The sequence below is a fragment of the Microtus pennsylvanicus genome, chromosome 13, assembly GCF_037038515.1.
Source record: "Microtus pennsylvanicus isolate mMicPen1 chromosome 13, mMicPen1.hap1, whole genome shotgun sequence".
NCBI classification, from domain to species: Eukaryota; Metazoa; Chordata; class Mammalia; order Rodentia; family Cricetidae; genus Microtus; species Microtus pennsylvanicus.
In genome coordinates, this window is record NC_134591.1 from 42,485,833 (window position 1) to 42,604,558 (window position 118,726).

Genomic DNA, 118,726 nt, shown 5'->3' on the forward strand with positions numbered 1-118,726 from the left:
AAGATAGGAAATGGGGTACGGCAGCTCCCAAGAGTGTAACCCCAGTAACTGTTTCCCCCAGGTGGGCTTCACTAACTAAAACACCTAACACCTCTCAGAACAGCATCGCCAACTAGGGACTAAGCCTGAGGGAACCTGAGGGAGTCATTTTATATTTAAACCATAGCAAGCGTTCTAACACTGAGCTACACTCTCCTGTCTGCACTAGAGATTTTGTCTCTATTTATCGTGATGTACTGAGTTCGTCGTCTCCTAAGTTACAGCAGTTTTCTCCAGGGGATGGGCAACTGTGTTGGTTGGGGTTTTGTTTTTTGGTTTTGGTTTTGTCGTTGGCTTTTTGTTGGTGTTGCCATCAACTTTACACAAGCTAGACTCATCAATGGAAGAAAGAAGTTCAATAGAGATAACACCTCCACCGGATTGACCTAGAGCGAACCTGTGGAGCATTTCTTTGATTGGTGATTGACGTGGGAGGGCCCATCTCACTATGTGTGGTGGCATTCCTGGGCGGGTGGTCCTGGGATGTAGAAGAAAGCAGACTAAGTAAGCCAGGAGAGAAAGGCAGTGAGCTCCTCCATGGCCTCCGCTTCAGCTCCTGCCTTCTGGCTTACCTCATGAGAGACTATACCATGGCTATACCAGACTAGCTTACCTCATGAGAGACTATACCATGGCTATACCAGACTGACTTACCTCATGAGAGACTATACCATGGCTATACCAGACTGACTTACCTCATGAGAGACTATACCATGGCTATACCAGTCTGACTTACCTCATGAGAGACTATACCATGGCTATACCAGACTAGCTTACCTCATGAGAGACTATACCATGGCTATACCAGACTGACTTACCTCATGAGAGACTATACCATGGCTATACCAGACTGACTTACCTCATGAGAGACTATACCATGGCTATACCAGACTAGCTTACCTCATGAGAGACTATACCATGGCTATACCAGACTGACTTACCTCATGAGAGACTATACCATGGCTATACCAGACTGACTTACCTCATGAGAGACTATACCATGGCTATACCAGACTAGCTTACCTCATGAGAGACTATACCATGGCTATACCAGACTAGCTTACCTCATGAGAGACTATACCATGGCTATACCAGACTGACTTACCTCATGAGAGACTATACCATGGCTATACCAGACTGACTTACCTCACGAGAGACTATACCATGGCTATACCAGACTGACTTACCTCATGAGAGACTATACCATGGCTATACCAGACTGACTTACCTCACGAGAGACTATACCATGGCTATACCAGACTGACTTACCTCATGAGAGACTATACCATGGCTATACCAGACTGACTTACCTCATGAGAGACTATACCATGGCTATACCAGACTGACTTACCTCACGAGAGACTATACCATGGCTATACCAGACTGACTTACCTCATGAGAGACTATACCATGGCTATACCAGACTGACTTACCTCACGAGAGACTATACCATGGCTATACCAGACTGACTTACCTCATGAGAGACTATACCATGGCTATACCAGACTGACTTACCTCATGAGAGACTATACCATGGCTATACCAGACTGACTTACCTCATGAGAGACTATACCATGGCTATACCAGACTGACTTACCTCATGAGAGACTATACCATGGCTATACCAGACTGACTTACCTCATGAGAGACTATACCATGGCTATACCAGACTGACTTACTTCATGAGAGACTATACCATGGCTATACCAGACTGACTTACCTCATGAGAGACTATACCATGGCTATACCAGACTGACTTACCTCACGAGAGACTATGAACTGTAAGCTTCCCAGCTGAGTTCTAAACCCTCTCCTCTTGAAGTTGCTTTTGGTTATGGTGTTCATCACAGCAATAGAAACCCAAGCCTGCAATCTTGCCCCCCTGAGCATTCCCAAGCTGTGTTAGTTCCTTGTTTTGTCTAAACTATCTCCTCACAGTAGCAGCTAACACCTTTGGCTCAGAAAAACAACCCCAAGGACAAGCACTTGAATGAGGTGCCCAGCCCTGGACCAGTCACTTGAGGCCAAGCAGTGAGATCATACAACAAGTAAATGACCACTGAGGGCCACGCCTTCATGGTTTGACGTCTTCTTCCAAAAATTACGTTGTAATGTAATTGCCACCACTATGGCATTAAGAGATGAGTCTTACTAGAAGATTAAGTCCTGAGGCACCACCCTCGTGATGGATGAAGGCCATTTGTCAGGAGAAGGCTTTGTTAGGATGGGAGTGGCTTGGCTATAAAAGTAAATTCAGCTTCCTCTGCTCTTCCTGCTTTGCACAGCAGAGGGAGGCGTGAGGAAGGCAGCCTACAAACTTTGGCTATGGTAGCGCGTGTCTGTAACCCCAGCTCTTGAGGGGCGGAGAGTGGACGTTCTGGAGTTCAAGGTTAACTTCAGCTGTGTCTTGAATTCAAGGCTCATCTGGGCTATAGGAGATGAAAAGAAAGAGGGAGAAGGAGAAGAAAAGAAAGGAGAGGGAGAGAAAGGAAAGGAAGAGAGGAAGGAGGGAGAGGGAGAGAAAGAGAGAGAGAGAGCCAGGGGAAAACAATTGCCAACTCTAAACAGACAGATATACAAATATATGGGGAAATCCTCACCATCCTTAAATATTGCTCTAGATGGAACGGTTGTCACTGAGAAAACCAACAACAGCAGATGCTATTGAGGACACGCAGGAAAAGAGAAGCCACGTACACTGTTGGTGGGAATATATACTGATACGGTCACTGTGGAAATCACTGTGGAGGTTCCTCAAAAACCCTAAAAATAGATCTGTTGTCTGACCCGGCTGGACCCCTCCTGGTGCAGACCTAACGGCTCTAAGTCACCACACCGCAGGGACACCAGCACAACATGTTTACTACAGCTCTATTAACAACCTCCAAGTCACAGAATCAGTCTAGAAGTTTCCATTAGCAGAGGGATGGGCAAAGACTTAGATCTACATACAAATGGGATTCTTCAGGGTGCCAGCCTGGGAAGCTCTGGGAAGAAGACAAGCAGAGTCTCCAGCCAGACTCGGGATAACCAGGATGGGCATAATGGAGATGGGGCAACGAGCATGTGGAAGCATGCAGATTTAAAAATATGGGTTAATTTAAGTTAGAGGAGCTAGTTGGAAACAAGCCTAAGCTAAGGCCAAACTTTCATAATTAATAATAAGTCTCCGTGTCATTTTTTGTGAGCTGGTGGTCCAAAATTAAAAGGCTGTCTATAGTCCACAGCACACAAGTCTATACTCAGACCAAAACAAGAGCATTCTAACTCCAAATCTGGTTCCCTCTCCAGCCTTTCCACCTTACCTGGCTCCTACCTTGTACTCCATAATCCTGCCACACTGGCTCCTAATTGCTGTTCACACCAGGTTGCTGTGGGATAGATAACCCTTCTGCGTGCTATGAATATGTGTTGCTCTCATTGGTTGACAATAAAAGCTGAACTGACCTACAGCGAGGCAGAGTACAGCTAGGCAAGAAAGCCAAACAGAGATACAGAGAGGAGAAGGGCAGAGTATGGGAGAGAGACACAAGCAGCTGCCCAGGAAACAAGATGCCAGCAGACCTGTAAATGCCACGGCCACATGGCTGTACATAGATGAATAGAGATGGGCTAATTTAATGTAAGAGCTAGTTAGTAATGAGCATGAACTATAGGCCAAACATTTTGTAATTAATATTAAGCCTCTGAGTGATTATTTTTAAAGTGCTGTAGGGCGGGGCAGGACAGAGAAACCTCCGTGTACACCAGGTCCTTTCCTGATAAGTCTTCGCACATGCTGTTTCTTTTTCCCAAAAATGTCCTTCTTTTCTTTATCCAGAGAATGTTTTCTGCTGTAAGACACCATTCAGGGGACCCTGTTTTGGTGATCACTTTCTTCATTTCCTTTCCCAGGGAAAAGTAGAGGCCAAGCTCCCAAATAAAGGGATTCTCAATTCGGCAAACATGTATTACATACCCTGGTCCGGGGCAGGATTGATATGGAGCAGACAGTCTTACCTCATGGTCCATCTAAGCCTCAATGCTTATGGAAGCAAGGTCACAGAAGGAGGGGCCCTGTGTCCTCGAGGGACAGGGTAGAATAGACTCCCCCTCCCCAACCTGATGTTTAGGATGTTGCAGTGTGAGTAACGAGCTCTATATGTGGTGGGAAGTTATGTGCCAGGGTGGTCAGCATCACACAACCTCCAGACTCCAGGCCAGACAGGCTGGAGAGCAACCTGGACAGAGGCTGTGGAGCCTACAAGCCTGGGCCAGAAGACACAGACGTCAAAGGAAAAGCTCTGGTCTTGAGGACAAGGTCGTTTCTCCACAGCAACAATAACCTTACCTTGGTCCCTTTCCACAACAAGGTCTGTTTTCTCAGCAGTCCAACAGACATGGGGGTGGAAGAAAGTTCCTACCTTCTGTGGTCATTAAGAGCTTCATAGATGCCACATGTCAAGTGTTTCAGATGAAATGCCTCTTTATAAAGGCCCGTGTCCCCTGATCTCCACAGCATCCCACCAGCAGAGCCCAGAGCCCAGTGAGGCAGGCCTAATTCAGAAGAGATTCACATGAGTTCGAGACCAGCCTGGTCTACAAGAGCTAGTTCCAGGACAGGCTCCAAAGCCACAGAGAAACCCTGTCTTGAAAAACAAAAAAGAAAACAAAAAAACAAAAAAGAAGAAGAAGAAGAAGAAGAAGAAGAAGAAGAAGAAGAAGAAGAAGAAGAAGAGATTCACAACCGACTGTTGCGAGCACTTTACAAACATATTTATTCAGTTCTCGCAGCAGCCCATGTCACAGATGGGGAGCCCAGGAATAGTCAGGTCAAATCACTTCACTAGGTGGACCCAACCAGCCAGGAGTAGAAGCAAGATTTGAACCCAGGAGGCCTGACAGCAATTCTGACCACAGGGCTACACTTGGCAGTGAGCGTAGTCAACAAGATGCGGAGAGAGCTGTTGATATCTGGCCTCTGAAAAGAGCCTTATCTGTCCCAGTAGACTTGGAGGAGAGACCGGACTTAGGGTTAGGGTAAACATGAAGCTGAGGCCAGGCTCATGTGGTGTCTCCTTCCTGAGAAGGAAGCAGACTAAACAGCACATAGGCCAGACCTTCCTGGGAACTTCAAGAAGAGGTATGTCCTGTGGTTCCTCTCCTGCAGGCCATGGATGACCAAGAGGACAGGGCTCCTTGCTACAGAGGTTCTGAGCCAGATTCGTAGGAGACTCAATCACCTTGGGGCCACCTGACCCCGTCTCCTTGTCAGCTCTGACTAGAGGGCAGAGGAGTCAGCCCTTTCCTCACTCGGAGCAGTTAGCCTAATCCCAAGGTGCTGACAGGTCCCTGGATTGATGAGAAGGCGCCTTGTTCTACTAAAGAGAGCTGAAGTCACTGCTCTGCATTCCTATGGCTTTTACTGGGCTGGGACATGCTAGATGGACCACACATTGGCCAAGAGACATTTTTGGAAAGTCGTTCACATGCCAAGCCCAAGGAGGGCCCATTCTCAGGAGACTCCCAGAGTGTGGGCCCCTGAAGGCAGCCATGCTTCATAGATACCTTTGCCAGTTACACAGAGGCTGGGTGTCAAGTCGGGGACTATGAGCATCTTAGAGAAGTGTACGCTGAGTTCCCGAAGCTCCGACAAAAACAAATCCAAGCACCGCTTCTGCCTGCTCTTCGTATTCCCCACCTGAAGCTATGAGCGGATGGATGACCTGCTGAAGGTCATGCAGCCGTCTGGAGGGCTGTCCTGTCAGCCATTGGTGGCCAACTGCCATCAGGGTTACTGAATGAGGACCCTTACTTGGTCTTGGAGTCCTAGTCTACCCCTCTCAGGCACAGGGAGGCAGGGGAATTGCACAATGTTGCAAAATGGCAAAGTAGGAAATAGCACAGCCCTTAGCGCCAGCCTTGTGATGACTGCTACCCTTCTGTTTGCTCAGTCACGTGAAGAGAATCACTGTGCATGTATGGAGATGGGAATGAATAACTTCAGAAGGCTGGGGGTGCAGCTCAGTGAGAAAGCACTTATCCAGCCAGTACTCGTGAACGAGGTCCTGGGTCTCATCTTCACATCCAAAAACAAAACATAAACTGCGAACCCACACATGGAAAATGAGTGAGTGACACCTTGTAGTTACATCTACTATCAAGGCAAACATAAAGTCAGTGACTACCCGATAAGCCAAGACCCAGAGACAGGCTTCAGACTGCTAGGCCATCTCTCAGTCACTCATCCTGAAGCCTGGGGGCCTCAGAAATGGCCACTGATGGTCTAGAACAAGGACATCGGGATTATCAGGCACAATAGGTCCAGTGGCCCTCTCTGCTACCTCCTGCCTCTCAGGGTCCAGAACACCATGCCCAACCAGGATGGCAAACAGCAGATGTTAATCCTGAGAGTCACGGGAGAAAAACCAGTTACAGAATTTTGAGTCTAATTGGAGCAAACTTTAATTAAATACTGGCCAGAAAGATGGATGGATTCTGGCTAGGTCCACACCCAGATTTCCAGAGGATGGCCACATGTCACATTTTGCAGGAATTTTAAAAGGCAAAACCCATAATTCACTGCATTTCCCATCAGATCCAATGGGGGTAAGCATAGACCCTGACGTATTTCCTGCCTATGTACCGCCCACCTCCATGTGGCCAAGTGTAGTTGGTTCAAGCAAACTTGTTTTGAGGAGTGAAGGCATGTGGCTTGTTATTTCCCAAGAAGGCATGTGGCTTGTTATTTCCCAAGAACCTCAGCTCCCATCACTTCAGGAAGTTATCTCGTGCTTGGGCAAGGGGGTGGGGGAGTTACAGGTTATTTTGACTCTCGTACTGGCAGTCCTTCCTTGCCTCACAGAAGACGAAACAAGAGCTCATGGATGAGTGGCTAGGCCTTCTCTGCCACCAAGGAAGAACCTCTGTCCGCTCCTGAACTCTATCTAGGTCTGTGACCTCCCTCCCATCACTCAGGCCTGAGTGGCTATGACAGGATTCTCTGCTGCAGAGCATGCTGGGAGTAGTCCTCTCTGTCCTGTTCTGCTCCTCTCTGAGCATCTCCAGGAAAGGCAAGGACCACTGGAGTGAAGACCAGCTAACTTCACCGTCACACCCCGGCAAAAGATCACCATTTGGTCTTGTCTGGGTGTTCCCTGCGCTACAGAAAACCCATCCCAGAAGGGTCTGGGATTCTTGCTAATATGTCTGACTTTGGGCCCCACCCAAAGGACACATAAGGTTGGATCCCTGCCTTCCTGAGGTCCCTGTCTGGGTGTCAGAATGTTTCAGCTCCCCTACCCCGTGAAACAGCCCTGTCCCCTGACGTCAGTCTCTCAACTCAACCTGCCTCTTTCTGGTCGGGCATCCCTGCATCCCACACTCTGGCCCGTATCTCCCCCTCCCCTGCAGTTGCTTGCTTACACGGCAACTTCAGGCTCAGCCCAACACTCCCCTGTGACACCTTCCTGACCACTGCCCACAATCAGGGTCCGTCCTGTTCTGCTGAATAACCCTGGGCCAGGCCCAGCTGCCGACTAGCACTTTTCAAACCGAGAGTCATCTTTGTCCATCTGGGTCCCATTGAAGTTTGCCAAAGATGAGCAAATGGTTGGGGCGGGGGGATGGAAAGAAGCAGGGATACGGGCCAGATGCCAACTCCAGGATTAGGGAGCTGGGGTCAAAGGGAGCTAAGGAAGTGTGTCTTGGAATCCTCCATGGCACTCTATCTGGGCTGCAAAAACTGTCCTTCCTCGCTTATAAGGGGATCGGGAGTCTAACTGGGGTTCTCCGGCCAGCTTCTGCCCTCTTGTGGGGACGGAGAGCAGCTCAGAGCCTCACGACTAGTTGTTGCCTGTGCTGCCACCTGGTGGCCTTGTGATGGCAGCTTTTATTTTTCATCCAAGGGCTCGAGGATTTGAAAGATTTGGGGTAAAACCAACCAGCATGGACTGAATCCTAGTAAAGTTATCTTCCCATCCTACTCATAAAATATATATTCAAGTGGTAAGCAGCAAGGGCCACTGTAGGTACCCACGGAGCTGCAGTCACAGTCGGCACCGCAATTCCCGCTGCACTCAGGGGCCGATGACGCCCTCTTGTGGACAGACGTGTAATTTATTCTGTAGTTTTGATATACTGCCTAAGAAGCCAGCCCCACTCTGGCCCCTACAGGGCAGCTGATTAAGTGCAGGTGAGACTGCACGGTGCTGTGACAGATGAGCCACATAAGTGAAACAGAATCGGCCCTTACCCTCATGCAGCACACAGGTTCCAGACTGACACAGACCTTACTTAAATAATCCTGAAAATTTGAGTGTGATAGCTCACACATGTAATCCCCACACTTGAGAGTGGAGACGGGAAGATCAGGAGTTCAAGGCTGGTCTGGCTAAAGTCCCCAGAACAAATCCCCCAAATCCTATAACTTGAAATGGAGTTAAATACAAAGCAATTGACAGAGGTAAAAATGGATTCCAGTAAGACAGATCTCAGGGAAGGCTTCCTATGAGAGTGAATTCTGAGCCAAGTCCTGAGGAGTGGGTGAAAGTCACCGGGACAGCAAATACAAAGGATCCTGCTCCCATGATCATGGAAGGTGGCAGAGAGGAAGCAGACTGAGATGGGTCTCTTACAGTCAGGCTGTATTCTCTTGCAGAAGGCATTCACAGCCCAGGGACACTTCACACTGGGGCAGAGGCCACCCAAAAAAGAGTGCAGAGGGCCAGGCCTGCAGCAGCCAGAAACAAGGCCTCAGAGATCAATTCTGCTAGAAATAATGGAGCCGGAGGCTCCCTCAGTTCCTCACAGAAGAGATAAGCAGACTGACACCTTGATCTAGGCCTGTGAGGAACAGGCAGACAAACCAGTTGGCCATCTTGGACTGGGAAGTAATAAATCTGACTTTACAAATTTTGATTATTAAATAAACCTGTCATAGGGTCTCTATTGTTGAACATAGACAACATGATCACAACAATTCTTAGAAAAACATTTCATTGAAGTAGCAGCTTACAGTTTCTGAGGTTCAGTCCTTTATCATCATGGTGGGGAATACAATAACATGCAGGCAGACATGGTGCTGGAGAAGGCCCTACTATGTGTTGATAAACAGGCAACAGGAAGTAGTCTATCTCACTGGGTGTGGCTTGAGCATATATGAGACCTCAAAGCCCGCCTCCATAGTGACACACTTCCTCCAACAAGACCACACCTACTCCAACAATCCGCATCTCTTAATAGTGCCACTCCCTTTGAGGGTCATTTTCTTTCAAACCACTGCAATACCTTACTTATCAAATAAATCTTATTTATCAGATATACCTTATTTATCAAACATATGTTGTCACTTACCCAAATTTTCTAGCAGCTTGGTGTTAACACATTTAGCAAAGACATAAGCAGTTAGACATACACCTTAAATCACTTTTGTTAATCTCAATGACTTTAAAACCTTAAAAGTTAATCATCGTATAAAAATCCATATTACTGGGCTGGAGAGATGGCTCAGTGGTTAAGAGCATTGCCTGCTCTTCCAAAGGTCCTGAGTTCAATTCCCAGCAACCACATGGAGGCTCACAACCATCTGTAATGAGGTCTGGTGCCCTCTTCTGGCCTACAGACATACACACAGAATATTGTATACATAATAAATAAATAAATATTAAAAAAAAATCCATATTACTCCAAAATCTTTGAGACTTGTTGCTTCCTTAATCTAAAAGGAGATATAAACCAAGTGCTCAATGGGATTGAATTTTATAATTATTGCTTTATGCCACACAGTCATCTTAAGATAAAATCACAGGACATGTACTCTTGTTGATTTTACTCTTTTCTCTTTGGCCTTTTACTCCTTGAGAGGGGCACCGCTCAGCTCCCAAATTAATACATAGAGGCTTATTCTTTCTTATACATGCCCAGCTTTAGCTTGACCTATTTCTAGCTGGCCTCTCTTAAATTATCCCATCTCTCTTTTGTCTTTGGGCTTTATCTTTCTCTATGCTATATGCCTTTCTTTACTTCTTACTCCGTGGCTTGCTGTGTGGTGGCTGACCCCTGGAGACCTCTTCCTTTCTTTCTGACTCCTCGATCCTACTTCCCAGATTTCTCCTCCTATTTTTTTCTCTCCACCTGACAGCCCTGCCTATCCTTTCTCCTGTCAAGATATCGACTATTCAGCTCTTTATTAGACAAATCAGGTGTTCTACACAGGTCCCCCAGCTTCTCTATGCCTCCCAAGTCTCATGGCACCAATGAGATTACCTGGCGTGAGTGAGAAGGAAACATGAAACTTACAACAAACCCACTTAGGAGTTTATTGGGGGGCGTGTACAAGCCTGGTGAGGTCGGTGTACAGAGTGGAGGGGGGTGAAGATGGCGCCTCCAGCTTTTAAGGGTTGCCTAGTGCATGCACACAGGGGGATGACATGGTTACGTCATACAGATGATGGAGCTCACACATGCGTGCATGGGCTCACGCAGCTGCACCACACATAGATGATGCAACCATGCTACACGTTGGTCACGCGGGGTCCTTTAAGATTCCCAGAGCCATTAGGCACTTCTGCCTGAGATCTTGTCCGCACATGCATGGCCCTGGAACCCGGAAGTGTCAGCCATGTTGTGTGGCAGAATCATTATATATGGGACATTTTAAGTTTATAAAATGTTTTATGTTATTAATATTTAAACTTAAAATTAAATAAAAGGTTAAGAATTAAAGCCACCGATATGAGCACCAAATACTAAACACCAGAAACTGAGATAGTCCTATCTTATGATGCAACCACACAATAACCTGAGCAGTCTGGCAAAGGGCTTGGAGCAGCTTCCCAGCCTATGGGTCTTGACCCTTTGGGGGTAGAAATATCTTTTTATAGGGGTAGCCTAGGACCATCTGCCTGTAGGACGCTTGCATTGACATTCATAACAATGGCAAAATTACAGTTGTAAAATAGTAAAAGGAGTGATTTTGTAGTTGGGGTGGGGGTCACCACAACACAGGGAACTGTGTTGAAGGATCAAAGCATGGAGAAAATTGAGAAACACTGGCTTAGAAAATGTCTCTCCGTACCTAAGTTCTATTCATGCTTAAGAATGTATGTCTAGCCTCCTTATCTTTGCTAACTTTATTAAGCTTAAGCTATTTTGATAAATTGAGTCACATTAGAAACTGTTATATTCTGTAATGGTGTACTATAAAGGGATCAGGAAATTTCCCAGTCTCTCTGTGGACTGTGTTAATGAGTTAAAAGATTTATTTTAATACTAAAGGAGCTTCAATTTAGAAATTGCTTTTAAGGTTCAAACTTAACAGAGATAAAGCTATAGAATCCTTTTCCCAGGGTCAGGCATTAGACAAAAGCCCCCATTCCCTCAGGAGCTTGAAGAAAGTCCTGCCTGCTAAAAAGGAAGGCATTCTTCTTATCTCTGACAAAAGGACCTTGTGGGCCTTCCATGAGCACAGGGCTGTGATGACTATTTACTTGCCCTAGGGCAGCGCTAGCCTCCAGGATTCCCCAATATCTGCTTGCAAGCCCTACCCCAGCAAGTAATAGTATTATGAAAGCTAATAAGTTATTGTAAACTGTTAAGGGTAATTAAGAAAAATTCGACTATATTTGGCATCCAACACATGGCATGGCCACACAGATGGAGAAGTTACACCAGTTGGCCCTGTCACAGTCACCGTCCGAGCCTCTCTGTAAGCACTCAGAACAGTTGGGTATCACTCACCAGAACTCCAGAAAGTGGGTTGTTAACTTCCCAGAGCTGAAGTAGTAATCAGGGTTCCTGCCAGCGTGAGGCTAGACTCTTAGGGAACCGAGGGGGCGAGCCAGTCACTAGAGCCTCATGGCAGAGGGCCTAGCTGCTGCCTAACAGTTTAAGCTTTGGCTCACATGGACAGAGAATGCTACAGACTCAGGAAAAAAAAGCCAGGTCCAGGGCAAGAAAACCTTTCAACAGGTTATAATGTGCTTGAAAATGTGCTTAGATGCTAAAGTAAGAAAAAAAATGGGTGTAGACAATCATAAAAATAAATGAATTAATAAATAGTTTTAAAATAATAAAGTTTATAGAGAAAAATAAAGTAATATTTAAAAAAAGGCCATGTAAGGATGGGAAATACACCGGGTGCCTGGATCCTGTATGGTGCTTGTTGACTTTGAATTTTTGTTTTAGTTTTTGGGGTTTTTTTTTGTTTTTTCAACACAAGGTTTCTCTGTAGCTTTGGTGCCTGTCCTGGAACTAGCTCTTGTAGACAAGGCTGGCCTCGAACTCACAGAGGTTCAACTGCCTCTGCCTCCCAACTGTTGAGATTAAAGGTGTGCACCACCACTGCCCAGCTCAACTTTGAATTTTTTAAATGCTGATGAGCAAACAGCAGCTGCTGAGACATTGGATTGTAGAAGGTTCTGCTAAATTAAATCAGTGTATGCTTTAGGGATGCCTTGGCTTCAGAATGGAAATGTGTTCTATTGAGGGAGAGGTTGTGCTTTTGTTTCCACAAGAAACAAAAAAAAAAACCTATGAATTTCCTCAAAATTAATGAAGATTAGATTTGACAGGGGAGACCTCCTGAGGATCTTGGCTGCAGATGTGAGGAAGGAAGCCAGGAAAGACTACAGGGCAGGTGATGTGTATGCTGATCCTGCTACATAGGAACAGCTCTGAGACTGGATGAGACTTGATAAATCTTGTTGGCTACAGAGTCCTCATAAGAGTTTGGTTATACAGTACAAAAAGACTTATAAAGTTGACATTTGTGTTTCCCTGCTCATACATAAAACAAATCATCTTTAGCTGACTTTTGCACACCACATGTTCCATACTTGTTAATATAGATACGTATGTCACCTTTAAAAGTTTGCATATTTTCAGAACAAAAGGACCAGATATGAATAAACTAACCCAAATGACCCAGCTTCTCAGAATGCCTTCATTACAGTTTCCTCAAAAATCTACATCCAGAACAACTTCAAAGCTGCCAGTTGAGATGGTCCAGCCTCACAGACTACTCCAGCCAAGACTTCAGATAAGCTCCACAGTTTCCAATCACATAGAGACTAAACAAAAAATAAACACCTAGCTCTCCCAGGGCTTGATCATCATTCCAATTTTCTAAGGGTCTCCTAGAGATACCATCACCCCCAGACAACAGGAAGCAGTCTAGAGAACATGACACTCACATTTCCAAAAGGTGAAGTGGATAATTTCTGGTCACTCAGTGGATGTTTGCCATTGTTTAAGGGGGTTGGTTACAAGCTGTTATTGGTCATAGTCAGGACGGAAACTAAACAAAGGAAGCTAGATTCAGGAATCTTTTTTTCCCCAAAATAAGCAGGGAGGGGTTTAGAAAAGGGCAGATTATTGATTCTGCTTTTAAAATAAAAACGGTAATATAAAAGGGTAGAATATTGAATCTACTTTTAAGCTAAAAAAACAACTACTAGTCTCGAATATTTCACATTGGCATGACTTTTGTATATTGATACGACTTTAAGGTTATTTTTGTTACACTATATGATAAGTTTCTACTCTTGTTTAAGGTATTGAACCTATGCAGTTCATTTAAAATGTAATGTTTAATTTTAAAATGCGCGTTAATGGTAATCTATAATAATCAAACTTGTAGTCATGTTGTGTATGTGTTTTCAAGGTTAAGCCTAGATTTGTTTAGCTCAGATATACTTAATAGATAATGGCCCTCAAACTTGTTAGAGAGCTGATGAATATGGCATTTAAAATGTTTAATGGAAAAATATTATTATGACAGACAGAGACTCCCAGCTCCTAGCAGTGACCCCAAGGTCTCCAAAGATGTCAGGGCACCAGGATAACCTCATCTGGATTGTGGTAATGCTAACCACTGAGATAGACTGTCCCAATGCTGCACCTGCCGCCAGGACCCTGCCCAAACTATGGACAAGCAGGACACAGAAGAGTTGATTGTCCCACTTTGTCTAGACAAAGTAAAGTCAGACTCTTCCGTGTTCCTCCACGGGAAAGCCTCTCGCCTTCTGGGCCTGGCAGCCAAAGGTTAATGCCTCCAATGCTATGGAAACCACAGGAGCCTGGGATGACCACCTAGGTAATGAATTCATCTCTGTCATTTTAATTGATACACAGTCCATTTGTTATATTTTCTGCTATTGTTGGGCCCTAAAGCCCCACCAAGGAGGAGGTCGCCCCAAGAGACACTCTCACCGTGGTTGATGCAATAGCAAGAGGAATTTTTATTTTGCTGCCATGGCAGAGGTCCCATAGCCTTGAGAGGAGAAGGACCCCTGCTTTGTCTATTACAGGAGAAAACCACAGAATCAAGGGAGGTAGTACAGAATCAAAAGGGAGAGTCCAGAAATCATTTGTCAACTATTTTGACTAGTTCATTCAATGGTCTGCTAACTCTACTTGATCAATGTTATGGCGGTTGCTCGGTTGGTTGAACAAGGAGGAACACTTGCAGGTTAGCTGCAGGTCGTCTCACCCCAGTTCCAGAGTCTGGTCTATTGAAGAAAGACTACGAAGCGGATGGAAAGTACTCAAAGCTCCAGTGCACGCATGGTTGGTTACCAGGGTCCTGGATCCCAGGAAGGAGGGGTGCAGTAATGCTGAGGTGCCCCAAAGTCTTTCACTATAATTTACCCTTCTCAGATCTCTGAAGTTGGCTAGGCTAACTGTGACTTTGTCAACTTAAAAGCAACAACCAAGTTCTTCTCCATGGCTACAGCCAGCTTCTTAGTTTATTTCATATGTAAAAATCAAGCCTTGCTTTTTTTTTTTTAGAGCTACTAAGCATCCTGTTGAGAAAAGGTAGACAGGTTTGCCTTGCTAACGGGCTTCATATTAAAAGATAAACAGGTTTCAGATGTAACTTTCCACTAAAGGAATATGATTTGAAATGATTGTTCTTAGTAATCCACTTGTGTATCTGGTAAATGATTAGATGGGAAAGAGTGTTAAAGTCTATTGCAGTGATACTTCACTTGTATTTTAATAAATAAAGTTTACCTGAAATTCAGAGAGTAAAACAGACACACTGATCAGTCTTACAGATCAGGCAGTGGTAACACTCACCTTTAATCCCAGCAGCCACACTAGTTAGCCATAGAAACCAGACAGTAGTGGTGCACACCTTTAATCCCAGCCCTAGAGAGGAATATAAAACGGGAGGAGACAGCTCTCACTCACAGTCTCATTCTGAGATTCCTGGAGGCAAAATTGCCATTTTGGACTAAGGTAGAGATAAGAGCCAGTGGCTGGCTGTTTTGCTTTTTTAACCTTCAGGTTGATCCTGTCTCTAGGTTTTTATTATTCATGTTACAGTCTATGCAAGTTTTGAGGGTCTAAGAAAAAAATTTAAGGTATAGAAAGGCCTAAGGATGTGAAAGTTTAAGAAGTTCTGAGGGTTTCAGAAAGTCATTTAAGATGTAAAAGCAAGTTGTAAAGGCATAAATAAGTGATTTTAGGTGTGTGAGAATGGGAAATAGTCTAGATGTCTTTTTCCTTTCTATGCTATTGTTTAAGATTTCAAAAGTTCGGAGTTTTAACACTGATCAGTGGAGTTCCGGCAAGCTGACTACTTACTGTTCAGTCACAAGCTCAAGGTTTTAAACTTCCTTTAGTTCTCTTCTAAGTATAGACTTAAAGGTGCTTCTCTTCAGCCCAAAGACATCTCTGTCCAATCTATATCTAGCTCTCTGAACTGAGGGGAAAATGTTCATGCCTTTTAAACCAAATCTATAGCTTTTGCTAGGACTCAGAGGTGTGAGTCTATTCCAGCTGCTTCGCAGACACCTGTTACCTGCTTTTTCCACAGTGTGGATTTCAGTACAGATTGGTAAGGCTAATAATATCTAAAACTTTTATGTCTTTTTATAAACTAAAAAAAAAATCATCTAAGCTTGAGAGAATGTGGGGAGGCAGCAGACTTGGGTCCACCTCTCACAGGTCAAGCAGACTCCAGATGAGCCCAGCCTGCGTTTCCCCACCTGTCTATTTCTGGGGATGTTGTTTCTCTTTCTCCTGGTCTTGGGATACCTCCCTTTCCACAACTGCTAGGACTATGGGCCTGAAGATTCCCAATGTAAGATTTTCCTTTAAGTTCCTAAATCTTAACTTCTGCCCCTAGTCTGTATCTGAGTCAGCAGATTTCCACTTGGCTGACAGACACATCCGAGCATCAGCTGCTGACTACCATACACTTTAAATTACTGTGAGCCTTGGACTTGCTGAAAACTGATGTGGGCCAGTCCACAGGGGAGTTCACAAACTGTCTCTAACTCCAGTCTCAGGGACCCTAATTCTCTCCTCTGGCCTATGCCTGCACTAGACATGTATGCAGGCAAACACCAACATGTAATAAAAATAAATAAATCTTAATTTAAAACAGCTGAGGTAAAATATTTGTTAAATTATTAACATACTCACCACAAATATAAACGAGACTACTAATGCCTTTTGCATATGTTTATAAATGTTAAATATTTGAGATACCATGTATGTGCATTCTATGTTTTAGACAAAACTGAGTGTGGCCTTGTTGGAGGACGTGCATCACTGGAGACCACTGAACCTGCTGGAAGGCTGATCAACAGATGAGAGTTGGGAGCCCTTGGAACGCGGCAGGTCAGGCAGGTCAGAGCCTACTTGCAATCGTCTTGAGCTAACTTTAGCTCCCTGAATGACCATGCCTCTCCCACCTATGTCTGATCTAACATCCTGTTACAGACATCTTGTGACTGACAGCTGATGACCTAACACCTTGTGACTGACAGCTAATGAGCTACATCTGAAGGGCCCAGGCCGTCGCCAGGCCCTCATTTGACAATTCTGCAGCCATGATAGGCTGCAGGAAAGACCCAGCAGGACGTAGGCCATGACTCAGCAGGATGTGCTGTGCCCCCTGACCTTACCCAACTTTGCCCTAGTCACTAAAAAGGCCACAAGATACACCCCATATGGTAAAGAACCAATCAGAGGCTAGGCTAGCAGGCTCTGGACACACTGTGCTGATAAGGAAGGAATGCAGAAACCACAGCAAACACCATCGGATGTAGCAATTTACCTGTCGCGGTAGTTAACCAATCAACTTAGGACAGGTGCCCCTCAGTCTGGAGGTTGCCAATCCTGAGACTGTGACTATGCAACTTGCAGACCCCCAGCCCCCCTCCCGCTCTACCCCCAAAAAATGCCCTGTCCCACTGCAGCTCGAGGTCTCTTCTGCTCCACGGCTGCATTAGACAGACAAGGGACCAAGTTCAAACTTGTAATTAAAAAGACTCTTTGCTTTTGCATCGGATCTGGTCTCTTGGTGGTCTTTGGGGGTCTGGACCTTGGGCATAACATATCCACTATTTCACATGTAGTCCAGCTTTAACAGAAACCTTTCTGAAAAGTTTTAGCATCTCTGGGGCAGGGTCATCGTTTGGCAGGCTTTCTCAGAGTAGAGTCTCTGGACTGATGACTCCCAGGGGAGAGGGCTTGGGATGGAACTTCCCACCTGAACATTCCAGACTCTTTGGATATATGGATGCCAATGGCTGTGGTGTGGCCTCAACCCAAACATTCCAGATTCTTTGGGTATAGGGGCACCGGCTCAAGTCTGGCTACTTCCTGCAGGCATGGGGCGACGGGGTGAGGAGAGCTGGGAGTTGCTGGGCTCATGCTCCAGTGTGGCTGGAGAGGCATCCAGTTAACTGCCATCCTGGAGACCTTAGGCATCTGTTTCTTGGGAGAACTGAGAAGGCAGGTTGCTAGGAAACAAAATAGAATGTGATTATCAGCCCTATGGACGGGGCTAGCCATGGGAAGAGTCTTTAACTGCTAGAGAGAATGGAAAAGAGAAGTGCCCTGGTTGTACAGCAGAGGCGAGGGTGAATGAGTAAGATGAAAACAAATGCGTCCTTTAGTTGTTGGGTAGGTGCCTGTTTGAGCCTGGAGAGGTGGTACCAGTGGTGAAGCCCCAGTAGGTGCTGGTGTTATTTGGAGAACCCTCTGCAAGTTTGTCTCGGTCCAGGCAGGAGTGACCTCTAAAACATGATTGAAAATAGGTGGTGTCAAAATAGGCTCTGGAGACTGTTTTCACCAGACCAGATTTCTTGATACAGCAGCAGAACTTTTCTCAGGAACTTGCACGTACCTGTAAGACAACTGGAACAGATTTACATCTTGGTGTCATAGCAAAAGATTCTGCTAAGAGGCATGAACATTTTAGAAGACAATTAAAAGAAAGTGGAAGCTCTGAACCTCTGAAATTACATCTGAAAACGGTTCATTCCGGACTATGAAGCCTGTGAAAGAAGCACACCTGTCTGTACTTTTAGCAGGAAACTTAACAAATGAAGTAATGAGGTACCAGCACCTTAAGTCATCAAATGCCATCAGGCAGATCTGGGAGGGATAAATGAGCAGAAGAGAGACAGCTTTTGTCAGCTGTGCAGGCAATCCCAAGTCTCTCTGTGGTCTTTGGTGAATACCAATCTTAGAAGCAGTACTTGCCTTTAGCTGCTGAGCCCATGAGGCTTGAAGATTTTCCTGTGGGGGTAAGGTTCCGTCTACCTGTCTTGGCAGGATGAGATGATCAATCCCCTGGGGTAGTGTCCAGGAAGGTGATGAGGTGGAAGGCAGCTTTTCGCTGTGTGGTGGCTTTGCCATATTCAAAGGCAAGCCTCCAGGCAAAATGTCTTCTGCAATCATGCGTCTTCTTAGAGGAGCTATAGGATGTTACAGGAGCAGGCATGTCTCTGGCCTAAGAAGGTCTTTTGTCATACTCTCAGATCTGTAAAGGCACTTGAGAATCGGGGTACCATTACCTGTCAGGTATATCCAAATAAACCTAAGTATATTGGAGGCAGAACGTCTCCTTGGTAGGTCCAGCTTTACCAAAGAAGGCGCTGAGGTTTTTGTTTTGACCTCAACCAAAAAATGGCGCCTATCCCCGTGTTGATATCTCTCCACAGCTGTTGTAATAACCTGGAACTATAAATTTTGCAGATTTTAAAACAAATACACATACACACACAGACATAAAACAAGCAGACTGTGGCCACATTATCTATACATATATATTAACAGACAGATGAACAAAACTTCTTTTTAGGAACCTGTGTCAGCTGACCAACTTAAAAATTTTGGAGTAGGCGGCTGAAGCCAGGTGAGCACAGAGGTGGTCCCATTTAGGGCCAGATCAGTAGATGCTGTAAGTGAGAACAGAAACACAGGGATGGAACACCTATGCATCTCAGAGTGGAAGGACAGGGGGAAGGGATCCGTTGTAAGGAGAATCCCAGGGTAACCAGATCACAGGCCAGGAATGCAGACAAACAGCAAACAGCAAGAGAAGTGGGGAGGGAGAGCGGGAGCACAGTATCCAGAAACCATGGGCATTTCGGGGTTTGCTTACCTGTTTCCATGCTGGCAAAAATTTTTAGGCATCAAGGATGTACAAGTGTCAGCACCAATTTAAAAAGTTTTTGTAAACGGCCGCCCAAGGGCGTTTGGAGATCAGACCTCGAATTGTAGGTACCCATTTAGCAAGTTTGTGCCAGGACCCATAGCCTAGTGCAATGCGTCCATTGTGGTAGACTTTGGGTCAAAATAACAGAGGGGTGTGAGAAATACCTAGAAGAGGACATCTCTTGAAAAAGGAATCCCACAGGAACAAGGCAGGTCCTCGTCCTGGTCAGGTCGGATGCCTCACACGGCCACATCTTCCACAGAACAGACAGGAAATTGCATGAGGCCTGGGCCTCTAAGGCAATGACTGGAACTCGGAACTTAACCGAGCTGGAGAGCAGGTACAAAAGAAGGTGTTTTCTTACCATGTGGGCATGGGCCGGTGAGAAAAACTATCCCTCGGTGGAACCTCCAGATGAAAGGTTTTTGTGCCCCAGAAGACTCTCCACCAATGCAATAGTCCAAATCAGACCAAAATTAGAAAATGTCCAGGTTTAATGGATACCAGTGCTCCTGGGTGGCCTTCCAGCTCCCCAGAGAAGAGACAGGAAAGGAAGCCTGGAAAAACACGTGTTTGTTCTCTGAAGAACAATTTAAATACCCTGTGGGAGTGGTTTTTAGCATCTCTGGGGAGGGGTCATCGTTTAGCAGGCTTCCTCAGAGTAGAGTCTGGACTGAGGCAACTCCCAGGGAAAGGGGCTTGGGATGGAACTTCCCACCTGAACATTCCAGGCTCTTTGAATATATGGATGCCAGGGGTTGTAGTGTGGCCTTAACCTAAATACTTACTTAACAGTTTCCTATTGAGAACATTTTGAGACCCATATTGATGTGAGTGCATGCACTGCTACCTGAGGCCATGTTAATGCCCATGGTCTGGACTACCGCCAAGGGCCTTGTCTGTGTCCATGGTCCCACTGCAGACAGGGGAGCGACCAGGTTCGTGGTCTGTGCTATAGCCAGAAACTGTGTGGAGGCCCATGATGGGGACTCCCGCTGAGCGTGAGGGGAAGTGAAGCCGCTTTTGCTGTGACATCGATGAAGTCAGCTGCACAGTGGGGGGGCTTCTGTGATGACCTCTACCCCATCCCATCCCCCCCCCAAAGAAACAGCCTAAACAGGAAGTCAAAGAGAACTCACAGGCCTTTAATCCCAGCACTGGGGAGGTAGAGGCAGGCGGATCTCTGTGAGTTTGAGACCAGCCTGGTCTACAAGAGCTAGTTCCAAGACAGGCCCCAAAGCTACAGAGAAACCCTGTCTTGAAAAACCAAATAAATAAATAAATAGTGAGATGGGAATATGAAGTGTGGCTCTCCACAACTGATGGCTTCTGGGGGTAGGGGAGGAGTCAGCTCTCTTTAAGGGACAGGTCACTGAGAGTTTGACCATGCTCCACTGAGTATATAGATAACACAAAATGGGCTTTTTTAAAACATACTAATCCCAGTTCACCCTCCCCTCCCGCTCCCTACACCTTCCCCCTCACCCCGCCCCCCCCCCCAACTCCTACGAGAGGGTAAGCCTGTGAAGTTTTGAATCCCTGGTTAATGGGAACCTGCCGCCATTGATGCAATAAACCAGTCAAACCGAATTAATAAATCCAGGTTTATTCTGAGCAAAGCATTCCCGGGTGGCTCTGGGGGAAGTTGAGAAGACCCTGACAGGAACCCATTAGCTGGGGCCTTTTAATGCCCTCTGCAGGTGGAGCCACTGATGGCTGGCTTTCTCAAGGGCGGAGTAACGTCCCCTGGGAGTGGAGCCTGGACTGAGGCAACTTCAAGGGAGGGGCTGCTACTTGCCACCCTGAGGGCTGGGTTTGGAACAAACCCAAACTGGAGGTTTCACACATCCCAAACTTTTTGGATAGATACAGACATCAGTAGGGCTTCCACCTAAACAAAGACTTCCCATGAGGAGTCAATGAGACTTTTTTTAAAAATTCTTGTTTTTATTTTTACTTTTTTGCAGGGGTGAGGTCACAACAATGGGGAGGTGGACAAGGAAGGACTGGGAAGTCAATATGATCCGGGTCCATGATGTGAAATTACCAGAGAATCAATAAAAATGTTACATTGGAAAAAAAAGCATATTTTGAAGGCCTGAGAGATAGCTCAGTGGTTAAGAAGAACATTGGCGGCTCTTCCACAGGACCAGGGTTCGATTCCCAGCACCTGTATGTTGGCTCATACTGTCCATAATTCTAGTCCCAAGGCATCTGACACTTTCTTCTGGCCTCCAAGCACACCAGCAGTATATGTGGTGCACAGATCTGTACAGATAAAATACCAGAACACATTAAGATTATTTGTAAACCTTACAATGTCTTCATAAGCCTCAAACAGGTTCTTTTAAATGACTTTTTGAGAGTCAGAAGTGAACAAAATTAGCCTTGAAATGTTTGATACACATACACACACACTCCACATATTTAAAAGCACAGAAACAAGTCATCCTCAGTCTTTGAAATAAAATAATAATAATTTTGGATGCAATAAGAAAATGAAAAGAAGGGTTGAAGAGACAGCTTAGCAGTCAAGACCACTGCTCTTCCAGATGACCCAGGTTCAGTTCCTAGCACGCACATGGTAGCTCACAGCTGTCTGTAATTCCAGTTCCATAGGACCCAACACCAAGACAAAACACCAATGCACATAAAATATATTTTTAAAAAATGAATGGAAAAAAAAGAAGTGGTCACAGTTTGTTGCACCTTTTCCACAAACAACACATGAGAAACTTGCCATAGACTCAAGGATCTAAGACCCAGGTTCACCCTGGAGAAGGCAGAAGGTTTCCAGCCCCATCTCTGTCTGATGTAAAAAAAAAGCTCAGGAACAAAAAAATCAAAAGCTGAAGTCGGTCAAGCAGAAGCAAGGTCACATCTCTTCCTCCTTTTAAAGCTAAATAGCTGAAGGGACAGTACATTTTCTGAGGAAAAAATGGTTTTCTCAGTGTTGCTTTAGGCCAAGGATTTTGGTTTTGTTTGATTCTTTAAATGAGGCTAAATTATGTTTCCAATACTTGCTTTCATATCTAAAAGGAAAGGAAAAGGAAGAAGAAATGAAGGCAGTACAGATCCTTGGCCCAGGCACCATCTGCCGCTTAGTGTCATAATTCCCTTCCTGGACCCAGCAATGTGCCTGTCCCACAGGGTCATCTACCCAGCAATTTGGTCCTTACTATACTCAGGGGGAGGAAGAGACTTGGTCAGTCGCCCTCATCAACTTAGACCCTGAAAACCCAATATTAACAGGAGCTCCATATATGGCCTGCCCATGCATGCTTCAGCAGTCCATACCCAGGGGCTCCTTTTCCCTTTAGCCCTTGGATCAGAAATGCTTCTGCCTGGTGTCAAGTTTAGAGAGACTATGAATGTGCATGCACATACATACATACATACACATACATACATTATACATATCAGCTGCTGTTGCTTTTCACCTCTCACAAACATGGAACACACAGAGTTTAAATTAATCTCTTTAGACCTTAAAAGCTTCACCAGAGCAGGAAGCTGGCCGGGTAGCAGGTTTCTAGAAGGCTGGGGACAGGGGCAGAAAAACAAAGACGCGGAGAGTGCTTTTGAGAGCAATTCAGAGGCAGTGGAGGCAGTAATTCCCTGTGTGTTGCTTTGGATCCAGAATGTCCGCTTGGGGAAGTAGCTCTCCACTGTGTCTCAACCAAGAGTTGGTCTTGGGAAATCGAGATCAGCTCTTGTGGTGATACCCCCAGAAAAGCTATTAGGTCCATCCAACCTAGGAATAGATAGGGATGAGTCCAGAGAATTATTTTTTTTCTGCCAATGGCACCTAGCAAACAAAAAGTGGGTCTCTGGCCAGAAGAACAGAAGCAAAGGCTCACGAGTCACGTGGGATTTCACCCCATTAGAGAAAGAAAGAAGTGAGGCGGTCAGAGGAGGAGAAAGTAATTCTCAGACCTTATCTCTAGCTTGTCAGTGTTCTTAGTCAGTCTGTCCGAGAGAGACACTTTAGGACGCTCAACAGCTTAACAACAGGGGCAGGGTAGGACCGTCTCTGATGGACCGAACCCTGAACCTCTGCAGAAGCATTTTAGCAAATCAATTTCCACATTCCAAAACCTCTTATCTGATCTAGGAGTTGTCTGAAGGAACCATGACCTAAGCAATTCTCAGCCACATGGGACTTCCTGGTTTTCCAGGTATGTCTCCAGACTAAGGTATGCAAAGGCTCTGGGAACCCTGCAGAAAGAGCAATGCCATAAACCTCAGATAACAATCACTGACATTTACAAAGGTTCCTTCAAAGCCTAGATTCCATCACTCGGAATTCGAGCCAGATACAATGGCTCTGTGGAGGTTTCTCACTACAAGTTCTGATACAGCCTATTAAATTTTTTTAAACAAATTTTGTATTTATTTTTATTTGATTTATTCTACTTGTGTTTTACTTATTTAAATTTAAGTAGACACATGTCTACTTATGTGTGTATACCAGAAGAGGGCATCAGACGCTCTGGAACTGGAGTTACAGGTGCTTAGGAGCTGCCAGGTGGGGGTGCTGGGAACTGAATGGGGTCCTCAGCAAGAGCAGCCATGCTCTTAATCGCTGCACCTGCTCTCCAGCTCCCCGTATTGATTTTCAGTATCTCCTTGTTATATATTAGAGCGGTTATTTTTATAAATTACCAATTCTACTGTTTTTAATTAATTTACATGCCAATTAAAGCAGGCTGCCCATTTGTGAGTTAACAAAAATGATTGCCTAGAACTTTCTGTTAAGTGTTCAAAATAAACCAGTTTAGAAGTAATAAATGCTCCCCATTGAAGGAGACACAAGTCAACCTATCTTTAGGTTTTTTTCCATTTTTTTAACACTTGCAAATGAAGTTGACACACCAGTTAAACAGAGAACCAAGTGAGGTGCCATACATCTATTAAAAACAAAAAAACCTTTCCCTGTCCTTATATTATATTATATATGGAGAAATGTCTAGAGGGAAGAAAAGAACTAAAAGAGATTGCTAACATGCTTAGTAGCTCAAAATGCCCTCAGAGGTCAGAAAGCAAACAAAAACAAGTCAAATGTCAGAAACTAGATTCTTTGAAAGCAAACAAACAAAATAGATTTTTTTAAAAAACCCTACCTGAGAGGATAAGGGCATGAGGTTTGGACTTAGTGGGTTTAGCTGCTTCTCTTCCATTCAGGAGACCCTTCTAGAACACCCACATTGCAGCGCCGTAACTGTGGATGCAAAAGTCCAGCTCTCACCTCCAACAGAATATGAGTTTGCTCAGGAGCCCACACTGAGTGGCCATGGTCCAGGAACACAGACTCAAATACCCTGAATCCTGTGTTCCAGTGTTGTAACTGGTCATGTTTCTATGGTGACAGAACAAAGAAAATGAGGAAGTAAAGCACTTGTCAATACATTGGTAGGGGTTACAGCAAAGCCTGGGAACCTCGGACACCATTGATGGTGTTCTTTCTTAATCCTGGGTTTAGTGGGAAATTGGGTGTTATTAATACATTCCCAAAAGTTTATCTGCTAGTCACAGAATGATAGGTAAGACGCAGGGGTGGATAAGGAATGGCTATTTATGAGCTAAAGATAATCATAATTGAGCTCTGGACCGGCAATATTCCAACCTCTCTGTCATCATTAAAGTCTTAGTCACTTAAACCAGTCACTTACAAGATTCGGTGGAAGGTGCTGAATCTTTCTAGGAACTCATTCGCAGAGCCCAGACAGGTGGGAGAACCAGGAGTCAGGGAGGAAGGTTGAGCAGAGAAGCAGTTTAGAGAGCCCAAGGGCAGGGCCCAAGCCAGCCTCACCCCACGCCTGAAATCACATCTCCCACATCCTGTCCCCCTCCTTTCACAGGCCAGCACTCAGCAAGCCTCTTCAGTGGCCACACAGCTCATCTCGTCAGTTGGTCCAGCTCCTACAGACGGCCATCTTCAACCTCAGTTAGCAGATGAGGAAACTGGGCCACAAAGCCACAAAATTCACACCGTTAGTAAGAGCAGCCCAGGATTCTGGGATTCGAACCACCTCTGTGTCAGGTTAGTAAGAGCAGCCCAGGATTCTGGGATTCAAACCACCTCTTTGTCAGGTTAGTAAGAGCAGCCTGAGATTCTGGGATTCGAACCACCTCTGCGTCAGGTCAGGATGCATGCTGGTTTTACTGTATATAGGGATTTGAATGAGAAATGTGCCCACAAGTTCAGGCATTTGGTTCCCAATTGGTTGTACTCTTGGAGTAGGGGGAAGGGGGAACCCTCCTTCCTGTTTGCTTGTCTCAGTTTCCTGCTCCTGCGACCATGCCTGCTGCTGGCTACCATCTTTCCTGCCATGACAGACTCTCATCCCTCTGGAACTGTAAGCCCAAATAAACTATTCTATTGCTTGTCTTGGTTATAGTATTTCAGTTTTTTAATGAACTCTATTATAAATAAAAACGTGAAGATAAAAAAAAATCACACACCAAAATTAATCAGATCCAAAGTCTATACATCTCAATGAACTTTTTGTACAGTAGAAATAGCCATTTAGAGGCTTTGTGGCTTCACAGTGGATTTTACACTGTAGAATTTATTCTTATCCACAACCAAAAGTGAAAAATCCACGGCAGAAGTAGAACTCAGAGAACAATTGTTTTATATCGTCTTTCATAACTCATGTCCATTGACAAAGTCACACCTGTAATTCCCATGGCCATTGCCTGCATTTGGTCCTTTCTCATTCCCTAATACTTAGCTTTTTCTTGTTCTCTTTTCTGCATGTTACAGTCTTGGTGTTTAGCACAGCAACAGAGACACTAACTAGGACACCGTGTCACAAACCTGTAGGACAATGGCAGGCAGGAGAGCCAATGATGAAGGCCCTGGACAAGGAAAGTACGTACTTTATCTTGTAGGGAGCCCTGGGCATAAATCAGCTTGCTGAGCCTCCTTGGTGCCAATGGGTAGGCACTGTTACTGCTATTGGCATAAGTGCTATGGGTTTTCTAATGGGCAGTAAGAGAGATGGAGTACTTTGCTAGCTCTTCTGATGTCACAGCCTTTGTCCTTACCCTCAGCTGGGACATGAGCCTCAGAGGTGGAGGAAACAGATTAGGCAAAACATGATGAGTGGACTATCTAGACTGCAAGAACAAGAACAGAGCCTCTGAGAAGAGAAAGCCAAGGTCTGGGGGTATCCTGGAGACATTGAGGCGATTAAATGACCACATGCCATCCTCCCAAGGGCGCCCCTCCAGGCCTTGTGCCTAAATCTGGCCACATCGCTGTTACCTAGACACTGTCTCCCACAGGATAATGGCACAGCTCTGTCAGTGACCAACCAACCACATAGCTGCATCCCTTCATGACTCTGTGCCTCAGGCTTCTCACCTATAAAATGTGGGCAACCATTTTAGCCAATGCCTACGGTGGGATCCCTGTGTGGGCTCTTGTGAGTTGATGTCAGTGCTCACTCAGTATTTCAAAATGTATGCTCAAAGGTTTGGTGAGGATGAGAAAGCTGGTGCATGCAACCAGCTTGGAACAGCACCTAGTGAAAAGTCTCTGCACCCGAAAAAGCCCCTCCACCTTTCTGCACCCCAATAAGCCTCTCCACCGACAACAATCCAAATCAGACCAAATTAGACCCGATTAGGAAAAGCCCAGGTTTAATGGACACAATGTTCCTGAATGGCCTTTCAGCCCCCGCAGAGAAGAGACAGGATAGGAAGACTGGAAAACCACATGTCTGCTTTCTAGGGAGCAGTTTAAATACCCCGTGGAAGAGATCTTGAGCATCTCTTGCTGGAGGGGTCATCATTTGGCAGCCTTTCTGAGATGCAATAGGATTTGGAGAGATGGGGAGGGGGCTTGGAGTGGAACTTCCACCGGAACATTCCAGATTCTGGCTATATGAATGCCAGGGGCTGGAGTGAGACTTCCACCTGACCACCTAGTACACAGAAGGTGCACGGCAAATGTCAGCCATTATTGTAAGGGAGGAGCTGTCTCTAATCCCAGCCACATACATGATCTAGACTAAAAGAGTTACTAACATTCTACCTGGTGGGTCTCCCCAGCTGAGGTGTATAGCCAGGGTGCTAAGTGTCAAAGGGACTGTATTCAGGAACTCAGTCTTACCCCACAAGCTGGTCACTTGCTCACCAGTCTGCCCTCCTAGCCTGGTACCCACATACCAGTTCTCTCTCTGGGTCCCCTGCACCTTGTCAGGGAAGGGGGACAGAAGATCTTGTCCCCCCACTCTGATCCAGTGCTCAACACTTCTCTTGTGGTCTTCCTGCTACCCACAGGGAAGCCTCACACTGGGGCTTTCCTCTCATCCCTTGGCTGTTTGGATCTGTCAGACTCTTGGCCAGAGCTGTCCCATGGGGATGGAACAGAACAGAGTTGCCCTCTTGCTTAAGCTATAATCAGTCACTAATAAGTGACCACAGGCTTGGCTGCAGTCCCACCCTAGCAGCTGGCCACAGTCCTTGACGGTGGCAGGAATTGTTCCCGGCTTCAACGTGACCTCGTGAAAGTACCACGTCTCTCTGATCAGAGCCCAACCCTCCCCCTCACTCCTCCACCAGCCCTCCTCCTGAGCCTGCTCACAGTTCTCCTGGCCTCTCCGCCACACGCCCTCTGCCTCACAGGCTGATGCTCAAACCATAGCCTCTTCCTGGGAGCCCTGCAGAGGCCCCAGACTGAGGATCCCGGTATTGTTCCTGCTACATGTTAGAATGATCATACATTATAAGCCACTTTTGAGGGCAGGGACAAAGTCTCACTCTGTTTTACACACCAGTGCCTGGTACAGTCTCTGGTTCACAGGAGGCAATGGGGTGGGGGTGGGAGGAGATGAGAGGGAGAGGAAGCAGGGAGAGAGGATGGAAAGAGATGGGGAAGGAGGAGAAGGAAAGAAATTTCCAGCCCTAACCTGACCTTGGAGGCCCTTTGAGGCCAAATCCCTTTCCAGCTTTTCTTGTCTCCAGCCCTCTGGACTGCCAGGGAGTGCCCAGAGCACAGGTGACTTTTTTATGCCTGTACACATGCTGTGAGCTCCATAGCACCTGGAGGCCCCTCACCCACCCTCCTCCCTTCCACATCTGTCCCTCTGGTCACTGGCCTTCCTGGTCAGACTTCCCATCCAGTCCTCCGTATCTTCCTGCCCAGTGTTAGCATCCTTCCCCTACCTGTCAAGCCATGCATCTATCAAAAAACTGTTTTCGTGTGTGTGTGTGTGTGTGTGTGTGTGTGTGTGTGTGTGCCTGAGTGTATATGACCCACATACATGGAGGCCAGTCGAAGGTGCTGGATTCCTGGAACTGGAGTCTGATGTGGGTGTGGGAACTGAACACTGATCCCCTGCTTCACCACTGAGCCATCTCCCCAGCCCCACCCAGTCTTTCTGTGATTGGACGGCACCCACATGAGTGTAAGCTCCACTAGGGGAGGTTTTAGTGCTGTGCTCGGAGCAGTTCTCCTAGCACCTAGAGTGATGCTGCCGGGGTGAAGTCTTCCTTCTAGACCCTTCCACTCATCCCTCTTTGTGAGGCTTCCCCTGCTTTCCCCGAGAATCCCTTTCTGGCTGTTGTTGGTTCTGTGTCTTGTGCCCATGTCGTTACTGGATCAAGGGCCTAGCTTAGCCCAGGTTCCCTACAGGAAAGATCTGGGGCAAAGCCTTCTTAAAGAGTATGATGCCGGGGGGGCTGGAGAGATGGCTCAGTGGTTAAGAGCATTGCCTGCTCTTCCAAAGGTCCTGAGTTCAATTCCCAGCAACCACATGGTGGCTCACAACCATCTGTAATAAGGTCTGGTGCCCTCTTCTGGCCTGCAGACATATACACAGACAGAATATTGTACACATAATAAATAAATATTAAAAAAAAAGAAAAAAAAGAGTATGATGCCGGGAAAGAGGGAGTAGTCATGGGTGGGGAAGCAGAGAGCCAATGGAGGGTAAGAGGTCCTGTGGACTCTGCCATGACTCCCAGGTCGATCTACACTGAGGCCCTTACCTCCAATAGGGTGACCTAAGGCAGAGCTGAATGCCCCCCCACACACACCCAGAGGTTGCAGGCTTGGTCTCCAGTTTGGCACTATTGGAAGGCGGTAGAAATGCGAAGAGGCAGGTGGTCTCGGTTCGTGGAGGGGAGGAGAGGCGTGTCCTCCAAGGACTGTGGTACCCTGGCTCTCTTTCCCTTTTGTTCTCAGCCATCGGCTGAACATGCTGCTCTGCCACACATTCCTGCCATGATTGTCACCAAAGCCCCATAGCAATGGAATAGCAATGGGATAGCAATGGGGCTAGTCCATCATGCATTGGAAACTCCATAACCACGAACCACGCTTTTCTCTCTTCAAGCTGATTTATGTTAGGCATTTCTCACAATAACAGAAAGCTGGTTGGCACAGATGTTTGAAGATAAAGACCAAGGGCGGAAGATAGCGAGGGGGCCTTGGTGGGATTAGTGTCCTAATAAGAAGGTACCTCTCCTGAATGTTAAGTTTCCCACACTGGGGTTGTTTCTTGGCCACACAGAGCAGATGAACCTCAGAAGGTCTGATTCGGGCCAGCCATCAGACAGGAGCACAGTGTGTCTCCTAGCCAACCACCGTATGGGCACCTCAGCTAGTGAGAGCTGCCACTGTGCTGACAGGTGGCTTTGTCACTCTGTTCAGGAAACAAGGCAAGTGGGCTGAGCAGATGCAAGTGGTATTTAGATGGATCTAGAACAGTAGTTCTCAACCTGTGGGTCGTGATTCCTCTGGAGTTGTGTTGACTGAGATTTCTGTTCCACCCAGTCCTACAGTTATTCAGTCCCAAAGAAACACACAGAGGTCTACATTAATTATAAACTGATTGGCCTATTAGCTCAGGCATTTTATTAACTCTTATAACTTGTATTAGCCCATAATTCTTGTCTATGTTAGCCACGTGGCTTAGTACCTTTTTAGGCAAGGCAGTCACATTTTACTTCCTCCATGTCTGGATGAAGACTGTAGACTGAGCTTTCCTCTTCCCAGAATTCTCCTGTTCTCATCACCCTGCCTCTACTTCCTGCCTGGTCGGCCTGCCTATACTTCCTGCCTGGCTACTGGCCAATCAGCGTTTTATTAAACAAGTACAAGAAACAATCTCTACAGGGTAAAACCATTGTCCCACAGCAGAGTTGAGCAACCCTTTTACAGGAGTCACATATCAGGTATTTACATTATGATTCATAACAGAAGCAAAAGTCTAGTTATAAATAATTTTAATTTTGGGGGTCACCACAGCATAAGAGTCTTAGTTAGGGTTTTATTGCTGTGAAGAGACACCATGACCATGGCAACTCTTACAAGGAAAACATTTAACTGGGGTGGATAGCTTACAGTTTCATAAGTTTATTCTATTATCATGGCAGGGAGCTTTGTGGGGAGCGTGGAGGTGAACAGGCAGACATGATGCCCATTGTATCCTGACCAGAAGATAAAAGGAAGTGAACTAAGACACAGGGCAGTATCCTGAGCACAGGAAACCTCAAAGTCTGCCCCCCAGTGACACCCTTCATCCAACAAGGCCATATCTGCTCCAACAAAGCTACACCTTCTAATAGTGCCGGTCCTTATGAGTTTATGGGGGCCAATTACATTTAAACTAGCACACATGAGAAACTGTATTAAAGGGTCACAGCTTTGGGAAGGTGAGAACTATTGCTCTAAAACAATGTCTGTCCTGTTGTGAACTGAGTTCTCCTTACAGGCAGGATCCTAGCCATTTCCTACTGCTGACCCAAGTCCAGGTACCACAGATGTTTAGTAATAAGGGGGGGGGGCATTTATCTCTTGGGTAGCTGCGGAGTGTAGCTAAAATTCTGTGTTCCTGTCTGGGTGGAGCCTCTGAAATACATTTCCTGGAGCCTGGGCCTGGTGAAGAAAACACTGGGGATTATTTGTAAGTACAGCTAAGAACAGAGACAAGATTACTCAGTCCTAGAGACATATCCACTCCTTCCAAGCAGTCTGTCAGTCCCAAATAGATGACCTTACATTGAGAGGGGCTCCTACAATCTCTGGGGTTTCCCAGGAGATGCTTCTAGGAGACCAGACAAAAGCCGCCCTCCCCACCCTCAAAGGCAAAGACAGTTCTTTTCTCATGCATCCCTCACCTGCCACAGACAATGGAGGTGTAGATTTTCTTAGCATTTATTTTTTTTCTTGTGCCCTCGGGGGTGAGAATTGGGAACCCAGTGGTAGCTCTTTGTCTTTTTTTTCTCCCTCTCTCCATTTTATTTTATATATATGAGTATTCTGTCTACAAGCTGTTTGTGCATGCAGTGCCCATGAAGGCCAGAAGAGGGCATCAGATCCCCAGACCAGAGCTGCCATGTACAAGGTGGGACTCAAACCCAGGTCCTCTGGAGGAGCAGCCAGTGCTTTGAACTGATGAGTCGTTGTCTGTCCTATCACATCTTGTGCACACTGAGGATAAGATCAATTACCTTGAGTCTGAAAGTCCAAGCTACAGTATCCAAGGACTTTCCTCTGCTATGAAATCCCAACCCCAGGGAACAGACAGCAGGCTCAGAAGGAAGTTGGCACATCTGCTGGGCAGACTATGGATGCATCCTGAGACTGTGCTTCTGGGCTGTGCCTTTGAAAGGGTGACACCCATATGCCTATTGAGCAGGAATTATTGTAGCCTAGGGAGAGATCTTCCCCAAGGCATCTACAAGTCTGCAAACCTCCCTATACCCTGCTAGTAGATTCCTCAGTTTGCTTGGATAAGTCAGAATCCTATCCTGATGTATGGGCTGGGGCAGTAGCTGAAAAGCTGAGCATAATTTAATTTGCTATTGGATGCTTTTGATTAAATCCAACTCTAAACAGTCCTGATGTGGGAGGTGATGTATGCTATGAATATCTTTTATTATCATTGGCTAATAAAGAAGGTGCTTTTGGGCCAATGGCTTAACAGAGCAAAGCCAGGCTGAAAGAGATATAGAGTAGGTGGAGTCAGGGAGAAACCATGTAGCTGCCGCCAGAGATGGATGCACTGGAAGAGATGGACATGCCAGAGGAGATGGATGTGCCTGAGGAGATAGATGCACCGGAATCTTGCCAGTAAGCCACAGCCACATGGAGATATACAGATTAATAGAAATGGGTTAATTTAAGATTATAAGAGGTAGCTAAAAGTACACTTAAGTTATTGGCCAAACAGTATTGCAAACAATATAGTTTCTGTGTGATTATTTTGAGTCAGGGCGGTTGGGAAACAAACAAGCAGCCTCTCCCAATACAGTCTCCCTCCCTTTCCCTTGCCCTCCCTCCACTTCCCCTCCCTTCCCCTTCCCCTCTTTCCCTCTTCCCTGTCCCCTCTCCTACTTCCTTCCCTTCCTCTCTACACTCTGCAATGAAGATAAACAACACTGATAAGTTTGGACATGTCCTTGCCTCTGGTCAACAACAGGAGTCATCTGTGTCATCTGGTAGCATTCTCCCACTCTCAGGTCAAACTGTTTGTGTCCTTGGGACATCAGGAGCTCAGCTGGACAAGAGGAGCTATCCTGGGAGACTGAACAAAGTGTTGAAGTCCATTACACTCAAAGCCATTCAGGATGCCAACTGCCCTCTCTCCCTCTCCACAACCAGTTCACTCCACCTGGGGTGGTCAGTTTGGGAGGGGAAGGGTCACAGATTTTTATCAGGGGCCTTGAGTACCAGCCTCAGTACCCACTCAGGGCCCAGAACTGGATGTCTATGGCAGGGGGGGAATCTGAGGGTGAAACATTAACTCGAGTACATGACCTCTGCATCTTCTTTATTTTTCGTGCAAGGGGGAAAAATGAAGTGAAGGGGGCATGGAGGAGAGAAAGAATAAGAAGAGTAAGGGGAAAGAATAAGGAGAAGAAAGAAAGAAAGAAAGAAAGAAAGAAAGAAAGAAAGAAAGAAAGAAAGGAAGGAAGGAAGGAAGAAAGAAAGAAGAATTAGCAAGGAGAAGAAGAAGAGTAAGGGCCAATCTCCACAAGGTTTCTAGTTTTTACAGACATAGTTGGAAAATTCCACAGGCAAGGACAATGATAGTTATGCATATCAAGATCACAAAAAGGGGCAGGAAGAACCTGACAAAGCAGTACTCTGGAACAGGAAAGAGCCAGCATTCAAGGGGAAGCACCTAGCATTCCAAACCATTAGATAAAGTTACTAAACATCCCTGAGTCCTAGATTCACCCATTCTCTTTACCCAGTCTCTTTTGTGATAACCAGCATTGGGGATGCCCAGATTTGTTTGTTAGCAAAGGTGGGGCATGCTGTCTTCCTGATCAGTGCCTGCATTCTACAGAAATTTCTGTGTGGTCTGTTAGCGGGTAATTTTGTGGGATTGACTCTATGCAAATTTGACTGTTAGCACAAAGAGTGCCTGTCTTTGCTCTAAAGCCTCACGGTGTGGGAGAACAGAACAAGGTCACTCTGTTGCCAGTGTAGAAGTCATACTGCTGTGGTGTTTAATCCCATTTCAAAGGGAAGAATCATGGCTTCACAAGGTTTTTACAGATATGACAGTGACTTTTCCAACCAAAAGACAAGTGTTCCCGCAGCTCTGCAGAATGAGTTGCTCCGTGTGGACGTGGGCACTTCCCGTGGGTCTGCCTGTTGGTCCGTCAGCTGTGCATTCACTGTAGAGTCCTGTGGGCTCCAACAGATTTCCTGATCCTCCACCTAGAGCAGTGGTTCTCAATCTTCCTAGTGCTGCGACCCTTTAATACAGTTCCTCATCCTATGGGTGACCCCAACCATAAAATTATTTTCATTCCTACTTCATAACTTCATAATTGCAATTTTGCTACTGTTATGAATCATAATGTAAATATCTGTGTTTTCCGACGGTCTTAGGAGACCCCTAAGAAAGGGTGGTTCAACCCCCAAAGGGGCCGTGAACCACAGGTTGAGAACTTTGGGCATGGTTGGATCTCACCAACTACAAGCTCCATCCTTGAAATGCATTCACCTGTAATTCCAGGACCAAGATGTATGTCATTCCTCTGGCTGTTTGTGTGCTTCTGTGTTGATGAAGTGGGTATCACATCTGGCCCCACGAGTCTCACGGAGGACTGTATCTCCAGCCGCTGCACCACCCTGCTCAGATGATACTGTGCAGCAATGTTGGATGAACAAGTCAAAGGGCTCAGTGAAGCCTTCTCACTTACCAGAACGAGAAAAACAACTAACCTGCTCCGGGCTGCACAGCAAATCCACAATCAGTAGGAATGAGTGTGGCTCATCGCCACTGACCCTTGTGTTGAAACTTGGTTGCCAAAATTGGTATTGGGACATGGAGCCTTCAAGAGGAATGACTGCCTCTCTTGCCACATTGGCCAGTTCCTGGAAGAATGGGCAAATTTCCAGGAATCATGTGGGCTGTTCTTTGTTTGTCTTTTTCCTTTTCAGCCCACACCTGCTCACCACTCTCTGTGTATTCCCCTCTGTGTTACCACCTGCCAGGTTATGACACCGTTGAGGCCTTCACCAGTGACAACCATCAGGTCTTGGAATCCCCTGCCTTGGGAACTTTGAGTTAAATAAATCTCTTTCCTTGTAAGTTACCTAGACTAGGCATTCTATTACAGCCACAGAAAATGAACTAAGGGGCTAGAGAGATGGCTCAGAGGTTAATAGCACTGACTGCTCTTCCAGAGGTCCTGAGTTCAATTCCCGGCAACCTCATGGTGGCTCACAGTCATCTATAATGAGATCTGGTGCCCTCTTCTGGCATGCAAGCATACGTGGAAGGAATGTTGTATACATAATAAATAAATAAATCTTTAAAAAAAAAAGAAAATGAACTAATACAGGCATAGAGCTGGGATTCGAACTCAGGTCTGCCTGAACCCAGAGTCCTATACATCATCCATTTTTATGCCTTCCCATAACCACATCCTTTACGTTAACCATCAATATTATCTCTGCCTTCACCAATCCCTCCACAGTGTGACCACTGTCATCACCAACACTGCCAACCACTAGCAACCAGCACCACCATCTCTACCACCACCTTAGCTGTGGGCCACCCTTAACTTTACCGTCACCACGCCATCTACCATCACTACCATCGTCATAACCACAACTGTCACCATTTCCCAAAGCAGCGAAGGCAACTGCACTGTGATCACCAATGACTCTAACTCCATCACCATAAGTGTTACAGCTCGGATGAAAAGGTATCCAGGTAGCCGGGAGCCAGGGAATACTGCAAAGTCACACTGCACAACAAACCTCACACAAGAGATCTATGGGAGGAAGGAATCCAGGAGAGTCGCTGCCTCTGCCAGGGTGGAAAAGGACAGCTCCCAAACTGAGCAGGATGCAGGGCTTAGATAGAGTTTTTAGGGAAGGGAGTGGAGATTTTCAGGGTGGAGACTGGTAGGATTTCACGCGCAAAGAGTGAGCTTTTTAGTCTACAGGGTGGAGGGAAGCAGGGTCCAGCAGTTAAGGAGTTTAGAATATTCTGTAGGTGGAACCTGGCAGTTAGAGGTCCCCGGGGGAGGGGCCTGGCCACTCATGTGGCTTGAGGGGCTTACAGTCACTACCATAGCTACCACCACCTCCTCTACCATCACCAACACAACCGCAATCAGCATTACTCGGCTCGTCACTATCACCCCATCGACATCACCAACCATCAGCACATGCAGCAACTTCTCCCCAGCTGATGTCACTAATTGTCTACTACAACCTCAATTACCTGCACTACTACCCCGACCACAATTATCATCACCACTTCCCTTCCAGGGCCATCATTGCCAATGTGTCGCAAAATGTGTTCCGAGAACTTTAGAATATTGACGGAACGTTCCTTTCACTCCGTGGATGCCTGTTAATTGACAAACAGCTTTTCTTACAGAGAGTCCCCACTCTCCCACTGTGAATCCTCCAGTGGCTACTCTGTGACTCAGTGGCTGACACAGCCACAGAGCCCATGGGAAGCGTCCCTGGGATGATAACCTGGGATCCATGTCTGTGAGGGGTGCATCAAACAGCTGGGAACACGAGGTTCAGAACAAGCAGTGAGGCAAGGTGGATCCTCACATCGCCCAAACAGTCTTACATTCTGAGTTCTGAACTCATGGGGACCAAGGTTCCACCTGCCTTTGCCTCTACATGGCTCCCAAACTCTGAGTCAGCTCCCTAACCCTTCATCTGTGCAATCAGCTGACAGTCCAATCTTTCAGGGCAGTGAAGGCGTAGGCACTGCATGGGGCCAGGCACAGTTACAAGACCGAGCTGTAGCAGGCTTTGGGCCACCACCCAGCTCCTGAATCATGACATGGAGACTTGTTATTAGTTTTGAATGCTCATCCTTAGCTTAGCTTATTTTAATCTATTTCTCTTTACGTTTTGCCTTGGGGCTTTTTGCCTTTCTATCCTTCTGTATCTCTGACTTTCACTGCTTCTCCTGTGTGACTGGCCACTGGCTGCCTGGCTTCTGGCCCCAGGTATGTCCCTCTATTTCTTTCCATTCTTCTTCCCTTTTGTTCTTTTCAAGCCTAGATTGCTCCTCCTATTTATTCTCTCTGACACCAGCCCTGCCTATCCCTCTCCTGCCTAGCTATTGGCCGTTCAACTTTTTATTAGACCAATCAGATGCCTTAGACAAGCAAGGTGAACCAGCAACACATCTTTACATAATTGAACAAATGCAGCAAAACAAATGGAACATATCTTTACACCATTAAAGTAATATTCCACAGTATAGACAAATGTTACATAGTTAATATTCTGCAACACTATGCCTGTACTACTAACTCTGCCTACCCAGAGTCCCATAAAGTACTTAGAACATCTGGCCTCTCAGTGTCCTGGTCTCACCATGGTGTGGGGACAACTCCTGACCAGCATAATACAGTGACCAGGACCCAAGGAAGGAGTGGCTAACCTGTCTGAAAGTTGGAACAGGGCAGGAGCTAGGGTCACAGGGCCTTTGTAGAGAAACTGCAGATGAGTCTTACTATGAAGAGCAGGCAGGGCTTCCCCCGGTTGGTGTGGACAGAGAGAAAAGGTGAATTGGTTTACTCTGTGCTGACTTCTGACTTCAACTCTAACTTGACTTCTACTTGCAGCATACCTAGCCGAGAGCTGAGTCTCCAAAGGCTAGGTGAGTGGATCCATGGGAGGTGATGCATTCACATAGCCTCATAGCTGGCTGCACTGGGGGCCTCTAAAGAGCAGAAACAGCATTGCAATGGCTGCATCCTCAGCATCCTGGCGGAGACCAGGGCACAGGAAGGATGATTTGTTTGCAGGCAGCACATCCCTTTGGCAGGCACAGGAGCAGAGGAGGTGAATGCTAGGGGTTTGTGGGCACCTTGTTGCCTGCTGGAAGGACTAGAGAACCTGGCTGGGAGGCTAGGCTAGCCACATAGCTGCTGGGAGCCCCTTTGAGACCTCCCTGCCACTGGACATTGACTGGTTAGTGAGGTAAACGCTGTGATTTAGGCCTGGTGCTGTCTCGGGGAACCTAATGGAGCCACTGAAGTCACTGCCATGACCTCCCCCAGTAGGTATGTTCATCTGCACCCTGCTCCCTGGTCCTCCAGCTATCACACGGAGTCTAGTCAAAGCATCAGATCTGGTCTGTAGCTTTGAGGAAAGCTGTGAAGACAGGATCCGGCCTTGTCAGGTTTTGTTTGTGGCTCTGGCCGTGAGCCCTGGGCTCCAGCTTTGGAGCTTCTCAGATGTGGGGAGGAATGCAGTAGAGGATGCTGTGTCAGCACTGGGGGAATCGGAAGTCACGAGGATGGGCTGCCTGTGTGCCCCACAGCAGGGAACTGCCCCTGGAGCACGCTACCCTTGGCTAGCCCAACTCAAGGGCATGCTGCGGTCATGAAGGGAGAGCCCCACATTAGAAAGACCTCTAAGGTCAGGGGGAGCTGCTGTTTGATTTTGTGGGTGAGAGGGCCACTGACAGTTTCTAAGCAGCCGTGTGACATGAGAGGACACAGGACAGCAAGAAGCATCGTGGGTGGTGGGAGGATCTGAGGATTGAAGTCAGACAGACCCAAAGACCTTTCCAAACAGGAGAGGGACCCAACTCTTTTCTCTGACACACCCCTCCCCGTCTAACAAGCCACTTCCCTAGGAAGCAAGACAGGAGTCTCCACTCCTCAGAAACAAAAGATGGAGAGCACCACGCTTCAAACCAGTGGGACTCTTCCCTGAGTTTCTTGAGTAATAAAGTGACTAACCAGATTTTGGAAGAGATAAAGGGTGCAGCAGCCATCACCCCACTCGGCTTTCCCCATAACCCCAAGGGGCAGAGATGATCTGTCTGGGATCTAAGTCTGGTTTAGGATGACTCAAGGTCCCATAAGTAGCAAGTGGAAGAATAGGATTTGGACCCCAAACCATATGCTTATTCTCTACAGCTCAGTTAATTCTGGGGGCAGAGCTGAGATTTAATAGCCTGAACGGGATGGCAGTAAGCTTTCGGGGGATGGGGTAGGGTGGAAAGTGAGAAAGACAGGACACTGTTTGAGGTGAGCTCCCAGGTCTAGGTCCTGGTTCTTGGTGTCACCTGCCCCTTACTGACTTCTGAATTTCTGACTGCTTTATTTTTCTTAAATTATTATTATTTTTTAAAATATGTATGGCTGTTTTGCCTGCATATATGTCTTTGTACCACACGCATGACTTGTGTCTCTGGAGGCCAGAAGAGGGCATCAGATCCCATGGAGCTGGAGTTGTAGCCATCAAGAGGATGCTGAGAATCATTCTAGGCTTTCCCAGAAGAGCTGCAAGTGCTCTTAGCCGTGAAGCCAGCTCCCGGGCCTCCTGAAGCCAGCTGTAATCCATCTTCGTCTCCCAGCCTGGGGCACAGCACCCCATCATCCCTTAGCAGACTCAAGCTGGATGTACTTACAGAGTTTCTGAGAACAAACGTTCTCACTTCTTCATCTCTGTCCCCCAGTACAGGGCCTGATACACAGGGCCGGGATTTGTGCGTCGATTGACTCACGGTGGTTACCAACTATCTCAGAAGCCCCCGTAAGTGAAGAACCTCCTCAGAGAAGCCTTTAGCCTTGGCTCACTCCTTATCTCTACTTCATTGAAGCTGACCTCCCATTTTTCTCATCTCCATGGACAATTTAATCTCCCTAAGTTACCACGCACCTCTTGTTCTTCTCATCTGGAACCTGATTAGAAGCTCAACTTAGTGTCCTTTTAACACATTGTGCCCTGGCAGCCACCCAACACCTCTGCCACCCGTTCCCTGCCTCTGGCACCGCCTCCAAGAGAGAAAGTGGAGAAACTTGCCTTAGATGTGGGAGGACAGAGGCTAGAGCCAAGTCCTGTTGGCTCCAAAGCCTGGACTTTTCATTCCTTGCCACCTCTAAGAAGCTAAAAATGTGTGTTCCATTCAACCAGCAAATATTTAATAACAAGGCCCTTTTGCAGCCTAGCATGAAGGCTAATGTTTATAATGGCTTTGTGCCTTACACACACACACACACACACACACACACATACACACACACACTACAATGCTCCAAGCTCTTACTAATGGATGTTAGACTCATTCCAGTGACCTAGTGGCTGCCCTCCAGGAATTCAGAGCTGGAATGGATATTCTTTTTATTGTTAAATTGGCATATCATAAAGCATATTAGTCAAGGTCCAATCACATTAACAGAGAGAATGTGTGAGAGAGAAACTTGAGCTGAGTTGAGATTGTTTACTCCGTAGCTGGAAGGTGACAAAGAAAACAATGGAGAAGACCCTCCACTCCCGAGGTCTACTTGGGGCTGGGAAGAAAGCAGAAGTCACAAAAAGCAAGCTCTGGAGGAGGGGCCCAGGGCATGGCAGCCAGTCCTTGTGAAGGGAGCTGTGTGCCTGGTGCTGGTGGCACTGAGGCTGGAGGAAGTCCTGCAAGCCCTTGGAAATCTGAAGCCTGGACCCACCCAGATGCTGCCAGTGAAGATGCTGGGGGATGCTCCGAGGGGAGGGGACCACATGGAAGAAAAATGCTGGATGATACTCCCAGGGGAGGACACATGGAAGGAAGATGCAGGATGATACTCCCAGGGGAGGACACATGGAAGGAAGATGCTGGATGATACTCCCAGGGGAGGACACATGGAAGGAAGATGCAGGATGATACTCCCAGGGGAGGACACATGGAAGGAAGATGCTGGATGATACTCCCAGGGGAGGACACATGGAAGGAAGATGCTGGATGATACTCCCAGGGGAGGACACATGGAAGAAAGATGCTGGGTGGCGCTCCCAGGGGAGGAGAACATATGGAAGTCCTCAGGAAGTAAACAGTAAGGAGTGTCTCATCCCTCATCAAACTAATAGCTGAATATTCTCCCACCCCCTCTCCCTTCCTCCCCTTATCCCTCCCTCCCTTCCTCTCTCCCTCCCTTCCTTTCTCCCTCCCTCCCTCTGCCTTCTCTCTCTCTTGAGCATGTGTACAAATTCAATGTTGAGCTTGTGAGCAAAACAAAAAGAAAACAAAAACAACAACCAAAAAACCAAGACTTGCACAGTCCTAGCCCGTGATGCTGTGTTCAAGCTGCTATAGCAAAGACACCACACAGTGGGTGACTTATAAACTTCCTTCCCACAGTTCTGGAGGCTAAGAAGTCGAGGTAAAGGTGCCAGTGAATCTGCCTGCTTCCTGGCTTGCAATGGCTGCCTTCTCATGGGAAGGACCTTGCTTTCATTTGTACCTGCCAGTGTCTGGGTTAAGTTAGTACAGAGCCAAGCTTGGATGACATTTCCTATGACCAATGGTAGTGATGGTCCCAGCCTACCTGTCCATGGACAAGGCTCCTTCTTTGTGGCTCCCAGCTAAGTGTGACTGTCATTCATACTCATTTGACTGTCCCCAACACAAAGTCTAGAGAGCCAAGTGAGAACATCACAAGCCTCTAGGTAACATGACTGAGCCCTTTCCTGACCCCTTGGAAGATTTGTTTGGCCGAGGCTTACAGGTCCAGGTGTGAGCTAGCAGCTCTGCTCCTCAGCCAGAACCCTCTGCTGTCATGAAGACACTGGTGATAGCTGTCCAACATAATGACAGTCTAACTGGCTCACCCTCCATGTGGATGCTTTCTCCTTGTATGCTGCAGAAGCACAGGGGGATCCGCCCCAGCCGCTCTGAGTCTCTTAGTCTTCTGCCAAGACTCTCCGGTGTCTTGACCTGGGTCGTGACCAGTTGATAGGATCAAAGACCCTCCTCCAGGGCCACCAGTTGCAAATGTGTCTGGGAGTGCATGGGACAGTACAGGGGTCATGGGAGCTCTCCAGTTTAGGGTTATTGTATTCCACAGATGCCCTGAGAGATCATCATATCTATCTCCCCTGTGAAGGGTCATGGAGGTGGGGTTACAAGCCTCCCTAGCTAAGTAGCTAAGGCAGTCTTTCTTTGAGTGTATGTGTGTGTGCACATGTGTGTGTGCGCGTGCACACACACACACACACACACACCACTAATTTGCTGAGAACTTTCCAGGCTTCACTTTGCTGGCAATCCCTGAAGCTCTATAATCTGAGGCCTCCTGGCCCCTGAGGCTGGGCCAGGATTGGCTTTGCCGTTAGCGGTCTCCATTCCCCCTTGGCTCCCTGTCAGACCTCCCAATTTCTCCTCCTGGGAGCTCTGTTCTGGGGCTCTCCTAATCTCCCCAAATAGGAATGATTGACCAAATTCAAACACAGACACAGATATACAGACACACACACACACTCCAAAACAAATGAAAACACCATTGATGTGGGATGTCCTTCTGTATGTGTGTTGCTTTTATTAGTGTGGCCAATGGCTTAGGAGAGTAAAGCCGGGTGAGTAATCCAGAGATAGAGAGAGATATTAGGCAGAGTCAAAGAGATGCCATGTAGCCGCTGAAGGAGTAACATGCCACACCAGTAAGCCACAGCCTCGTGGCAATACACAGATGAATAGAAATGGGTTAATTTAATAGTTAGAGATAGCCAGTAAGAAGCCTAAGACACTGGCTAAACAATTGTAACTGATAATAAAACTCAGAGTGATTATTTCACAAGCAGCTTCGGGAATAGGCGGGCAGAGAAAAACCAGTCCAGGGGGACCAGCAGGATGGAAAATACTTCAAGCTACACCCCACCTTTTTATATGGGAAAAACACTCCGGGGTCACAAAATTATAGTGTTGGCTTGCTTAAGGTCATTGGGCAGTGGTTCAGAGAAGGGACTGTACCTCAATGTCTCTAACCTCAGGGTCAGAAGCTACGCTGATTGAAACCAGCTCATCCCAGAACACAAGGCCAACAGCAGAGTCCCACGCAATGCCACAGTACTGGAAGGTCAGCACCAAGGCCACTTGGCTGAAAACCAGTTTCTCCTTGCCAGCCTGCACCTTACAGCCTCTGCCACAGTGACCAGTGGGCTTACCCTGGGGATGGGGTATCCAGCATCCAGAGGCCAAGGAGGGGGACTGCAGCACTACAGCTAGACATAGGGGCAGAAGCAGAGCAAGGTGAGAGACTCAAGAGTCAGACAGTGAAGGAGGCCCCAGGACACAGCCCAGAGAGGGTGGGATTCAGGGAAGAGAGAGAGGGGGGCTCAGCCACCAGGTTGGAAGACTACGAAAGCCATTGGGTGTGGTCTCTCTAAAGTCACAGGTGATGTAGAACAGGCAGTTGAGAGCGAGCCCTGGGGCCAAAGGAAGAAAGCAAGGGGTAAAGGAATGGAGAAATGGGGGGCCAAAGGCATGAGCAAGGTCCCCTCAGAGCCCCTCTAGAGAGACAGGACGCGGGGACAGGGCAGGTGGGATAGGTGGCAGGCACTGCTGCAGCAGGAGCTCTCCGTAGACAGGGAAGCCCAACAGAAGCAGGAACTGCTGGCCAGTCCCATCTTACAGTAGGAGCCACACCCAGACAGCAGAGAGCTCCGGTTTCCTTTAAAGAGTCTCCCCAGGGGCTGCACTCTTGTGTCGAGCCATTCATCAAGTGAACTTCAATGGTCTAATTAAGATGCCTGTTCACAAGGCATTCCTCAAGTCTGTCTCCCTAACCACGAGCTCAGCACTGTCACTGAGCGGGTGAGGGGGACCGGGCTGAGCTTTAGGGAAGGAACTGACTAGCTCAGCCTCAGCCTGTCTGATGAAGATAAACAAGTCAGCTTGTTGTGAGCCTAGATGTACCCTAGAACGGAGAGAGTGACAGCTGCCCGGCCGTTACTGAATCATACCATTACTGAATCATACTCTTTACATGGGGGAATTTGTGACACAAAAAATTCTTTAGCAATAAAAGGGTTGGGTTTTTTTTTGTTTGTTTGTTTGTTTTAGGTCTGGAGAGGCGGCTCAGCAGTTAAGGACACTTGTGCCTCTGGCAGAGGACAAGGTTTGGTTCCTTCCACCCTTTTGGTGGCTTACAACTAGCTGTAACTCCAGTTCCAGAGACTCTGATGCCCTCTTCTGTCCTCTGAAGGCACTGTCTACATACGATGCACAAACAAGCATGCAGGCAAACGCCCACACAAATAAAATTTGATCATCTAAAAAACGTGAAAAAAGTTTTTTACTTTTTTTATTTAAAAAATTTATTTATGCCGGGCAGTGGTGGCGCATGCCTTTAATCCCAGCACTCGGGAGGCAGAGGCAGGCGAATCTCTGGGTTCAAGGCCAGCCTGGTCTACAAGAGCTAGTTCCAGGACAGAAACCAAAAGCTACGGAGAAACCCTATCTCGAAAAATCCAAAAAAAAAAAAAAATTATTTATACAGTGTATTTTGATCATGCTTTTTCCCTCCCCCGATTCCTCTAAGATCCCCTCCACCTCCCTTCCCACCCAATTCCTTGACCTTACTCTCTTTAAAAAATAAAAATAAACGAAAACCAAGAAACACACAAAAAGTAACCCAACAAAAACATAAACGAAAAGTAATCAGACAAAGCAAAATGAGACAAGCTTGTACCCAGCTATCTTAGTTAGGGTTTCTATTGCTGTGAAGAGACACCGTGACCATGGCAACTCTTATAAAGAAAACATTTAATTGGGGTGACTTGCTTACAGTTTCAGAGGTTCAGTCCATTATCCTCATGCAGCACGCAGGCAGATGTGGTGCTGGCTACATCTCGATCAGAAAGGAGCAGGAAGTTGATTGAGACATTCCATGGTATCCTGAGCATAGGAAACATTAAAGCCCACCCCCACAGTGACACCCTTCCTTTGGCAAGGCCATACCCATTCCAACAAAGCCACACCTCCTAACAGAGCCACTCCCTATGCGCTCATGGGGGCCAATTATAGTCACACTATCACGCCAATCACGACTGTGGAGTCTCACCTGTCCTCACTTCATGGCCACAGTGCTAAGATGAGGAGAGAGTTGGGAAGCAGTGTGGGAAAAGACTTTTATTAACTATTACTATCTAATAATCTCCAACTGTGCCAAATTGCCTACACCCAACGTTGGCAGCATAGCTCTGGCTACAAGACCAGGGCCAGGCTGCGTTTCTTTACTGTGAGCCAAAATTCAAACACCCTGACAGCCCCAGCTCCTGGTAGCCCACTGAACACACAGAAAGAGCAGCAAATGTTGTTGAAAGGATGGAAAGAAAGGCACAGGTGAAAGAGAGATTTAGTTTTGACATCATAACTTAAGAAAAGGTATATGGGAAAAGACTAAGCAGAGACCCCTTAGCCAGGAAGCAACAGTCCCGTCCCATGTGCCTCTGCACATCTATAAACATTGCTCTAAGCACTGTGAGTCACAACGGTGACTATGTTAAAAGTCATTGATCTTGGCAAACCATGTCACAGGGGAGAAGGGAAGGGGGAACAGAAAGCAGAGAACTAGCTGGGAACAAGACTCCAAACAAGGACCTTGGATTCCTTGGCCTCATCTTGTCTCCACAGATACTATGACAAGGAGATTTACTATCCCAGCTTGCTGATGAGGACATTCGGTCTTGTGGGCATGATACGCTGATAAGAGGGAGACTCGGAATTTGAGCCTATAACTTTCTAATGGTGAAATCTAAGCTCTTTTCATAACTTCATGATAAGCCAAGAACTAAAGATCAAGGCCACATCTCCTTGGGAGTGGCAGGAAAACTAATGGGCACGAACATGAGCCTCAGACAAGCAAATCTGGATAGAATCTTCTGAACGATGACTAATGATGTGGCCGGGAGTGTGTTGCTACTTTCTCTAGGTCTCAATTTCCTCCTCTGTACAATGGGGATAATAGCAGTCACCCTCTCATCAGGTTGCTATGAACACAAAATGAATTAGTGTTTATAAAGCACTTAACAATGGGCCCGGTACTCAGCAAACACTCCACAGAGATCTGTTACCGCTACTGACTCTACACGTTCAGCAATTATATTTAAAACATAGCCTGGGCAGGTCTGGGCCCGTGCGTGAAACAAGAGTTTCAGTTGCTCTATTTTCCACTCTGTTACACAATCACCTGCCCTGTCCCGAGGTCGCTGCAGTGCCCGCCTTACCTAGATCCTACCGGCAACTCCTCACTCTTTTACAACAGAATGTTTTTCTTACTCACGGTGGCAGGGGAATGTATAGAAAGTCCTTGGGGCTAAAGAATGGGAGGAGGTGGGGAGGAGTGGCTTTGGGGAGAAAAAGAGCACAGTTGAGCTAGGCATGAAGGCAGGTGTCCACCTGACACCACAGGACACATCTCACAGCAGTGGGAACAAAGTAGGCAGAGAACTGGGCTGCGTAGTATAACGACCTTAGGAAGTCAAGAAAAGAAACTCGGGACTTCATTGAGGATGGCGCGTTAGCGGTGGGTTTTAGGAAGATGAGACTGTACACATGGAGGCTGGCTTGCCAAGAGAGCCAACGGGGTCAGTTGAAGAGTCCCACGGCCAGACAGGCGGGTGTCCAGTGAGGGCAAAGGAGAGTGTGTAGATTGCTATAATGTGCATGTATCTGTACCGCCCATCTATGCAAACATTACATAACTGCTGAGGACACACAGGCAGGAGCACCAACAGGTCTTATGTCGAGTGCTTGTTCTGTACCTGAGGGTTTGTTTCAGCTTACGGTTCCACATCACAGCACCTGTGGAGGGAAGGCAGGGCAAGATCTCAAGGCAGGAGCCTAGAGGCAGGAACTGAAGAGGAAGCCACGGAGAGGCGCTATCTCAGGATGCTTTCTTAGAACAGCATCTAGGACCACCTGGCCACATCAATCACCAATCAGGAAAATGCCCCCCCCACACACACACAAGTGTTCAGGTCAATCTGATGGCAGCATGTTCTCAATTGAATCTTCTCTTCCCCAGTGATTCTTTCTTGGGTCAAGTGACTTAAAACGAGTTAGCCTAGACTTCAGAAGCACTAATTTATTTTGTGCTCATATCAATTTTATTAAAGGGGTGCTATTAAAATCCCCACTTCTCTGAAGAGGAAACGGAGGCCTAGAGAGCTTGGCACCCCAGTCAAAGCCGCCCACGTTGCTAGCAATAGCGTTGGCACTACTCAACTTGGATTTATTTACTCCAGAGCCCATGCTGTTCCTGGTACTCTATATACTCAGTCCTGCAACTCGCTTCCTGGCTCAGCCTTGCCTAGATTAGGGATTTTTTTTTTTTGGTAGAAATTTCAGGATAGTCTGCTATCATGGAAATAGCAGAAGGCCCTGAGGTGCCATAGTAATGAATGTAGAATCCAGGCGCACTCACAGCTAAGGGATGTTGGGTGTGAGCTTATTTTGTATCTACAGCTCAGAGCTTACAGATCCATCTTCCAGGCCCGGTACAAAGAATTCAAGAGCCTATAGAACATCTCCATACTAAGTCAATAAATAGTAGTTAATAATACTAATATCTATAACTACTAATGACAATAATATAAATATTAATAAGAGGGCAGCCAGGGCAGACTGAGGAGATGACTATAGATTGAGTCAGCTAAGGAGCGGTTAGTGTCGGCTGCGCTTACCTGGTGTGAAGAGCCATACTACTTATCAAATACACCCAGTATTGTCAGGTAGGGGAGACAGAAAAGACCCATTCAGTGCCGCTCAGGACAACAGAACTCATACAGAGGAGTCTGTAGAAGCTTCCAGTCACCGGACATAACCCACGTTAAACAGATTTCTTTGGGAGGTGGTAGAAAGCCCTCCCTGAAGGTTTTCCAGGGGAGGCCCGTGAGATCCACGTGAAGAAGGGGGTTGCAGCAATCACCCTCAAGCTTAGGCATGCCAGGATTACCTATAGGATTTAAAAGCCTCGCTCTGTGCCCAGGACCTTGGCTTCATCCTGCTGGGGTGGAGTCAGGGTGTCGGTGCCTCTGGTTGGTTCTGAGGTAGTGATGCCGGCCCCGAGTGAACAACCTTTGTACAGCCGCTCCTAAGAGCAGGGTCATTCGGCCAGGCTCGACAACCCTTCCCAAAATTGTAGGGGACTGGAAAAATTCTGAGTTGTCACAAGTCTGTCATCTTGGTGAATGTATTTAATCTAAAGGAATGACATTTATTTTAATGCTTTAAGTACCCTTCTGTCCCTGATGCTACAATCTCCTTTTTTTTTTTTAATGAAAAAGGTGATGGTAGGTTTTGTTTGTTAGATTGATTTTTGTTCTTTTGGTTTTACAAGATAAGGTTTCTCTGTGCAGCCCTGGCTGACCTGGAACTCACTCTGTAGACCAGATTGACCTTGCACTCAGAGATCTGCCTGCCTCCGTGTCCCGTGTAGATGGTAGTTCTTTTGTGTATTTGTTTCTTAGTGTTTGGGGTGGAGTTTGAGGGTTTTTGTTTGTTTCTTTGGTTTTGTCTATTTTATTTTATTTTTTGAGTCAAAGTCTTACGTAGTCCTGGCTGGCACAGAATTTGTTATGTAGACAAGGATGTCTTCAAACTCACAAAGATCCACTGGCCTCTTCGTCTTCTGTGCTAAGACTAAAGTCTTCAGCCACAACGCCTGGTACAGCACTTAGTGTCTTCACACAGAAAAACAATCGTCGGACAGCCACAAGCCAGTCCAGAATTTACAACAAACATAGAAGCTTCCCAGAAATCCAAGAAGTGCTGGTTTTTTTTTTTTTTGTTTTTTTTTTTTGTTTTTGGTTTTTTGTTTTTTTTTTTTTTTTTTGGTGTGTGGGCACCTGCAATGAGCAGTTTCTTGGAGATCTTTAAGCATCTTCTTTTCTTTTCTTTGTAGTACTAGGAATTGAACCCGGGTCCTTGAGTGTGCTGCCTGACCACTGAGATACACCTCCAACCCTCCAGTGTCTTTCTAAAAGGTATTGCTTGTCATTTTTGTGGGGACAAGTGCTTGCACTGAATATATTGGGCCTTTTATGAATGTTTCCGTATCATTATGTATATCCATTACTATAAACGGCTTCCCAACCTGCAGCCATGCCCTCCAGGAGGATCCTTACAGGAGGACGGTCTGTACCTCATTAGAGCAGGCGGCTGCTGTCTTGTAACTATTTTGCTGTATCTGCAGTACATGCTCAACCCATTAGCTGTCCCTTCTCCTTATGGGAATAGTTTCTCCACCCATGCCTGCAGAATGCCCGGCCACCAGGCACATCGAATCAAAGCCATCATTATATACATCCATTTAAATCAATGGGCTATGACCCGGGTACCATGTTATTTGTATCAAGAAATGAGGGCATAGGCTTAGTAAGTGCAGAGATGTGCCTCTTCTGATAGGAGCTGATAATGACAGCATGGTCCTGAGTTTAGGATGAGGAAGGACATATCTATGGCAACTGCTGACAACCAAGCATCAGGTCGGCTCACAGCATCCACCAGAAAATGCCTGGGGAAGTTGAGCTGTGGTTCCTGTTTGAGCTTTCTCTCTGTGGCCAAGCCTCCCGAGACTGAACTTCCAGCTTCTCCTTCCCCCTGTGAGCATTTTAAGATCATGGGATAAATAGTGGTACCTCTGCTGGAAGTGTCTTACCTTCCAGCTGTTCTCAAGGATAGTGTTTTTACTCTAGGGCTGTTTTGCTGTTCTTCTCCCCAATCACAGAGCTGGGAGGCAACCCATCCCCAGACTAAGGACCTAGCAGGACACTTTGAGACAAATATATTTAATTATGAAATGTGGGATATGGGGGCAACCCCACTTCCAGAGCCAGCTTCTCAGTAAGCTCCAACAGCTCATGAAAATTTACCAATAGAATGTGCCTTACTTACAACAATGTACCCGTTCCTCCACTCTTGGTCATCATCAGAGACAAAGCCAGCACTTTACTTTCTACATTTTGGGGGATGGATTACTATCTTATGTAATCATGAGTAGGTATGTGTTATTTCCAGCATTTTCAGTGGTTTTATTTGTTCTAAGTTTTGTCGTGCTGTCTATGATCCGGCTTTGCAACTTGATCTCACATCTCCTCCATTGATCCAAGACTGGTCTGTGGACAGACTGAGTCCTTCTACCTAGGGCCCAGCTCAGCTTGTAGGGAGTTGAGGCTGAATATACAATGTGATGGGTAATCTCAGTTGTCAAAATGGTGAGATCTAGAATCAGCTAGGGGTCTCTGGGCATGCCTGTGGGGGATATTTTCTTAACTGGGGTGGTGCCATTCCCAGTGCTGGGATGCTGAGATCCCAAACTGAGCAAGAGCATTCGTTGCTGGTACTAAAGGCATGTGCCATCATGCCTAGACCTTCCTCTCCTCTCCTCTCTCTCTCTCTCTCCTCCCTCCCTCTCTTCCTCCCTCCCTCCTCCCCTTCCACTCTCTCTTTCTTTCTCTTTCAAGACAGAGTTTCTTGTGTAGCCTTGACTGTCCTGAAACTCGCTCTCTAGACCAGGCTGACCTCAAACTCAGAGATCCACCTGCATCTGCCTCCCCAAGTGCTGGGATTAAAGGCGTGTGCCACCACTGCCCAGCTCTTCTCCTTTTTAATCTTCCAAAACAAAACAAAGAGCTCTCTGTCCAGGCCAAAGGGACTTGTTTCTGGAGAGCATAGGACGAGGAGGCACACCAGTGGCAAATGATAGGCAGTTTGGAGAGGCTACCTCCATCTTGGCACCTACACCCCAGTCACCAAGTCGTTCATACCAGTGACTTTCCTCCTCCTACGATGAGGCAATCTAGTTTCTTCTTGGTGATGACACCCTCCTCAGTCCCAAAGTAAACATTAAGGAGGATATCTTGGAGGGCTCAAGCACACTCACACAGTCAGTTGTCCATTTTAAGCATATTTATAAATATTGTATGTGAGAAGTCCTTTCTGTCCATAGTCACACAGGAAAGAAAAGCCTATCAGCATTGTGTGTACATGCATTCTCTCTCTCTCTCTCTCTCTCTCTCTCTCTCTCTCTCTCTCTCTCTGTGTGTGTGTGTGCGTGCGTGCACGCGCATTCGAGAGGGCAAGAATGTCTGTATGTGGTGCATGCCTCTCTCACTCTCTTTCTCGTGTGTGTGTGTGTGCGTGTGTGTGCATTCGAGAGGGCGAGAGTGTCTGTGTATGTGGTGCATGCCTCTCTCACTCTCTTTCTCTCTGTGTGTTTGTGTACATGCTGTGTGTGTGTCCCCACCGTGCATCACATGTGGAGACCAGAGCAGGAGGACATGAGGTGTCTTCCTCTCTTGCTCACCTCCTTATCGCTTTCAAACAGGATGTCTCACTGAACCAAACATCCTCCATTTCTAGAAAGGCTTTCCAGAGCAAGCGCTTGGGATCCACCATCTCCACCTCTAGTGCTGAGGTTACAAACACATGCATCCATGCACATCCTACTGCCAGGGCTTTCCTTGGTCCTCCTCTGTCTCCTGTGACGTGTTTCTCCTCAGCCTTCCTAGATGCCAATGGTAGAGTTCTCCACATGGTTCCAAGATGGTCCCCTGAATCCAGGACCAGTTCTGTCGGTGGTGGTCTAGGTTTTTACCAATCCAGTAAGTATTTGGAAATTAGGGAAAATATTATATTCTCACCAGTGGTAGATGTTACAGTTAAACCAATACTGACCTTAAATACAGAAGGAGAAAGAAGAGGGGGAGAAGGAGGGAGTCAGGGAGGAAGAGAACTAATGTTATTACTGTTCCTACTAAGGGGCTGGGGATGTAACTCAAAGGTGGAGTACATGTCTACCATACAAAAGCCCTATGTTTGATATGCAGAAGCAAAAAGAGAAAGAGAGAAAGAAGGAAGGAAAGAGGGAGGGAGGGAGGGAAGGAGGGAGGGAGGGAGGGAGGGAGAGAACAAAGGAACAAAGGGAAGTCACTGCTGGAGATTTAGATCAAGTGAACTGTGACAGTCTAGAGCAGTTTAGCAAGCATCCTTATGCAATTGGTGTTCAAGCCACGCTTTGATAGTCCCCCTAATCAAGAGAGAAGATTCGAGTGCTGCAAAGACCCAGACCGTGAGATCCATACTCCAGCTTCACTGTGTGCCAGAATAAGACAACAACAAATTACTTAACCTCTCTGTGTCTGAATGTCTCCATTTACTTAGCATAATCCCTCTACCTGATTGGAAAGACCAAATGATCTGAGAAATTGTACTGTACACATACATGCAAGAAATGCCTGCACTCTGGTGTTTAATAAACTGCTTAATTGGGGTGGGGGGGGCTGTGTTGATTAGACTGTATTTAACAGGAAGGAAATGGAGAAGTACGTTTTAGGAAGAGTGGTGTGTGGCCAAACTATCACAGGGGTTATTCTTAATTTCTGATTGACCTGTGAAATTCCCATATTCTGACTGACCCCGTTTTCACGCCTCATCAACTGTAGCTAATGTGCGCTTACGAGGAGATTCATGGTCAAAGCAGAGGCTTTGACACTCGGAAAAATTAATAATTGGCTCAAGATTATTTCTTTTATGATGTCATTCCTGTGACCTTCAGGGTCTCTTCTGTGTGTGTGACTGAGACCAGAGAAGTAATGCCAGGGGTTCGTGGCGAGGAAACTCCAGTTCCAGGGAGGTAGCAAGAGGGAGGTTTTGGAGAGACAGGACCAGTTTGTAACTCTCCCTGTGTGATGATACAGGAAGCCCAACAGCTAAGGTAAGTTGTCTGACTGTATATTCACTTAAAGTATAGATTAATGGCCGAGCTCGAGGTGACTTTTCTTCTTCAGAGAATGGCAACCCGAAGGGTTAGAGCTCGTAAAGAGGGAGAAAGAAAGAATCCCAAGTCCAAGCAGGGAGGGAGAGCGGCGAGAGACTGCTCTGAGGACGGGCTCGTCCCTTCCATTGGACAGCTGTTCCTAAAACTGAATTTTTGAATCTACTTTTATGGGCTTCCTTCTTCTCTTCCCAGGGATAAAACTATCCTTATTAGTAATTTTCAGTTTCTCCTACAAAATACTCAACGCTAGTTAATTTCTCAGTTAAACTTGCTGTCCAGATTACAGTCCACCTGAACTTTCCTCAGAACACTTAACTGCCAAAATAAAGTATTGGTTGAACCCCTGCTTCGGACAGGGCCAGAGCGAGACACTGTATACTCCCTCTCTGCTGATGGCCTCTCTGGGTTGTAGCTTCTAAGGATACAGCGTGACACAAACCTGTCGCTTTTAACTCTCTAGAAACTACCTTTACAACATGAAATAGCAGAGGGCTCACTCAGCAAAGCGTTTGCTGTGAGGAACCTGAGTTCAGGTCCCCAGCGTCCATCTTAAAAGCCAGGTGTGGGGGGCAGTCAAGAACCAAAGGATGGGTCCCCAGGACCCACATGGCAGCTCTCGACTGAACCTCCAATTCCAGGGGATTCAATGCCCTCTTCTGACCTTCGCAAGATCCGGACACACGTGAACTCATGCAAGCATACACATATAAACACAAAACATACACTTATAAATACATACACATAAGAATTTAAAATTCCAGACCTGCCCCAAGCTTGATGTGTCAGTACACACCTGCTCCCGGCGCTGGGAAGACAAAAACAGGTGGATGCCTTAGGACTTGCTGGCCCGCCAGTCTAGCAAGCTCCAGGTTCAGAGAAAGTCACTTTCTCAAAAGGGAGGATGGAGAGTGAGTAAGAATGACATTCGACATCGAACTCTGGTCTACGCACACACACACCAAGAAAACTGTTAATATTTTAATATTAACCCAAGATGAGGTAATCGTTTTGACCAAGAATTAATATGAGGATTATGAACACGTATTATACATTTAAAGGACGTTTCAGTTTGGGTAAGCTACTGTCACAGTTGGGAAAGGCACTTCGGGCCTGGACTGCTCCCTTTTGAAACAAACAAGCTCTGGCTTTGAACTTTGGTTGGGATTGGCTATTCGAACTCCCACCTACATTCTTCGGGTATCCATTGGTCAATAGACGGGTATGTCGACAATGCCATAGTCATTATGCTACAAACTGGAAATTCAGAAGTGCTGGATTAACAAGGTGTTGTTTGCCCTAAAGCTCCTGCAGGAGTGGGAGCCACACAAAGGGACAATTATACAAAAATGGAAAGAACTGTGAGTCTCTGAAGGAAGAACACGAAGGCAGTTTGAGAGGTGGCACCGTGGGACCTCCAGGCTGTTGTACTGTTTTAGCCCAGTGGCACAATGGGAAAGGGCATGCTAGGGACAGATTCACCAAAGACACTGCCATAAAAAATGGCAGCCAGGAGTGCCTGAGTGTGTGACCGGGCAAAGGTGAAAAGGGAGGGAATCAGGAAAGGCATGCAAGGCAGAGAGGGGTCTGGTACATGACGACGGGTTTGAAAAACAATCTCCAAAGATTAACCTGTTCAGAGAAAGTACAAAATGTCACTGGACTTAAGCTTCTGGCCAGGTCAGAGACTGTTCCATAGCCTGAGCCTGATTGCTCCGCAAAGCCAGGACCATGTGCTCGCTTCTCACTCTTAACCCAGGGCTGCGGTGCCCTTGAAGCCCTTTCTGTCTCCAGGCCTCCATCCACTTCGACCTCAGCTTGGAAGAATGCCACCGTCACCTCTGTGCTTTTAAACCGCTCGACAGGTGGAATTCACACCCCATCGTGTTTAAAATAGGGTCCCAACGACCCACGGGCCAGAACTCCTAAGGGGGTTAGTTCAAATGCATTTATGATAAACGCCTTGAAAACTGAAAAGATGCCGCTTCTGGTCTTGTGCACGTGGAGTGATTGGACCTGCCCGGGTCAAGGCCAGGGGACTCTCCCGCCAGGGCTGCTGGGTGGTTGTCTGGAGCGCGTCCCACCCTCGGGAGGTAACCCAATGCGCAACTGCTTGACGTTGTTTCCACCAGAGGCGACTCCTAAGTGGAAGATCATGGTGGTCCCACAGCCTCCAGGGCGGGAACCCTGAGTCCCGCCAACCCGGCCGCGAGCCGACCCTACCAGCGCCCCCAACCCGGGTCAGCCCCTCCTCGCACACCGGCTAGGAAAAGAAGGTGGAGCATCCCGGCTCCCGCAGCCAATGAACGCAGCGGCTCCCTGGTCCGATCCCCGGCGCGGCTCACCATTGGTCGCCGCCTGGGTCTCGGCCCACCGAACCTTGGCGACCCAAGCCAATCGCGAGGCGGCGGGCCCGACTTACAGGCTCCCGGGGCGGCGGCGGCAGGCTCTGAGCCGGCGGAGCGCTGAGCGGGCTGCCGTGACGGGCGGCGTGAGCCCGCACCCTCTCGCGCGGCGCGCCGCGACACCATGGAGCCCGCCGTGTCGCTGGCCGTGTGCGCGCTGCTCTTTCTGCTCTGGGTGCGAGTGAAGGGACTGGAATTCGTGCTCATTCACCAGCGCTGGGTGTTCGTGTGCCTCTTCTTGCTGCCTCTCTCGCTCATCTTCGACATCTACTACTACGTGCGCGCCTGGGTGGTGTTCAAGCTGAGCAGCGCCCCGCGCCTGCACGAGCAGCGCGTGCGGGACATCCAGAAGCAGGTGATCAGAGCGGGGCGCGGCTGTGTGCCGGGCTAGCGGTCCGCCGCGCGGCGGTGTGCCAGGCCTGAAGAGCGGGCGTGGGAGGGGGGATCGCGAGGACCCCGCGTGTGATGGGGGGTGGGGGTGGTAAAGAAAAGCACTGGGGCAACTAACAGAACCTTGCTTGGAGACTTATGGAGTGTCCGCTAGGTGCAGGGCATGCGCAGTGCCTGGAAAACGAGGACCCTAAACCTTCAGAGGTGGGCCATAGTCAGGTAACTCATTAGGCCCCTGCATTCCAGAGGAGGAATGGCCCCGGGAGGTGGTGCTGGGAAAAGAGCCAAGTGGAGAGATTGGTTGAGCAAAGGTAGGGAAGCCGAGGAGCACAGGCAGTGAGAGCAAGAAGGTTAGAAAGTCAGTTGGGAGAGGAGCCTTATGGGAGGAAAGAGGTGAAAGTTTTGTTTTGTAGTCCGAGGTGCTTTGGGCGCCTTTCGAATAAAGGACTAAAAAGAGAAGGTGGACTCCAGCTCCCAGCCCCATGTGCAGTCATGCGGCACCCAGAAGTAGTTGTCCGGCTCCCACTAAGTAGATGATGAGTTTACATAAGCTAGCCGGCACCTAGGCTGAGACACCTTCACAGTGGAGCCCTCTTCCCCGATCCAGGGCTGGCATGGTCTCCCTCTGCCCCTCCTTATAGTATCTGTTAACCGGCATCGACTTCAGAGAGGTCTGCTTCCTGCTGCCGCCCTCGTGGCAGCCACCCTCTTGTTCTATTTACTTCGTGCAGTGTGCTGTAGCCTGAGCCTGAAGGTGCAGGCGGACTGACCTCCAGACCAGAAGACCTTGCCCAGGGAGACGAGCGTGCAGAGGGTGCTGCTGTCAGAAGCACTTGGCACTACCAGTCTAGCTTTTGGAGCTCACCCCACAGCTCTGCTCTTCTCCTACCCTGCCTGCACTCTTCTTCCTAGGTCTTTCTGTGGGTTCAGGTCCCGCATTTACCCACTGGATGCCCTGGTCAGGTTGTGAGCTCCTGAAGACAGGACTGTTATCTGACTGCTCCCCTGGGGGCCAGAGTATATTAGTGGGTGCTTGTTCATGCACACTAGATGGAAGGATGCACTGTGACAGGAAACAATGGGGCCCGGGCCTTTCGTGACTGTGATTTGCTGTCCACGGCCACCTGATGTCTGGTACCTGTTTTACTAAAATGAGGTTTAAGTTGTGAGTCCTGCCCGGAACAACACAGCTGGTAAATAGGGCAGGGACTCACGTTGGCTTGGGATAAAGAGCCTGAACTCTCGACTCCCTCAGCCCCATGCTTTCCAGCCCACCCTATGACTCTGGTTTCGTTGCCTCATGCCTGGTTTCTTAACCATAACTGCCTGAGTTGTTGCCTACCTTCTGGGCCCTTCCTGTCTCTTGAGAATCTGACAAAGAATGGTTTTTCCGAACTTTGCTTCTTTGCCCCAATCTAATAGATGTTCCAGGCTTGATAGCGCCTACCTGTGTGACCCACCGTCCAGCAGCACCCCATCTCCTCTCGTTCACACTCCGTTTCCATAAAGTCTCCGACCGCAGAGCTGGATGGTCATGGAACTCACCTTTTGTCCTTTCAACCGCTGCTCACAGTGGTGCCTTTCTGCTAGACCGAAAGCCGCCTCCCCATCCTGAGCCCTCTGACAGCTCCAGGGCACCTTCCCCAGAAGTCTGACCCTTGACAGGACTCTTGCAGAACATAGCTGAAGCTGGTTTTGAGTAAAGGGCCTCCCTAGGTTGTGTCCTGAAAATCCAGTAGTACAGCTTGCTGAGGTGTGACTGAACCCAGGACCCTCTCTCCTGTCTGTCTCTATCTTGTCTGCCGTGTCTTTCTTGGCTCTTCTTCCTGAGTTAGTTGACTTTTCTCTCCTGGGGCGCTATCTTCCTGTGGAATCCCCCACAGTCTCTGGCTTAGATTCAGCCAGTGTTGCTCCCACCTCAGTAAAGAGAGCGTGGCCAGCCGGGTGGAATCAACCTCACCTGGGTGGAGGAAGAGGAATTGGTAGACGCAGATGAAGAGGCAATGGACGGTCCTTGGATGCCCTAACTACAGCCCTGCATTGTGCCTGCCTTGTCCGTCTGCAGGGACAAGATAGTTCTTTTATCCCTCACCAGCATGCCATCCTCTGCACCCTCTCTGCTCTGGCATGGAGGTTTTGCCAAAGTACTACTGCCATTGGCTGGCTGCTCCTTGCCTGCCCCTCCTCTCCCTGTCAGAGTGGTACATGAGTTAGCATGTGAGATGCTGACAGCCGGGCTTGGCACGGAACAGGCTTCATAAGTAGCTGTTCTTCTGTGGACTAAGCCCATCTGTCTTCTGGTCTTCCCTGCTTTGTGATTGGTCAGTCCTGGCTATGAATCTAGGTCTTGCCAGCCACGGGTTGTATGATCTTAGACAAGTTATTTTGCCTGGGTTTCCTCATCTGCAAAAGGGGGGGCCGGTCACCTCAACCTCCTGGGATTGAGAGATTAAGAAGACAGTGTAGAGTAGGTGCCTTGTCGGTCTGCTGCCACTGTAAAGCCTTTCCTGAACTTTCCACTTAGTATTCTCAGGATACTTTGTTTTCTAGTTCGTTTTTCATCCTTTCTTGTACAACAGCAACACATTTGCTCTCCTGTTGGCCTTGTGAGCCAGGGAGACTCCACAGGGTAAGGCCCTCAGGGCTTCACCATCCTCCTCAATGGTACCGGGTAAAGGCATCTTTCCCAGGCCTCTTATCCTGGAAGAGGACCCTTGAGCCATTCTGGGGAGCCAGACAGAGCCAGCTAAGTCTCACCCTGTGTTTGCAGGTACGAGAATGGAAGGAACAGGGCAGCAAGACCTTCATGTGCACGGGCCGTCCCGGCTGGCTCACCGTCTCGCTGCGTGTTGGGAAATACAAGAAAACCCATAAGAACATTATGATCAATCTGATGGACATCCTGGAGGTGGACACCAAGAAGCAGGTGAGAGGCTGGGCTTGGAGTTCAGTGGTAGAGTTTACCTAGCATTCACAGAGACAAAGAGCCGGGGGTAGAGAGTGGACACACAAAATCAAGTGAGCACGTGCTGTACCCTGGCTCTGGGAGCAGATGGACACTTCCCATGTGAGTTCTCTAAAAGGGTCATTTAAGACACGTCCATTTTGAAGCGTTTGTGCCCGGCACATACTGTCTGCTAAATAGTATCCTTTGCGTGGAGAGATCAGTTTAGCCATTTACCTGCAGGTGGACATCCGGGCTATTTCCACTTTGGTCAGGAACATTTCTGTAAACATGCAAAGTCTTCCTTTGGGGCTGGAGAGCTGACTCAGCTTTTGCCGAGGACCTGAGTTCAGCCCTTGTCACCCACCATGTCAGACAGCTCACTAAGCGTCAGGGAAGCTGCTGGATACCTCTGACCTCCACACACACGCATACACATAATTTAAAAACTAAAATGGGGACCAGTGAGGTGGCTCATCAGTCAGTCACGCGTACTGTTTTGTAGAGGACCCAGTTGGTTCCTGCCACCTATATACAGGGTTGACAGCACCTGTAACTCCAAGCCTGGGGACCCAAAGCCTCTGACCTCCAAGGGCACCTGCCCGCGTGTACCCAGACACAGATATGCACAGAACATATAGTTTAAAACAATACAAAGAAATCTAAAAACAACAAATCTTTATAAGTCTCTCCTCGGACAAATGTGAAGGAGAATGGCTGAGTCACGGCAGGTGGATGTTTGTGTATGTTTAAGGGCTTGGTTGGATTGTTTTCCTAAGGAGTAGCGCATTTTACAGTCCTGTGAGCAGTGTGTGGCCTGCTGCTACACATTGTTGGACCTGTCATAGTGGTCCATTGCTCTCCCCTAATGACTGAAGACCCTGGCCATCTTTCCATGCAGATTCTGTCCGTTGGCATGCCGTCCTTCTGAGGCCTGCTCAGATCCTTTGCTAATTTTTTAAACTCCAAAATCATTCGATATTTTCTCTTTGTCCATGACTTTTGAGAACCAGAATTTTATTGCCCGTGCAGGAGTGCAAAGGTCAGAGGACGGCTGTGGGAATAGGTTTTCCTTCCATCTTACAGGTTTGGGGATCAAACTCAAGTTGTCAGGCTTGGTGACAAGTGTCTTTATCCACTGAGTCATGTCATCCATTCTAAAATACTTTCTAATTTCCCTTTTGCTTTATGTTTTGACCTTGGGTAATTACATGGATGTTTAGTTTCCAGATATTTAGCAAACTCCTTCTGTCTCAGATTTCTGATTTAATTTAGCTATTGCCAGAAAACTTAATGCTTTCAACTTAAAAATAAATAAATAAATACTCCAGGTTAGTATTGCCTGTGTGTGTACGTGTATGCGCTCTTGTGAGTGCACAGTTTTGGACTGACATGTTCTACAAATGTCAATTCGGTCTCATGGCTCATAGTCTTGTTCAAATCTGACTTTGTACGTTTCCTCTCCGCTCATCGTGGAGACTGAAGTCGACCTGTTCTTGTAGGTTTGTTTATTCTCTAGTCATGTATCAGTTTCACATCATGAATTTCAAAACTCTGTTACTAGACAAATAAACATGTTTAAGGTTTTCTTAATATCCTTTTGATTAATCTTTTTATTTCATTATGAAAGGATGTCGCTCAGGTTGGCCTTGAACCCCACACCTACTGCCTGCCCTCAAATGCTGAGATTACAGGTGTGCACTACCACATCTGGCCGAGATTGCCTTTTTTAAAAAAATTCTCGGTTATAGTCTTCCTCTGAAATCTTCTTAGTCTGATATCGATAAAGCCACTGCCTTTTCGTTTGACCAGCAGTGGCATGATATGTATTTCTTTAATCCTTTTCCTGTTGACCTAATAAAGTATGTTTCTTCTAGGCAGCATCCGGTTGGGTCTTGCTTCTTTTAAATTGAACCTGGCAGCCTCTGTCTTTTAATTGAGGTGGAGAGACCTTTGTCGTCTAATGTCCTTAATTGATGAGGTTTGAGCCTGTCACCTGCTGCTAGTGTTGTCTGCATTTGTGCCTCATTTATCCCCTGCTTCTTTTTTCTTTCTTCTTTCCTGCCTTCTTTTGGATTATCAAATGATCTTAATGATCCTGTGTTAGCTTCCTTTAAGGTGGAGCACAGCTTCAGGGTTTCCAGAGTACGTGTTTTCCTCCAGGTCCAGTGATGTTATCTCACTTCAACTGCGGTTTAAAGACCTGAGGACAATAAACTTTTAGGTCCTCCCTCCTGCCCTTTGCTCTGCAGTCACACTCTCCCTAGCTCTGCGCTGTTACTGTCATTATTTTAATAACCAGTTGCCTATTAAAGAAATTTAAATAAGAACACCTATTTGTCCATGGAGCAGTTACCGTCTATTCTAGAGATAAATTTCTGTCCATTTGATTTCCGTTTGTCTGAAGGACCTCTTAACATTTCTTGCTTATGTCACAATATATACACCTGCACATTTTCCCAGGCTGACAGGTATTTTTCTCTAGGTACTTTGGAGAAGTTACTCCACTGCCTTTGCTTGCATTGATTCTAGCAATAATTCTGTTGGGTTTTTTGTTTTAATGTATTTCATTTTAACTTATGTGTCTATATATGCACACACATGCATGAGTCTCCATAGAGTACAGAAGGGGGCATCAGATCCTGGAGTTACAGGTGATTATAAGCCACCCAGCATGGATACTGGGAACTAAACTCATAGCCAGGTGGTGGTGGTACACACATTTAATCCCGGACTCAGGCAGCAGAGACAGGCAAATCTCTAAGATCGAGGCCAGCTTGGTCTACAGAGCAAGTTTCAGGACAGCCACGGTTACACAGAGAAACCCTGTCTTGAAAAAACAAACAAACAAACAAAAACAACAAAAAGAAGGAATACATGTGAAAAAAAGAGAATAGCACCCCTCTTAATAGGCTTCTCCCCCCTCTCTTTTCTGCTAAGAGGTTTTTTTAATCACTGCGTTTGAGCAATTTATTGTGATGTGTTTTGGTATGATTTTCTTCTTAATTTTTGGGTTTAGAATTTGATAGTTTTTTTTTTTCACTGAAGCTTTGAGGATAATTATTTTTTTTCTGCCTCCTTTATCTCTCCTCCTTTGGAGACGGCTATGGCAGGTAGGCTAGGCCTCTTCAGATTCTTCAAGCTATTTCTCCTGTCTCTCTGTAAATGGTTTCCATTGCCCTCTATTTAAGTCCACTAATTTTTCTTTTGTAATTCCCAGTTTGCTATGATTCCAGTCCATTGTATCTTTCATTCCAGACACTGGGTCTTGCGCGCGCGCGCGCGCACACACACACACACACACACACACACACACACAACGTACATGCTGAGGGGCGCATGTGGAGTTCAGAGAATAGTTTTCAAAAGTCAGTTCACTCCTGAATTCTGTAGATTGAACACAGGTCTTCAGGCTTGCAAGGCAAGTTCCTTTCTCCACAGAGCCATCTTACTGGCCCTCAAACTTAACTATTTGAACACAGAGAATTCAGCTGGTGTCCCTGATTGCTCTTCTGTTTGTTAGTTCTAGTTCTGTTTTGCTTGATGGGTTTTTCTCATCATGTAGTTTCCTGTATCTTTGCTACTTGTAAGTGTTGACTGGACAGTTGTGACATTCTGACCTTTTCCTAGTGGGCCTTGGGTATTGCGTTCCTACATGTCTTGAGGTTGTATTTCTAGGAGGCAACTAAAATCCTGGGAAACAATTTGATCCTCTTGAGTCTTGATTTTCTTAGGTGGGAGCAGAGCACCATCTAATCTGAGTTAGTTGTTTCCCCAATACTGAGGCAAGGCATTGTAAGGACTCTGCCCAAGGCACCGTGCATCAAGTTTTCCAGGCTGGTTTATGAGAGTGGATGCTAGGCCCTGGATGACCTTCTGGTGTCTTTACCTGTAATCTTCCCTGATGATTCTGCTCCCTGGCCTCAGCCTCAGGAGATAGGTTGGATATGCTGTGGTCCCCTTTTCAGTTCTTCTAGGAGTTCCTCTCTGGACAACACTGTTCTGGAACTCTGTGCTGCAAACACGTTTCTAGTTGGTCCTCTGGAACTCTTGTCTAGAAGATCATAATGATGCAGGCTCCACCCGGGTTTCCCTCCCTATTCCCCTCATTCTGGGCAGATGAGAATAGTCTCAGAGCTTGCCTTGTTTGTTCCCTGTCTCTCAAGTATCATTAACTGTTTAGTAGGAAGGGCAGAGCAAGCAACTTCCAAAACTAAGAAACAGAAGCAGCTGGCTCTCTGGACAGTCACCCAAGGTTCCTCTGAAACAGTGGGTCATCCATCTTTGGCTACAGGCCCAGAATATATGACAGACTTTTCTGTGAAGCAGGAATTTGGAAGGACCGTTCTACCTTGTCTTAGCAAAGTTCAGCAATTGCCTGCTTGTGTCCTGCTTGTCCAATTTGAACAGCATACTGTCAGCAGTTGAGGCAAGGGCAGTTTGTTGCCCAGTGGCTAACTTTGCCACAGCAAAAGTAAACTCCATATGGAGGTTCTTCCATATCCAACATCCTTTTTTGGAATAAATTTATGCAACCAGGAGCAGATGTGTCTCACTGTCATGAAAAGCCTTAGGATGGACTAGAGAGATGACTCCGTGGTTAAGAGCACTCTTACAGAGGATCGGGGTTTAATTCCCAGCACCCATGTGGCAGCTCACAATTGTCTATAATTCTAGTTTCAGTGGCTCTAAAACCCTCATACAGATATACATGAAATCAAAACACCCCAATACACATGAAGTAAAAAGAAATGTTTTTAAGAAAAGCCTTAGGTTATTAAAACATCTTAAATGCCATATTTCATAAGTCACTGAAGTATATGAAGACTGCCCACCTATCTAAAAATAAATATGTCTCTTATTTAACCTTGAAAATATATCTAGCATGACTACAAGTTTGATTCTTATGGGTGACTAAATACTAATCTAATTTCTTAATTATACATTATATTTTTTAATGAGCTATATAGGTATAATACCTCAAACAAGAGTAAAAACTTATATACAATAGAATAAAAAGAACCTTAAGTTTGTATCAAAATACAATAATACCTTAAACAAGAATAGGAACATATATAGACTATGTTCTAACAAAAATAACCTTAAATTTGTATCAGTATATAAAAATCCATACCAATTTAAAATATTTGAGATTTAATGGCTGCTTTTTAGTTTAAATTAGACTCAGTAATCTGTTCTTTTATGTCCTTTCTGTAACTGCCCCCCCTTTTTTTTCCAGAATCCAACCTCCCTTGCTTAATTTCCTCCCTTACCATGACAAGTAACAATTTGCAACCAACCCCCCTAAACAATGACTAACATTCATAACCTATAGAACAATCAGAAACCATACACACACACAGACACACATCTCTTGGGAATGTGGGCATCATATTCTTAAAATTACTTCCTGCTGACTGGGGGCAATAGCATCTTTAGAGGACCCTGAGAAAATTGAGATGATGATCAAGTCCTGGGAGAGCTAGCTGTATTATTTTTTTGTTTAGTCTCTGTATGATGGAAAAATCTAGCACTTATCTAAAGTCCTTTTGAACTGGAGTCACAGGTGGTTGTGAGCTGCCATGTGGGTACTGGTAATCTAACCCAGGTCTTTTGGAAGAGCATCCAGTTCTCCCAACTGCTAAGCCATCTATCCAGCCCCCTCTAGGACTAAATTTTTAGTAGTCAAACAGATGTGCATGTATGGGTTTGTACTTGTGAATATGTATGTTGTATTAAAACATACAAAAGAGCAGCATAGACATGGAAAAGCAAGACAGATCTGCTTCGTGCTTGTCATTGCTAAGTGAATAATAGTATGGATGATTGCTGTTTCTTGCTGTAACTTCCAAATTAATATTTCTCCTATAATCTAGGAAAAAAAGTAACTGAACTTTTCTTGTATTTATTCTGTTTGTTTGGGATTTGTTTTGTCTGCTTTCTTACAAGATTTTGCTCTATAGCTCCAGCTGGCCTCCAACTTGTAGCAAGCAGTTCTCCTGCCTCAGCTCCCCAAGTGCTAGGGTTCTCACTGTGTGCAACCACACCAAGTAGTTGTGAGATCTTCAAGAGGATGGCATTCAACACTTGCTGACTTGAACCAGAGGTCATTCACCGTTAATTAAAGCCAGTCTGGTATTCTAGAAAGAGCCATAAAGGCTGAGATGCTTGTTCTGCGTGCAGGCATTCTTGTTGGGTTTGCCGTCTCCCTCAGCCCCAGCCTCTCTCTCATCCCCATCTACAGATTGTTCGAGTGGAGCCCTTGGTGTCTATGGGTCAGGTGACAGCTTTGCTGAACTCCATTGGCTGGACCCTGCCTGTGTTGCCTGAGCTCGACGACCTCACCGTGGGTGAGTGCTCCGTGTTCGTGGTCGGTGGGCTGGGTGGTCTCAGTGTCACAGTGGAGGAGCATCAACCCCCATCCGTATAGCAGATCTACTCGGTGACAGCTTTCCCATACTCCATTTCTGAGCCGTTCAGGTAATCTGATGCTGCCTGCCTCCTCGTGACTGTCCATTGCTCCAATTCTGCCCGTGTCACCCTTGGAGTAAGTTTGGTTCCTCTCCCTGCAGGGTCTGTGACCACCAGAGCTTTTGTCCAGGGGCAGCACCCTCCCATAGCTCATAGCACCTTGCCACCCAGTAACCTCCCTTTTCATTAAAGTTCCTCTTAATGTGGAGGCACACACAGATTTATTTTAACCTCTGAGGCTGGCCAGAGGTGAGGGTGGCGACGCTCAAGGAGACCTTCTCACTCCTGCCGTCCAAATTGATTGATCAGGAATCAATTGAATAGCTCCATTCCCGCCAGCTCCACCCTGCACACCACAGCTTCCCCTGCTGACACGCTCGTCTCCACAGGGGGCCTGATCATGGGCACAGGCATCGAGTCATCCTCCCACAAGTACGGCCTGTTCCAGCACATCTGCACTGCATATGAGCTGATCCTCGCAGACGGCAGCTTTGTGCGCTGCACGCCGGTAAGTTCAGAGATGGGGGATCGGGTGGCCGTCCTGGGGGTTCCGTTGTAAATACATCTCTTGGGCTGTACTGTTGGGAATGCTGTATACATGTTGTGGGGTTCATTTTCTCCAACAAACTGAGTGGATACTATGATTGCCGTGAGTCAGATAGGACGCTCAAGCACAGAGAGGCTTAAGACCTGCCCGAGGTCACACAGATAGGAAGTCCTTCACAGCTAGAACTTAAACCTGGGTCACCGGGTTCGAGGTGGGTACATCTGAGCCATTAGAGCTTTGGCCTCACAGAAGAAAACCCGAGGAAAGATGACTAGCTCGGTCTGGGGTTAATAAACCACAGTCAGCCAAGAAATCCTTCACGGTGAGTGGTTCGGCGAGTCTTCCTGCACTCTCACCTGAGCCCTGTTATCTGGTCATCAGGGAAGGAGACAAAGGCTTCTCTGAGGCCGGGTTCCTCCTTTGGCAGCTGTGTGAGCTGGAGGGGGAAGGTGCGGTGTCGGGGTTCCTGGCATGGAGCCAGGGGTGCTATTTAGGGAGTTTTGCTGGGGTGCCCTGGACAGTGAGATAAGCAAGTAGCCCAGGAAAGGGATTGGTTGACGGTATCCTGCTGCCTGCCACAGAACTTCCTTGTCCCCTGGCCCACTGCTCCCTGTCCCGCTTGCCACCAAGGCAATGCAGGTTAGTAGAGCTGGCACACCACTGGCCTGAGGCTGGAGTGTTTTGGGAAAAGGCTCTTGGAGACGGAAAGAATCTAACTTAGAGTGGCCAGTGGACAAGACAGTGTCCGTCTGTGGGAAGGTAGGCTCAGATGTTCAGAGCCTAAGGCCGTAGGGAGACCACTGCTTCAGAGTTAGGAGATCCGGCCTGAGCCTGGCTGCTGCAGCTGACTTCCTAGGAACCCTGACCAAGGCAGGTCCTCCTCAGCAGGGACTCATGCTCCTCACCTGTCAAAGCAGGCAGTACCCTGCCAGGCTCTGAAATAAGGTGACATGGGCTACGAAAGGCACTGTCGCTTTTAGTGCCCACTCAGTAGGGGGCACATTCACGTTTTCATGCCTCTTGGCAACCCTGGCTCTAATAGCGATCTATCTCATTTAGCCTGCACTAGGGCCCCCCTTTAGTCTTCCCTGTGGGGTCTTTGGTCATGACCTTCCTGGTTAGTATGTGGTTCAGGGGCTAGGCTTCAGTAGCAGGTAGTGGATGCTGTTTAGCTGAGCATCCCCGATACAGGGAGCAATAGGAGATTAAATATAAAGTAGGAACTGCGGCTGGAAAATTGAGTACGGATCATAATGTCATTGCTCAAGATAGCAATAGGCAGGAATCTGGCCCAGGCCCTATATGTTCCTTTATTGACCATGTCTAGAGGTCAGGTTCTCAGCACGTGCCAATTCTGTCTCACACAGTCTGAAAACTCAGACCTTTTCTATGCTGTGCCCTGGTCCTGTGGGACCTTGGGTTTCCTGGTAGCTGCCGAGATCCGTATCATCCCTGCCAAGAAATACGTCAAGCTGCGGTTTCAGCCAGTTCGGGGCCTGGAGACCATCTGTGAAAAATTTACCCGCGAGTCCCAGCGGCCGGAGAACCACTTCGTGGAAGGATTGCTGTACTCCCTAGATGAGGCTGTCATCATGACAGGGGTCATGACGGATGACGTAGAACCCAGCAAGGTAGGCCAGGGGAAGATAGGTGGCTGGGACTGGGCCTCTTCATGACTGCTTGTGGCAAGCAGTTCACCAGGATGCTGGGATCAGGCTCCTTTAGAGCTGTGTTAGGGGCCACAAGAGTCCTGTCTTCTCCACTCCTGCCAGCTGCCTGTCATGTGCTCGCCTCATGGTAGATAAAACTTAATGTCTAACAACAGCCCATGCCTTAGATGAGGAAACTGATACTCCAAGGGCCAATTTTAATTTCCACAGGATGGCAGAGGCAAGATTGGGCAATTACCTTGAAACTCTTCCAAACCAAATGGGCACACCCTCAGCTTTCACCATACAACGTTTAATGTTTTATTAACATATTTTAATTATACGTAACAAGTATAAATGTTTTAATTTTTATTTATTTTCAGACAGGGTTCCATGCTAGCTCAGGCTGTCCTGGAACTCACTGTGTAGTATAGGCTAAGCTCCACCTCATAGCCATCCTCTTGCCTCAGTCTCTTGAGTGTGTAAATTCTGGGATTATTGGTGTGAGTCAATGATGTAATATGTTTGTTGTTTTTGTTTCTGTTTGTTTGTTTTCAAACCAGCCCTGGCTGTTATGGAACTCTGTAGACCAGACTGGCCTCAAACTCAAAGATCCTCCTGCCTCTGCCTCCCAAGTGCCAGGATTAAAAATGTGTGCCACCATCCCTGGCAACCAAGTAATTTTTAATAGAGGGATTTTTTTTCTCCATTCAGAAAGGATTTGTGCTCATTGTAAGAGACTTGGAGCTATGAACAAGTGAAAGACCTACACACGTGACCCAAAACTAATTAGGTGTTCCTCATTTGGTCGTCCCCCCCTCCCCCCACACACCGTGCATATGTAAAACCCTTTTCAAGTTTTTAAGTTAGAAAGTTAAGGTGTATTTCTTCAGACACACACACACACAGTAACTAACCACTTCCACAGTCTGCCATGCATAGCTCAGCATACATGGTTAGGTAATGTCCTGCTCTTACCCTGTTCCGGGCCATTTGTTTGAATGTAAGTACTTGGTCCTGATTTAAGACTCTTTTCTTGTCCTTACACACCAGTGTTTTTATGAATGAAATGGAACCCTGAGCCAAGGTGTAAGCACCCTAAATAGGGGTGGATGAAACCCTGCATCCCACAGTGGGGTAGTCATACCCAGCAGCAGGCGGCTAAAGGCCTTTCCCCATCTCCTTGCCAGCTGTAGTGAGAGGATCGCACTTTGATTTTTGCCAATCTGATAAGGTTAAAAATAGTGCCTCTTTATTTTGTAGCTCTCTTGTTACTTGCACGGTTGAACACACCTTTGTAGAGTTTTCTAGTTTGTCTACCTTTATCTGCGATCGCCTCTCCAAATTTGCCTTGTCCGGTGGGTAAGCGCTGTCCTGTGCTCTTCGGCTTTAGTTGATTTTAATGTCTTCAGAAGAGTGCATTGAGCAAACGCCCTCTGTTGCTTATGAAAACCACTGTCCGTGGTTGGAAATGTTTTATTAATTTACTTAGTGGAGCAGTGAGACCTTGAAGAATATCTTAAAGTAGAATTGGTATACGTCAAAGTATATAGGCACCTCTTAAGGCTCTTGACCTGTACCTACACTCTTCGAACGTTTTAGAATTGGGGGCCTCAAAATGACTCAGTGGCTATGGATACTTCTCACCAAGGCTAAGTTAGATCCCTGCGACCTCCATGGCAAGAGGAAAGAACCAGCTCCCACAAGTTGTCCTCTGTCTCACACACACACACTAGTACATAAATGAATAAATATTGTTTTGTTTAATTGGAAAGGAGAGCTAGAGATGTAGCCCAGTGGTAGGGTGCTTACCTAGTACGTATGAGGCCCTGGTATTAGTTAAATGTAATAATTGAAAAGGACTCACAAATCATGTGGAACAGTTCCCTCTCCATATTAGGAAATGAAGCCCAGTGAGGGACCGAGACTCTTGGAGATGTCCAGTGAGCATAGCAGATTTGCATTCTGGTCTCTGGCTCCTGATTCATGTAGGTCCCTGAGTCCCAGCTTCTAGAGTGTAGCAGTGTCCACAGCATTGATTCCTGGTAGGATACGTATCTGGAGGAGGGTATCCAAGAGCATTTAGTGGCAACAGCAGCCTTGGAGCTGAAGTCCTCTGGCTTTTTGTGGCCTCAGGCCTCGTCATTGTGAGGCCCCCACTCCACCCCTAATCACTTATCAGGGGAATCTGGCCCAAAGGTGTTCCAGCTTCTCCCGGGCTTTTCATTAGAGGCTCCTTAGAGGCTGTCCACAGCATAAAGCTGAGGGAAGGGGCCAAGGGGAGAAGCCACTCACCTGCAAAAATAACTTGACCATTGTCTGATGGATTAGATGCCATCAAAGTGATGATTACAAAAAAGAATTGTTCAGCTTTTAAAGTGTTTAGACAGCTGACCCGGTCCCTGTGTTTCCTGAGGAGGGAACAAAGGCCCCAAGATCCTTCTAAGACAAATGGCAGTAAAGCCCAGAGGCCAGAGATTCTTGCCTTTTGTCCTAGCATGCAAGACTGGGACACAGGTGTTAGCTGAGCTGGAACAGGATGCTGTTAGATAGGCCAAATGTCCCAGTTTAGAAGCCAGCCAGGCACTGTGATGGCCCTCTGGTGGCACCATCCAGGATGAGGCTCCCTGTGAAGGCATAATCCACTTTATAGCCAGTCAGGAGCCGCTCTCTGTGGATATGTTAAGGCCAGAATGAGCTTCTGCAGCTACCCGGCCTTCCCAAGTGCCGTGTGGTCCTGAGTGGTGGTTAGGTGGCTTATTTAATGTTTCAGGATTTCTCTGGCACTGTGTTTTCCTAAGACCTTGGACCGAGGCACCCCAAGTTTCGACTTAATTACACAGTGAATGCCACTGCCAGGCAAGTGGCCCGGCCTCAGCTACCTTAGATCAGATTGCTCCGTCTGCTGCTGAGTTTCGATCCCCTTCTGTTACCAAGCAGAGGCCTCGCTCCCCACAGGGAAGCCAACTTGGGCAAACAGGCTCTTGTGCAGAACTGCCTGTCACAGAGAGGGCCCCACATGAAGGTGATACCCAGAGGGTGGCAGGTGCTGACTGAGGAGGGAGAGGCTGAAAGTCAGGGGCAAAGCAAGAAACTGATGCTGTGGCCCACTGTGGGCCAGGCACACGCTAGGTGTGTCCTGTGTTGTGTGTTTTGACCTATACAGCCACTCCAGTCAGCAGTACCAGTATCTTGCCATAGCGAAAGTGAGCCAAACAGGCTAAAGGATCAGCTTAGCTTACACATGGGAAAAGCATATTGGCACACAGTATGTGCAGTGTGGTATGGCCTGCTTTGTTGTTTTTGTTTTATGTTTTATTTTATTTGGTTTTTGGTTTTGTTGTTGTTTTGTTTGAGAGAGAAATAAAGCCCTGAAACATGTGTGTATTTTTTTATTGTTAATTCACACATGCAGGAAACTGGGTTAGGGAGTGTAAACCGAGAGTGCTCATTATTTTCCTGGCCACCCAGACCCAAATAATCACACAGAAACTATATGAATTACAACAGTATTCCGCCAATAGCTTAGGCGTATTCCTAGCTAACTCTTTTTTTTTTTTTTTTTTTTTTTTTGGTTTTTTCGAGACAGGGTTTCTCTGTGGTTTTGGAGCCTGTCCTGGAACTAGCTCTTGTAGACCAGGCTGGTCTCGAACTCACAGAGATCCGCCTGCCTCTGCCTCCCGAGTGCTGGGATTAAAGGCGTGCGCCACCACCGCCCGGCGCCTAGCTAACTCTTACATCGTAAATTAACCCATTTCTATTCATCTGTGTACCACCACGAGGCTGTGGCCTGCTGGTAAGGTTCTGGTGTCCTTCTCCTTCGCCAGCTACATGCCGTCTTTGACTCCGCCTACTTTCTCTCTATATCTCTGTTCAAATTTCCCACTTGCCTGTACTCTGCTAAGCCATTGGCTGAAACAGCTTTATTCATTGGCCAGTAAAGCAACACTTGTACAGAAGGACATCCCACATCAAGGGAGTGGCCTGTACCAGTTCACACAGCTCGAGTATAGCCAGGCAACATGTGCCCCAGCCTTCCAAGAGAACCTGCCCAAAGTTCATTCCAGAGGAGAGGGAGCTGGGGTCTGAGCAGCTAAGTCACCTTGGAGCCAGCCAGATCAAAGCCTGAACCTCTGAGAGCTATAAGCCAACAGTTCAGGGTATCATTGGAGGACACAGAACCAGGGACCAGGCTTGTAAGCTGAGCTTCCCTCCAGGAGATGGGGACTATAGGGAAAGTTCTGAACCTAGAGGATTGGAGCCAAGTCTGGGAATAGGCAAGAAGTGCTGTGGTTGGCTGGAGCTGGAGCTGTGGGCGACAGTGAGGGTGATCCACACTGGCTCAGTGAGGGCAGCAGGAAGCTAACCTGCGCCAAGCTCTGAAGTGTCACTGGCACCGTGAACACTGACTTCTGTTTGAATCAGGTCACCGGCTAAGATGGGCCACTCACTTTCCTAGACTGCCAGAGCCAGCTCCACGGCCCTGTGCTCGGCACTAAGGTCCCTGAGTGTCTGCTCTCTGCTGGAGAGGGCCTGCTGTGCCCAAGCCGCCTGGCTTTGAAGGCTCTCCAAGGCCACAGCTGACATGTCAGAGCTTTGACAAAGGGCTGGATCGCTGTTGCTCCCTGGTGGCTCCCTTGTGGTGTCTGGCATTCCCCGATGACAAATACACTCTTGTCATTTCAGCTGAATAGCATCGGCAATTACTACAAGCCGTGGTTCTTCAAGCATGTGGAGAACTACCTGAAGACGAACCGGGAGGGCCTCGAGTACATTCCCCTGCGGCACTACTACCACCGCCACACGCGCAGCATCTTCTGGGAGCTCCAGGTGAGGCTTGGCTCCCCTGAGACAGCAGGCCGTTCACACTGGGGCCACCGTTCACACTGGGTTAAGTGAATGGCCCAGCGGAGCAGTTACTGTGTTTTGGGCGGGGTACAGCCACCTGCCATGAGAGTTGACACCGAGAGTGGGGGCCATGCTTTGTGGAAGGCAGGCAGACCCACTGTATCTTTCAGAACCTCCAGGAGAGTCCCTGGGAAGAGGAATGGCCAGCTGTGGGCCAAGAGAATTAACTGGGGTCTGGTGCCTAGTTCGGGGAGCGCAGTTACACTCCTGATGCTGGGTAGCTGCCACCTCGATAGGGTCCCAGGTGTTCTCTTTGTACCACAAGAGCAAGTAAACAGTTTTCACATTCTTTGGGGGGGGGGCACACTCATCGCACACGTAAGAAGTGGAATTGCTGAATTATGGTAATTCTGTGTTGAACTGGCAGAGGTTCTGCCAGAGTGTTTCCCACAGTGGTTGTGCGGTTCACATTTCACCTAGCAGTGTTCCAGGTTCCCCCTTGATCTAGCAATACTGATGTTCTGGTCTGTAAGCATTGTTACTATTACGGCCATCCTCGGAAAGGCGGCGCTGTCACAGTAGTCTTTGATCTTGAGCAGTGTGTCAAGTGTTTGTGGCCCATTTGTGGGGTCTTTTGTTTAATTGTAGACCACTCGTTCATTTGTTTTGGTGTGTGCATGTGTATAACACGTGTCATGATGGTCAGAGGACAACTTCCAAGAACCTGTGCTCTCCCTCGGCTTTGTGGCTCCCTGGGGTCAAACTCAGGTCATCACGGTTGGCATTGCGCCTTTGTCCACTGACCTATCTCACTGGACACTTTGTCCATCTTTACCTAGGCTGCTTGTGTTTGTTGTTGAGTTGTGTGTGTTCCTCACACACTCTAGATGACAAACCAATAGCAGACGCACGAGTTGCAAATATTTCTCCGTCCTGCACGTTGCTTTCACAATTTTCACAATGTCTGTTGACACACATGTTTTTCATGTCAATGAAGTCTAACTTACCCATTTTGTTCAGTGTCTTATTTAAGAATTTATTAACAGCCGGGTGGTGGTGGCGCACGCCTTTAATCCCAGCACTTGGGTGACAGAGGCAGGTGGATCTCTGTGAGTTCGAGGCCAGCCTGGTCTACAGAGCGATTTCCAGGACAGGCTCCATAGCTATACAGAAAAACCCTGTCTCAAAAAACAAAAGAATTTGTTGACAAATGTGAGATCAGGAAGATCCTTGCTCAACCCCCCCCCCATCCATGCCTGCCTCCAGGAGCTCTGCCTCCAAGGCTAAAGCACCTTCATTTAGGTTGAACCTTTTGCACCTCTTATGCGAGGCAGGGGTCAGTAGCAGTCGCTCAGGACCTCACTGCCCTGTTGTCCCTGCAGGCTGCATATGTCTGAAACACGGCAAGGTTGCTGAGTTAGAGCCGGGGTGCAGAATGAGGTCACCCAGCAGCCAGAGGCTGGGTCACGTGGCTCCTTGTAGGTCAAGTGAGAACTTAATGCTTCTTCTAGGTGTGATAGGAGGCCAGTGGGCACTTTAAGCAGGAAGGCGATGTGTCCTACTTTTTTATTTTTAATCTTAAAGGAAATCTTTGGTAGCTGGAAGGAGCGTGAAGTAGGTTGGGGGCCAAGCGATCGTGGAAAAAGAGATGAAACATGTCTGTTGCCTGGGAGGCGACAGAGGCGAAGAGCAGCTTGAGGGACTCAGGCAGGATTTCCAGACAGATTGGCTTGAGCTCAAGGCTGGAGACCCCTAACTACCGCGGGAAGCAGGGGAGGCATGGTAGAGGACACTGGATGTTCTGAATTGACCACATCTGTGGAAGCTACTGCTTTGAGCACACACATGGGATTCTGAGTTGGTCGCCAGGCAACCGTGTGTGTGAGGACCAGGGGGCCTCAGACCGTGTGTGTAAATATGGACCTTGGTGGCGGGGGAATGTTTCTGAGGTTGTGGGGGTTTTTGTTTGGTTATTTTGTGTTTGAGATAAAGTTTCATGTAGCCCATGCTGGTCTTTATGTCAGTGAGACCAACCCCAGTCTTCTACATCCCCCCTCCCCAAATACAGAGCTTTTAGGCCTGTTCCCCACACCTGAACCTTTTTTTTTTCTTTTTGAAAAATGTTATTTAAAGCCATGATAGTAGGTGCATGAAGACTCCAGTCCTGGGTCTCCTACAGCCCCAGGGAGAGGAACCAGCAGAAGAGAAGGTCCTTTAGCCAGAGCCCTGGGGACCTTGAGGATAATGTTGAGTGCCAAGTAAGACAAAGGGGTAGAACCAGCTTTGAATAGCAGGTAAAACCCAGAAGGCTGAGTCTGAAAGAATGGGATCGTGAAAACCAATCTCAGCGGCTACTTAAAGCAAATAGACACGGGACAGATGGTGGAAGGAGGGTGGGACTAAGAAAGAATCTGCGATTGTTTTTAGAAGAGGTGACATCATGGTTATGTGTCCTGGGGCTGATGGGGAGAATGACAGCACAGGGTGGAGGTGTTTAGAGAGTGGGATGAGTCCCTGGCTCAGCTGAGAAAGTGGCCTCCTGTGGTAGCATGTGTGGGAGGGAACAGTTGCTGGAAGTTGGAGACAGGTGGGAGGTGGGAAGTCGAGAGAGTTCCCTTTTGGTTGTCTGTAATTTCTCAGTGAAGTCAGAAGTAGAAATTTCAGCTTGGACATGGTGGCAGACCACTTGAGAGGGGGACATGTGAGTTGTTCCTTACAGAATAGGAAGTTCATTGCCTGGAGATGGCCAGGGGATTCAGCTTCCTGCGACTTAGGACCATGAACTCCTGGCAAGGCCAGCATGTGGCTGTGGGTTTTCACACTGTGACAGCGGGTGCCAGGTCAGTAGTGGGCCACCTCTGGGGGCACCTGGACAGTAGGAAATGTGGAATAAATGAAGACAGAACCACTGATTGTCTGGGACCGACTGGATGATACTTTTGTACCCCAGCAACTTAGTTCTGCTGCGCCAGGGCACTGCAGTGGTCCCATCCACGGTGAGTGAGCTATGGGTGGCTCTGGGAAAAGGTGCACCAGGACTGATTTGGCTCTGAGATTAGATTGCCATGGTGACAGTGTTGTCAGCTGCTCGGAGATACGACATGAGAGCAATAGCCAAGCTCAGTGAAAGATGAGGCTGCTGAGAGACAGGCAAACAGGCTGGGGAGCTGGGGTACCAACGTGTGGAGACATCACAGGTGTGGGGATTAAAATCACAAACTGTGAGGGAAAATGAAGGTGATAGTGACCAGGCTCCGTGAAGGAGAACTGCAGTGTATGAGGGTGTATGAGAATGCAGTGGTTCAGAACCACGGAGGGGACACATTGGCCCAGGCTTCAGTGATGTGGGGTGATGGATTGCGATTAGCCAGGCCCAGTGAGGGGTAGCCATGAGTGTGGGATGAGCAGATGCGCGGTAGTCTGGGCCTCATTGAGGGGTGCCGTGAGTGCGGGGTGAGGGTAGCCATGAATGTGGATGAGCAGATGCAGCAGTCCAGGCCTCATTGAGGGGTGGGGTGAGGGCCATAGCGGAGCACTGGGCTGAGCTCCCCAAGTCCAGTTGAAGAGTGGGAGGAATGAGAATTGAGCAAAGAGGTCAAGACCATAATAGGGTGACCCACTGAAACAGCTTACCTGAGCTAATGGGAGCTCACCAACTCCACCTGGAAAGGGAGGGAACCCACATAGGTCCAAACTAGTCCCTCTGAATGTGGGTGACAGTTATATGGCTGGGGCAGACTGAGGGGCCACTAGCAGCAGTGGTACCAGGATCTATCCCTACTGCTTGTACTGACTTTTTGGGAACCCATTCTCTTTGAATGGATACCTTGCTCAGCCTAGATATAGTAGGGAGGGCCTTGGTCCTTCCGCAAAGCAATTGCCTTACCCTCTCTGAGGAGTAAGTGGGAGATGGAGGGGGCAGGTGAAGGGAATGGGAGGAGAGGAGGGAGTGGGAACTGGCATTTGTATGTAAAGTGAAAACGGATACGTTTGTTTTCTTTAAAAAAAAATTAGAAAGTGGGGTAAGGGGACCGCAGTGGTCAGGCTCCAGGGGGGACCCATGAGTGTGAGGCCATGGGTGATGGATGAAGAAACCCTTACTCACGGCCATATGGGCTCCTTGAGCTACCTAACCCCCACAAAAGATCACCCAAGAGAGACTCGGGCATATTTTGCAGTGTAGCTTTCATGTTACGGTTGACAGTCACTGCCACTACCACCCAACTGATAGCACCATGTCGTTGACCCACTCCAGCTGAGGGGCGCTGAGCGCCATCTCCAGAGGAGATAGATAGATCTTGAACTGTTCACAGTCTGTGCTCAAAACGAAGCTTGCTCTCTGTTGTTGTTCTGTTAGGTAAACACTGTCCTAAATCACCTTCCTTTGCTGGAAGGAACTGGAAGAACAGGGGTTTTAAGCCTGTGTTTGCTCACCTGGAGTTTGTTTACTCTTGGGACTTAGAAATGCTAGGCAATAGGGAAATAGCACTGGGCGGCAGCCGGCTGCAGAAGCCAAGCTGTCAGTCACAGGAAGGCTTCAACTGGCCCGCAGGAGCGCCAGGCAGAGTTGGCCTGCAGAATGTTGTTCCCCTAGAGATATGGACTTTACCCACACCTCTGGCCCTCGACCAGCCTCTTTCCTCTCCCTTCTGCCTAGAGTGGTTTCCTGAGGAGGAACCCAGTTTCATGAGTCCCTGGGGAAGTTGGTGGGGCCCCCAGCTAAGCAGAGACCTTTCTGATAAGGAACGCACACCACACAATCTCAGGACATCTCAGGACGTAGGCTTTCCCTTCAATACACCTTCCCTTCCATTGGCTGCCTTCACTTCAGCTTCCTCCCAGGAGGAAAAAGGATCTTTGAAAACAACTGGGTGAACCTACACTCTGGGTGAGAGTCAGTCCACCCCTCACAGGGGACCAGCCTGGCCGGCTCAAGCATCTTCCTTCCTTCCCGACTTGGGTCACCAGCAGCACCAAGTTCAGGGCTCGCTAGATAACCTGTGGGGCCCCGATGCACAGAACAGGTCTAAAATTCCTAAAATATAAAGCCTTTTTCTTTGTCCTGTCATAAGTATTTACATAATGAAAAAACATTCTAAGTTATTAGCATGGATTATACCATTCTTCTAAATATAAGAGCATTTGCTGGGGCTCAGTGATAGGCAGCTTGCCTAGCACAAATGAAGCCATAAGTTCAATCCTTAGCCCAATGGGTTTGGTCTGGGTGGGCGGGGGGGGGGAGGTTGACACCCACTGCCTTTGATCTAGAGAGATAATGGTTCAATGAGTACAGCATTAGCTGTTCAAGAGTGAGGACCCGAGTTTGAATCCCCAGAACCCACTTAAAGCTAGGCATGATGACCCACATCTATAATCCCAGAGCCTCCCAATGGGAGGTGGAGCAGAAGAATCTGTGGAAGCTTCCCAGACAGCTGGCCTGATACCCGGGGCAGCAAACAACCAAAGAGACCTTATCTCGGACAAGGTAAAAAGCAAGGGCAACACCAGAGCTGTCCTCTGACCTCTATATGTCACCTCCTCGGGCATGCATTTATGTACATATATAAGCGTACAAGCACTATTTTGCTTTTGGTACATGAACGTCCTCTTTTGACCTTCGTCTTTCTATTAAGTCATAGGCCAGGTCTATCTCATCTTCCGTGGCCATTTTCATAGCAGTTGTTAGCCTGTGGGGGCAAGTAACATGGTAAGAAAGGAGATCTGGGATCCTTGGTCATCACTGTGGCCCTGCAGCCTGCCCACCCAAGCAGAGGTGGCCAGTAGCAGGCCGGATGCAGGCAACAGGGAGGTGGCAGGAGCTTGAGGGAGATTGCTGGGATGAGTGGCCTCAGTGTATTGGCAGGACAGGACAAGAGTGAAGCCAGGGCCTTGGGGACCCCAGGTCACCAAGGGGACAAAGGACGGATTGTAAGGCAGTAGCAGAGGGGAAAGAAGAGTGTTTAAACATTGCTTTTTGAGGTGGACAGTGTCAGCTGATACAAACCAGTAGATCTGAGAAAGGGGACATGGTGTCACTTAGAGCTAAAAACAGGCTTCTCACCGTGCTCACCTGTCGGGGAAACGGCAGGGGTCTGGAAGTGTGACCACACATTGCTGGTCGGCGTGCAAGGAGCAGTGTTCGCTTCAAGTTTCAGAGTATAAGACTGTACATGCTTCTGAAATAGGATCCCTTAAAGAGACCCACAGCATTTAATCTAAAGTTGCCCGTGTCCAGGAACTTAACAGCAAGTGTGCGTATTGATGGGCAGACATAGGCAGAGATGCCTCACGGATAATCTTTGAATGATCTAAATGCTCATCAATGTAGACCCGCCTAAATAAATGGCTCCACATCAGGCAACAGAGTGAGGCAAGGGTAGGCAGTCTGTGCGAAAGGCTGGAGGGGTGATATTCAGTTTCTCTGGGTACTCTCCAATTCTCCTAGCCAGGAGGAGGCCATAGACATCTAGATGGGCAGATGTGGCTACAGTGGGCTGACTCTGGCCTCACTCACTGTAGTGCTATGTGGATCTAGCAGACTGGACAGTGAGTTAACAGCCTTGTAGGAGAGCTCTGACTCCAGGGATGGGTGAGTGCTGCTACCCGGCTTTTAGCAGTTGGCACATACTGCTGCTGTTCCAGGGGATCTTCGGGAGCTGCCTCTGACTCTGTGTCCCAGTTCTGTCCTGTACCCTCCATTCCCAAGAGAGGATCTCAGGACAGGAAGCATGTCTGGAATGCTCCAGGGCTTGTGGTACTCTCTGCACACTGGTGACTTAGGAAGGTGGCAAGGTCAGAGCTGGGAGGAACATTGTGAGCTAGTCCTCTAAACGAAGGGTGTGCTGGGGAAGCAACAGCACCCAGGGCGTGAAGGTAAAGACAGCATCTGCCCATCAGGGTCTCCAGGGAGACCAAGGGAAACAAGTCTATGAATGGTTGGCTGTGTGCGATCGAACAGACTCCTTGTGGAGCTCGACTCCACCCACCTGGTGCATTCCTGCTGCGTGACCTTAGAAACATTGCTCAAGTTCTCTGCGTATCCCTTTTCTCACTGGACAGCATTCATTTAGCAAATATTTATGGGATGTGATTCACTCTGACCTTAATCTCAAGAACAGGAACGGTAGCCATCTTATCGTTGTGTTCCTAGTTTGGGGGGGCGGGGGTCACAGTATCTCTGTTGGCCTCGCGCGTCATTTTTCCCAGATAAGCTGAGCTCAGAGAAGTTCTGTAACTAGCCCAAGGCCGTCATAGTTGGTAAATGTGCGAGATGGGGATCAAACCCAGCTACGTCTGGTAAAGGCCACCCTACCTTTTAAGGAGGGGCTCACACCCTGGAGTATTTGTCCCGGGTAGATCGAGGACCTGGCCATGGCTCCATCTTCCCATCCCCCTTCTCTGTCTTTTAGGATATCATCCCTTTTGGCAACAACCCCATATTCCGCTACCTCTTTGGCTGGATGGTGCCCCCCAAGATCTCCCTCCTAAAGTTGACCCAGGGCGAGACTCTCCGCAAACTGTACGAGCAGCACCACGTGGTGCAGGACATGCTGGTGCCCATGAAGTGCCTGGCTCAGGCCCTGCACACTTTCCAGAACGACATCCACGTAAGCCGGGTGGCCAGGCGGGCATGCTCCCATGGGACCCAGACCTCCTCTCCAGAGCCATGTCACCCAGCTTTGTGTATCTGCCCTCCGGGCCTCAGTTCCTCCAACCATAAAATGAGGATCTTAGCCCACTCGGCCAGGGCAGCAAGAAAGAAGGGTCTGATGGGCTGCTGGCACCATGAGGTGGAGTAGGAGTATCTGGCAGGGGTGGAGAGGAAACCAAAGCAGGGCCCGGAGCCTCTAGCAAGGGCTGCAAACTCCAAGTCTCCCTCGGTGGGATGTGGGCAGGGCAGTCCTATGTCTGCTACCTGAGACCAACCCACTTCCCTGGCCTCTCAGGTCTACCCCATCTGGCTGTGCCCATTCATCCTGCCCAGCCAGCCAGGACTAGTGCACCCCAAGGGAGATGAGGCTGAGCTCTACGTGGACATTGGGGCGTATGGGGAGCCACGTGTGAAGCACTTCGAGGCCAGGTCCTGCATGAGGCAGCTGGAGAAGTTTGTGCGAAGTGTGCACGGGTGAGTGGCCTGGGGTGTCGGGGCACAGGGACCCTCTCACCCTACCTACCCGTCCTCACACCCTCACCCCTTCCTTCCCATACAGGTTCCAGATGTTATACGCCGACTGCTACATGAACCGGGAGGAGTTCTGGGAGATGTTTGATGGCTCCTTGTACCACAAGCTGCGCAAGCAGCTCGGCTGCCAGGATGCCTTCCCTGAGGTGTACGACAAGATCTGCAAGGCGGCGAGGCACTGAGCGGGGCACCTCGGGAGCCAGATGCATGGGAATGGACTTGTTCTCCCTCGCTCCAGCGTCTCTGCTTTCCCAGATTTCAGAAAGAAACCCCTCCAGAAATCTCCAGGGCAGCTCAGGCAAGCGGAAGGAAGGAAGCGCACGGGATCTGGAGTCACACAGTCCTAAGTCCCACTCCCAGATTAGCCACTCATTAGCTGTGCGACTCTGACTCTGGGCTGGTCACTTGGCCCCTCTGTGCCCCTTGTTCATCTGCGAAAGGAGGTAAAAATTCCTACCTGTGGGCCATCATCTACACAAAGGGCTGGTTGTGTGGGAAGAGCTTCACGAGTGGCAGCCACGGCCACGGCTTCCCATTCAACCTCACACCTGACTCCTGCTCCCCACGGGTCACCTGTGCACAGGTTTGGCTGGCATGATGAAGGGGGTGCCCTGGGGTTGCACCTGCATTGCCTGCATCAGCCACAAGAGCCCTTCATGGGGGCAAAGGAGGTTCCTCCTTCCCCCGGACCTCATGGGGGGCCACATGATGGGCAGGCAGGCCCAGGATGTGCTGTGCCAAAGCCAGGTCCAGTCCAAAGTCCTCTCTGCCATCTTTGGGCCATCCTGCCCCTTCTTCCTGTGTGCGCAGGCCCGAGGGTCACCCCAGCCATCTCACTGGGCCCACTCAGGACTGTTCCTGGAAAAAGACATCTCAAGATGGGAAGCCTGGCCTTCCTGGGCTATCCTTTCTTGACTCCCTCCATCCAGACCTCCTCTAAGATCCACTGAGTCACAATGGGGGCACATGCTCATGACTGTGTCACATAGGGGTGGTTCCCACACTGAGTAAGAAAGGGGTGTCTGCCCTGTGCTACTGTGAGGACCCTCCCTGGGGTTGGAAGGAAAGCTTCCAGGGTTACTCATTTCCCCCATTATGTTCCCCCATCCCCAGCTCTAGTTAATTTCAGTGCCTTACAAATCCTAAGCTCAGAGAAAGTTAGCTCCATTTCCGTTCCAGAGGGAGGGGCCGCTAAGGCCCCTCTGCCTTGTTAGTGAAGTGTGGTTGGTTGTACAGCCCCACCTTCAGAACTGCCTGGCCTGGCTGAAAACCCAGAGTCTCCTGGGGGGGAATCAAGTCCTGGAAGAGAAGCCAGAATTCAAGAGCTGAGCTGGTCACAGTCCCTGCTAAGCTGCTGTTTTCTCAAGTCTCATTGAAATGTCAGAGCTCCTGAAGCCTTTCTGTGTTAGACAGTAGAAAGCCTAGTGTTAGAAGCTGGGGGAACATAAACGATCCAGGTGACAGTTAGGGACTGTCCATCATCTCGAGTTCTTCCTCCCACCCCCAAGCCAGCTCCCCTGTCATTTTCATCTGTCTGGCACGTGCCAGAACCCTTAAGAATCATACTTTAATTGAAGGATGCTCACTGATGCCGCCGAGAGCTGTCACGACATACTGCACAGTGCCAGTGTGGTCCTGTGAAGGCTGGAGCACTTGTGGCCGCTGGAAGGCGGAGGAACCACCGCATCCTCTTGGCCTGTGAAGGAAGTAGTCTTCACCTCGCTGTCTGTGCAGCGTGCATTCTTGGCACTGGCTCTCTTGGTGGTCCGTGTGCATCCTCGTCCTCACCGACTGATGACTCTGCTTGCTGCAGATGAATGGTCGATGCGAGCTAGGTTAGTTAGCGTGATAATCTGAAGTACCATCGTTCCACCGCTCGAGCCTCCATCCCAGAGCCGCTGGGACTGTGGTAGTGATGCCAGCAGCGTGTCGCCCTGAAGAGCCAAATTCTAGTCCACCACAGACACGCCCCAGGACCTGGGAAGGGAAGGGATTTTGAATCACATTAGCTTCAGGTTAGTGTTTGGCTCCAGGAATACCTTGCCTGAAAAGTGGCCGGTCGTCTTCCAAGCGTGGTGAGCTGGGTCCCAGGTTTTCCTCACAAGCCAGTCCTGTCATTGTCCAGCCATCCAGGGGCTTGGTGGTCACCTCGCTGCTACAGGACAGTGCATGTGGGATGCCAGAGCAAGCCTCTCCCCTCCGTGACTCTGGTTTCTTGGCTGCATGAAGGTGTTCTAGAAAGTCAGAGTTGTAGCCACCGCCTGGCTGGAAAGCTGAATTGGCTGTTACTGGAAGGGAAGAGGGGGAGAGGTGGCTGTGGCAGTGTGTGCTGTGTGGTTTTTTTGGTTTTTTTGTTGTTGTTGTTGTTTTTGTTTTAATTTGGTCATGGGGACCAAGGAGAAGGCATGACTCACCCTGGTCAGGCTCTTGCAGCCTCAGGCGCTGTGCCTACTCTCTAGAACACACGTCCCTGTGGCTGTGGGGCCACCGCTTCTGTAAAAATAAAATACGGCCTGGAAGCTAGTCTTTGTCGTTTTTTTTGTTGTTGTTCAGAGGACCACAGTGTGGAGTCAGACCAGGACTTAGCAGCGGGTGTTGCCACTCGGCTCTGATGTCCTGTCTGAACACGAACACCCACAGACACCAGCTGAAAGATTGTGGGGGGAAGCAGGGAGCAAATGCATTTCTGTCATTCCAATGAAGACGTGGTGGCAAGAGAGAGGATGGCAGCTCAGGTCGGGTGGGCACTGTCCTCGGGCACCAGACGTGCCATCAGAGGTCTGGCCACTGTCCTGGCTTTGTCACTTGGTTATGACCAACTAATTTTGACAAGCTAATTGCTCCTGGGTAGACTTCCTCATCCAAAAGCTGGAGAAACCCACTGGCTCTCCAGCAGAAGACAACGCCACCCTCACCTGGGCACACCACCAGCCTTCCTTGCAGCCAGGTGTGTCCTGGGGGTTAAGTATTTTTCTGCAGTGACCGGGAACAGAAATACAACCTCTCTGGCTGTTCCCCCACACCCCCCAGTGTCTGGATGCACATGCCAGAAGGGTAGGAGAGCCCGAGCTGGAAAGAGGCGGGGTCTCTGCATCACCAGAGAACTGCTCACCCGCTTTGGGCTGGCATGACACAGTGATAAACTTTTGTTACGATTGAGCTCCTCTGGATTTGTAACGATTGTGTGAGCAGTTTGGCTCACCCCAGCTGCCTCCACAGCTCTGAGGCTTAAATGCCCAGAGTCAGGAGACTCAAGTTTTAACTCTCTAAAAAAAAAAAAAAAAAGTTTTGCACAGATGTACACAAAATGGGCATTTTACTAGAACATGTGCGGTGGGTGAACATCATTCCCTTAGGAAACCCCTTCCTCAGTTTTCCAGGCCGTATTTTACATCTTCAGCGTTCCTTCTGCTGGTCAGCTTTCCTTCACTGTAACGAAGTGCCTGAGCTAGTCGAGGGCTAACGAGGAAAAGCTCGTTTCAGCTCCCCTTTACAGAGCTTCCACTCCATGGTCAGCTGGGCCTGTGGTGGAACAGCATACCGTAATGGGTGAGTGTGGCAGAGAAAACAGTCACAAACCAGGGAGCAACGAAAAGAGAGGAGGGAGTTGGATGTCCCTCGGTCCCCTTTACAGGTGTGTCTTCAATGACCCGAAAGCCTCCTACTAAACCCTCCCCAATAGAACCAAGCGTTTGGCACAGAGACCTGTGAAGATATTCCAAGCCCAGGTTTATATTAAAATAGAGCTTTTGCATTTCAGCCCTCAACAGCACCTAACGTTTGGACGAGTGTGCAACCACATGGTGTCTTACTTATTTCTCTGTCTTGTAACAAAGGGGGAAGAGTCTTAGTTAGGATTACTACTACTGTGATGAAACACCATGACCCGAACAACTTAAGGAGAAAGAGTGGTTTACTCGCATTTCCAGTGGTTCGCAGCCTTCATGTTGCGGTGACCTCTAACCATAAACTGATTTTTGTTGATTCTCCATAACTAATATTGCTACTGTTATGAATTGTAATGTAAATATCTGTGTTTTCCAGTGGTCTTGGGCAACTTGCAAAAGGATCATTCGATGCTCCTCCCACCAAGGGGGTTGCAACCCACAGGTTGGGAACTGCTGATGTAACAGTCGTCACCAAAAGCAGTGGGGGCAGTAATTTAAGCAGGGCAGGAGCCTAGAGGCAGGAACTGATGCAGAGGCCATGGAGGGATGCTGTTTACTGGCTTGCTCATCATGGCTTGCTTTCTTATAAAACCCTGGACCACCAGCTCAGGGGTGGTGCTACCCACAATGGGCTGGGCCCTCCCTCTCACATCAATCATTACAGCTTGTTTTTATGGAGACTGAGTTAAGGCTCCCTCTCTTTCAGATAGCTTTAGCCTATGTCAAGTTGACATAAAATTAGCCAGCAAGGGCCGGGTGTCATCTTTCCCATTACGCAGATGAGGAAAATGAGGCTCAAGAAAGGTCAAGTCAGTTGCCGGTAGGCTGACTAGTCACAGCGGAGTGACCTTCCCAGGAACTAAGCAAGGCATTGATTGACCTGGTCTGGGAGGCAAAGGCACTGTAGAACTTGACTGAGGAGGCCACTGGCAAGAGTCACATTCTCTGAGGAGATGTTGAAAGAATGTAGGGACACAGGAACTCAAACAGCTGAATCCTACATGGCCCATCACTCTATGATCCAAAGGGGAAAAATTTTTTTAAGTGAGGGACTTCCTGTCTAGGCTGATACCTGTGGTAGCTGGGCTCAGAGCTTCCTGGTAAGCTTGAACAAGACTCTAGGTGCTCATTCTGGCCAGGCTTGCTTCTTCCTGTGCCCCAGTTCTAGTTCTGGGCCTGAAGCCAAGGACCATGCCCTGGGACCTGGGAGAGGCAGCCAGAGAAGCCTTATCTTGCTGTCAACTGGGCCACATGTGCAGGAGTATCTATCAGAGTGTGTAAGAGGAAGACGTGTGTGAGGAGTATCAGAGTGTGTAAGAGGAATGCGTCCAGCCTTAGCTGCTCACTGCTGAGCAGGAAGCTGAAAGCAGAAGGCCTCACAGGCGTGACCTTGGAACTCCTAGGATTCAAATCCGTCTCTTTAGAGGAGGAAGTTATGAACAGCAACAGGAGAGGGGACCATGGCAAGCTGGGGCACTAGAAAAGCCATTGTCACATCTTACACTTGGACTTCGCTAAGCTCCGTGGGTTGCCTAGTCGCTCATGCCACTGTGGAACCTGGCAAGCTCTGCAACACAAGCTTGCTTTCTGCTGGTGGTGTGGTCAGAGAAACAGCTGGAATGGCAGGGAAGGGAGGGGGGAAAGCACGGGTGCTTATTTCAAGGTGTTGACTCAGAAGGCTGTGGAGGCCGCGCATTGGCCCAAGGTCTAGAGACCCAGGAAAAACTAGTTGTGTGGCTTGTTTTGAACTGAGTCCTCCAGCCTTGAGTTGACCTTGGCTGTCTTGATTTTGTGCCCCGAGAGACCTTAACAAGATCAGGCCTGTTAGCTTCCCTTGAAGAAAGAAAGAGGTGGGCATCAAGGGAACCTAACCTGTGATTCCAGGCACCACTCCCCACTGCCTCCTCCCAACTTCCTGTGGGGGTGAGGGGGAGAGATTCCAGTCAGTCAGCTTTTCAGAGTTCCACTGTTAGTGTAGGACTTTCCTGTGGTGTTGTGGCCTATGAGTCAGCCTCCTGTATAGCCCTCCACTGTGCTCCGGCAGGAACCCTGATAGGCTCATTCAGTCCTCATGTGGGCTTGAATGGAATCGTTTGTTTGGTCTGTTAATGTCTATACCTGTAGCAAATTGGTGTTTCTTTGCCTCTCTCCAGGAAAAGTGAAAAACAGTTTCGTTTGAAAGCTAGACAGCCCAGGAAGAAACTAATCCTTCCATTCTAATACAAAGGTGGGAAAACAGGATGGATGTGCCCCCCTCCCCCCCAGTCCCTGAGCAGGAGGAGTGTCCTCACTCAGTCTGCCACACTCAAGGCTTCTTCTGGCTGGCCAAGACCCAAACTACCCACAGTAAATAAGACCAGATTGTCTTATCTCACTCAGAAATACCTTTGCAAACGACCAAGCAATGCTTACTCAAATGCCTGGGTACCACGTGACACAGATGTGCGGACACATAAAATTAACTATCACCAGCACACCGTCCTGTTTTGTGCCTAACACGCCGCTGTTTTCCGCCTATCAGATGTCTTCAGCATGCACCTGAATGCCAGCTCAGCAGGAAGTGGCCTTACGCTCTGAGGTCCAGGACAGTTACCTCTCTGGTGTGCATCCCTGTTAATCTCCTAGCACTCCACACCCCATCTGTCCTCAGGTTGATTAAATCCCCTGTCTCTGGATGAGTCCCCAGGGGCCCAGGAAGTGAGTGGACCAATAGGGCCTGAGCGACAGGCGCAAGAGGAACTCCCAGGGCCAAGCTGGATACAGCATCTTCAGAGTAAAGAAAGACTGCAGCAGGGGCCAGGCCTGCTTGGGTTTGGGCAGTTGCTAAGCAGCTCATAATGATGGGGACCACACACAGAATGAAAGGGACCCCAGGTGTGGTGCATACCAATCCTGGCTACTCAAGGTACTAAAGAGGACTCAAGCTTGTGAGTTTGAGGCCACCCCAGCAACATAACAAGACTATTTCAAAACAAACAAAAAATCCAAATGTCTTGAGACTGAGGATATAGTTTAGTGGTAGTCTTAGTGAGGGTTACTATTGCTGTGACAAAACACTATGGCCCAAAGCAACTTGGGGAGGAGAGGGTTAATTAATTTCATTCACACTTCCATGTAACAGCACATCATTTAAAGCAGCCAGGGCAGAAACCCACACTGATGCAGGACCCCAGAGGCAGGAGCTGAGGCAGAGGCCATAGAAGAGTGCTGCTCTGGTCGGCCCAGCCTGGCTTTTTCTCCTTCCTCCTTCCCTCCTTCCCTCCCTCCTTCTCCTCCTTCTCCCCCCCCCCTTTCTTCCTGTCTCTAACACCCAAGCACTGTGATTAAAGGCGTGTACCACCACACCCAACTTCAGCCTGCTTTCTTCTAGAACTCGGGACTACCAGAGGTATCTCCACCCTCAAGGAGCTGGGCCCTCCTACATCACTAATTATGAAAATGCCTACTGGCTTGGCTACAGCCCGATGTTGTGGAGGCATTTTCTCAGCTGAGGCTCCCTCTTCTCAGGTGACTAGCTCATGTCAAGTTGAAAACAAAAACTAGCCAGCATACAGAGAGTGTTGGTTTTGCATGCCTAAGGCCCTGCATTTCGGCCCCAGTGAGGCTGTGGAGTCCCCAAGAAAGCATTGCAGTGTTAATAGTGACCAAACTGTCACCTTCAGTTGGTAAGAAAAACCCAGTTCTGTGTTTAGTAAAGAAAAGGTGCTGGGCACCCTCTGTGCATGTGCCTAGTCTGAACTCTTTGTGCTGGGCACCCTCTGTGAATGTGCCTAGTCTGAACTCTTTGTGCTGGGCACCCTCTGTGAATGTGCCTAGTCTGAACTCTTTGTGCTGGGCACCCTCTGTGAATGTGCCTAGTCTGAACTCTTTGTGCTGGGCACCCTCTGTGCATGTGCCTAGTCTGAACTCTTTGTGCTGGGCACCCTCTGTGAATGTGCCTAGTCTGAACTCTTTGTGCTGGGCACCCTCTGTGAATGTGCCTAGTCTGAACTCTTTGTGCTGGGCACCCTCTGTGAATGTGCCTAGTCTGAACTTTTTGTGCTGGGCACCCTCTGTGAATGTGCCTAGGGACCTTGGGGGCAGCACCTTGGCAGCAGACGGGTCTGAGCCACGGTGAGAGCCCACAGCAGGTGAAGGACAGACACTCTGTGCAGACAGAAGTGGGGAGTTTTATTGAGATAAAGGGAGTGGGGGAAGGGAGGAGGGGAGAGAGAGAGAGAGAGAGAGAGAGAGAGAGAGAGAGAGAGAGAGAGAGAGAGAGAGAGGAGGGGGGGTTGTCTTTTAAAAGGACAGGATACTGTCTGCCACGTACGCACTCTGCCGGGTCCCCAAGGGACATGAGGTGAGGGGCCAAGGTGTGCCTGGATGCTAACACTAGGACTGCCTTCAAGTGATGTCCACTCACATTGTGGGGTCTGATAGCACGGCTTGAAGGGGGCAATTTCTCCCTGCTCAGGACCCCCACAACCTGGCCGGATTCCACACCCAGGTGATGGAAGTTGCTGGGCAATGGGAGAGATGCTAGAACAGGATGCAACTTTTGCAAGATTTCAACCCGGGTCCTCGGAGATGGAACTAGAATTGGTGGCTACCAAATGTTTATGTGCCACTGGCTATAAAGCTCTTTGTTCCCCAAATCACTTAGGAAAGGCCCAGCATATAGTCAGCATGGAGCTGTTTAGACGTTTCCTTTGAGCAGAGCTAGGCTCCAGCCTCATGGCCATCTCCGTGCTGTCCTCTCCAAAGCTTGCTGGAGGGCCTCAGAAGGGCCCAGGATACAAACCTCAGCCCTCGGTGTCTGCTCAAGCCCTGTCCAGGTGAAAAGGCAAAAGACTTCACACCCAAAGGAGCGGTTTACAATTTGAGACACGTGCTACTTGTGGGATGTCAGGAAAAATGTCAGTGTTCATCGTAGTATGTTCTTCTTTAGAAGCCAACCCCGACTCTGAACTACGAACCTGAGTACAGGTTGTTTACTGGACAGTCAAGAAAACACCACAAGGAAAGTGGGGAGGAGTGAGCGGCCAGGAGTGAGCGCTCTCAGCTATCTGGCCCTGCCGGCAGCTAGAGCCACCTACACCTGGAAAACAAAAGCCTGTGTCAAACACACTTCAGTCCTGCCTGAGCTCTGGGAAGCTGGGAATTTTGATATGCCAGCTTCCACCCAGGAGGGCAGCTCCTGCAGGGGTGCTGTCCCTGGGACTTCCAGGAAAGCCTGTGAGAGGTGGGACTCCTATAGGACTCCTGACTTTCTTAACACCCAAGCTCACTGGTTACCTCGGGCAAAATATTTAAATAAACTTCCCAGTTTTCTCACCTACAAAGGCAAGGATTACAAAGCTGTCCACCTTTTCTATGATGTCAGCGACTGCCGGTAATATAATAGCTGGCAAAAAAAATATTTTTAAAAATATACTCATTTTATAAGGTGGTCTTCTTTTTTTAAAAAAAAGTCTTATTACAGTTATTTTCTAACTTTTAATAAAGATTTACTTTTTATTTTATATGAGTTCCAGGACCTACATAAAAGCTGGATGATATGATGTGTGGTTCTAACCACAATGGGCAGGGGAGGGGGGGCTCCCTAGCTATTGCAGGTGGTGGTTTAAATTTCCAGTTTGCAGCCCTGTTTCTAGTCTATGGAAAGTTCACGGGACAGATGGATCTTATTTCCTGCTGCCTTGCTAAATTAACTGTCAGGGCAGTTGGAAGAGTCAGTGGGTCAGGTTTTGCATAGAGGTTTTTGTGATCTCTGTGAATAGACAGTTTCTCTTCTCCCACAACTGTCGAGACAGAATCTGCTCTGAAGAAAGTGTCTAATGTGTTTTATTATGTGAGTTCTGTGGCTGAGTCCATCGGGTCCCAGCACCCCCTTCTCTAGGGACAGCCCTCTCCCCCACCCTACCCCACTCTCACTGATGCAGTGAGGGAAGCCACTCAGGATGTTGTCACTCACCCCCACACCCACCTGTGTGCCCACAGTGCTGACTCTGGGGACAGAGGCTCCCCCACTTGTTGGACACTGCCTGGAAGTCAGTAGCCTCCTTCTTGCATGAGGCCCTGAGCTTCCAGAAGCATTCCTACCATGAAGATGGGGTGTTCCTGCAGGGGCCTAGAGGGCTGCATAGCAAATGCTCCCGTCCCTCCCCATCTGGGACGGCAGTGAGCCTGGTACACGCTCTGTTTACAGCGGAAGGGTTTCCAGGGAGTCACTCACATTCCCCTTTTCCACCCACCTGCAGCCTGGCCCCCAAATTCATGTCACCAGCTGAAGGAATACTTAGGACAATGCATCTCTTGTAACAAGATTATCCCTCCCCCTCCCCCCGCTGTCCCAGCAGACATTGTGACTTTTGGCCACAGGGCTGCGGCAAAGATGGCCCTCCTGGTCTCTCCCCTCTCTTCAAGACCCCTGCTTCGTTTTCCATCCGCCCATCCCAAGATTTCTCTTCCGGCCTTGGGCCCTCTGGTCACATCAGGCTGTCCTTCTTCTGTGGCTTTAAGAAGTAGGATCCGAATTGTAATCCACAGTTGGAGGGCACTTGCCCTTCGTAAAAGGTGTGATCCGTTCCCTGTAAAAAGAGAGAGAGAAATATGGGCCCGATCCCCTGCAAGGCAATGAGTTCCCTTCCCTGGAGGGGGCCTACAGGAGACAGTCAGCTGTGCTTCACAGGGACTCCTACACGGATTGAGAGGCCAGGATTCATGACCTCCAGAAAGGACCCCTTTCTAAGGGAGGGATCTCTACCTTATACATTTCATCAGTTAGAATGTCTTATATGAACTCCAAGGGGAAACACACGAAGACTGGCAGAGAGTGACTGAGGAAAACACCCAATGAGGCCTCTACACACGTATAAACACATGTGCATGGTCATCTACACACACATGTGCATGTGTGCACACACACATTTTATACACATGCAAAACAGGCACAGAAAAAAAACAGTAAGCTGGACGAGGTGGCACGTGCTATCTCCATACTTGGGATGAAGAGGTGAGAAGGTCAGGAAATCAAGGCCAACCTCAGTTACACAGTTATCTTGAGGCCAGCCTGAACTCAGTGAGACCCTATCTAAAATGAAAGAAAAGAAAAGAAAATTGGCCACTTACCTATAGTGGCTCATGTCTGGAATCTCAGTACTTGGGAAGCTAAGGTAAAGGGATTACTATCACTTTGAGGTCAGCCTGGGCTACACAGTGAGTTTCAGGACAGCCTGGGCTACGGAGTGAGTCCTTTCAAAATCAAACAAACAAACAAAACCATAGCACCTGAAAGATTACACAACCCTGCCCTAAGAGGGAAACTGAGGGCTAGCACAAGGTCATGTAAAGCCAGGATCAGGGCCAGGACTCAGGCCCAGCATCCCCAAGCTTCCAATCTCAGTCCCATGCTCCTTCCACCATTTAGATACTGAGCCAGGAGTCGAACACCCTGCCCCTGCTCAGGTTCAGATCTCCACCTTGCAAGCAACTTAGAAACGGTTTCCTTATAGGAACGCCTAGCTACCTGTGACCAATAGCAGCTAGCAGCCACTGTGACGTGCATCACACTCTCAGTTACTGCCTGTTTTCCCTACTAAACAGGCAAGGTCTCCATGGAGACAGGGCTGTGATTGTTACATGCCTCTGTTCCTTACCCTCAGTCATGACCTGGAGCTGAATAGATATGCCAAAGATATTAGTCAAAGCATGAAGGAGGGAGAGGAGGCTCACCAGAGTAAGGGGCCTCTCCTGCCCCCGGTGGGTCTGTGTCTAATGTCTCTGCACCCCTGCCTATAGCCTCACCCCTCATCTAGACTTGTAGACAGAATCTTTGTCTCTGCCCCCCCATCTACCCACCTAAAACACAAGCGTTACTTCCCATTAAAACCCTTCTGAGCACCTGGGAGAAAATATTTACTCGTCTTTGTAAATGCAACGTCTAAGAAAGTACTGATGCCAATAATATTTAGAGAATTCTCTAAATGTGGGGGCCGGAAAGATGGCTCAGCTGCTGAGTGCAGAGGATCCTTATTTAGTTCCCAGCATGCACATGGGAAGGCTCACAATCATGAATAACTCCAGCTCCCCAGTGGTCTGAAGCCTCCAGCCCCTGTGGGCACCTGTCTTCGTGCGCACACCTGCACTAATGTGCACACACCCGTAGACACGTAGGTAAAAATCAAAAATAAAGACAGAGACTTCTCCAGACATTGTAAAAACGTAAGCAGCCTGCTCTTTAAAACAAATGAAAAGCTTTGGAAATACTTCAGCGAAGAAGTGAAAAAAAAAAAAAAAGAATTCAACATCCTGTCATGGAGAGATGCGAATCCGAACCACGGTGAAACACTTAGGATGACAAAAATTCAAAATGCGACATGAACACTGATGTGGTGGGGCCGGGCTGGAGCTCAGGGCTGGAGAGCTTGTCTGGCATTCACAAGTCACAGGGGCCGACCCCTAGCACCGCATTACAAAATCGAAACCCGAGTGTGAAGCAAGTAAACCCTCCCACGTTGCTGGTGAAATACAAAGAGTACAGCACCCCGAAATACTTAAAGGCTTTCTTAGACCGCTGTATGAGCGCTTACCAGATGACTTAGAAAATCCCGTTCTGGGCTAGTTACTATAAAGAAGTGAAAACCTGGCTATCCAGAGAGTTGTATAAGCTCTTTAAGGCAGCTTTCATAAAGGTTGAGATGTGAACAAAAGGCAGACATCCACACTCTGGATACATTTCAGCATCAAAGGAACAAGCTTCCTCTACAACATGGGTAACTTCAAGATCACCGTGTAACATGACAGGGAAAGACGCGTCCGTGCATGGCCGGTTCAGTTTGGGAACGGCAAGCACATTAGTCACTGGCATGCACATAGCGCATTGATGCAGGCAGCATGGAGGAACTTCCTGGTTTGTGGTTTCTCAGCTCTATGCATCTGTCAAACTCAGAAACCAGGAGCTGAGGAGACGGTTCAGTGAGCAAAGTGCCTGCCATTGCATCCATGGTGACTTGGGTGTGACCGCCAGCACCCACATAAGAAGGGAGGAGTGTAGCATGGGCACTTGTAACCTCAGCACTGCAGAGAGGAAGACAAGCAACCTCTGGGGCTTGCTAGCCAATGAGTCTAGCCAAGAGGATAAGCTCCAGACCAATGACAGATCCCATCCCCCAAGGAAGCACCGGAGGTTGTGTTGTGGCACAAATACATTTTTTAAATTCGGGGCTAGAGAATGTTGTCTTAGTTAGGGTTTCTATGGCTGCAAGGAGACTCCATGACCACAACTCTCATAAAGGAAAACATTTAATTTGGGACTGGTTTAGGGTTTCAGGGGTTTAGTCCATTATTGTTATGATGGGAAGCTCTACATAGTGAGTTCTGGTTAGCCTAGGCTACATGGCGAGATCTTATACAAATAAATAAATAATAAAGGTAAATAAAAAATATAAATAAGTAAATAAATAAACCTGACTTGTATGAAAATGTGTGACTTCTCACAGAACAAAGTCCAAGTATCTTAGCTCTTAGTTTCTTGTGCCCAGGTCTCACTGTTACTCACACACAGCATACACCATTCCCAGGGATTCTCTCTGGGCTCAGATTAGGGTTGAAGGGCAGGGAGGGGTTTCCTAGAACCCCACTTTCTGACACAAACACCCAACACTCTCACCAAATAGTATATGCAAATGTCCAGGAATTTCAGGAAGGTAAGTATGGGGCAGGGGGATCAGCATTCATCTCTCTCTGCTTCCTGATTGGGGACACAGTGTGACCAGGCACCCCACATTTCCGCTGCCACAGAAGAGCTGTGGCACCATCCAACTCCAAGCCACAAGAAACCCTTCCTCCCTCAAGTCACTTCTGCCAGGCACTTTCCTATAGCAATGAGAAAAGTAACTGTATACTGCAAACATGTTCCAAGAATATAATAATTTATTATTACTATGAGCAATTTGAGATTTTTAGGTAAAGAATGGCATTTTAAGCTAAAATTCTGAAAGAATACCTCATTTTCAGTGTTTTGGCAGAAGTGTATTAATGCTGCCATTCCTCTAAATTTATCAAAAATAAAAGATGTTTAAGAGGGACTGAAGAGAAGACTCAGTGGTTAAAAACATGTACATTATTACAGAGGAGTTGAGGTTAGCTCCCAGCACTCACATCCAGTGACTCATAACCACTGTTAACTCCAGTTGCAGGAGCTCTAGTGCCCTCTTCTGGTCTCTCCAGGCACTGCATCCATGTGCGCATATCCACATAAAATACACAGACACACATTTAAAGATGTCTAATAGACAGAGTGATAGAAGATCCGTCATTGAGCATGAAAACATTAGTAATGTGATCATTTTGTACAATAATAATTTTATATGTAAAGGAGAGTACAGGCATGTGGATGCTGTGATGACATTCATCATATGTCAAAGGCAAACTTCCCGAAGTCACTTGTCTAATTCCATCATGTGAGCACTAGGGATCGAACTCAGGTCACCAGTATTGGCATCAAGTGCTTGTCCCCCACGAGCCATTTCACTAGCCCATAGTAGCAAATCTAAATGATGTGGGTGTAGAGGTGTACAGTATAAAATCAACTTTCCTACATGTTCAATTTTTTCATAATAAAATGTCATGCAAAAAAATGTAAATTTCTGCCAAATAAAACCAGAAGCTTCTCAAGTATTCCTTTTGTGCGTTATCAAGACACTGACCCATTTCGTTAATGAATGTGTTAGCTTGTCACTTAACAAGTGTTCATGAGCTTTCTCCTCTGGGTATCAGCGAGACGCTGGAGCCTGGGAACAGAGACGCTCTGTTTAGTCTCACTGTGGGCATGTGAGGAAGTCACAGTACCACGGGGACGCATGCGCCATCCTGGGATGTGCAAGAGACTGAGAATAAAGAGACATTGTCCGGAAAATCAGGGAAGCTTTTGTATTTACACGGAGTTATGGCTGATACATAGGCGTGTCCCAGATAAGCACTAAACAGCCGTGTACAGTCAATGGCTTTAGGATTAGGCCAGTAAGGGAGATGCCAGGCTGGCGTTGTTCCGCATGGCCATCGTTTCTTCTTTTGTTTATTTTTGTTTGTTTTTGAGACAGTGTCTTACTATGCAGCCTTATATGGCCTGAAGCTTGGTATGTAGGCCAGGCTGGCCTCAAATTTAGAGACCCACCTTCCCAGTGCTGGGATTGAAGGTGTACACCATTATACCAGAGCTTTAAAATCCTAGTTAAGGGTTGGGTGTGGTGTCGCATGTCTTTAATTCCAGCCCTTGAGGCAGATGTGGGTGGATGTCTGTGAGTCTGAAGTCAGCCTGGTCTACATACTATAGTTAGTTACAAGCCAGTCAGGACTACATGGAAAGATTCTGTCTCAAAACCAGAAATGTTGTGGGGTATCGGAGAGACAAGACTACTCAGACACAGGTTCAAGTCCAGGGAGAGTCTGTATTAGCCAGTCAGTGACCACAGACTGGGTACTCAGGACCCAAGTACAGTTCCAAACCTTTCTCAGGGTGAACTCTGAGAAGCACAAAAATCCCATCCTGGGCTGACACACCTCAGTTAGTAAGCATTATTACCAAGAAACAGAACTATAGAAACCAAAAGGCAAGGCCAGTACATTTAGGAATTTTCCCAGAACTGTGGACTTTGGTAGATTTGGTCTTTGCTATTGTTTTTGCAGGTGGTGCTGCCTACATGTTGGGTTTCAAGGCCTAAATGGTACTTCCATCATGGAGTCAGTTATACTAAGGTCTGGAGGCCTATAACAAACTAAAACAAAATGTCCTAGTCAAAAGATCCAGAAAGGTAGCCAGAAGGAAGTCTGCTGTGGAGGTAACACACTTATGAAGGACACACTATACACACAGTAGAACGAAAAGCACTCTTTCCCAGGCAGGACTTAAGTCAGAGGTTGCCTGATTGGAAGCCTGAGGCCCAGGGGTTCCCGCCCAAGAAGAAGCAGGTGACCGAGAAACAAAGGCCTCCCTCATTCTGCTCCTCTCTCACACAGGCTAGAGACACCCAGGTTAGAGACACCACCTGGGAAAGGACACGTCTCCCACCATGGCCCAGGAAGAGACAATAATGAACAAGGTCAGAGTCAGAGGCACACATTCTGTTCCCTGCATTGTCTTTGCTCTCCAGCAGGACTTGGCAGATCCCTTCATGCGCCTAGTCAAACTGTGTTTACTTGAGCTAAAAGATGAGAAAATGGCAGACCAGCTGTTTCGACAGCAACCTCTGCATCTGTGGCCTTCCACATTTTTCAACCACAAGCACACAGGACCACAGCCACCACCCTGGAACAGTGGCATGTATCAACATAAGGATTCAGTGAGAACCCTTTCCTGTCCAGTCTCTATTCATTTTTACTGCTTTGTTCCTGCTGTTGATTTTTAAATTAAAAAAAATGTGTGTGTGTGTGTGTGTGCATGCATGTGTGTGCGTGGGTGTACATGTACATGGATATGGCTGCATGTTGAGGCCAGATCCCCTGGAGCTGGGGTTACAGAAGATTGTGAGCCACTCTACATGGATGCTGGGGAATAAACCCCGGTCCTCTGCAAGAGCAGCAAGTGTTCCTAACTACTAAAACCATCTCTTCAACAAGCTTTCTTTAGGGATTTATTTTGTTGTTTAAATCAAGTGTAAATGTGTGTTTGTGTGGTAGTGTATGCACCTGGGGGTGCAGATGCCCAAGGCGTCCAGAAGAGGACCTCAGGACCCCTGGAGTTGCAAACAGTTGTAAGCCACCCAATGTGGGGGCTGGGAACCAAACCTGGGTCATCTGCAGCTTCACCTGCTCTTAGCGGCAGAGCCCTCCCTCCAGTCTCTACCCCTTCCGCTGCTTACTGGAAGCAGCCACAGCTGAGGATCTTCCTGGACCAGGTGCTTCAACTAACTGTTTTTCACAGGTTTATAGCTACAGTTTTCGTTGGAATTATTTTCTAACCAGTTCAAAACTTCAAACTTGCTTATTCTCTTAGACATAAGAGCTGTTTAGAGGTGTGCTTGTTTGTTTGTTTGTTTGTTTTTAAACAGGGTCCAACTATGCAGCCCCTGGCTGACCTGAAACTTGCTCTGTAGTCCAGACTGGCCTTGAGTGTATAGAGATCTAACTGCCTCTTCTGAGATTAGAAACACACCCAGCCAGAAGATGACTTTCTTAACAAGCACAAGTCAAGGGATAGGAGAAGGCAGGGGAAGGATGGTGGTAGCCTGGGTAATAGCACATATGTGTGAAGTCCCATAACTAAGGCCATTGTTTGAACACTAATGGAAAGTGTAATTTAAAAAGGAGTGTGCTTTCCAACTCCCACGTTCTGGTTTGGGGAACTGTCCTTTCGGTATTAAGTTCTTGCTTTATCATATTATGTTTAGTAGCCGGGCGGTGGTGGCACACGCCTTTAACCCCAGCACTTGGGAGGCAGAGACAGGCGGATCTCTGTGAGTTCGAGACCAGCCTGGTCTACAAGAGCTAGTTCCAGGACAGGCTCCAAAACCACAGAGAAACCCTGTCTCGAAAAACCAAAAAAATAAAAATAACAAAAAAAATATTATGTTTAGTAAAATGCACATAAATTTTTCTACGAATGACATTTTACCTTAAACCCTTTTTGAGATTTTTCCTAGACAGTTATTATAAATGCCTCTTAAGTGTCTGAAATAACAGGGTAAATTTGTCTATTTGAAGCCTCCAAATATTGCCCATTATAATGTGGGACTTGATCACCTATTTGAGGTATGTGAAGGTTCGTCATTATCCTAACTTCTTCATGGATTTTATGTTTGTCATGACTAAATATTCATCTTCTAGTGGCATGTGGTGGCACACTCAAGGAATCTCAGTCCTTGGGAGGTTTAAGTGGAAGGATTGTGAGTTCTGGGCCAGCCTGGGCTACATAGGTTACATAGCAAGAACTTGTCAAGCAAACAAAGCAAAAATATTTATCTTTGTTCTGATTAATATTTTGCCTTCAGTTCCTCTTTGCTTGGTATTTGGATTATTGTGTTGTCTTTTGCTGTTGGTTACATTAGTTTGGTGTCGCATAGCCTGATAAACGTTTTATGCGCTCTCCCATTCTTGAGCTCCTTGTACTAATTCATCTTCTGACTAGAGAGGAACCCCCAGTAGTCTTTTCAGACAAGACATGTTTGAAATACATCTTCAATCCTCATGCGGCTCTCATTTGTCTTATCTGAATGCAAATCATATTTTGACTGCAAAGAAGATGCTACAACCCAATTCTTTTTCATGAGAATTGTATAGTATGTTCTACCATGTATATTTCAGAAGAGAAACCTAAAACATGCCTGACTACTTTGATTACGTTTAAAATTAGCTGCCTTTGGCCAGTGAGATGGGCCACTTTCTCTTAAGCATGAGGATCTGAATTCAATCTCATGGACCCACATGGTAAGAGAGACCTGAAATTGTCCTTGACTTCCATATAAGGGTTTTGGCACTTGCACACATGGCTGTCCATGTGCATGCATGCACACACACACATACATACACGCACACATGCACACACAGAAAAATTAATTGAAAATTCAAACAAAGGAAAAGTTTTTTTTAAGGCAACAATAAAGGAAATGCAAAAAAAAAGTCTTCAAAAATATGTCCTTTTGCCGGGTGGTAGTGGCACACACCTTTAATTCCAGCACTTGGGAGGCAGAGGCAAGTGAATTCGAGGCCAGCCTGGTCTATAGAGCAAGTTCCAGGATAGCTAGGGCTACACAGAAAAGCCTTTTTTAAAAAAAGAAAATACTGTCTTTTTAGATATGATACTAGTAAGATTTTACCTTTGAAATTCAGAAATTGTATCATACTTCACATGAGATAAATGGGTACATGTGGTGGTTTGGATGAGAATAGCCCTTGTTGGAACTGTTTGGGAAGGATTAAGAGGTGTGGCCTAGCTGGAGAAGGTATGTACTGGGTGTGGACTTTGAGGTTTCAAAAGCCCACACCATCCTCAGCTCTCTGCTTCATCCTTTTAGACAAGATGGGAGCTCCCCACTTCTGCTCCAGAGTCATGCCAGCTCCCTGCTGCCATGCTCCCCACTATGACGGTCACAGACTCTAAGCTCTGGAACTGTGAGCCCCCACATTAGATGATTTCTTTTATAAATTGTCTTGGTCCTAGTATTTTGTCACGGCAGTAGAAAAGTAACCGAGATAATATATTAGCCTCTTTCTCTTCTAAAAATTCACTAAACTAAAAGTAAAGAAATAAGAGTCCTACAGCTAATGCTGGCCAGAGAGCTGAAGTCTGCTGTTTCGTATAACATTGGGTTTCCCTCCTTTCTAGGCATGCAGCTGACCTGCATGCCAGCTTAACTCAAATGACACTACATTTTCTCTCCCACTTAAACTCCCACCTGTGAGTCTATAATAAACTTTTCTCCAAAAATAAAACAAAACTCTTAAAGCATAGACCCACGCAAACAAACGGATGGAAGAATCAATATGCAAAAGAGTATTTCATATGTAGAAAGGTGGGTGGAAGAGTGGCAATGGAGAAGATCCAAGAATCTAAGCCCCAAGTCAGCAGAGGGAAAAGCTAAGAAATTTCCTACTCAAAAAGACTAAAGAGTTGGCAGCATCAGGCACCACTAGAAATGGGACTGAAGTTGAGTGCAAACAGGAATACAGAGAAAGCCTGAATAGTGCCAGTTTGTTACCCCACTCTCGGCAGCCAGGTAGGTGCCTTGGAGAATGTTTAACACTGTGGTTTTAATTGTAAATGTTTTATATAGTTACTTTTCTCATTGCTGATTCTGGAGGTCCAGCTATGGAGCATTTAAGTGGGGTTTGTGAACAGAGTGCTACAACTTGCTTAATGGCAACATAGACCCATTGTGTGCCTAAAAGTGGGGCTGTGAGCATGACTTGCACTAAACAGACCTCTGCTCCGCCATGCTGAACTGGGCGGGGCAAGCAGGCAGTGCTGTATTTCCCCTAGCGACGGGGCCACTCAAGTTCATAAGAAGGGATTACTTAACACTTTGAGAAGCACTTCTGGTCAGAAAAGGCTTACAGATTTACAATAAGGACAGATTCAGACATAAAAGACCTCTAAATGGATCACAGTATGTTTAAAAAAATGTATGTAGGCTTGGGAGAGAGAAGAAAAAGAGTATAGAGCGTTATAAAAAGGGATAAATGGTTAAAAAAAACAGACAGTCATAGACTAAAGGAGTAAAAAGTACTAGACTAAGAAAAGCCATGTAAAGATGGAAAATACACAGAGAGTCTGGATTATGTGTACTCTTGTGTTGTCTTTGAATTTTTTGACTGCAGAGAGACATTTGATTCTGGAAATTGCTAAGCCAAACCAATATATATAATACAATAATACAATATTAATAATAATACATATATGTATATGTATTAAAGCTATCCTGATTTCAAAATATGGATCTAAGGATATGTTGCTTTGGAAAAAAGGTTCTTCTTTTGTTTCCATAGAGGATGAGAACCTGTGGAATCATTCTAGACTAGTGTGGTTTGATGGACCGAGACCCCCTAAAAGGCCACCTTGAACACCCCTCAAAAAATTACTTTGCCCAACAAAAGTCAGGAAGCAGTTTGGAGAAGAACTATGCCCATATTCCCAAATGTTGTTCATAAATATTTATATTTAAAGGGGGATATGCTATAGAGATTTGCATGGGTATGGATCTTGGCTTATTGATACAAACTTAAGGTCAATTTTGTTATATTGTATATATATATATATATATATATATATATATATATATATATTTCTGCTCTTGATTAAGGTATTGTGATTGTGCAGCTCATTTTAAATTGTAATGTATAATAAAGAAATATAGGTTAACAGAGAGTCACCTATAATAGTCTAGCTTGTTGTCATGTTAGTTAGATTTTTCTAGATGGACAGGTATGTATTTCAGATAGATAGGTATTCTTTAAACCTTTCAAAGACTGCAGAATATGGCATTTAAAATGTTTTAAGAACTTAGGATTTTTCATGACTGTGAGACACATCTGCTTCTGGCCGCACCAATTACTTCAAGAGGAAGATGGGCATCAAAGAGGCTCCTCATGAAAATTGCTAGCCATTTGGGCAAGAAACTGCTCTTGCCTGGACTGCTTGATGAACTGGACATGCAGGACCCGCAGAGAAATGACTGTTGAACTTGCCTAAAGGTGAGATAATCCTTCGGGGGTCCTGCTTCATGAAAGAGTCTGCTAGACATTCTGCAGGGCACAGAAAATGTGCCAATATAGGCGAAACTGTCTTTGAAATTTCCTGCTTCATGGAAAAGTATGCTGGATATTACAGGCCTGTAGGCTGAAGATAGATGCCCCAATGTTACAGAACATTGGGTGACTGTCCAGGCAGTGAAATTTCTCTGTCAATTCTAGAGTTCTGGAAGTAGCTTACAATGGACTTGCTGTTTACTTTGGTAATATTATACTCTTCTGGAGTCTTTGATGGAATTGAAGAATTTATAATTATAGTTTTCCTTGGTTATGATATATATGATAAAGTAAATATAAATATTGTAACTGTAATTCTTGCTTGATACCTGTTTTTTTGTATGTAATTTTACTATGTTAAAGTTAAAACCTTCCTTTTTATTTAAACAGAAATCGGGAAGTGATGTGGGATTCCCCTATGTATGCTGTGAATACCATTGGTTAATAAAGAAACTGTCTTGGGCCTACACAGGGAATAGAGGTAGTCAGGAAAAACTAAACGGAATGCTGGGAGAAAGAAGGGTGGAGTCAGAAAGAAGCCATGGAGCCGCCATACACAGACACCAGAACTTTACCCGGTAAACCACAGCCACATGACGATACACAGATTAATGGAGATGGGTTAAATTAAGTTGTAGGAATTAGCCAATAAGAAGCTAGAGCCAATGGGCCAAGCAGTGATTTAAATAAAATAGTTTCTGTGTATTATTTCGGAGCTGAGCAACCAGGGACAAACAAGCGGCTTCCTTACAGCACATTACCATAAGAAAATACCTGGCAAAAGTGACTTGAGGAAAGAAGGGAGTTTGGGGGTATAGCCCATCATGATGAGTAGATGATGGTGCCACAGCTCTTCTGTGGCAGCGGGAGTGTGAGGTGCCTGTGAATCAGGAAGCAGAGAGCAAGATAAATGCTTGCTGAAAATGGAAGATTTATTCTTGGAAACTGAGGCCCTCTATTCACAGTGACACCAGCCTAGTACTCTTATCTGTCTGTCTGTCCGTTCATCCATCCATCCATCCATCTACCCATCCATCCATCCATCCACCTATCCATCTATCTGTTCACCTATCTGTCCATCTATCCATCCATCTGTCCATCCGTCTGTCTATCTATCCATCTATCTAACTACCTACCTACCTATCCCATCCCATCCATTCCTTAATTTATTAATTTATTCAGTGATAGGGTCTTTGTAGCTGGAAGGTTTTCTCTGTCTCGCCTGGTCCTGCTGGATCAGTTTCTCTCCCACCCGCTAGTCTCCATAGCCACTTATAAAATAATCATTCTGAGGCTTACTATTAATTATAATTGCTTGGCTGATGGCTCAGGCTTTTTACTGGCTAGCTCCTACATATAAATTAACCCATTTCTATTAATGTGTATATTGCCACGTGGCTTCGTGGCATTACCTGTTCTCTAGTACATCACCTTGTTGCTCTGATGGCTCTCTGGACCCCACTCGTCTTCACCTGTATCTCTGCTTGGATTTCCCACCTGGCTCTATTCTGCCTGGCTAGTGACCAAATAAGCTTCTTTATTAGCCAGTAAAACATATTCACACCACACAGAAGGGCATCTCACATCAGGTCTTGATGTATAATTAAGTTGGAATTAACTCATTATATAGCCTAAGATGACCTTAACTCTTGATCCTCCTGCTTCAACCTCCTCAATGCTAGGATTTTAGGTATGCACCACCATACACAACCTATGTGCATCATGTTGGTTTTGTTGTTGTTTCATAAAAAATGTTTTTATTTTATATATGAGTCTTCATGCAACATGCATGTATACCATGTGTATGCCTGCTGCCCATGGAGTTCCCAAAGAGGGTGTTAGAGCCCATTAAACTGGAGCTACAGATGGTTATAAGCCACTATGTAGGTGCTAGGAACCAAAGCTAGGTCCTCTGCAAGAGCAGCAAGTGCTCTTAACTGCTGAGTCATCTCTGCGGCCCCATGAGCACCACGTTGTAAAATTTGGATTAAATGGAAATGGAAGGATTGCCTATTTTTTCTAACCTCTTCCCCTTCGCTTACATGGAAGAGCTTAGGCGACTGGGCTTAGAAGCCCAAGAAAGCTTTCTCTGGCCAAAGCCAAGAACAAAGATCTAGCAACAATGGCACTAGAAGACACCCTTATCAAGAACACTGAAACTCGTTCTTCTGTGGCTGCATCAATTACTAGAAAGTGCAGGGGGAACTCCTGAGGAGGTTTTAGTGGGACAGGCATGCCAAACAAGGGGCAATAAGACACCGTGGAAAATCTCCAACAGAAGATTGAAGCCAAAACAGAGAACAAAAGATTGGACAGAAAGGGAGTCTGTATCAAACAAATGCATCTTCTTATTTCTCAAGGATGAAAAAAGCAGCACTTCCATGAACTCAGGGCTTATTGCCATGAACAGAGACATCCAGAACGCAAAAATGTGGAGGCTAAAAGAGGAAGGGAAAAAATGACATTTGCAGTGGGTGAGGGACTATGTCCACTCACCTGAAAAACAGAAACACCCAGGATGGAACGCAGCAGGCCTCACGAGTGACCACTTGACAAAAGCACAAATTTGAAATCTCTCACACCTGCTGACCTCCCCACTTGAGGGGCACAGTCCTCCAGTCCCGGGGTCCTGGTGGAGTGAGGCCTTCCTAAACAATGCCACAGAAGCCCCCAACGCAAATCTGACACCAACAGAGACCCTCTAAGGATCATCCACAAGCCATAATTAAGCTTTACATTATGCCCCTCCCTGTAGGGTATAAATTATTCTCCTTACAGACTGGAAAGCTGAGGACTGGAAGAAAATGAAGTGAGTTCTGGGCGGAAATGGCACTGAAAAAAGAACTCTTAAGTTGTGTTCTCTTTATTTCAAGAATTCTTTTTTTTCTTTTGTTCTTTTCTTTGGTTTTGGTTTTTCAAGACAGGGTTCCTCTGTAGCTTTGGAGCCTGCCCTGGCGCTAGCTCTTGTAGACCAGGCAGGCTTTGAACTCACAAAGATCTGCCTGCCTCTGCCTCCTGAGTAGTACTGGGACTAAAGATGTGTGCCACTACCGCCCGGCAAGAATTCTTGTCTTACTCTATTTGCAGGCTCTTGTTTTTTGTTTCTGGCTATAAAAATAATCTATATCATCTGGATGGTGGTGATAAACGCCTTTAATCCCAGCACTCGGGAGGCAGAGGCAGGCGAATCTCTGTGAGTTCGAGGCCAGCCTGGGTGGGCTACAAGAGCTAGTTCCAGGACAGGCTCCAAAAGCTACAGAGAAACCCTGTCTTGAAAAAAAACAAAACAAAACAAAAAAATAATAATCTATATCCCAGCACTTGGGAGGCAGGAACAGAAGGAGCAGGTGTTCAGGATCACCCTCCACTACAAACTGAGTTTGAGATTAACTCAGCTACAGGAAATCTTACCTCAAAACAACAAAAACAAATAAAAGGCCTACACAAAAAATTTTGATAAAAAAATCAGACAACTCAAAAACAAATAAGTATTTTGCAAAAGAACCCAATAGCCTTTCTCTAGATTTAACTGGAGTCAGAAGTTTGATGCTCTGACCAGTGAGCAGCAGGCAGAGGAGCTTGCTGCTAAGTCTGGAGAACTGAGTTCAATTCCCAGGATCCACATGGCAGAAGGAACTGTGTCCCATCACACACATGTCCTCACACAGGCACAGATAAACAAAAGCTTTCTGCTTGTTTGTCATATTATGCTTTCTAAGCATATGCTAATGCATCTTTTAATTTAAAATTTTTTGGTTTTTTTTTCCCCCAGACATGTTCTTATTATGTAGTTTGGCTGTCCTGGAACTTACGATGTAGACCGGGCTGGCCTCGAACTCACAGAGATCCTTCTGCTTCTGCCTCCCAAGTGCTGGGATTAGAGGCATGAGTCACTATGCCTGGTTAATTTAATTTTTAAACAATTTTGGGCTGGTAGGGTGGCTCAATGGGCACTCACGCTGCACCAGTCTCACCCAGAACGGAAGATTCTTCTTTAGGAAATCCCAGTGGTCCCAGAGAAAGCCCCAGCAGCATGACAGGTGAATGGTAGATCCAGCCAGTTCTTCCCCATGAGACTCACGGGGGCATTTGCAGTGTTTTTTCTCTCAAATATGAGTGAACAGGGGCCGGGCGGTGGTGGCGCACGCCTTTAATCCCAGCACTCGGGAGGCAGAGGCAGGAGGATCGCTGTGAGTTCGAGGCCAGCCTGGTCTACAAGAGCTAGTTCCGGGACAGGAACCAAAAACTACGGAGAAACCCTGTCTCGAAAAATCCAAAAAAAAAAAAAAAAAAAAAAAAAGTGAACAGGGGAAGAAAAGGAAGAGCCGAGAAGAGCTGGAGACAACATGCTTAGGAAAAACTACAATCTCTCATCCTTAGGTAAGAGAGCATCCTACATCAACAGCACAGCACTGACACTATGAAAGAAAGAGAGCAAGTGGTACTCAGACGGAAGGGCTCTCGGGGGTTAGAAATACAATGAGAATTGGGGCCAGAAAACGAAGACAAGGAAGTTTTACCACGAAGGACAGAAAAAGCAGACATAAAAAGAAAACAAGAAACTAGAAGCTGGGAAGATTGCTCAACGTGTAAGTTCATCCTTACACTAGGAAGGACTGGAGTTCAGATCCTCAGACTACGTGTAGAAGCCACGTAGTCACAACAGTCTCCTATAATCACAGCCCTTGGGAGGCAGAAAGGGGAGGTGGGAGAGGGGTCCTTGAGCTAACCTGGCTAGCTAGACTAGTTGATCAAGGAGTTCTAGGTTCCCCTGAGAGACTCTGCCTCCACACTGATGTCAGCTTCAGTCTTAACACACATGTGCACATGTATGCACACCTGCATATATACATGTGCCCACACACACTCGCATGCACCATACACACACACTAACCACACGTAAACATGGCAAAAAAAGAAGAATGCCAAATAAAGACATCTGACATCCAAAAGAGAGAAGAAAAGGGGGACATTAGAAACCATGACAGACAAAACTGTAAAATCAAACTTCCCCAGAGAAGGACCTGAGCTTCCGGACAACAGAAGCACACCAAGTGCCCAGCACAGTGTTTGAACAAAGACTATAGTACAGCACATCACCAACTGGGGACAAAGAAGGCCCTGGAAGTTTCCAGAAAGAAACATGCAGGTCACACGCACAAGACAGAATGGTGTCAGGCTTCAGAACCAAGCTGGGAGTTAGCAAAGCCTTCCAAATCCTGAAGGAAAATGATCCCAACTTGGTTATTTCCAGTCAGACTATGGATCAGCCATGAAGGCAGGGAGGGTAAACAGAATTTTCACACTTGAAATCTATTAAAACTCTTACTTCCCACTGCCCTGTCTCAAGAATCCCCAAACAAAGGTTCAAACCAAGGAAGACGGGGCCACAAGACTATTTTTATACAAATAAAACCATCTGAAAATTACATTTAAAAACTACAGATGATTCAGCAATTAAAGGATTTGTTTGCCAGAAAATAATGAGGGCCAGAGTTGGGATCCCCAGAATCCCATGTTGGGTGGGTGTAGCAGCCTGCCTCTAACACTCACCTAGGGCAGTGGAGCGTGGGGATCCCCAGAGCAAGCTCACCAGCAAGAATATACGTATCAGTGAGCTCTGGATTTGATGGAGAGACCGTGGCTCAATGAATAAGGTGGAAGAGTGCTCAAGAATGAATCTCAATGTCAACCTCAGGCTTTCTACATGCGTGAGCACCCACACATATGCAAAGGCCTGCATTCATGCACATCCACACACATGCATGAGCACCCACACACATGCAAAGGCATGCATTCATGCCCATCCACACACATGCATGAGCACCACACATATGCAAAGGCCTGAATTCATGCACATCCACACACATGCATGAGCACCCACACACATGCAAAGGCATGCATTCATGCAATCCACACACATGCAAAGGCATGCATTCATGCACATCCACACACATGCATGAGCACCCACACACATGCAAAGGCATGCATTCGTGCCCATCCACACACATGCATGAGCACCCACACACATGCAAAGGCATGCATTCATGCAATCCACACACATGCAAAGGCATGCATTCATGCACATCCACACACATGCATGAGCACCCACACACATGCAAAGGCATGCATTCGTGCCCATCCACACACATGCATGAGCACCCACACACATGCAAAGGCATGCATTCATGCAATCCACACACATGAAAAATGGGGAAAGAAACAAACAAAAAAATGAGCAAATCACCTGGTCCCCACCCCTGGGTCCTCACAATGCCCACTCCGTAATTTCCCACAAAGAAAATACTCAATTTTAAAGTGTATGTCCATCAGATTCAAGCATACCTAGGGTCAAGCTTCTGCTTTAGCCAACGGCCTCTTAGATCAATAAAACACAGCAGTAGCTGATGTCTGTGGCCTCTTCATAGTTTGCCACGGGCCTTCATGGGCCTCTCATGCTTGACTTCACAGTGTCCTGAAATGACTTTTACCAACCCTCAGTGGACACCAAGAGCCTGGGGTTCTGCGCGAGGCAAGCACCCAGGGCTAAACCTAGGTGGTGGAGGAGTGAAGAAGTAGCCTTTTTCCCCTCACCTGAGACCAATCACCCCATTTGCCTCTTCTCGGCCATTCACTTACTCAGTAGCTGAAGGACACAAAACTCAACCCACCTCACATAGCCAGTACATGCTAAACCGAGATCTAAACTGAATCTAAACTGAAGGGTCTCTGTTGTGTGGTTGGCATGGGGACCAAGCACGCCCCTCCTCTAGACCACCAAGGGGCATATTACCTCTCCTCAGCCTCCTCTAAGAGCCCCGGCTATACTCACTGCAAGAATCTGTCTCGGGTTGGGTCTAGCGGGTAGCGCTTGGGTCCACTCAGGAACAGAGAGCGGTATCGCTGCCTTGTGTCTTTGGTCTCCATCAGTGTGGTGTTGAGATAGCGGCCTACCCCAACTGGGTTCTGTGCCAGGGAGAGTACAACAGGATGTTAGTGAGCATGGCTTGGAAACTTACCCTCAGGCCTTTTCTCCTCCCTTCAGGCCCCAGACACCCCCCAACTGTTAGGAATCAAATTGCGCCCCTCCACCAAAAAAAAAAATGCACTGAAGCCGTAATCTTAGTGTCTCACACTGTGACCTTATTAGAGAATTGGGCTGTTGCAGATATATAAGGGGTTGAGAGGAGGCCATGATGCTGCAGGTGAGACCCTGGTCTAGTATGATGGGTGTCCTTGTAAGAGAAGCCACTTGATGGGAGTCATACACAGAGGTATCAGTGTATGATCAGAGTGGTCCAGTCATGAGCTAGGAGAGCCAAAAGCTGCATAGAGGCAAGGAAGGATTCTCCAGCATCAGTTTCATGGGGAGCATGGACTCTAGTCTCCTGGCATCCAGAGCGGTGAGGGTACAGCTCCAGTCACTAGGCCACCTGGTTTGTTCTCCTTCAAATGACACCTAGGCCAGCCTGCCCCTGTGTCTGCCATAAGAGAGACTCAGAGACAAGACATAACTTTTCAAGATGACATAGTAAGGTCATGACAGAGAAGCACAGGAGGCAATAAGATCAGAGTCCAGGCCTGACGTGGGATGCCCTTCTGTATGCTGTGAATACATTTTATTACCATTGGTTAATAAAGAATCTGATTTGGTCAATAGCCAGTCAGAATAGAGCCAGGCAGGAAATCCAAGTAAAGATAAAGGGGGAAAAGGCAGAGTCTGGGAGACACCAGCACCTGATGGAGAAGCAAGATGTGTGGTAACAAGCCATGAGCCTCGTGGTAAAATATAGAATAATAGAAGTGGGTTAATTTAAGTTGTAAGAGCTAGTTAATAATAAGCCTGAACTAATAGGCTAAGCAGTTTGTAATTAATATTAAGCCTCAGGGTGGTTATTCGGACAGGCCATTCTCAAGCAGGAGTGTCCAGAGAGGACTTCCCGACCTACCTTGGGAACTGGCCTGCACTTTGCTTGGCTGGCTTTGAGTTATTTTCAACTGTCACTTGATACAATCTAGAGTCACCTAGACAACAACAGATTGTCTAGATCAGGTCGGCCTCTGGGCGTGCCCATGGGGGATGGTCTTGATTTCATTAATTAATGTGGGGAGATCCCACCTGCCAATACCATTCTGGGTTGGGTCCTGGACCGTACAAGAGCAGAGAAAATAAACTGAACAACACACATGTGTACATTTCTCTCCGTTCTTGTCCACGGGTGTGATGGACGTGCTGTTTTAAGCTCCCTCCATCTTGGCTGCTCTGCTATGGCAGACTACAGTCTGGAACTGTGAGCTGAAATAAAGTTGCTTTTTCTCTAAATTGCTCTGTATCCAGGATTTTTTATCACAGCAACAGAAATGAACCTCGGGCACCGGCCCTGTGACAACAGCATGGCCGTCTGTGACTTGGGATTCTGAGAGCTCAGATGTTAATGACAGTCTACAAACTAGAATCACGAGGAAGAGATTCTCAGTGAGGAATTGTCTAGAACAAGTTGGCATGTGGGGTGCTGAGATAGGAAATGGGATTAAAAGGCAAAGGCAGGTAAATTATAAGCAAGATGTGTCTCAGAGAGACTGTGTCATGGATATGAAGTTCGGTTTGAATATGGCTTGGATATGAAGGGGCCCCCAAAGGTCTTGGTCCCCAGCTCGTGGTGCAGTTTAGTGGTGAATGGATTATGATGGCCACCGGAAGCTGAGGCCTAGTTGGAGGAAGTTGCTCACATAGCGTTTCTGTCTTACCCTGGCCTAAAAGGAATGGAACCAACCGTGGTGGATTGAAACCTCTGACACCAAAAACCAAACTAAACTGGTCCTCCCTCAGTTGACTCTTCTCAGGGATTTTTTTTCACCATGGCAAACAGTGACTGTCCCAGACCAGGAAAGATCTTAAAAACATCAAGTTCAGATCTGGACAAAGCTTCCCTGTGCTGCTGGAGGCGGGAAGCAAGACCCGTGTGTGGCAGGGGGGCTAAGACGATTTTGTGACTCATGGAATTGTTCACTTAGGATTTGTGCACGTGTAGTGGATCAATGTGATTGATAAATGGGCACTAAAAAGCTGCATGGGGACTTGAGTATTCACAAGCGCTGGAACAAATCTGTTCTAGGAGAGCACTACCAAACTAAGGGCATCATCACACACGGGAAGGGGACAGAAGAGACGTTGTTCACTCAGGCATAAGAAATGAGCTAACATCTCCATCAGCTGCCCTTGAAGCCCCACGGACTAGCGCAGAGACAGGGGAAGCATTGCCCAGGGACAGGAAAAGAATGGGAGAGCTGTCCAGTAGGTGGGGCCTCTTAAGGCTTTGGTTCTCAAAGTGTGGCTTCTGTGTGATAATCTGTTTTAATTGTCCCAAGAGTCACACAAGAAGAGAATCTCAATAAGGAGTTGTCTAGATGAGGTTGGCATGTGGGCATGTCTGTGGGGGTTGTTTTGATTCCATTCACTGAGGCTTACTCATTGTGGGCAGCACCATTCCGTGTTTGGGTTGTGAACTGTGTAAGCATAGACAGGGGGCTGGACACAAGGAAGCATGCGTGCGTTAACCCATTGCTTTCTGCTCTTGACTATGGCCACAGTGTGACTAGTTTCTCCCTCCCTGGCTTCCCTGCAAAGATGGACGGTAACCTGGAACTGTAAGCCAAATAAGCCTTTCTCCCATAAAGCTGCCTTTGCCCCCCCAGACCCACTCACCCAGCTCCCCAAAATCATCTGGTAGGCCTTATTGCCTGACCGCTTGGAGGCCAGGAGGAATGGCGGCCGGTTGACGTGTTTCTGTTCCGTCTCATGAGGAAGATAAGAACCAGGGCCAGCTATATCCTAGGGGTAAAGAAGGCCCCAGTGAGGAAGCCCTAGAAATCTCAACCCAGGTAGAACAACTGAGGATTCATGGCAGCTGACCTCATCTGTCCAGTACCCCGCACTCTACCCACCCCCACCCAGACGCCCCTTTACAGGTTCCCAGGAGCCCCTGAGATGACCAGAGAAGTGGTCTGAACAGCAGCCTGGGACTGAGGCACACTGGTCCTGGAGTCAGAGAGCTTAGTCCTATATGGGGTCTCCTGGCCCCTACAGGGGGAACCCTTTTCAAGTCCTGCACCCCAGTTTCCATTTGTCTAATATGCAAGTGCTGTCCCTCCCAGCCTCCCATGGGAGAGGGATGGACAGTGTTTAGCAGGCAGTCAGAGCATCCAGCCCTTTTCCTCCTATTTCATTTCTTCCCTTGGGGCAGACCCTGCCAGGGCCCATCCAGAGAACTGGCCACTGTCCCCCAGAAAGGACCGCCTTGAGGAGGCAGAGCCTGGCCCCTCCCTGGGAAGAGCAGGTAGGTAAATCTGAGGATGGACCCTATCTCACTCCGTCCTGCCCAGTCTCTGCCCATTCTCCAGCTCTTTAAGGCCAGGGGAGGAAGGGCAGATGGGAAGGCATCCCTAGCCGGGACTTCCTGGTGGCCTGGCTCAGCTACAGGGTCCACACTGGTATTCCTAATCACAGCTGCGAGTACTGGCCACACACACTAGCCACACCCACAGGCCTGGTGTAGAATGGAGGCTGAGAAAGGGGCTAGCCAATGCAAGGCCAGACTGGCAATCAGATATGGCACCCCACCTCCCACAACCTCCCTGGCCTTCCAAGAGAGAAAACAGACCGTGGGGTATACTGACCATATTTCTAGGGTACTGACTAAGGGTAGTCCAAAAAATTCTCTCTGTGGGGTGTTTCGGTTCTCGGGGAAGTTTCGAAAAAGCACCACGCTTCTTGTTGTGACGTGAGTTGAGTTCCTCCACGAAGCTCTTGAAATTTGTCAACTCCCTGGACTTCTTTCTCTGAGGAATGGAAGAGAAAAGAAACATTGCCCCAGGAAGGTCACAGGCTCGCTAGCCCTCACAGAAAAGCGAGTAGCGCTGAGGGGCCAGACTCTGCAGGCAGCAGGCCGCCGGCCTGAATCAGAACCCAGCCACCATGGCCACACTGCTACCCAGCTGGCCTTTACCCATGCCTTCTTTTCTTTCTCTCACTTGCTGAGCATTCACTGTGCTAGTCAGGAATGATGTTTCAAATATTTAAAACCAAGTATGAGCAAAGTTGTTTTATTTTTTTCTTCCAGCTAGCGAAGCTACTGTGCCCAATCACAAAAGTCAAAATCTTCAGAATGGGCCGGCGGGATAGTCCAGTGAGGAAAGGCGTTTGCTTCAATAGAGTTGCTCTCTGACTTCCACACACGTGCCAGGGTGTATGCATAAATACATACATACATACATAATAAATAGAGTGTTTGGGGTATTTATTTTGTTTTGGTTTTGAGATAGGATTTTACTATGTACCCTTGGCTAGCCTGGAATTTTCTGTACAGACCATGCTAGTCTCCAACTCACAGAGATCCTGCCTCTGCCTCCAGAATGCTACGATTAAAGGCATATGAGATCATGCCCAGTTGGAAGGAAGGAAGGAAGGAAGGAAGGAAGGAAGGAAGGAAGGAAGGAAGGAAGGGAAAGGGAGGGAGGAAGGAAAGAAGGAAGGACATAAAAGAAAAGAAAGAAGAAAGAGAGAAGAGAGAGAGAGAGAGAGAGAGAGAGAGAGAGAGAGAAGAGAGAAAACTGAAAAACGAAACAAAAGGCAAGACCAGCCCACAGAATGACTGCCATGAAGAGAATCCCACCGTGGTAACAATGGCTTGTACCCGAGGTTCCAGGACTAGCACACGTACTACTCCGGTGTGGGACTCTGACAGCGGGGGAGGGATGGGGAGCCCGCAGTAAAGGTGAAGCCTGAGCTCCTGAGTTCGATCCCTGGGACCCACCTGGTGGAAGGAGAGTGCTGACTCCTGTAAGTTTCACAAGCATGCCATGAGCCAACCCCGCACACCCAAATAAATAGACGAATGCACATTTTAAAAGATTTATGGGTGTGCATATCTGTGTCTGGCGCAGGAGGCAGAGAGGATGCAGAAACTCCCTATTTGCCTCTCCATTTTGCTGTGAACCTAAAATTGCCCTAAAACATAAAATCTGTAACAAAAAAGTTCAGCCTCGGCTGTAGTAGCGACGGGGATGGGGAAGATGGATGGGTTGGGGGAGGTGGTTCCCAAGGCCCTACTGTGCTGGGCACGTGGCCTTAGTGGCAGGTAGATCTGGGAGGCCCTAAGCTCAGCCACGTCATGGGACACAGGACAGTGACTGCTTACCACGTGGCTCATAGGTATTCCCGCTTCACCCACCTCCTTCCCAAGCGCTGCTAACACTGTCTGCCACCACAGTGGCCTCGCATTAGCTGCCGTTTTTATTCTGCTCCTGGCTGGTTGTACCTTTCTTTCTCCTCGACTGGAAGTTCCACACAGGCTATTTCCCTGCAACTAGACTGCGAACTGGACTAACCCTGCTCAGGCAGCTACTCCAAGGTGGGGACAGGACAAACAGGTCTGGACACATACTTGATCCCTCTAGCTGTAATCCTGAAGACAGCAAAACACGGAAAACTATGAAATCCTGTAGCAAGATTTTGACGGGGATTGGAAAGGGGTCTGGCAAGCTAAAAGGCTACCTCAGTCACCTCTCCCCTTCCACTCTGGGACTCTATTACCCAGAGCCCTGCCACTAACTGAGCTGGGAAATGTTTACAGACACTGTACCCTTGGGGTGCCCGCAGGTCTGGCAGCTGACATACCTAGCCCTGCATGCTGGACCATCTGTATATGTGCAGTCCATGTTGGTATTGAGGAGAGAACAAACCATAGGATCTGATGTGCAAAACCGTGCTCAGGTCCCTGCTCTGACACAGGGAACTATATCCCACCCTGGCAGAGGCACACAGTCAACGAGGGGAGAACCCTCCTCCCAGCAACATGTGGCACACAGGACTTTGTTCCTGTGGCTAATCTATGAAGCCTGCCTGCCGGGGAGTGGAGCTCAGAGTCACCCACCCAGGCACATACCTGCATGGCATAATGTCCGTAGGGCATAGGCTTGCTTCGTTCACCAGAGAAAATGTCGTAGGGGCCACGAGTACCAGTGGATCGGTTCACGAAGCTCTCGATGCCACTTTTGATGGTGTAGGTCCCAGGTCCCAGGCCACTGCCCTAGAGACAAAAGTGGTGGAGGTGCTTACAGGGGAGTGGCCAAGGTGGAATTTCACCTCCCTATGCCTGGTGGGGAGTTACCTGGTGAGACAAGGGTGGCGGCTTGTTGGACATCCTACACATAAGGCCCTCGGAATGTGAGCGGTTCCAAGCATTCTCCTCCAGCCGTGTGTATGGGTTACCCTTCTCCCCATAATTTCCAGGGCCTGGATAATAGTTCTGCAGGGCAGGAGATAGAAACGCAAAATTGTCAGTCCCACCCTTCGTGTTGGTTCACCTGAGGAAGAGATGCCTGGGGTTTCGAATCTCAAGAGGAACAAGGTTTTCAGTTTGTGCCTGTGTTACCCACCCCGCCTCATGGCATCACCTGTGAGTGTCCTCCGTGGCTCATACCTTTAGCTCGAGACCGGCTACATTGCTGCCTTGCTGAATTGCACCTGGTCTCCCTGCTCTGTTTGCTTACAATGTTTTCGTCCTTCAGAACTCCCCTTCCTACCCTCCAGTGGTGCAATCATGCCAACCCTGCAAGGATCCCCAGGCACCATCTCTCCTGGGACCCACACTCTCCTAACCAGCACACACACAGGCTGCTATTCTGTCGACCACACCTACAGCTCCGTGACCGGCTTCCTCACTGTGCTGTGAACAGGCTGGGATGGGTGAGCACCCCGAGTCCTGGGTTGGGGGACCCTAGGTTCTGCCTAGCTGGGGGAGCTTGGGCCTCTGAGCCGCATGGTCTGTGGGATTAATACTTCCCTGCAGGGAATGATGACAGAGTTGAATGTCTGCAAAGACCTCTGCCCAGGGCCTGGCACCTAGTAGGTCCCATCACACAAGTGAGGGTGAGGTGACTGTGGCTAGTATCAGAGGCCTGGATTAGCTTCTAGATAGTTTTAGAAGTGCAATGAGCAGAGTTAATTTGCGGTGCAGGGAGATGGAGCTTGTCTTGGGTGATATGCATCTTTTAGCCACATGGGGGCACTGCTGCTACGCAGATGATGCAACCCACCTCTCCTCTGGGCTCAGCAACCAAACCCTAGGGGAGCCAGACCTAGCAGAGGAGGTGGGACCTGTGCATGCAAAATCAAGCCACTATGAGGATAAGATCTGTCTGTCTCCAGAAAAATCAGATGGGTCTTGCTTCCTCCCGTGGCTCAGAGTGTAGGTGGCGTGTTCTGGGGAAAACCCCATTGTTAGGAGACTGGACCCCTAACTGTGCTGACTTGCTCCAAAGCCTTAACAGCAGCCAGAAAAAAAAGCAAGTCAGTACCGCCACCCCACCCCCCGACCGTACCCCCCCGCTCCCCCCCCCCCCCCCCCCCGCAATCAACACGCAGGAAGCTTGTCTCTAAAAGTCAGATTGAAAAGATGCACTGGGCCCTCCCTCCAGGAGCTCCTTCAGCGGTCAGTCAAGTCCTTGGCCTCCCCAGACCTCAGTGTCCTCTCAAAGCCCCTAGCAGGACACTTGAAGGTCTTCCCTGGGCTGCAAGGCCCTCCTCACAGACTTCACTCCGAACCCCCTCATCTCCCACCTCACCAGCTCTCTGCAGCCTGGCTATTGTTTGAACTAGCCAAGTGTATCCCCATCTCAGGTCCCTAGCCTATACTGTTCCCATCCCCAGGAATGTTCTAGGCAAGAATCAGGTATCATGAGTTCCCTTTGCTTATGACCTATGGGCCCCAAACTGCTGTCTGTGAATCACTCCACAGTGCTCCTTCCTTGTGTCATTTCCCCCTTAAAACTCTGGCCAGCTATGTATGTCCTTCTTCATACTGGGGTTTGTGTCCCTGGGTGTGTATTTATCTCTGTCAGATCTCTCAAGGCCTAGTTCAGTACTGGCATTCTGTTGTTGCTTAGTCATCATTTCCTGGTTCGCTGGCAGACTGGATACATTTCTTGAGCTTCTGATATATTCCAGGTTTCTTCTGAGACCTGGAGGTGAACCACGTTTGTCCGTTCTGGAAGATCTCACAGCCACTGGGCTCAAGGCTGAGACGCAGGAGAGCGCAGAAGGGCCAGTGAGGCAGAAGAGAGCCTGACCAAGCCTAGGGAGGAGACCGGCCCAAAGAAGGGGGCTTCTCAATTTATCCAAGCTGCAAAACCCTTCCCGCAAGGGACAGACGCTGGAGGAGACAGGAGCACCTACCCCAATGAGTCCTCGGAAGCGCATCTCCCCAGAGCTGAGCAGCCCCCGCTTGCTCTGTGGTTTCTGCTGCATTTGGGTTAAGAAGTCTTTGAAGTTGTAAGAGCCGGGTCCCAGCTTGTGCACCTGCCCCAACAGAAGAGACCGCATGATGAAAAAGGAACCAAGGAAGGTCCAGCCAGGAAGGAACCCCAGGGATGGTGGAACTCTCCAAGAGGAAGCTGTGTCCACAGGGACTCTGAAGGAATAGCCATATGGACAGGAAGCCTGGTTCCTGGAGGTGGGGAGGGCCATGCTCTAAGCCTCACCTGCTGCTGTCTTTCCTTCATGATACTTTTGTACTGAAAGTGGGGTAGCTGGGTTAGTCGAGTGGCTTCCTGGGCCCGAGCCCAGCCTGAGCCCAATTTCTGTTCCAGAAACTTCTTGCTGAAGCATGTATCCTTGGAGTTATAGGTCCCAGGTCCTATATGGGACTAAATTAGAGCAGGCTCAGCGCTGACTGAATCAGTCTTAACCATCTAGCCCCTCCCAACCCCCAGCAAGTCCTCCCCCAAGTCACCTTTGACCTGGAAATGGAACCACACAGTCCCCCAGCCTGATACCCAGGGCTCTGCACTCAAGTCAACCCTGATGGCCCTGGCCCTGGCCCTGTTTCACTTCAGGGACATAAAGTATAGAACCAGGCTGGCGCTGAAGCTGCAGAAGGAAGCCTGAGGCCCCTAACACCTCGTTTCCCGCCCCAGTCCTGAAGCCCTAGTAGGAGCGGAGCTTGGGTTGGAGCATTCACAGGTGGGTGGAGGAGGATACAGACCCCACGCGAGGAGGCAAGCTCACCTGTTCCACAGAATGATGCCTGGAGTACGGGGCCTCTGTGAAGGTGCTTAACTTCTTCTGGTTGGGATAAACAGCAGAGACATCAAACCTAGGGAGTTACACAGCCAATTGAGAGCCCTGTGGCTAGCGTCCCCGCCTGGCTGGAGCAGCCCTGGGGACAAGGGAGTTGGCTTCCCAGGAGACATGACTTTGGATCTGCTCCACTGAGCATCCCAGAGATTCCTGCCGCTGGCCATCACCATCACAGCCTCTGCTCTGCTTCTCCTCACAGCTTCATTTCTCTCCAAAGTCCTGTTATCCTTCCCACCTCTAGATGCATAGTTACACTGCACAGTGTATACTTTGTATCATTTTAATATACTTTTAATAATATATATAGGATCATTATCCATACCAGCTCGCGACCTCAGATCCTAGAACCATGTGTGGCACATAGGCCATTTATGTAAAACTGTATCAAATATAATATAAAGAAATATGATAGCTGGGCATAGTGGTGCACACTTTTAATCCCAGCATGTAGGAGGCAGAGACAAGTGGATTGCTGTGAATTTGAGGTTAGCTTGGTCTACATAATGAGTTTCAAGACAGGGTTATGTAGAGAGACTCAGTCTCAAACACAAACAAAAAACCAAAAACACACCACCAACAACACACAAAAAAAAAGAAAGAAAGGAAGAAATGAAGGAAGGGAGGGAGGGAGGGAAGAAGGAAGGAAGGAAGGAAGGAAGGAAGGAAGGAAGGAAGGAAGGAAGGAAGGAAGGAAGGAGAAATGAGACCTGGGCTGCAAACCCATTCAGAACTTTTCAGCTGTTTCATGGACAGGACATGTGGCATCTCTGAATACGCCACATAGATGTTCTAGAAATAGTTTGCAATAACTTATTACAGAAGTGAAACAAACAAACAACCAAAAAAAAAAGTTTGGAGGCCAGGTGTTGTTGGAGGTTGTGTGTGCTTTTTTTAATCCTAGCACTTAGAGGGCAAGGGCAGGCAGATCTCTGTGAGTTCAATGCCAGTCAGTGCTACACAGTAAGAATGAGAAGCAGGGGAGAGAAGAAGAAGGAAGAGGGAGGAGGAGGAGGAGGAGGAGGAGGAGGAGGAGGAGGAGGAGGAGGAGGAGGAGGAGGAGGAGGAGGAGGAGGAGGAGGAGGAGGAGGAGGAGGAGGAGGAGGAGGAGGAGGAGGAGGAGGACTCAGTATGGTAGAGCCTGGGCTGGGTTATGGTAGAGCCTGGGCGGGGGAAGTGAGAGGTGGGGAGGGGCGACCCAGCCCTCTTTCCCTCCCCCCCCCCCTCCAGGTCTCAGCATTGGCCTCCCTTTCCCGTGGCGGAGGAGCTCGTGGGGCCCACAAGAACTCCCTTGAATTCTGGGTGCCAGACCAGGAAGCAGTTGGGCCCCACCTGTGACTCTGCACCCCGAAGGGCGCCCCTTTGAACCACTTTGGGTGGGTGGACATGGTGTTTCGAGGGGGGGCCGTGGTGTCCCACTGAGCCTGGCCTCCAGCCTTCCCCCCATCCCCCCCACCCCCGCACACAACACCGCCCTGACACCGCGCGCTGCCAAGGCAACCCGCAACCTGGGCGTTGTGATTCAGCAAGCACAGACCTGCTTCGTGCCACGTGGGGCCTTACCAGCGCTGGCTGCCCCCTGCCGTTTTCGTTCATTTTTATATTCCAGTGCGGCCTTGCCAGAGACACTTCTCGGGATCCTGCAGACCTTAGAATCCCTCCTGGGGTTTAATGAGAGTGTTCCTTTCACTTGGTGAGAATCTGGTTTTTGGGGGGGGGGTTGTTTTTTTTTCTGCTTGGACCTGGGAAAGCCCAGGCTCAGGAATTGCCTT

General features: G+C 47.7%; 2 protein-coding genes and 2 long non-coding RNA genes across 4 annotated transcripts; 3 read left to right on the top strand and 1 right to left on the bottom strand.

The window, feature by feature from the left end:
- The first annotated feature begins 35,442 nt into the window (after positions 1-35,442).
- Positions 35,443-43,978, top strand: LOC142834309 (uncharacterized). The gene is made up of 3 exons (XR_012907548.1): positions 35,443-35,648; positions 42,711-42,963; positions 43,777-43,978. It is a non-coding gene; the product is annotated as an uncharacterized LOC142834309 (long non-coding RNA).
- A 4,675-nt stretch (positions 43,979-48,653) lies between these two features.
- On the top strand, positions 48,654-52,198 carry LOC142834310 (uncharacterized). The gene is made up of 3 exons (XR_012907549.1): positions 48,654-48,701; positions 51,219-51,320; positions 52,161-52,198. It is a non-coding gene; the product is annotated as an uncharacterized LOC142834310 (long non-coding RNA).
- A 2,707-nt stretch (positions 52,199-54,905) lies between these two features.
- Positions 54,906-82,451, top strand: Dhcr24 (24-dehydrocholesterol reductase). Its single transcript, XM_075944900.1, has 9 exons — positions 54,906-55,252; positions 58,058-58,213; positions 64,476-64,581; positions 65,092-65,210; positions 66,617-66,880; positions 71,585-71,728; positions 79,156-79,353; positions 79,693-79,871; positions 79,957-82,451. Exons 1-9 carry the CDS (start codon positions 55,022-55,024, stop codon positions 80,108-80,110), a joined length of 1,551 nt encoding a protein of 516 aa, XP_075801015.1. The 5' UTR covers positions 54,906-55,021; the 3' UTR covers positions 80,111-82,451.
- A 7,517-nt stretch (positions 82,452-89,968) lies between these two features.
- On the bottom strand, positions 89,969-118,342 carry Cimap2 (ciliary microtubule associated protein 2). Its single transcript, XM_075946342.1, has 10 exons — positions 118,287-118,342; positions 116,886-116,973; positions 116,360-116,524; positions 116,055-116,177; positions 113,989-114,126; positions 113,764-113,907; positions 111,497-111,658; positions 110,526-110,651; positions 107,652-107,785; positions 89,969-90,168 (listed from the first exon to the last, which is right to left on the bottom strand). The coding sequence occupies exons 1-10, from the start codon at positions 118,340-118,342 to the stop codon at positions 90,096-90,098; spliced, it is 1,209 nt and encodes a 402-aa protein (XP_075802457.1). The 3' UTR covers positions 89,969-90,095.
- Between the last annotated feature and the right edge of the window lie 384 nt (positions 118,343-118,726).

Coding starts and splice junctions, on each gene's coding strand:
- Dhcr24 (XM_075944900.1), top strand. CDS start 55,022: ATGGAGCCCGCCGTGTCGCTGGCCGTGTGCGCGCTGCTCTTTCTGCTC. Junction 64,582..65,091: donor GCTCGACGACCTCACCGTGG/GTGAGTGCTCCG, acceptor TCGTCTCCACAG/GGGGCCTGATCATGGGCACA. Junction 79,872..79,956: donor TTTGTGCGAAGTGTGCACGG/GTGAGTGGCCTG, acceptor CTTCCCATACAG/GTTCCAGATGTTATACGCCG.
- Cimap2 (XM_075946342.1), bottom strand. CDS start 118,342: ATGTCCACCCACCCAAAGTGGTTCAAAGGGGCGCCCTTCGGGGTGCAG. Junction 116,525..116,885: donor GGCATCATTCTGTGGAACAG/GTGAGCTTGCCT, acceptor GCTCTAATTTAG/TCCCATATAGGACCTGGGAC. Junction 107,786..110,525: donor AGATGATTTTGGGGAGCTGG/GTGAGTGGGTCT, acceptor TCCCTGGCACAG/AACCCAGTTGGGGTAGGCCG.